The sequence below is a fragment of the Lycorma delicatula genome, chromosome 1 (genome assembly GCF_047948215.1).
Source record: "Lycorma delicatula isolate Av1 chromosome 1, ASM4794821v1, whole genome shotgun sequence".
In the NCBI taxonomy this organism is placed as follows: Eukaryota; Metazoa; Arthropoda; class Insecta; order Hemiptera; family Fulgoridae; genus Lycorma; species Lycorma delicatula.
In genome coordinates, this window is record NC_134455.1 from 147,163,532 (window position 1) to 147,307,710 (window position 144,179).

Below are 144,179 nucleotides of genomic sequence, written 5' to 3' on the forward strand. Positions count from 1 at the left end.
TTTCTTTTAGAAATATTAAGAAATAGTCCAATTCATCTTCCAAAGAACAAACATCAGTGTTATTTTTGTACATATCCTTCAACTCTTTTAATATTTTCTTTCTTCTGTTGACAATTTCCAATCAAAAGGTATATGAAAAGCCTCTAGAACAACTTCATACTTTGAGCTTTTTGAAATGGCTGTGCCTTAGTGTTATCACATATGACATAAAACGAATCGACTTTAAAATCTTCTGTAATTGTAAATTCATGTCCTACTTCTTTGTTTTCATTTAAAAAAACACGCTTTTTCGTCGTCTGCGAATTTGTCCATCTTCCACACGAAATCATAGCCCTGATAATAAATCAGTTTCTCTTTTTCAAATTTTTCATATTCTTCTCGGAATTATTTATAAAATTTTCTAATTCTTCAGTAGGATAGATCCTTTGAATAGTCTTCTTCTACTGATTGCAGTGATTTATTAGTAGCATTTATTCTTTACAAAATAGTATTCCAAATCACTACCATTAGGGCGGTTTCATATTTGTCCGTTTTCTTCAGAAGTGAAGTCATTTAAAGCCTCTTTTATATGGGCGAATCCAAGTTTTATAGCTAATACAGTGTCTGCTCTTGCTGACCATCTTGTATCAGAAATTTTCAGTGAGATGGATCGTTTACACACGAATAAAAACTGCACTTGGACTACACAATAGGTCTGAAAAATTCCCGAACTAAATTTCTGTAGTCGGTACAAGTATCGCCATCTTTCGGACAACCAAGGAACTATATAGTACGTTGTCTGACGAGGTGTACAAAATTTCATCACGTTTCCTCACTCAGTCTCGAGTTATATTCGGCCTTGTACGTTGTGTTCATATGGTATGTTGTGTGAGCTCGCCATGGAACAGAAAACCTCGATGAAATTCTGTATTCGACTTCAAAAATCTTTCGTTGAAACTTATTCTATGAGACCAAGCAGTCGGTGATGAAGCCGCATCTCGTACTACAACATACACGTAGTGGAAGCGATTTAGCGGTAGACAGTCGCTGAATGACGACGAACGTAGCGGGAGACCGTCAACAGCTGTTCAAGACGAAAAGTTATGAAAGTGCGTACGCTTCTGCTCAAGCAACCTCATCTTACCCTTTGGGCCATAGCAGAAGAGCTAAACATCGGTAAAGACGCGGTACGTACCACGTCTTACAGAAAAAATGAAAAAAAAGGAAATGAAAGGAATTAAAAAATGAAAGGTGTGCTCCCGTTTTGTTCCATACTTCTAGACCAAAGAACAAAACCCACCGGGTTGGTCTAGTGGTTAACGCGTCTTCCCAAATCAGCTGATTTGGAAGTCGAGAGTTACAGCGTTCAAGTCCTAGTAAAGCCAGTTATTTTTACACGGATTTGAATACTAGATCGTGGATACCGGTGTTCTTTGGTGGTTGGGTTTCAATTAACCACACATCTCAGGAATGGTCGAACTGAGAATGTACAAGGCTACACTTCATTTACACTCATACATATCATCCTCATTCATCCCCTGAAGAATTATCTAAACGGTAGTTACCGGAGGCTAAACAGGAAAAAGAAAGAAAAGAAAGACCAAAGGACAAAACAGGTGAGTCATGCCCCAAGACTTCGTTGAAACTGCTGTAGCGTGACAAGGTCCGCTACAATCTTAATATTTCGGGTCATATTTTGGAATAGCTGGAAAAAAACTTGTTTTCTTAATAAAATTTTTCTAGAAAAATTTTTGTTAAAAAAAAAAAATTATTAAAGCAATAAAACAATGTTAGTAAGAGAGGAAGGTTTTTCTCATTTATTTAACATTTTAAATTCATTTTTCGTTATTAATAATTTTCAATTATAATTATTATTTGATTAGCATTTCCGCTTACTTTTCGTAGTTTTCATCCTTTACTAGCAGAGAAAGTATCTCCTTATATTTTAACCCGTTAAGTTTTCATCAGCTTTTCGACTAATATCATGCTTCACGTGAGAAGGCAAAAAAAAAAAAAACGGAAATTACTTGCTTTTTCAGCTATTTTCCCCCTCCAGGTTGATCCGACCAGTTCGGCCGATTTGGCGTCATCCGGTTTCGACCAATTAGAAGTACTTGAACGAACTCATAGTCTTTTGTTTCGAACTTCTTCTTCTAAACTTATATTTAACTTAGAATTTGATTTGAAATAAGTTTCAACTCCACTTAATAATTTGATTCACATTAATTGAAATGTACTTGTATTTTGACCAAGTTTAAGAAAAATGAAATAATTTAATGTATCCACAGATGATAGTCCATCTCCCCATCCAAAGGAACTCAATGAATCTACTGTGGAGATCGTTTACTCTCTATTCATTCACCTTCTCATCAAGGGCCTAACCAAAGATTGGAAGTCATACTCATTTAGCTGTTGTGGAGGTAAGAGAATATCACCTCCTACTACTTCCCTGTGGAACGAGCTGAGAATGCTCCTTTCTCTAAAGAAGTTCTTGAGGTTCTGTAACTATTTCCCAAATAGTTCAAGGAGATCAGCAAACCTTTTCCCACCTTTCTTTCTGGGTAAGTGGGACCTCTCATTCGTACTCCTTGGATAGTATATGTGGAATTTTGTTAGCATCATGTGTGTGATGCAATTTAGCCACTTGAGATCCATTTTTGTTCATTTTCCAATATCAGAATTATATGTAACAACCAAAACTACAAATGTGTTTATATGTTTATTGCCACACCACATAGTATACAGAAGAATCCAACCACATCCTTTGCCAGTAATTCAATTTGGCTTTCCTAATAGGAGCCAAATTCTCTTAATTATTCTGTTGAGATGGAATTTACAACCTCTTATAAAGATCAGCCTGATTAGTATTAAATAAATGATTTTGTTCTTCCTTAAGATTGCTTATCTTGTAGTGACATATACTGCAAGACAGAAATACTAAAAGACATTGCTTTAGGAAATCCTGGATCTCAGCATCAGTTCAATTCTCTTGGCATAATTCCAATGAAGCCAGATGTGTGGCTACTCTGAAATAGTAAATAAAAGCAGGATACGGCTTGTTACAGTATAGATGACTTACTAAACTATGCTTGAAAAATGTATTGAAATATTTTATCGAATTTTAACAACTCTTCATTGGAATATAAAGTTAAAAAAGTAAGATGTGGCAAAGGATTAAATTTAAAATAAACCATAAAACCTGCTTTATTATTTTTAAATTTATTTATAAAATAAAACAAATGATAAAAGATAATTTTTTTCAATCTGCCAGTATAAATAATGCAAAATAAAAATACGCTTATTTATGTAACGTTTAGAAATTATTATTTATTTTAAGAATAATAAACAAAAAAGTAATTAAATTTGTCTTATTTCAGTTAAATTATAAGGAAAATATGTTTATACGACGATTAATTTTTTAATCATCTTTTAATGAATTAAGCATTAAATCAGATTCTTTATTAGTACTTCATGCATGTGAGTGACTCATTATGACTTCAAGGCCAGTAAATTGAAATTTCTAATGAACTGTTTAGTACTGCACAATTTAGTTAGTAAACTAGTATTATTTCCTGCTGACTATACATTTTATCTCTTAACTAGCTACCCGTCACAGCCTTGCCTGCGTTATATGGTTACTTGCGTTTCCCGTAGCGGTCAATCTTTTTATTTTATGTTAAGTAACCGGTGGCACGTGCAGCCAGTCACACATACAGTAACGGTGGCATTGGCTGTGTTGGTTGAACCAACCAAAGTGCCCTTGCACTTTGAATGTTGGGATGTAATTCTCGCGCACTATATTTGTTGCACCGAACGATGTCATTTGGAAACATGAATTGTACTTGCGTATGTTTGCCAAAAAATGTTTCGATTGGCTTGTGTCACCTGATACCAACGTTGATAATGGTTCGGGTGGTGAATGTAATTCTGGCAATTTCACTTTTCCACCCGCGCAGCACATTCCTGGTGTTTAGTTTTTACATTTGCAATACACCGCATAATTTATCCATTTTTCCAATAACCACACTTGGATGAAGACTATAATCATAACTAGCATCGTAATGGAATGCACCAAGATTTAAATCAGCGTGCAGTGTTCTGGATCGAGCAGTGAGTACTCGAGCGGTTTCCAGTCTTACTTCCTGTTGCTCGTCTGTTTCAGACGAACGGGCTTGAGCAGTGCGTACTCGAACGGTTTCCAGTCTTGCTTTCCGTTGATCATCTGTTTCTAAGCTCGTAATGCATTTTTCTTTTGTGCTTTAGTTATAGATCGACCAATCGCTTGCCGTTTAAAATCAGTTATGCCGATTGGCATAATTGATTTGACAGCGAAAGTAATGCTTTATGACGACTATTACCTCTTACAAATTTGTTTTATTTTATACACTTTTTATTTTTTACACTTTATTCATAATGCAATTTTTCATATTCCTTTTTCTGACCACTTAAAGAAAAGTGTCATAGCTTAGATACTTTTTCCTGCAAGATGTTCGGATTTTTTCTTTTTGCTTAGGTACTTTTTTGCTTGCAAGATCTTCCGGTATTTTTCTTTTTGCCACCGTAGCAGATAAGCACTAAACAATAATAAAAAACATTTCCTTCAAACTCACTTCAAATGTATCGTTTTTTAAATCTTATCTTAATTATGCAACCGTATGCAAGTTTGTAAACACTTTTTTATTTATTTTATTTTTTAACTTCACTAATGCACTTTTTCACAGTCCTTTTTCTGACCACTTAAGAAAAGGTTTCAGAGCTTAGATACTTTTGCCTGCGAGATCTTCAATTTTTTTCTTTTTTCTTGCAAGAACTTCCGGACGAATTTAAAAAAAGTAAAATTTTGTAATCTGTATCTTGTCCACATGGGTAATCTTCTATATATATATAAAAAGAAAAAAGTCTGTTTGTATATTTGTTTCGTAAATATCTCAACACCGACGCCACCTAGCGGGTATAGTTTTTGCAACTTTTTTTTTTCTTTTCACGTAACTAATTTATATTCTGAGTATGAGCCAAATCAGACCATAAATACAATTTTTCCAAATATCTCGACCCCCAGCGCCACCTAGCGGGTCCAAACTAATTCAGTGACCTTCGCAGGCGTGCGCACAACTCACCAAAATTTCATCGCAATGGGATGAATGGTATAGGAACGCATACGGGACAAACAAACAAACAAACATTCAGTTTTATATATATAGATAAATTGAAAAAAATAATTTAGCAAAAATAATAATACTTTCAGCTGTGTGTTATATTTGGAACTGTGAAAGCGGAGTGTTTATTCTGTCTCAAATTAATTCAGAATTATACAAATTTACATGTTTTATTCATAAAAATGAAGTTTTTTTTATGAAACTGAAAATAATTTTACTCAATAAAATAGCTTCTTACATTTTTCATAAATTTATTGAGTTGCATTATGACAGTGAATGTAAGCATTTTGTCACTACTGCATATCAATAATTTTTGTAAGTTTGATTTATTATCAGTGATTTCATGATGTCAGGACTATAAATCAAGATAGCAAACACTTTGCAGCACACTGTCAAGGATAGATTGTTTTGTTTTGATTATACTCTCCTATCCATTCTATTGCAGTTATTTTTTTCTTAATTTTTTTCAAAATAGTTTTATTGAAAAACTTTCCTTTATAATTGGATAATAAGATGAATTATTCTAAGATGAATAAAAACCTCAAGCTGAAAATGGAACCAAGGATCTTTATACTAATTGCTTTTCCCATTATTTCACCGTTTTATTTCTTGTTTGACTACTGATAAAAACCGTTATTGTTTAACTATTAACCAGATAATTAGTTTAATTACCGTAAAAATTTGAAAGAAATAATATAATTTAAAACTATAACTTTTTAATTTCCAAACAGAACAAATTTAACAAATATGAAAATGACCACAAGGGTGACAGAAAACAAATCTTTTATTAAATCTAACTTTAAAAATCATTAAAAAATTTTAATCATTAAATTTTTAACATAACAAAGTTACAATTTTAAAAACTTTCATCACCACCTGATGTAAGCAAAACATAGCATACAGTATTAAAAATTTTATTTAATCGAGAAATAAAAATCAGTGGGGGCTCACAGCTAAAATTAGTGGGGCTGCTGCTCCAGAAATTTTTTTTCAGATCCTTTTCAAGGTCATGATTAAAGTTTTTTGTAAAATAAAAGAACCGAAGAAAATGAATCAAATAGAACAGCTGGAAGCAGGATAGTAATCTAATTCTACACTTTATCAGATTCAAGAATGTAGTACATGGTTTTTAAGCACATTGTTCTTTCATTCTTCCAGCGTTTTTTTGGACAGATTTGGCAGTCAAAGAGCCCTTGCTTTCTGCCATCTTCTGATCACTGCTGAAAAAACAACTAAACCGCTTTCTAATTCCTTCCACTGAATAAACTGGAAAAGGGAACGAACAAGAACGTTCCATACACACGGAGTATAAATAAAACCTTCCACCAGCACACCAGAGGCGACAGTGCTCTCTCTCCTGCACAGCTACACGCGCAGCTTCCTATGTGTGCATGCGCACAACAGCCAAACACCGTGCCTAAGAACTGTGAAGCACACAGTTTGAATCTGATGAAGCTGTGAACTGTGAAGTGCACAGTTCCATAAAAAGATTTTTGTATCTTTTTCATAAACTGGGGGATAGCTACTGACATTAAGCTTAAGGATTATATATTTATTGTACAAGTATAAAGAAAGGATTAAAGAAAAAAGAAATCAAAATAATATCAAGTGGAAATAGGGGGTGTTGCAGTTCCATTGATAAAAATGGACAATCGGAGTATCTGAGAAGAAAAGATTAGAAGCTTTTGAAATGTGGTGCTATAGGAGAATGTTAAAAATCAGATGGGTGGATAAAGTGACGAATGAAGAGGTATTGCGGCAAATAGATGAAGAAAGAAGCATTTGGAAAAACATAGTTAAAAGAAGAGACAGACTTATAGGCCACATACTAAGGCATCCTGGAATAGTCGCTTTAATATTGGAAGGACAGGTGGAAGGAAAAAATTGTGTAGGCAGGCCACGTTTGGAATATGTAAAACAAATTGTTAGGGATGTAGGATGTAGAGGGTATACTGAAATGAAACGACTAGCACTAGATAGGGAATCTTGGAGAGCTGCATCAAACCAGTCAAATGACTGAAGACAAAAAAATTGATTCGTTTGACAAAATTGGTAAAAATTATTTCAAAATAGAATGTCATATTCCTTATTAAAATGTGTATACCGTGTCCAAGGTCATGAAAATCTTTTTAAGAAAAGACTAAATATAGCCAGGAAATCTGGACTTTTAATGTAATAAATTTACAACAGCAAGTATCAGTGGTAATTAGTTACGTTAATAAAACTGAGACTTTATTATTGATATTAAACAGCTTCAAAAACAGACACAAAAAAGAGACCTCTATTAATTCTTAGAAATCATCTCTTTATCATTATTGATAAACAATATATTTGTTTATTTATTTATATATTTTAATATTAATCTTAAAAAATTAACATAACATAACATCTCAGTCGTATTATTATAAGGAAAATATATTTCTTTGATTTATTGTTTAATGAACAAAACCTAAGATTACATTTTTATCTCTACTTCACACGTGTCATTGCCTTAAGATTCAATACAAGGTCAATGAAACGGTTATTAAAAGGCAAACTTCAAATGATCTCTGTATTATTGTACTGATCAGTCAATAAACCAGTGCTATTACTTACTGATCATATCTTTATTCCTAAATAAATTAAAACAAAATGTTTTTACGAAAAATAATACTTATGTTTTGTATTTCATTTGTAACTGTAAAAGCAGCTGTATTTTCTGGCACCCAGACTGGTGAGTTTTCCACATTTAACTGTAATAATATATGTTGTGTGTAATAACAAGACTTTCTTTAAACTAAAAATATAATTTTACATAACAAAATAACTTTTTTCGATAGTCTGGTAAAGTGCTTAATTTTAATAACATTTCCCATCAATTTCTCTTAAGATCATATTGTGTACATAGTTTCTCATTAATACATGACAAAATTAAAAAAAAATTGAATCAGTAATTATTAATGATTAAATGATATCAGAGCTATGAATCAAGTTAGCATTAATTTTGTGATTTTCTATCTGGAAGGAGAAAATTTATATTTAAAACTCTATTAACATTTTAAACAGTGGAAACAGTAAACAGAATCAAACTTAATAAATACATTACATGTGTACTTTAAAACTTTTTCAGTAGTTTTTGCAGCCATCTTCAGTGACTGGTGCTGCTGTTTTCAGCCTGGCTAAGCTGTTGTTACTGCTAGTGGCTTCTTTTTAATTAAGCAGAGTCATATTTAGGATATGCTCAATAGTCAAGAAGGGATAGGATTTAAATTTTGTTTGTTCGTTTAATACTAATATTTGTTATTGTGTGTTTATATTTCATTACTTATGAGTTTAGATATGATGTGGTTTGTGTTTAAGATTGATAAATTTTGTTTCCATGTTTCTGTTATAAGTGTTCATTGTTTCTTTGTTGAGTAGGATAAGTTGTATCCTGTTTGACAAATGTAGAATATTGTGCAGTCAGGATAGTTCAGTTTATATATTCAATAGTACTGCATTCCACAAGTAAAGATTTGGTTTGTTTATTTTTCTGAAAACCACACTGTAGACCTTTTGAATACGTAACTATTTTGTTGTTTTTGTTTGGATACGTTAATGTAACATATTCTTTTTATTTTGCTGTTTTTATTTTTATTACTATTTTATTTGAATGTATCAATCTGTGCCATAGTTACTATTTACGTGCAGTAAGTATTTTATAGTAACTTCTGTTTGATCTTCAGGGGAGTTGAGTGTGTCAAGAAGTACATAGATAATACTTCTAAAAGCAGAGAGTTCATGTTGGATCAGGGAGGATTTGAGATTCTGTAAATAAGTGTGTCGTCATTGCTGGTTTTCTGCTTACTTTGTGGGTTGTTTATTGATTGTTTTTGGAGATGTCAAAAATCAAGAAAATCTATTTATTTACTTTGTTTGTATTCAGTTATAATGTTTAATTTATAGTGTATTCTGTGTACATAAGTTAATAAGTTATTGCAGATTGTTAAGTTCTGATAGTGTTTGTATTCATTCTGGTGGTATTAAAAATGTGTTTTCCCCTTTACTTTTATAATTTTTTTTTATACTAGAATTTCTTCTTATGAGTAAATAAGTAGATAAATAAACAATCTAAATTAGAAATTGAACTTAGGACCATTTTGACACTAGTTTTTTCCACTTGTTCAACTTCATGATTTAGTTAATCATACCACAACAGTTAACCATATATAGTTTATCAAAATTTATGTAACCGTAACAATGAAAAAATAATAATAATTATATTTAATTATAAAATAATAACAATAAGAAATAATTACCAATTAAAAAATAAAATACATTTATATTGATCAATTTGACAAGTTGTGGTTAAACTATTTCAAAAATAAATTAAAAAAATTACTTACTTTCTATGTGTTACCAGAAAATTTTTAACGCCTGTTGTTCTCTATTTGGTGGACAGCTGTATATGATAAATAAAATACTAAATAAAAAAAACACTGAGCAGAATATATCAATTAGAGCTTTAATTTAGGACTTTTCAATTACAGGATCATCATCTGTTTTGATGTTTCATTTTTATTTACTTGACTATTATTAAACCTCACTTTCAATTTAATGGAAATGTTTCAGAACTAAGCATTATGTTATCATGTTTTGTCACGCTCTTCAATGAATAACAATTGGTAGAGCAATAATAAACCTATGTCAGTATTATTTACAAGCATTATACAAAATATTATCTCTTAAATAATAATTAATCTAGAACTTACATTATAATAAAAAATTTAGCAGTAAATTAATATTAAGACTTTTACTGGTAACAGACATGTATAAAAGTCATGCAGCTTATGTGTAAAAAATGAGAATGGCAATATATGATAAAAATGTCACAGATTACAGTGTCAACAAAACCTGGAGCCTCTAATAATTATACTGATATATACGAAACATAATAGAAATTAGCACTTTTATTCCTGATGGAATACTTCTGGTTCCTGATGAAACAGGTTACAGAGGTGTGTTTGCCGGCATTAGTGTTCATTATGTTATTAGATATATCTTTAGTCATTCAATCATGAAAATACCATAGCACATTCTATCTGGTGTAACAGTTGTGTAACTTAAGAATGATTGAAAATTTATGTATTCTTTTAAAAATGTATTTATTAAGGTAATTAGATATTCTTAGACAATAGTTATAAACAATTTAATTTACTATAGAACACATTACTCATTCAGGATAACAGTGCTTTTGTTTCCTGGAGAAATAGGTTAGAAGTAGGGTTTAGTATTTTAATTTTAATAGTGACTTTACTTGAGCTGGAAACTGCATACATTACCAGGGATCTACTCACCAAAAATTGATCTATTGCATACTTCTAGTTTAGACACATATCAATTCTAAAAGACCACTATATTTAGTTGCTTAGAAAAGTAGACATATCCACTATACATTATTTATTTGTGTATATACACAAACCTCACGTACGTCCAAATGTGTTTCTCCTTATTATCTCATAGTATAAGAATTTTGTTTTATCACTAAATTAATATTGTATTGATTCGCTAAATAATGAGATTAATTTTATCACCTCATAAGCAATTTTAACTTTATTTCCTTGATTATATATGCCACTATTTTTATTTTTGATTTGGTGGAAATATTTGCTATAAATATATTTTAGACCAAGAATATGAAATGATAAATTAACATTATTTAAATGAATCTTATTAATTTCTCAACTGGTAAAATATGAGGTGTTACAGATTTTAACAAATTCATTCATAAAAATTACAATACTAGTTACTTATAAAAAAAAATAAATATATGCTATAAAATATATTAATGAGCCGTAGATACTAATGTTATAAGGATAAATATTTTACATTTCTTAAAATAATATTGTTATTCATGAACAGTAATTAAAAATGTTAAATTTGATCAAACACAGAACAAAAAATCAGTAAAAACAAGTTGGTAATTAGTTAAACAATTAAATATAAATACTAGATTAATTTTTTTCAAATCATATACAAGCTTTATGAAAAAAAATTATTCATATTATAATACATAAATATTATCATTTATGAATACATTTAACCTTTACACATCTTTTAAAAAATAATGTAGGCTAACTGAGCAATTAAATTATTTAAATAATATAAAAAGAAATTCAGATTGATAATAAACAGATATTTCAAAACATTATGTTTTATTGAAATAATTAGAAACAAATATCAATTATATACAAATGAATTGTTATATAAAATATTATCATTTTAATTTATAATAATTCTTCTGCAAAAATCTACTCAGTCTACTCATTTAATGTCTTTCATTACAACTTTAATTTATCTTTTAAGAACTATGTTTTGACTTTTTCTTTTTTAAACAACTTCTTCAAAATTCTATATAATTTTAATCTTTTTCAACATATTATGCAAATACACTTAAACTTACTGCATGATTTTTAAAAACTTTAAGTTTTTGCATTTATACCTGTATAAACTCGTTATAAGCAATATAAAATCATTATTTTCTTTACCAGCTGATTGCAACCGCTACTACCAACTTACTAGGCCTGATGTAACTGTAGATGTAATGCAATGTATACTAAATGAAATGTTTAGTTGAAACTGTTGTTTAAATGGAGATGACTTGAAGTATAATTCTTTTTAAAATAATTGTAATTCACAATCAACCGTGAGAAAAGGAAATGAAATGTTTACATTTGAAATCGCTTATTGTTTTACATTTCCATGTGTAAAACAATCTCATCATTGGCACATATCAAGTCATTCTTTTTAATACATATGTATCTATAAATCAGTTGACAGATTTTGATATTTAATTATGACTGAATGATTTTATTGTTGATACAAAAATAATAACTTATGATAAGTTATTATTTTTAAGAATGTTTTAATTTCAAATAGTAGTTATAAACGCTGTTAAGCAAGTCACAGTGTACACTACTCTGTAGTCTTAACTAAATGTGTCATTGAGTATAAATGTAAATCTGCTGGTAAACATGTAGTCTGAACCAGACTACATGTTGACTCAGACTCAGGATAACCATTCCTGAGACGTGTGGTTAATTGAAATCCAACCACCACAAAACACTGCTATCCACAGTCTAGGATTCAGATACATATAAAAGTAACTTCTAGTACTCTTGACTTCAAAAATCAGCTGAATTTGCAGTGATTGGCTTAACCGCAAAACTAACCCAACAGGTTAAGTAAATAAATAAATATATATATGTGTTATCACTAATAAATGAAATTTATTTCTTCATTTACAGTTGATGTTGTCACATAGTAAACAGTAATTCACTTCTATCATCATTATTAAGCATTGAAATTTTAAAACAGAGCACTTATTTCCTATTAATTAATTTAATATTAAAATTATCACATCAAATATTTAATAAATATTGCAATGAATTGTTTACTCCTTCTTTGATTTCTATACTAATTTGTTTTTTTTTTAATTACAAAGTTACTAAAAGAAAAAAGTAGTAACTTCAGCTCACATTCTTTCAGAGAATAAATTCATATGTTTTATTACAGTAATTTTAATTTATTTATATTTAAACTAAACCTATACACATCATTTAGGTATTCTGAATTAATCTAATATCTTTTCAGTACATTTTTGCCCCTCATACACCTTCAAGTGATACCTGTGGAGATGGAAATGTATATATACTTGACGAACATAAACGTACTAGAAACATATGTCAGACTTATAAAGGATACATAATTTTTATGTTTTGGTTCAGAGAAAATAGTTTCTATCATACCCTATTTTGAAACTGGCTCAAAACATAGCTGAAATAGTAAGCAAAAAACCAGAAATATAAGTATAAATGTCTAACTTTTAATTTACGTCATCTAAAGATTTTTTTACAATTTTTTAACCAAATTGTTTAACTTGAGTACAAAACTTAAATCACAAAAAATTGTTTTCATATATTTCTATGTACAAATGACATTTTTTCTTGCTTAAATGTGTTCTTAACAAAGTTGTAACAAGTGAAACGCATGTATTTTTTCTGTAGTACAGTTATAGCATAATTAGATATAAGACAAAACAATTTAATATGTAAATAAATCATTATTATACACCAGTGTTCTGTGTTTACAAAAAAAGAATATTTAGATTAAATAAATAATGTTTAATGAAAAATTTTACATAAGTACTATGAAAATAAATTTATATACATGGGAGAAAAAAAGTCAAAGATATTTTGCTGCCTTTAATTGTTAATATTGTTGTACATATCATCCTAAGGATATATGGCTGGGTAGAGATAGATAAACAAAACACAATTGCCAATTCTGTATTGTCTCTCACTTTTTTTAATTACATGCAGATATACACAATCAATATTTCAGGAGAAAATATATCAAAATGTTTACATTTTCTACTTAAAATCTAATATTATTAATAAGTGAATCATTCTGAACTTTAGTAAATAATATCAAAAACACTGTTCTATAAGAGTTTTGTTACATAAATAATTTTGACTTACTCTTATGTAGTTTTTTTAATTCCCACTTTTTCTGGTACAGATTTGTAAGTTTTTATTGTGCTTCATACATACTATTAGTAATTTATATAAAAATGTCTCGTTGTATAAATCATCGAAACAATTTTTGCTGTATGTGTGGTGAATTAATTTCTAAATCTCTAAGATGAAATATTACTCTTTAGGTTAAAAATTCATGTGAATTATATTTTGGGTGAAAAAATGAGGGTCCTCTTATAGCTGCTGTAATTCTTGTGTATCATTACTAAGCAGTTGGCTTAGTGGGAAGCCATGACATCCCTTTTTTTGTTCCTATGGTCAAAAGGATCATTCGACAGACTGTTATTTTTTTACCATAAAAATCAATAGCATCACAAGTAAAATTCAAGAAATCTATATTTTATTCTTCCTTCAGCCAAAAAACCTAATCAACAAAGTAGAGTTACCTGTTTCAATTCCACCAAAAGGAGTTTAGAAGAAAATGTTAATGATGAAAACGGCTATGATTGAGAGTAATGAAGAAGAAGAAGATACAGTTTTCCAAGATGAGAGAATTGACCTCACAAATTATCCAAGAAATAAATGATCTGGTTCATGATTTTAGGTAGTCTAAAGTGCAATCAGAGTTATTGGCTTCAAAGTTAGAAGGCTGGAACCTTGGTAACCTGTTATCCTTACTAAATAATATAATGAACTGCAATCATGTAAATTTTTTATTGGATTTACTAGGACAGTATCAAAATCCTATGAAATGGATATTTTTTATAGATTCCTTTAAAATGAGTTTCAAAGCTGTCCCCCTACACAATGGAAATAAAAATCAATCTTCTTGCTTATGCAGTACAAATAAAGAAGATAAAATAGATTGTTATTGGATGTACAATATGAAAAGTATTCTTGGCACATACATGCCAAGAACGTAATTTGTTGGACGACAAAAACAAAAGCTAATCAGAACTATCAGGTAACCCAACCAGTACTTTATTATTTGTTGTACACGCTGTTTTTAATTTAAAACTTTTAAATACTTTATTAAATTTATTATAATTTATGAAATAACGAATTTATTAGAATTATGTATTAAATAAAACTTTTAAATTAAATAATAAATATTATTAACAAGAAAAAGGATTTAAGTATGGGATCTCCACTTTCCGCTATTTTAGTCGATATGTTTATGAATGAACTAGAAAACACTCTGATATCAATATAATTAATAAGCGCCAAATTATTTTATACAAAATATATGTGGATGACATTTTGATAATATATAAACAACAGTTTAACAATGAAGAAAATACAATAATTAAAGAAATTAATATTTTAAATGAAAATATTAAACTCACTTTAAACAGAGAAAATAATAACAGCATTGATTACTTAGACAAAATTTAACAAAAGTTTTAGACACTTACAGAAAGCCAGCCAAACAGAATACTATAATGTATTTCAAATCTTTTCATTCTTGGAGTCAAAAAATGGCAACCTTTTAATTCATTAATTTATAGAGCGTTAAAATACTTAAAATATAATAATTTAAAATTAAATGAAATAAATAATATTAAACATATAGCTGTAAATAAAATATATGATACTAAATTAATAAATAAATTATACAGCAGAATATAAAATAAAATAAACATAAGGGATAAAATAAGCTAACGAATAATAATATAATAAATGATACGCTAAAATTAAATGTAATATAAATTATAATAAACTTTTTAAAATATTTAAAACTTTTAAATTAAAAACAGCGTATACAACAAGTAATAAAATACATAAATAATAAAGATCCTTCTTTAACAATAAATCGTGATAATTATAATTTAGAAAAACAAGGAGTGTATAGTCTTAATTGCGAACTGTGAATTGAAATATATTGGAATGACAAATCGTTCATTGTTTTACTTCTGAATCAGGCTGCCAGCCTGATTCAGAAGCTGGCCAATTTGTCTTGGGGAGCTACCACCAAAACTCTAAGAGTCAGTGCACTAGCCCTCGTAAATTCAACCACAGAATATTGTGCTCCTGTTTGTATTAATAGCTGCCACATCAAGCGTGTAGACACACATCTGAACCAGGCTATATGAACCACAACTGGAACCACTGGAACAACTTTACTCCAGTGTCTGCCATTGCTGAGTAATATCACATCCCCCCTCCAAAATTAGACTACTGGCAGCCTTCAAATCACAGATGGAAAAGTATAATGTTAACCCCTCTCTTCCTATCTCTAACAGCAACCAAGACTGAAGTCCAGACATCCACCTATAGCAGTCGCCAATCAGGTCAACGACTTCAACACAAACGATCACTGGACATCACTATGGCAAGGTCAAAATATCACTAACTCCAACCTTGTGACAGATCCAACCCTGAGGGTACCAGGATTTACTCTTCCCAGTAGACAGTGGTGCAACATCAACAGGAGGCACACAAATCATGATATCTGCACAAGAACCTGACCAAATGGGGAGCTGAGGAAAGCTCATGATGCGACTGATGTGGAACTGAAGAGCAAACAATCACCCACCTGCCCCTGGTTTGTCCAAGAACATCTTTTAGAGGCTTGCTACAAGACATCCACGATCTTACTCCCGAAGTATTGGAATGGCTGACCCACTGTGACCTGTGCTTATGATAAAAAGGTGCAAAATATATAATATTATTAATAATATTGTTGAATTATTGTAAAAATTGCAATGTTTGTAAGTTCATTAGAATACACGTATATGTAATTCTACAAAAATGTAATTTGAAATAATTATCTTACCACCTTAAAATAAAGTACAAACTATTAACTTTTTTCAGCTCAAAATGGTTCATGCACGCATAACGGGAATTATATTCCAGTAGGAGAAGAATGGTTTAGTCCTGATTGTGCAAAATTCATATGTAGCCCAGCTGGTGCTGATAATTTAGTTTATTTAGAAGGTTATACGTAAGTAATGCTGTTATTAAAATGATGACTCTGGCTTTGATAAAATAAAAGATTAAATACAAATTTTTTTAAGGATTAGTCATAACACATAATTTAAATATTAGGGCTTTACTATTCTAATCAACTGTTAATCAGAATTTATTTCTTGAATATTATTATAGATGAATATAGTATTATCCTCCTAATTACTGAGAATGAAGGAAATTTATTTATGTATCTTTCAAGACAGTCAAGAATATATAGTTTCAATAGATTTAAAATGTTTCAACAATGTATTCTTAAACTGATTTGCTTAACTTCATTGGAAAGGTGAGAATTTTCACTTTTAACCCATTATAAGACTAGAATGAAATCAATTCAAAACCAAACTTACCCTGACTATTGTTAAGAAACAGTTCTAATGACATTCATAATGAACTATTTTTCATCAAAAGAGATCCAGGGATATTTCAACTTCCAATTACGCATACATGTTTTCATAAAACATTTTTTTTTATCACTTTACTTTCTAGTGAAGGGGTTGGCATATTAAGATAACTGGATAATCTTTAGTGAAATACAAAATGAAATGGCAATCCAGTTGGTGTAGTGTGGGGCAAGGCAAGTCAGCTAGCTGTAGAAACAAGGCAAGGCAAGATTTGGTATATTTTCACTTAAGCATGCAGGTCTGTTTTTTTTTACCCTCTTCAATATAAACATAATATACATGGCTAATACATTTACCATATGTAAATCATATGAGATCTTATAATGAGAAAAAATTGCATAGCTTTTGAAATATTAATGTAAAATGACTTACTATCCAATTTCTGAAATAAATTTCCAGAAAATCTTTTATTCACCTCCTGCATGGGTGGGATTGTTCTAACAATATCCATTTTTAGGTGATTAGGATACATTGTTAAATAGGTTCTCAACCACCTCAAACAGGTGCCAATTTTAATAACAAGGAAATATGCTACTCCACATCAACAAAAGGAATTGCTCTGTCATTTACTTTAAAGGATTACAGAAAACCATGGGAACACTTTGATTAGAGCATTACAAAATACAAAACTAATAAATGAAAGAAAAGTATGCAGTTACTAAATCAAAATAATATTTATGAAAAAGTAGTAAAAATACTAATTAAACATACTGAAATTACTTGTATATTCACTATTATTTCAATTTTAAATATATACCCGAATATTTTTCAAATAAAACTTAAAGTTCATATTATATTCTACATTATTTTATTAGCCATATAATAATATGTAGCTAATAAAATAGCTAAAATTAATGTAAAATGTAATATAAATTTTGAGTTTTATTTTAAAAATATTTGGTATAATCTCAAAATTTAAATAACAATGAATAAAATTCCATAACGTTTAATTAGTATTATTTAAAGTCATTGACAAAGAGTAATATAATTTTTGCAACAGGATATTCTTTATCTAACTTTACAGTCTCTCTTATCTTTCAGATGTTTATAAAATATTAAAAAGTAAAACACTAACAAGGGCCTATTTTCTGAGTAGTATTACTCAGTGTAAAATGAAAATACTTTTTTTCTTGACTTGGTAGAAGTGGTAATATTTTTTCAAGAATAAATAAATAGATGTGTTAAACTAAGATAGAACATTTTAAAAATAAACTGATGCATTTGTGTTCCTAAATATAAATTCAGACTTCTAAAAGATGATCCAGAAGTGCACATCAAAAAATTTTGCGAATCATTATATTTACATTTGCCTTTTTAATAACATGGCTTGAACCTTTAACACAATATTTCTTAGTCATTTTTAATTGTGATTGATGGGAAGATGTGATTAGTAAATACCAGTGTAATTTCATCAAAGCCTTTTCACTGATGAAAACAAGAATTTCATGAATGAAATTGATGACTGTGGTGGTGTAAAATTATTAAAAATAATTTTATAATAAATATATTTTGTAGACATTGATAATGATTGCTAGTTAATTTGAAGATAGTGAATATAGTCTATCGCAGACCATCAGAATAATTTCTTTGGGGTTGGATGAAATTGTGTATTTACTTTGTATGTACTGGCATATAAGAACTAAAAATCATATCTGGATAACTAATAAAAATAGTCCTGATACTATAAGATATGCTTGAGAAGCATGACTTCATCATGTACCAAAAAAACAACAGCCACATCAAACAACTGCTATAAATGTATGTTAAAACTTTTAATCACAAATAAATAATTTTGAAGTAAAAATAAATACAATTTTTCAAATTTAATCTTTTGTTTTATCTATTTAGTCAAAACATATAAAACCATAAAATCTGCCCTTTAATTTGGGTCCTACCGTACTGATATTTTATAATTAAAAGTCAATATGGCTTCATTTACCTTGGTAACAGAAATCAAGCTCCAACTCTAACATTTCCAGGGATTTGTTGAGACAAATTTTCTGTTTGTATTAATGTCCAAAACAGCTGTTATTGGTACAGTTTGAATCATTTGTACATATACTTATACAAAGTGAAGACTTAAGAAAACAAAATTATGATTATTAAACCTTTTTTTCTTTCTTTTTAACCTCTGGGACCACGATTAGGTAAGTATTGCTTCAGAGGATGCGATGAATGACAATTTTTTGTAGAGTGTGAAGATGCCAGGCCTGACTGGGATTTGAACCCGGGACCTCCGGATGAAAGGCCGAGATGCTACCACTCGTGCCACAGAGGCCGGCATATTTATTAAACCTGGAAAAATACAAGAATAATCCTTACAGAAGTACCTCTGGTAACCAAACAAAAGAATAAATATATTAATATTCAAGCATTTAATCAATATATTCATAATTTATTTCTTTTCACTTCTAATTATTATTTTCTTATTAATCTACTACAAAGTAAACTTGTAAATCTAAATTATCTAATTTAAAATTTTTATAGATCACTATGATTTTATTGATATGTGTTATAAAAGTAGGCATTTTAGTTATGTTTTTATTTCTTGATAACAATTTTCATTGAATTATTAGGTGATTCGTACAGCTAGTATACAACTGGTAAACCCACCGGGTTTGGTCTAGTGGTGAACGCGTCTTCCCAAATCAGCTGATTTGGAAGCCGAGAGTTCCAGCGTTCAAGTCCTAGTAAAACCAGTTATTTTTACATGGATTTGAATGCTAGATCGTGGATACCGGTGTTCTTTGGTGGTTTGGTTTCAATTAACCACACATCTCAGGATTGGTCGAACTGAGAATGTACAAGACTGCACATCATTTACACTCATACATATCATCCTCATTCATCCTCTGAAGTATTATCTAAACGGTAGTTACCGGAAGCTAAACAGGAAAAAGAAAGAAAAGTATACAACTGGTAATAAAAATATTTTTAATGTACTTGCTAAAAGGGGAGGAATAGTCCTAAATAAATGTTACATTGAAAAAAAAATTAAAAAGTAAATATCAAAAATTGTTTGAACTTATACCTACAAATATTAAATCATTTATTTTTATTTAACACTTTTTTACCTCCAAAAGCATTAAATTATTGGATTTCTGTATACAAGAATTCAAATTTGGGGGAAACCTATATAGTTGTTATTTATACATGAAAAATTAATTAAATAATTATATATATATATATATATATATATATATATATATATATATATATGTAGATTCTATAGATTTTTTATATGCATATAGCAATAATGATGTGAATAATGATGATATAATAATGTTTTTAATGAAACAGAGCGTGGTAAGAGGTCATCATATTGCTTTCTTATTAATGTTTCTTTTTTTGTTACAGCTGTGGGGTAGAAATAACTGAACATCCTCCAGAATGCCAGCTAGTGTATGATAATACAAAAAAATATCCAGACTGCTGTACACCTGAAGTAAAATGCCCCGATGGAAAAAAACTATAGTCATGGTAAACAATGATTTTTTAAAGAAAATAGAAATGTGTTGAATAGAAACACTACAAAATTAGAACATTCATTCTTGAGACTCTGAAAAAGTGTGTGTAAGCGGGTTTTTAATATTTTTTTGTAGAATACCTTACTTTCTAATGGCAAATCAAAGACAATAAACAAATTAATTAATAAAAGGAAGATGACAATATATATCATGATTAATATTATTCCTGAGCTGAAAAACTAATCTTGTAATTTGTTAATATGAGAATATTATATGTTATTGGATTTAAGCTGATCTATATTAAAAATTGTTACAGTTTATATTTATTTGCTGGCCTATACTTTAGTTTACATTTTTATGAAGAATTTTTTTAAATTGATTTTTTTTTTTGTATAAAATAAAATAATAAATTTTTATAATATAAAATTTTTAGATGAAAAACATGTTTAACATTTCATTTGAAAAAAAGACTACTATGATTCGTAATCTTAAACTGGTCTCATCAGGCTGATACAAAAAAGACATTTTTTCTTATGCTATAAAAATTTTAAACCAAATTCACACTTAGGTTTTGACATATAAATGATGATTCAAAAAACACCTACCTGTAAAATATTATATTCAGAATTTGAGCTATCAGTATAAAAAAATAATACATATTTTCATTTTTTTTTTTATGAAAAATGTTTAGTTCTTTGGTACACACAAATTGAAAAATAGTACAAATGATTACCTTACTTCTTTTACAACTAAATGTTTGAGAAATAAAAAGGGGTTTTTCTGTTGATGGGTACAAATTAACACCTAAATTGCTTTTCAGTTCCTTGATAATGAAATTCTTTTTTGTTACGCATGGTTTCCATCCATTATGAATAGTGTAATAATACTAATGTTAACAATATTTTAGTAAATTGATAGTGAATTTATCTTATTATACTGAATATGAGCCTATATGCTTTCTACATGATATACCTTTAGTCAATGTATCCAGCTCTTTATAAGAAAATGCTTCACATTTTGCAATTTTTTTAAAAATTATATATAATTATAATAATACATATATATTTGATTTTTTTTTTATCTAATTCATATATAATTTTTTTACTTCTTAACTTACTGAAATCACAGTGTGAGGTACATGATTGCTACTTTTGATTAAACCCTTCAATTTTTTATTCATGTTCAGCCTCAGTAATTAGAAAAACATTCTAAATGAGAGATAGAAGAAAAGCCAACAAAAACGTTGTAACTACTGTCACTGGTAAATGAGCACCAATTATAAAAATAATTGTTTTATTATATTACTAGATACCACCCGGCAATGCTTTACTATTGCTAGATTTATGTATATATACGAGATGCGACAATGAAACTGATTTTTCTTTGCAAGATGTGGCAACCCTGCAGCTTGCATAGGCACACCATCTTTGACCTTGGTCTATAAGCTACTTCTAATCCAAGCGGCACATTGATGCAACTGCTCAGTCGTGAGTTGTGCTCTAATAAGTGAACACCTGTTTGTGTCTCTCGTCACAGAAATGAAACCGCAAAATATTGCGCAACGGTATGCCATTTCTTTTTGCGTTAAATTGGGTGAAAACGCGACGACAACTTATGGTAAGCTTCAGAAGGCTTTTGTAAAGGAGGTTATGTCAAGAGCTCAAGTTTTTTGGTGGCATAAAATTTTTAATGAAGGCAGAACCAATGTTGAAGATGAAGACCGCAGTGGACGACCATCAACCTCACGGACAGATGTCAACTTGACGAGGGTGCGTGAAATCGTACGATCTGATCGAAGATTATTCGTGAAAATGATTGCAGAATAACTCAACATCAATCGAGAAACGGTTCGTCTAATATTAACTGAAGATCTTGATACGAGAAAGATTTGTGCAAAAATGGTCCCCAAAAATCTCCCACAACAACAGCGAGAAACACGGAAAAATGCGGCAGGCGATCTGTTAGAGCAAACGGAAATCAATTCAGATTTGTTGAGCCGTGTTATCACTGGTGATGAAGGTTGGTTTTTTCAATACGATCCAGTGACAAAACGCCAAAGTTCGCAATGGTGCTCAAAGGGATCACCCAAACCAAAAAAAGCTCGCATGTCAAAGTCAAAAGTGAAATGCGTGCTTGTGTGCTTTTTCGATTCCAAGGGAATTGTTCATAAAGGGTGGATGCCTCCTGGACAAACAGTTAACCAATATTTCTACAAAGAAATTTTAGAAAGACTTCGTAAACGAGTTCTTCGTCTCCGTGCCAACATTGTTGATAATTGGATTCTACATCACTATAATGCGCCATCCCATACTGCTCTGTCAGTACAGCAATTTTTAACCTCAAAACAAATTTCAGTACTACCACAGCCACATTATTCACCAGATATCGCTCCGTGCAACTTTTTCTATTTCCAAGAGTCAAAATGGGGGTCAAGGGACACCATTTTCAAACAACACAAGATGTCCAAAAAGCTGTGACGAGGGTCTTGGAGGATATTACAGAAGATGAGTTCCAGAAATGTTACCATCAGTGGCAGAAGCGCTGGGAATAAGTGTGTGCAATCAGAGGGGAACTACTTTGAAGGAGACAACACTAAACATGACTAAAACGGTAAGAAACTTTTTTTCACATCAGTCTCATTACTTTATTGTCGCACCTCGTATATATATATATATATATGTATATTCATTAAATGAACACAATTGAAAGTTTGATAAAACATTAACAAAATGAACATTACAGAACTTCACAAAATTTAACTTTTCCCTCTTTCCCTTTCTCCCTTTTCTCCACATGTAAATCAGTCCAATAGTTTTTTAGTCTATAGCAAACACACATATTAGAAACAATGAAATGAAATCGTAAAATATTTAGTATAGCATGTGTTGCTTTTACATCTACAGATAGCATTGTTGTTAAAAAATGGCATGTTTTACCTGTCACAGGTGTGACATCTTAGGTATATAATTAATAGGTATATAAAAACATAGACGTATTCGAATGCAACGTTGTGTAAAAATTTCAAAGTAATCAGTGAAGAACTTTCGGAGATTTAAGATTTTGAAGAAATGAACATTTACATTTTTATTTATATAGACAGTATGTGCCAAGTGTTTCAATTATTTAAATTACGTTTTTTACTTTAATAATACATAAAACATTGATTACTTATGCATAAAACTGATAAAATAATTTTATACACCATTTTTAACATTACGATTAAATTTCCAAGTTTGTTTGGAAAAAACAAATTTGAACATTTTTTTAAAAAGACAAAAACAAATTTGAAAAAAGTTAATTTAATAAATTCAGTTTGTGGTCACTTTTTCTATGCTTTCATTAAGTGTATTGGATACATTTACATATATATTAATTATTTCATATTTACTTTTTTTATAAATACTACACGAAACCATAGAATATTGGCTTACAATCAACAGAACGAATTTGTTTGAATTGATATCTTTCTGAAGAATTTCAGAATTTTTTTTGAAATATTTTAACTAAAATAGTCTAATTTTCAAAGAAGAGAATTTTTAAACAGATATAGAAACACACCACTTATTATACAAGAATGTCTACACTATTACAGGTCAATTAGAACTACTATATTTTAGGAAAAGGAGGAATTTTATAAAGGGGGTGTAAAATCAAGACAATAATTAAGCAGTTTAAATTTCAACTTAATAATGAACTAGCAATAAAAAATTCTGAATATCTGTATATATTATTCATTCATCAAAGTTTAAACAAAAAGCATTAAACAGAAAGCATAAACATATATATGTTTATGCTTTCCAAAAGCTGCACAGTAATTCTCCCTGGAGTATCTGATGTAGTGTTGGAATAGTTAATGGAGGGAATAGTGTACCATGACTGTAGACAGCAAGAAGCCAGTCATCAGTACAGCAATTTATCCTATAATGTGCATCAACTAAGCTTTCTATACTTTGATGAATAATAAATTCCTTTATAACAAGAATTGATAAGAGAATTAATAAACATGAATATTATCAAAAAGTTGCATAACAATGTTTTGGTTGTAATTTTTGTACATACATGCTTCAGATGAAATTTAGCAAAAAGATCAATGTACTTTCTGTCAAAAAGTTCTTCAAAACTGTTAACAGATGATGTGAGAATAAGGTTACAGACAAGGGTATAGAAATTTTTATCCTTTAATTTAAGAAATATTTAGGGAGGCACAAGTATCCTTGATATACTGTGATGTTTTAAGGCATTTCTTGCTGCTAGTGAGACAAGATGAAATGAATTTATCTGTTAAAATCTTATTAACACATCTTCAAAATTATGTGGTGAAACAAGATTCATCATGTTATCTACAGGTTGCAGAATGAATTTAAGGCGGAACATATGTATTTTTTTTTTTTTTTTTAAATTAAATTCCAATACTGAAAAATTGGTAAATACATGAGCAATGTTATTACAAAAGCACTGTTATAACATAGCACATATCCACATAAGATTACTTTATTAACTTCTTTAACAAAAACAGCCAATATAATCTTATTTCATAGATGTCTAATAATATTTTTTTTTTTTTAGTTTTAATTAAAAGTATTCTTAGGAACAATTTTAAAATGGTACTAATTTTACCTTTTTTTTTTTTTTTTTCTTTTTTTTTATTCCCTTCTCCCCCCAACCGGTTATCCAATTAAGTATAACTCAGTTGGAGAGAGTGTCCATTTACTCTAAGGAGGCGTCCCCCGCCCATCGATAGTACGCCCGGCACGACAGGTTATCCTCCCCGGTTTCGGATTTTTACTTCTTTGTTTGCCTGCCTCAAATTCCCCGCTTCAGAGATGAAGTCTGGCTACGCCGCCTCCCCCCCCCTCAGCATGGAACCGGGTCTCGGTCTTTATGCCACGCCTCAAACCGGCGGCACCGACCCCACCGAGTGCCAGGGCACCCGCAGGGCCGACACCGCCGGCTGGGACTCGGTCTTTCTTTTACCCAACTTCTCCCTAGGAGTTCCCTCCCATCTCAGGAACCCGCATACCTCGGCAAACGGGCCCTCCACGGAGGGACTGTCTTCCCATCCCTACTACATTCCCCGTCTTCTAGCTTCTTCTTCCTTAGATCGGAGAACTTCACCCGCGAACCTTCTAAACCAATTCCAGTTTACATCACTGAACACCAGCCAGTTGATTAAAATATCCGGTGTTAGCCTGTTTGCAGAGATCTCACTTCTGTTGCGTGCCCATCTGGGACAAACAAAAATAGTATGTTCAGCGTTGTCTATCTCTTGGCAGTAATCACACTGCGGTGTAGCCCTTTTTCCAATTTTATATAAGTACTGACCAAAGGAGCCATGACCCGTCAATAATTGTGTAACATAGAAGTCTACGTTGCCCCTTCTTTTACCTTTCCAATCTCTTATGTTAGGGATTAGTCTTCTGGTCCAATCCCCCACGTTTGAGCAAGCCCATGCATTCTGCCATTCCTGATCTATTAAAACTGCAACCTCATCTCTTGACAGTCCCGTAAATCTTAATGTACGCCCTTTGACTTGTAGGTCAATAGGGGGGACCTCAGTCAGTATACACAGTGCATCATATGAGACAGTCCTGTACCCTGCAGCAACCCGTAGCAAAGCAAGCCGATGAACGCTTCTTAGTTTCATTTTGTTCCTCTGGATGTTCATAGTGTCTCCCCATACCGGGGCCGCATGTAGTATCGCAGACGTAGTGGCTGCAGTTATCAACCTCCTAATCTCCATCCTTGGTGCGCCGTGGTTATGAAAGAGACCCCTCAGAGTCTTGATAGTGGGGGTTACCCTCTTACTTATCATATCGACATGGTTCCCGAATTTTAGGCTTTTGTCCAGTATAACTCCAAGATATTTTGCATTATTGACCTCTATAATTCGTTCTCCTCTAATGTCTAAGTTGATATTCCTTATCCGTCTTCTTCCAGAGAAAATTATACAGCTAGATTTCGTAGGGGATATCTGCAGCAAGTTCCTTTCTAGCCACTCATCTATTAGACTTAAAGCCCGATTGGCTTTTTCCTCTATGTTCGCGACCTCCTTATCTTCAACTAAAACCGCTAAATCATCAGCATACCCTATCACGAATACCCCCTCCGGGTAGTTCAGTCTGAAAACCCCATCGTAAAAGACGTTCCAGAGGATGGGTCCAAGTACGGACCCCTGAGGGACACCTCCAAAAATTTGGAATGTAGGCTTACCCTCTAGCGTTTTCTCTTCAATATATCTTTGATGAAGGTATTGATTGATTTGATTAATCAGGTAATCGCTAATGTTCATTCCTTGTAATGTTTCAATTATTGATGGCCATGGAACGGATCCGAATGCGTTTTTAATGTCTAACATTACCATTAAGGGGAGTTTCCTGGTCCTCCTCGATCCTCTTCTGCTTGTTAATGCCCAGTTCATGACTCTATTTATCGCATTTATCGTTGAATGTCCTTTCCTGAAGCCATATTGCTCTGGGTGTAGGCAGTCCTTCTCTTCGAGTTCTTCTCTCAGCCTGGCTGCTATTAATCTTTCAGCGACTTTGCCCATGTTATTTATGAGACTGATTGGTCTGTAACCTCCTTGTCCGTTGTTTGTTCCTGCTTTGGGGAGGAATACTGTCCTGGATGCTTTCCAGCGATCAGGAAAAGTGCAGTTTTGCAGACCATAACTGGCTATGTCTACCATTCCCCAGGGAATAATCTTTGCCAGTCCTTTAATAACGGCAGCCGGTATTCCGTCCGGTCCTGGGCTTTTTTTATGATTCAGTTTATTAATTGCCTCCAGGACTTCCTGTTGTGTGAATCTGCCACCTTCACATCTGATCACTTCTCTAGCAGACTCCTCTCTAGGGAACAAGGCTCTTACTTGTTGTGCCGACATTTCGTTACTTAATGTCGGCACATGTCTACCCAAACGTTTGGTTATGATCCTGAATGCCTTCCCCCAGGGGTCGGCATCCAGATCATCACACAGCTCCTGCCATTTTCTTTTCTTGGATTGTTTTAAAAGGTAGTTAAATTTCTTCCTGGCATTCCTGTATTCTTCTACGGCTAGGCGACCTTCTTCTTCCATGCCCGTTCGGGCTCGTAGTCGCTGGGCTATTCTCTTTTTCCTCTGCATTATTCTCCTTTGATCCTCGATATCACTAGACCACCAATAAACTGGATGATGTCTGTTGGTATTCTTTGGTATATTGGCTATTTCATCTTTAATTTTATTTTGAAATATCTCCGGATCTATCCGCGCACAACTCATGATCTTATTTGCCGCTTCCCTAGTCACACGGTGAATCTGATTATATTCTTGTGCTTTGAATTTATCCCGACTAAAATAACTCTCTCACTGTGCTGCTACAATAAAATAATCTTTATTCTTATACTCCAATTCATTATTATTCCTAATCTTGTATGCTTTCATTTTTTGATTGTATAATTACACAATTGATGCCCAAAAATGTGTTCATTTTTACTCCTTACCTCAACAATCTAACCATTTCTTAGTTTAATTTACTCTTATTTGAGCTTCTTGCTCTCTACTCCCAGTCAAAGAATTACTTGGATTTCATACATACTGATGATCTCAACTTGAGAAGTCCCAAACCAGAGTTTGATTAGTAGTTACATTTTCCCTCCAGAATATAAAAAACGTTTTTTTGAGGAAAATCATTTCCTCAGAAAATGCTACTGTAATTTCCAATTTTTCTGTTTGGACAATATTTAATACATATGTTAATAAGAAAGAATATCAGTTTTCACATTTTTTGTTCAGGTTGTACTTAAAATCTATTATTTGGCACCTTAAATAACAACTGATAAGGCTCCTGACTCATTTCTGGACTTATTTCATAATCTGATCTATCCACAGGCACCAATCAGTAATTATAGCATCTATTGTATAATCTGCTTCTCAAAAGCATCCAGTTTCTGTGCAAGGGATATGTCAGCATATTTACAAGCATCAATATTTGCATGTGACACAACACCTCAAATTGTCTTGAGGCATTTTCTAGGTGTCTGTCTCCTTTAGATGGCTAACAACTTACCAGTGGTCTTTCTCCTATCAGCAACTCAGATTTGTGCTCTATTCCTATGGCTCCCAATCCATAAGGCAGTCCTTGTTTTAAATTATCCTGTTTAATTAGAAAATTTTGATGACCCATCCCCTCTTTTGGGGAATTAATTACTAATTTGAAAAATATATGTGATCCACGACTAACTTAAAAACAAAAAATGTAATTGAAAAATGCAACAGAAAAGATATATAAGAAAAGAAATGCTTAGAAAGACATATTATATTGCAGATCAAAGACAAGGACATATTTTCTTTTTTGGGCAATAAAATTATCAAGACAGATGATGTAAAAAAGCAATTGATACAGTTTAATACAAGCAAAAAGAGCTTTTAAAAAGAAATCTGTGGGACAAAGCACATATATAGCAATAACAAAGAAATTTGTTAAAAATACTTTTACAGAGTAATACCGTAAGGAAATGTCATGCAGACATTAAGAATATCAGAAAGGCAAAAATATAATTTTTTTTAATGAACTTAAACAGCTTACTGAAATTATGATTTATTGACAAAGAATAAAAACCAAATGTTTCAGCATAAATTGATGCAAAAAGCATTAAGCATTTAGAAAATCTCAGAACTGCAAGGAGTCACATATTTAGGTACAAATAGTTAACTTAGCAATAAAGAAAAGAATAGCTATTAAAACCAAACAGTTAAAAAAGTAGAATCTATAAAAAAAAATATCTTAAAATGTAGAATACACCAAATACATTGATTTAAAATGTGTTCAAGAAATACATTCATTAAATAACAACTGGTGAAAAGTAAAGAAGAAAAACAAATGCAGTGAACAAATAATAGATGTCGTAAGTCTGTATACAGAAAAGATGAATGGTTGCAGAGCAGACAGAGCTAAGGAATGTACATATAGAAAACTATATGCCATTTTGGTAATATATATTGTTGTTCATTTGTAAACGTAATTTTAATATATATATACTTTTCAATTTGATTTGAGTGTTATTTTCTGCCCTTCTTAGCCCTGTCACTCTAACATTTGTAGTTGACATTTTTTTGTAGTACCTCTTCAGAAAACTACTTTTAGCATTACTTTAGCAGTCTGTGCTAAAAGTAGTTTTGAGAATGGAGGTACTCTGAAATGTATCAACTAGGATGTTAGAGCAACAATGCTAGCTAGGAAAGACAGAACATAATACTCAAATCAATTATGATAATCATAGTGGATATATGAAATATTGTGAAAATGTTATACTTTTCAATTATTTGCAACTATAGATTACGACAACCAATCCAGAAATGAATGGAGTATAACTTATACGGTTTGACATCTCATGTTTTTCCTGAATAAACACTTGTTGAAGTTATTATAAAACATACCAAAATCCCAAAGGGGCTTTTTATACCAGAAAAATTAATTAATTTCAATTAAAATACCATGATTTATTTTATTTGCTGGAGTAAAATTGTACATTAATAATGAAAAATGAATGTTTGAAGATATTTATAAATGGCTAACAGAGGAATAACTTTTGAGTAACCAATGTCACTAATATGCACTATCACCTCACAGAATACTCTCTCTACCTACTTTGTAAAATCACACACAAACAATAGAAAAGAAAATATATTTCCACAATATATTTCCATTATTAATAAATTTTATTCAATAATAAAATTATTTATTTAAATTACATTTAAAAAATACATATCTTCTTACAAGTAATTTAGGTTAATGATGAAACAAAAACTAAAATGTAATAATTAACTGTTTAGCACTAAATTACACCTTTCTTTTTTTCAGTGAATAAGTAAATTAAACAACTTTTTCTTTTGTTAAAACCATTAAAAAAATATTTATCAACAACTTCCATCAGGCTTTATATTGATTTACATAAAGCAATATTTCTATATCACTAGGGCAATGTACTGAAAGGTAATAAGTGTCTGACAAAAAGAGGAAACATTAAAGATAAAAAGAAAAGCTACATAGTAAAATAAACAAGTAATACTGTACAGCGTTATTAAATAATGCTGTTTATTATTTCAATCAATATAAAATATATATATATATATATATATGTATAATAATATATTTATTAACTGGTAACAGCACTCTTCGCTATTACTGTAAGATCAAAAATATAAATATCAACACTAGAGTAGAACAGTATCATTTAATAACAATACTTAGTAAAACAATTATATTTTCAAGCAAAATAATTCCACTTAGGCAAGTAATAAAAAGTACAGAAAATGGTTTTATTATGGTTACAAGCTTTACATGACTATCAATAGGGTCCAATGGACTTCAATTTCATTAACTAAAACATTTAAATATAAAGCCTAATATTATTTATTCATTAAAATACATAACTATAGTATATGCCTATTTACACATACACATAAGGACACGTTCAAAGTATAAGTACTTTGTACATACACTCATATTTTGTTTGTAAATTACATATAAAATCTTATCTGTCATATAATTAATAAAATACTTTTTCTCTTTTATACATTTTATAATCTCTCCAATTGAAATAGAATATTTTTCTTGGTATTGAAATAAAAATTTAATACGGTAATTAAATTATTACTTTTTTAAAATACACATTCTGTATCTACATAAATACTATCACCTCAGGTTGTAAGTTATATACACATTACATAAATAAGAAGAGCATAAAATAATTTTTAATTAAAAAAAGAGAGTTCTATAAGCAAAAGATGAATCTCTTTTTTAATTTAAAACCAATAATACTAAGTTATCATTATTTTCGTACTACTTTGGTTGTTATATAACTTCTTAACAATCTGTTCAATCTGATTTTTGTTAATGCTAAGGAAAATGAATTCTAATCCTACAAAATATTACTTTTGAAAATATGTAATTAAACAATAAAAATGATTTTGTAATAGAAAAAATTCATGCTGCCAAAAAATAAGATGAAAAAAGGTATCATAAAAAATAAACTGATAATAAATTTTACAATCTCCTTTTAACAATACCAAAATATTGCTATTCTGAATTAATTTTTTTTTTTTAAGACAAAAGTATAGTTTACATCTTCAAATTTTTTCGCAAGTAACGTACTTATAATCATTTTGAACTAATTTTTTTTAACAATATAAACAGATTTTTAAGCAAAGTAAAATTTCAAAAATTTTTGTCAGATTCTTTGTAACCCTCCCAACCACCATCTTTACTTATTATTTACATTTCTAACACGTTATCCATATTACTAAATTAATTTTTTTTTAAATTGATGTTAAATCAATAATTTTTAATTTTATGAATTCTTTTTCTCAAAGAAAAAAAATGAAATTTTTTTATTATTTATATACAAATGTATTAGTGTACATTATATATAAATTAATTAACATCCACATATATGTGAATAAGACTATAAATACTGTCTTAGTGAGTCAGTATCGGTTGTTAATACTTTCTAAAAATAAATTTCTAGAAAGTATTTCCAAAGTTTACTTTTGCAACCAGAATAAAATGAAAAACCCACAATTTTCAATATAAAAAGGCAACCAACAATTTATTTTTTCTATAAATTATGTAAATAAGTGTGTAGTTTCCAATATATTAAATCAACCAAGTGTTGACCTAATAAGTGTATACACAAGATTGCAAGCCTTTCAATACTGAACATTCATTTTATACTCAGTCTCAGCACAGTGGAAATTAATCAGTTTTTAATCTGGAATTTCCTAGAATTCAGACATGACCAGGATTCCCTGCACAACATAAAAAAAAATTTTGACATTGAGAACGGGGTGGAAGAATGAGGGAGCCACTATTGTTACATTTTCTAGAACAGAACACTTCAATACTGAACTGTTTTCATGTTTCATAAAGGATGTAGTAGTAGTAAGTAATAATGAAATAACCAGCCTGTTTTAATAATTCATTCAATGCATATGTTATATGTATTATGATCTTCAGCCAATTCCTGATCTGTTTTTATTTTTTTTGTTACTTCTCGTATCTCTTGGTTATCTCTTTTGCATAATTCTTTGTGTTTGATAATGCCTGATATTAGAGAATAAGGCATTACATAAATTTTTAGAGAGTTCAGTGACTAGAAAAGTCATGCAGTGAATAATGAAAACTTGTAATCTCAGGAAGAATGATTTGATGATGCTGGAACGCAGTCAAGAGTCATGTTGTGGTTAGTGGTTATAATGATTAAATGAACAAGAACATTTAGTTCATTCTGAATGTGATAGCAATTCAAAACAGCTTCAATTTTGACAATGAGAAAGCCCATAACAATAACTTAAAAACTCCAAACTTCATAATAACAGAATAATTATAAAACAAAACTGCAAAATTTACACATTATTTGAACAATTTTATAAACAATGAGAAAATCCCACTCAATATACAGCTGAAAATGTAAAGCCATTACATTTCAGACACAAATATTTTAGCGTTAAATACTGTTCATAATACAGAAGGACCAGACTAAGAATAAAAGATTTCCATCTCTAAATCAGACTCTGAAGATTACCTGAAGAAACAGTGTGGTTTTTCATTATAATGAATGAATATTTTTAAACAGATATGAGATATGGATATATTCAGCATACCTTAATGAACTGCACAAATACAGAATTAGGGAATGGTACTAGAAAACAAATTGTTCAAGCTAACTCATGGTACAAGGTTTTTCTCCCTTACAGCAACAGTCTAAACATAAAAAAAGTTTTTCTCATAAAGTATTTATAAGTGTCAATTTTAGCTAGTGAATAAAATATATAATTTTAATTAAATTAGTTAAGTCTTGTTTCTATTTATTAAAATAATTATGCATCATAATTTTTATTTATTCACTTGTTTTACTTAAGCCCAACAGACTAATTCCATCTTTTGAAACATTTAAAATAAAAACTAGACCTCTCAAAAAAATAGAAATAAAAATATAATTTCTTATTAAATATAATAAAAGGATATTGATTCTGAAAAATAAAAAAACATTTTCAAAATATAATATAATAATGAATTAAAGAAAACTAAATTTTATTCACAAAATGTATTGTAATGTAAATCAATCTCTTGAATTCTAATTACTACACAAATTTAAAACAAGATTTCTACGAACTTCATATTATTAATGGATTTATATATTAATGTATGAATTAATATAATACAAAAAATACATTTTGAAATCAGTTATGTTAAAAAACAGAATATAAATTCTAACTGAAATATGGAAACCCAAAAACATATATGTGTATGTATATAGTACTGAATTTTTCCTAAATGTAAGATATGTTTTTAATTTTTTAATGTTTACCAACAAAAAGCACAAATTAAATTAAAACAAATATCAGTCTCTTCTAGCAAAAACATATCAATAAATTACACAGCTGTATTTATCAAAAATAAAAACTGTTAGGCAAAAAATGATAAAACATCACAAATAACTTTAGGCCATAATTAATATTAAAGAAATTATTAACATTATTTATTTTCTATAAAAATGCTAGCCATTAGAAAATTTTAGCAAATTAGTATTATTATTAAATATAAATGCTTATGTGAAAAACTTATACTTAATAGTAAATCACAATATTGTCAGTTTGAAAAATATTTTATAGTACAATTAAAATAATAATAATAATATTATTGTAACAACGCCTTAATTTCATCCTTGTCTGCTGAATCAAGATAGCTTGTACCATCTGGTGCAGTACCTTCTTTATTTGCTCCCTATGAGAAAAAAAAATAATAAAGTTAATAGAAAAGAAGATATACATACAAGTAAATAAAAATATCAGTTTGTCTAAAAAGTACTGAGCCTTTGGAGACCAAAATTAGAACCAAATATGCACCAATTTTTTTGATGACTTTCTGCCAGTTTTCCGGCAACACCATAATTCCAATGCTACAGGAACTTCTGTTTTTCTGGTCAGGAAAATGTGACTGTGATTTTCACAGGCCTCTTCTGGAACTATCTTAACACCATTCAAGAAGTTCTGCAGAGACCGAAACAAATGATAGTCTGTTGGTGCCAGGTCCAGGCTATAGGGGTGGATGCATTAAAACCTCCCAGTCAAGTTCTCTCAATTTCTGATGGGTCATTAAATATATATGCAGTCTGGTGTTATCAGCGTGGTACGTGACATCCTTTCTGTTGACCAATTCAGGCCATTTTTTTTATTTTAAAAGCTGGGTGCAACCATGCTAATTGTCGACAGTACAGGTCTGAGTTTATCATTCTGCCTGACAGCAGCAGCTCGTCATGCACGATGCCCTTCCAATCCCTCCAGACGCATAGCGTAACCTTCCTGGGCATCAGTGTGGACTTTGCCACAGACTGTGGAGCTTCTCCTTGCTTCGACCACAGTCATTTTTACACATTGTTGTAGGTTATCCACTTTTCATAACTCATGATCAACCAAATCAGAAATGGCTGGGTTCAATAGATTTACAGATAGAAATTTGACCGAGTAAATTTTTCCAAGTTATATCATGTGGCAACCAAAAGTCAAGCTCCTATTTGTATCCAGCTTTCTCCATATGGTCTAATAGTCTAACACTTTGGTGCCATCACCAACACATCCATGATGTTTAGGTCATTGGCGATGTCATGACTGCTTACATGCCAGTCTACCTCGTCTTTTTACCAGGATATGCTAATGCTCTTATATGCACAAAATACTCAATACTTTTTAGACTGCCTATTATTATAAAACAAGGATATTCATATTTACCTTATCTATTAATGTTTTAACACATCGTGTATGTCCTTCCCAAATTGCAGCAAGTAATGCACTAATACCATGTTTATCTTTTGCCTGAAACAAACAAATGCAATTAAAAATATATATTTAAAAGTATAGATAATATAGAATCAACTGAAAAATAAATTTACATTACATTATCAAAAAAAAAAAAAATTAATTTACATTAATTATTTATTTTTCTTCAGAAATAACAATCCAATGTCTAACCCGGTTCCTAATGATAAATAAATTTCGTTGAGTATAAAAAACATCAAGCTTGACTGGAATTCAAATCCAGGCATAGCGGAGGCACTACCAGTCCCACCATGTAGACTATATATTCGCAAAAAAAGTATGAGTTTTTAAATAAGTTACACTACTCAAACAAAATAATGCATTTATCTATTTCTAAAAGAAGTAAAAAACATCACTTTCCAAATATATCAAACTGTGCTACAAGTATATATTTTTGAAACTGTTACGTAGCCTGGGATGTAAGATATGAGGATTTCATCTTAAAAAGCCTCTCTCAAGTAAATATTAACCATACCTTCATGAAGTGTAACTTATGGCTTGCTACATGATGCATCCTGTTTTTACAGATGTGGCTCTGGCGACTGAGTGGCCATCAGTGTAAATGACCCCACTTCTGCCAATGCCAATAGTCTCTAATGAGGATGGATAAACGGGTAGAAGGAAGGGCACTCTATTGCCCTGGGAGTGAGAAAGTGTCCCTGAAGGTGGATGAATCACCAGATCAATAGCATTGGAATGCAGAAGGCAATGGGAAACAACTGCATCAAAGATCCTTAAGGATATACTTAGTCAATCATGACATGGGATGGACCACTTCGAAGGCAAAACTTCCTGTAATTTGGATCTCTGGGAGGGGAATACAACAAGGTTTCATGTTTATGAAGAAGTAAATATAAAAGTAGGGACACAGAAAGGGTAATTGTACAGGGAGGGCTGGAAAAATGAAAAAGAAAACAGGAAATGTGATAAGAATACAAACATGTAATGTACTGACACTACTGCAAAAGGGTAAGCTTGAAAATACAAAACAAGAAATGATTAGAAATAAATTAGATGTACTTGGGATGGGTAAAGTGAGATGGGGAGGAAATGGAGAAATGTTGAGTAGAGACTTCCACTTGTACCACTCAGGTGTCATAAGAAGAGGTAAGAATGGAGTTAGTGTTTTAATAAAAAAGAAACTTGTAGGAAAAGTAATTAAGGTGAAATATGTTGATGATCACCTGATGATGACAAAGATAGAAGGTAGAGATAAAGATCTTGTAATAATTCAAGTATATATGTCAACATCACAATATACTGAAGAACTTCAAGTGTATTATGGAAAGCTGGAAAATATACTAGAGAAGGAAAGATTAAAGGCATGTGTATTGATGGGAGACTGGAATGCTGTGGTTGGTGAAGGATAAGAAGGCAAGGTAATAGGAAAATATAGATTAGGCAATAGAAACAAAAAAGGAGAGAGATTATTTGAGTTATGCATGAAAAGTGATATGGTAGTGGAAAACACAATCTTTGAAAATCATAAAAAAGAGGTATACATGGGCATCGAGATTGGATGGAGAGAAGTATCAAATTGATTACATGCTCATACAACAAAGATATAAGAACTGTATCAAAGATGCAAAAGCTTACCCAGGTGCAGATATACTCTGATCATAACTTAGTAATATCAGAAATCAACTTCAAGCTCAAGAAAATAAAGGTTGGTCAGAAACGAAGTACCTATGATTTAGAAAAACTAAGAAACAAAGAGGTAGTCAAAGAGATACAAAATGGCATACTGGAAAAAACAACAATGGGAGGGGAGCCACATACTGTGAATGATCATTGGTTAAATATTAAAAAAACAGTATAAAAGAAGTAGCTAAGGAAACTGTAGGAATAGAGGAGTGGTCAGTGAAGAAATGATAGAAAAAATTAATCAAAGGGGAAAATGGAAAAATGTTCGGACAAAGGAAGGTAAAAGGAGCGATAAAAAGCTTAATAATGAATTAAAAGGAAAACTGAGATAGCAAAAGAGAAAAGATTACAGGAAAAGTGTGCTGCAGTAGAAAAACAAGAAAAAGAAGGGCCATGAAAAAATGTCTAATGGAAAAGCTGGAGGATGTGATGAATTGCCGATTGAGTTGTTTAAAGCTCATGGAGAGAATGGAGAAATTCTATTGGATCTATGCAATAATGATGAGGGTAGATGGCTTACAGATATTCTGGATACAATAATGGTGCCACTACCAAAGAAATTTAATGCTAGAAAGTGTAAAGAATATCGGACTATTAGTCTAATTTCACATGCAGCAAAAGTTTTACTAAGAATTCTCAACACAATTGTACAATAAACTGGATAAAAATATTGCAGAAGAACAATATGGCTTTAGAAGAGGAGTTGAAACTACAGATGCCATAAGACTGCTTCGAATTACTGGAGAAAGATATATAGAAAAAGAAGAAGAGTATATGTTGTATTTGTAGATCTTGAGAAAGCTTTTGATAGAATAAGATGGAATAAATTGATGATGATTTCGAAGAAGAAAGGAAGTGACTGGAAAGACAGGACACTTATGAAAGAGTTGTTTATGAACCAGAAAATAAAAGTAACAATAGGAAGTGAGATAATGCAAAAGATAGAAATAGGAAGGAGAGTGCAACACGGATACTGCATGTCACCTACACTATTCAGTATTTATCAAGAAGAAATCATCAACACCGGTTTGAAGGGTAATAGAGGGGTGGCAATAAGTGGTAGAGAATAGAATGTTTACGATTTGCTGATTACATGGTGGTGCTGGCAGAAAGTGTAGCAAAGTTAAATAAAATGCTTAGTGATCTAAATGAGGCTTGTGAAAATCTAGGGATGAAAATTAATAAAAAGAAAACAAAGTGTATGGTATTAGATGGCAAGGATGAAAATATTAATTCACGAATTGGGACTGAAGTACTAGAGCAGGAGGTGAAATTTAAGTACTTGGGTAGCCTCATAACAGAAGATACCAGAGGATTTATATTCTATATTATCGATGAAAATCAAACCCATTTTTTCTTCGTCTCAAATGCAATCTTACAGTCACTTCTTCTTCGTCGAAATTTATCAGTTCTGAGTTTTGGTTACAGACGCATACAGTTATATTCTGTATAGACTTGGTGTTGACTGGCAGATAAATGACACTAGTCGGCACTTCAATTATCTTATATCCTCGTCCGACTTTTGGAAAGAATTCGTGAATTATATGACCTTCTTCTCCGCCTACGTACGAACCCCCAACGATGTTGCAGGTTATGCGTATTGCGTTTAAAGATGAAATACTTACTGGTTTTTGAGATAAATTCCACGTATTTGCCGCTAGGACAGCCTCATCAAATCCTAAAAAAGTAGAGATAGAATAGGGTTTTGTAAAATCTACTGATTCAGAGCAAAGAGCCGCGAATGCATGGTTGTAGGTTCGACTTCAATTTTTAATATACATTTTGGTGGAATATTTTTACTTCGATTTCGCAGCTTTTGTTTATCATCATCTGTCGCGTTCAAATCGATTTCTTCGCAATCATCCATCGCATGTTTCAGTTTCATTTTTAGATCTTCGATCTCATACATTCCCGGAGTTAACTTTATAATTTTACCATCACCATAATAAAACATGTTATTTTTCTCTTTTTTCACATTTGCAATGTTGTTGTAAGACATAAAATCGACGAGACCGATTTCCCAAGCGGCGTCGCCGAGTTCTATCGGTGGAAAAAAATCTGCAGCAGTACGAATGATTTTCCATTTAGACAGAACATATTAAAAACCTCAAACACAGATGTCCGCAAACAACTGAATTAAAATCTTGTTTACGGTCTAAATTATACTTAATATCGACTTTCTCTCCGCCAGATTTGAAATATGTGACTAACTCTTTAGGTGGACGTAAATTTCCATAACTGTCGAAATAAACCACGTTCGCACCTCGTTTTTTGTAAGAAACCCAATGCGTGCCCGGATTGAGGACGCTGTCTAGATTTACTATTTCTGATTCGAATTTTTTATTCTAGTCGGTAGGGTATCGCGCATGAAAACCCCTCTGAATTGTGATATTTTCACTTTGCGGGTAAATCGTATCAACTCCATAGCCTTTAAAGGACGAATGGGAAGCTTCCGTAACATTTCTATTGTTTTCTTTTTCTGCGTTGTCGCCGTCTGCGCCTGCGACCTGCGGGTCGTCGTTTTCTTAAGCCGCATCCTATCTTGGAACTGTAAGGTTCAAGGTAAACACCTTTCCCTTTTTTCTTATGGTTTTTCTCCGCGTACTTCTGCATGAAGGTCTCCTCAATCTACCACCGAATTTGCTTTTTAGTTTCATAGCGTTTGTCACAGCCCATGCGGCAGCTTTCTCAGCGATGCTAGAATCTGGCGACGACACCCTTTGCCAGGCTCTTTCTGCTAATTCTTTATCTGCTTGCGCTCTCCGGTGAGAATCGCTGTATGTACTATATGCAATATCGTGTGCTTTGCAAGCTTTATCGAGCGTGTTAATCCCCGGATCTCCTCTTTTCAATCGTTCTTCTAGTTTGGTTCCAGGACCGCAATACTGGTAACCTGGTATGTGAACTTCAAAAGGAAGCAGGTCTACTGCACGATTCAGTACAGTTCCGGCAATACCACTTGCGATGTCGAGTGTTTTACCTGGTAGACTTGTAATAGAATTTAACAAGTCGCTTCCTGCTTTCTTACTAACTATTTGCTTATTTGCGTTTCTCATTTTATATACAACTAAAATTCTTCGGTTGTATCATCTGTTTTTATATCATCAGTTGGGTTTCTGCATCTTTCCCAATCTCACTTTTCAATCGCGACTCCGTTTCACGTAACCGTTGTTCAACAGCAGGATCGTTCGTATTTGTACTTGTTAAAGAATTAACCACATCTTTTTTGATCATATTTTCGAATCGAGTGATGACTTCGTCGAATTTCTGCTGAATAAGGAACCTTGCATATCTCATGGTTATAAGGTCATTTTCATCGTCTGGATGGGCTGCGTTTTTAGCACGAGCGCCTTTAAAATCGATAACATTAAAATTGTTTTGTTTTTTACACGATAATACACCTTGATCTTGGAAGTATTGCTCAATGAAGTACAAACAATCATCCATGTTAACAGCATCATCTAGACTTACAGCACAAGCTAAATTACAAATTCGTTTTTCGCGGACATCGATATCGCCTTCGTCGGTAATCCTACACGGAATCCTAGCGCTTATTCTGACTGACCTAACATGTTGATTGGCATTTTTTCGGATGAAACGGCTACAACGCGACCTCTCCTTTTATTAGTCCACGTTCTTTCATTTCCTCAATTATCGATACTATTTCATTATCGTGAGCCGTATTTCCAGCCTTTGTAGATGCTATCAGCAGTTTCAACCTCTCACATATTTCGTTGGGGTCATCGAAATAAACGTAATCGATTTTTAGGTCTTCGTATAAAGTCATTTTGTTAGATATTAACAGTCCTTCTCCTCGTTTTTTAATTGCTCCTGGTGGAAAAAGTTTGCTTATTATCTCAACATATTTGAATCCAGGATTGGTCTTTACTCGTTCCAAAGCGGAGTTGTTTCTTCTGTGTGCATTTGTCGTGACTAAAATAATCTTGTATTCTTCCAAGTCCTCTTCTGTGTATAACTGAGGTTTTCTCTTAAAAAGCAACTCAAACAACCCTCGTATCGCAAGATATGTATCCTCTCTAATAAGAATATTACTATCCCTGTCGAAGTCTACTTTTGCATCACCAATTTTCAGATCGTTTCCATCAAAGTGCACACCGTACACGTTATCCATGTTATTTTCTACGTCTCTTATAGCATCCAACATATACTCCTGCGCTAACCCTTCCCGAATGCTGGTCCTTACAGTCGTACTCGCCTTCATCTTCCCATCAGGCGTATGCAACAGCTGTTCAATGGTGGAATATGTTTCAAAAGACTCCTCCAGTTCATTTTTTAATTGCGGTTCAGCATGTTTTTCAGCCTCTTTTTCAGCTCGTTGTTGAACCATATAAGGATTAATTCTTTTTGCAGTGTGTCGTTTTCTTGCTCCTTTCATCTCATCATCAACCATATCAGACGGCTGAGCCATCTCGAAAGGTAACATGCTAGACGTATCCATTTTTCGGTGTAACTCGCTAACTCTCCGTTTACTTCCTCCAGGTAGACCTTCATCTATTATGGAACGTTTAGCAAGCTTCATTCTGTCTTCTTCAGTCAATATATCATGCATCGAGCCCATATTGAGTCTCTTTTCAAAATTGCGATATTCCTCTTCTTCTTTTTCCCTCAGCTCTTCAGCTGATATCAATGGCGGCGGTCTCGTCTTTGGATTTATTTATTTTTTATCCCCTTTACTTCACCTTCTTCCGAACTAATTTTATCAGCAAGCTTAATCAAGGGTTCGGTAAGGGGCTTAAATTCTCTCTGTAGCCTCAGGTCGGACTCGTATCTTCCTTTTACCAATTCATTATGTTTCCTTTTAATACTCTTCCGGATCTCTGCTATCTCTACAGAGATCCGCTCGCGATCCTCCAAGGTAGCCATTCGTCTTTTGTATGAACCATTCATTGATTCGTTGAGGCTTAAATGTGGTTTATAAAGCTTACGCGATAGCCTGCACGCTAGCCTGCATGCTTTTTCAGGCTTTTTTGGGGCTTTTTTCTGGCTTTCCAATGAAGGTATCAAAATTAAATCTATACCGCCCTTTATCGATATCTCTTTCTTTATCAATTACTAAAAACCCATTTTTTGACCGGTTCCAAGCCTCGTTACATATTTCTTTAAACTTTTCAAATGACATAAAAGGTGTCACATGATCGTGATATATATGTCTTAGGTTTCTTTCATCCTGTCGAAAAACCATAAGAAAATTTGCATTGTTACGAACAAGTTGTTTAGGGATTTTACTATACGTCTGACTCATATAAAACACATCGATGTATTGTGCCGACCCATAGTAAAGTATTTTGTTATGTTATTTTGTTTTTCACATATTACATCGTCAAATATTATTGAATTAGGTTCTGTTTCTTCAGGTGCTACAATAACATCATTATCACTGTAAGGATGGTAACCTATTCCTTCGACATCGGCTAATAAACTACTTAAAAATAAATATTTAGGCTGATACAAGGATTTTGAAAACACATATATATTTCTGAACCTCAATCCGCTAGGGTCAAACAAAAGGTTAAAAACTGCATTGGTCTTACCAGAATTTGAGGGAGCTACAACCAAACATCTAATATTATTTGGGAGAAGAGGACTATGTCTCCGTTTTGAATTAAAATCGACTACATCACCAATTAAATGATCAAAATTAATTACCGTTAACTTCCGATCTTGTTCTTCAGCATTCATCTCCGCTACTGAATGTAATTTAACAACGAAATTTATTTTATAAGATCTTCCTTTGTTATCCACGAATCCTCTTTCTTATCAAAACCCAACCAACGAACTAACAGTTTATTACCTCTTTTCTTTAACACTTTTTCTACCAAGTACACATTGCCATACTTGATTTTACTAAGTTCTTCCGTATAAAAACTACCCTTTACTATTTCCCCCTTCCCGTCTTTAAGAACGAACGTTATAGGTTGCGTCATTTTTACTTTACAGATTGTAAACACTTCATTCGTCCAATTCGGAAGATATCCTTTCGCAAATGTCTTTTTATACTTACTTATCCTTACCTTATCACCAACATTAAATTTACTTGCAACCGTACATCGACGGCGCTTTTTTGCAGTTTTTGATAAATTTATCAGCAATTTGCGTTCGTTTTTATAAGAAACATCTTGAGGTTTTAAACCTGTAGACCTGTGCACCCTATTATTATAATTATTAATCAATTCATCTAATATTCGTGTCCAACGGTAATTACCCTGCTCGGTAAATTTACGCCACATGTTAGATTTAAGGGTTCTATTGAACTGCTCAACTATTGACGCCTTTTTATCAGAATATGTTGAATAATGATTAATATTAAATTTTTGTAGTAATGATTTCAATTTAGAATTAAACCATTCCCTACCGTCATCCGGTGAAAATGTTTCATTTTATGTTTTTGAAATATCGGCTCAAGCACCTTTACAACATCATCAGCTTTTTTACTCTTCAAAGGAAAAGCAAAAGCATATTTCGAAAAACAATTTATAAGTGTAAGAATATATTTATATCCGCTATTAACTTTAGAGTATTCATTCATTTCAACTAAATCAGCTTGGTACAAATCGTCTATACCCTTAAGTTAGACAGACCTTGTCAAAAAATTTCTGCGGGCTTGCTTGTGAAGCTCTTTCGCAATACCTGCTTTCATGCTCATGGTTCAGCGTCAAATTATTTTTTTAAATGCTGACCATCGTTTATATATGCTAAATGAAATAAATAAGGATAAATAAAACAAACAATTATATCATAGTTATTTATTTACATTTTTTTATGTTCGAACAAAAAATATGAAGTTACAAGTAATATACAAGATAAAAATTCCACTCTGACAATCTGTTACGTAAATCTTCATATTCGATAACAACTGGTAGATTCAATTTTAGAACGTCTGTTTTATTACCGAAGTAATTTTTTTTTTATAATCTCAATTATCGATAACGGAAATTTTTTTTTAAAAATAGATAACAAATGTTGCATTGATTTTATCTGGTCTCCTGGAACAAAACCAATTATCCAAGAATCGCTAGTGATATCGAACTTGGATTCAAGAGCAGTTTCTTCATCAGTAGACTCAACTATTTTCGCTGCGGTTTGATACTCTGAATCAGACTCAAACTCAGACTCAGACGAAGATGGAGATGAAGCCGTGGAAGCTCATTGTTTCTTTATACGACTACGATCAGTAACTCTTTCCTAGAACAAATAACGTAAAACATTAGAAAATTATATACTTCGACTACAACTATGAGCGCGCATGAATATGATGAAAAACTACTCACCTTATACTTGTCGTTGGTCAACACGCAGTTCGGCGACGCTTTTTTATGCTCCTTAAACGGTACATCTTCATCCATCCACTCGAATATTTCAACTTTGCACTCTGCACATGCTACAGCATCTAACACACCTGTAAAATAAAATCCCGTTTCTAACATATCATCAATACTAGGACATTTTCTCGTCCATTCCTCGAATGTATTACGTAATAATATATCAAATACATCACTATTTTTAAAATACTATAACATTCATAAATCTCTTTGGCTGTTTCGCATTCAGGTCTACATTCGTAATGAATTAAACAACCGTAAAGAAAAATAAATTTTAAATCGAAAACAAACCCGCATTCAACACATAAACATTTTTCAACGAATTGACGAATATGTAATTTCTTCAAATCAGATTTCGAAAGAAAGCAGAATCTACGACTTAGTACCGCAAACGGGACAAACAGTTTCCAATTCGATTCTCTTGATACGATTATTAATTGTATAGATTTCCAATTCGAATTCCAGCTCCTTTAATTTTTTTTAAATGTTGACAATCTCTCATCATATTCCTCGAGTATATCCTTCTTGGTTTGCGGAATTGGTTATAACTAAAAACAAAAATCTCATTAAAAAATGTTCAAAATGAGTTTCAAAAATTGGCGTATTTCAATAAATATATTCCATACTTAATCTTTCAATATTGTATTAGTATATGAATATAATATGTATACATCATCAAAGAAAACATCAGTTAACTGAAACGGAAAATAAAATAAAACTATAATTTATTAGTTTTAAAACAAATAACATTTATTAAACAAAAAATTAACCTTTTATAAACTTTATCCGCGTATTTTTAATGTAAACAAAACCACTCCTGTACAAAACGAAACGTTCTTATCTACTTTATTACGAAAGATTTTTTCTTTGCAGGATTCGCAATACATATGGCCACAAGGGGAAACTACATAGCTAATTACTTCAATCAAACAAATCTTGCAAAGCAATTTTTCTTTAATCTCTTCATCGCTTAATTTATCGATTGAAATAGCCTCTTCACTTCCTTCTTCTACATTTAAATTTTTATCATTTACTAAGAATAAAAAAGCCTTTGATATCGTATTAGTACATGGATATAATTTGTATTCACCGTCAGGAAAACCATCAGTTAACTGAAACGGAAAATGAAATAAAATTATAATTTATTAGTTTTAAAACAAATAACATTTATTAAACAAAAAAATTAACTTTTTACATACTGAACAAAGAGAAGGTAATTTAATTGAAATTTTTCTTTTGCAGCTATAACAAATAGAATGACCGCAAGGAACGGTAATATATTGTACAACATTTTTCATACAATATCGACATAATATAATTTCGCGACCTATTAAATTAACTCCTTCAACTAATCCATAAGTATGTTTTGAATTAACTATATTATGAATTAACGAGTCCTTTTCAACTTTTAACATAAATGTGCCACAATTCGATTTTATCACTTCCCTTTCGCTAGAAGTATGTATTACTTTACATGATTTTATCTCTATAGAAGGATTAGATCTCCATTGTATTGTCACTCCACGAATAGATGCTACATCGATATTCAAATTCTTACTAATAATCGAATAAACATCACTTTTGTTCTCAACCTGAAAAACAAAAAAAATTTTTATTTATTGTAAAGATTTATTTTAACTAATTTAATCTAGATTAATTAAAATAATAATAATAATTGCCTCTGTATAAAGTCTATCGATGGTAACTTGCGTCGTAACTCGTGTCGGATAAACTGGTTCCGGCGACGATGACGATGAAGATGAAGGAACGATATAATTTGGTTCAACAAGCGGTGACACCAGACGATACTGCTGGTTACCGCTATCTGACAATGACGAATTTGTAATAAGAGGGATGTTTTCATCATCACTACTAGCCCAATCTAACCGTCTGAATGAACGTTCAAAACTTAACTTCCTCGCTCGCGGACGAGCAGGAGAAGATAATTGATTTTCAGGCATTTCCTGCAAATGTAGGTTGTTGTTGAGACCTTCAGGAAATATTTCTTGCGACATCTGAAAATAATTTACAATACACGTAAAATCATCATCTTATTTTCCTAAGTAATATATTAAAAGAAAGTAATATATTAAAGAGATAAAAATGTACTTACTTTATGAAATTTTTGACGGATATAAAGATATATTCCAAAATACCATGCCGTTTTGATTATTTGTAAACCTGAAAAAGCAACATCATTTTATTTCTTATAACATATTACTTACAATTTTACATATGAATATACATAACTAAAGAAAAAAATTATCTTTCTAATATTAATCAAAACATAATATTTAAAATAAATAATTCTTATATATATATTTATTAACAATTAATATATTTTTGGAAAATTAACAATTACATATGCAGTTATTATTTAATGCTGGAATTAATCAAACGATGATATTATTTTTAAATGAATAATTATTTTACTAATATATAATATTAACACAAAGATAAAATATTATTTTATATTAAGTTATTTAAATTTCGTTTCATTTACCTTAAATAATAATAATGTTGATGATGAAAAGAAATTCTATAAATAATAAGTAATAACAAGTATTCACTAACAATCAGAACGTAATAATAACTGGCAAAAATTCGGCGGGTTTTTATACAAAACTGTTAATCTTGTCATTGAGATAACTGTCAAACAAACAAATAAGTATGACGCAAATGAATTATCAAGAGATAGCTTTCAATTTTGTAAACAAGGTTAAAGCAAAGTCAGCAAGCACGTGGCAAATTTTTTTGATGACGTCAGCAATTTTTTTTGGATCACGTGATAGTCACGTGATTTTTTTTTACCTTTGACCTTGTCCTAGAATCGGGTGAACTTTTGGCCGCTGTCCCAGAATTGGCATATGTATACTACTAATGTGTACAACGATGAAACCGATACGATTTAGAGTTGTTTTTTCTGCACCATCGCTGGTTAACATTTCGTTAATATGGTGTTGTTCATCAACGGTGGAATCGTTGCCCATTTTTAACAACACTACCGTATCATCATCATCAAAAAATAAGTCTGCTGACACTGTTAGCAACATCACAGCATCGTTACCTTCAGAAAAAGCAATGGTTAACATTGCTAATACGAGTTTGTCATTACCTAACGTTACGTTAAACGATAATATTGAAGAAAACCGGCGTGCATGTTACATCATTACTATGTTAACATAACGTTACATATACATGATGATGATGACTGATGTTATTACGTTAACATAATGATGATGGATTTTTAGAAGTAAAAGTGGAGGCGGTTACCCCCACCACGTCTACGGTGATATAATATGGATGGGACTAAGAAAGTTATCTTTGACCTCGCATTCGTAGTTGAGCAACGGTCATGGAAGGAGTTATCGAATATCACGGCTTCCTCGGCAACCGAGGTGAGTTTATAGTTAAAGAACTCGCTGTTATCAGTGACAGCGGATGTTACATGATCATACATTTTCGTTCACTGTACCCGCGCACAGAATTAAAATCGAAATACAGGCTGAAGGCCGCTTGGTTAGAAAGAAACTATCACAAAATAGATTGGGAGTACGGTGACGTTGTATACAGCGATGATGTTATGAAGAAACTTTGTTCACAGTTCTCTACAATATACACAAAGGGGTTGAAGAAATCTGAATTTTTGCGTCGATATCAAAACGACGTTCAAATGATACACCAAAGCCGAATTACAACGTAACTTGTCCGTACCATAAACTACATCCAAGCGAAAAATGTGCTTTACAAACTGGATGTTTCTACATAGAGTGGTTGAAATTGTGTAAAAAGCCGTTAGATTTGGTCAGAGAAGCGATCGTTTGAAAATACAAACGTAAACAGCAAAGAAGAATTGGCCAAGAACAGTTTTTACTATTCCTTCAACGATTTATGCATAAGATGTTTTTGGTGCAACGAACCGATTAACACGCACAATTTACCACAATGTAGGAAGTGCATCAAGGAAAACATCCCGCTGTCAATAGAGTCTATCGTACCTCGAAGAGGGCTGTCGCTGTAGAGCTCAGCTGCTGACGAAACCACAGCTTTAGTTGGAGGTCTCAATTATAGTTGAAGCCTATCTTGGCTTATTGCCGGGAATATTATTTATGATTGCTTTGTGATCACATAAAATCATTCGTAAGAAAAAAAGGTAAAAAAGTATAAAATAGGAAAAACTGTATAAAAACCAGTTCGAGTGTTTTATAGTAAGCCTATAAGGGAGCGATTTCTCTCATGTAAAAAAAATTCTCTACGCGCCGCGGTTGCTACCTCCAGGTTGGTGTGGAAATGCAACTGGTAGAAAGGTACATTTTAAAGATGGATGTTGATATAGTCGCATTGGTTTTGGTTATTTCTTCTATCGTCGTGTAAGGACGTTGCGACATCTGATTAAAATTGTAAACGCGGCGTTCGATAACCTTTGTTGGATTTAGCATACAGTAACATCTCGACAAGTTTCGTAGAATTACAGGATGTGCCGTTTCCGGTTACATACGATATTAAAAGTGCTGAGAAAATACGTAATCGTTTCTTAGAATTACACGATAGTAGTCGTTTCTTAGAATTACACTTAGTGTAACATGAAATGCCGTTTCCGGTTTCTTAGAATTATACGATAGTAGTCGTTTCTTAGAATTAAATTTTGTGTAAAATGATATGCCGTTTCAGGTTACTTACGCAATTAAACTGCTGAAAAATACGTAGTCGTTCTCCTTAGAATTACACGATTAACTCTGTTCAAGGTTATTCGTAAAATGACACCAGGCACGTGGCTTCAACGTCGGATTAGGTGTGGCACTTCAGACAGTTGTGTTCCTATTAGTTGTGACGTGTGTGTGACGTCAAGTTCAAACTAGTCGTGTTTATGTATCGAAGTTTTCCTGTTCAAACATGTTCGAGATCGACCGGAAGCGTAGGCATTGTAGGAGGGGATACGAAGGTCTTGTATCTGTGTTGCGCATGCGCAACCGCTTTGAATCCGACGTTGCGATTAGTCGATAGGGTGTCAGTCTGTACGCATACACACACGCACACACACACACATACAGCTGGTACTGCGTTACTACTAATTCTACTGATGGTCGCTAGAAGCGTTAGTGTCGCAACCGCCAGCTCAACCTTAGGTCATGTTCGTCAGCTGTTCTTCAGTCGCGCGTCACACTTCGCACTGTTAACAACTTTGGGTCGCTACGTCAACGCACGCATGCGAACACACACGCAGCCGCAGCCGCAGCCGCCTCCTGGTGAACGAGCCACGTCCGGGTGCTGGAGTAGCGGGTGACACCTCTTGGTGCAACGGCCACGACGACCATGATCATACTCAAGGTACGTCCATACTTACTTAATGATGGTGGCAGCAGTAACGGTCTACGTGATGCGCATGTGTGGTCGCTTTTAATCCGGCCTGGTATGTATTTATATACCTCTAATTATTTTTCCGATCTATAAAATTTAAAGAAATAATATTTTTTAGTGCTACATTTATTTATTGCAAATAAATTTGTAAGATAATTCTGTTATATATATATATATATATATATATATATAAATTTACATTTCATACAATCATTTATAGAATTATTTAAATAAACTTATTAATACTGCATAAACTCAAGGTGGTTATTTCTTATTCGATTAAATAAAATTAAAAAAAGAGTATAAACTATAACTTTTTCTTCTGTTACAATGATACATATTATATATCACGTTTATATTAGATGTGGGGGGGGGGGCGTTAAGAGGCTTCTTTTTTTTATTAACAGATATAAATTAATTGTTGTAAACTTTGTGTTCATCATTTATATTTCATTCCTGGGTGTAAATTTACTACTTTATTTGTAATAATACAAATTTAGAGTATTGTGTGTGTGTTGCGTGACGCTACTGTCGATCGTCGGAATCTTTTAACACAGATACGCACACACACACACCTAGATATTTTATTTTTTATATACAGGCATCATATAAACAATGTCTTAATGCTGAATGAATGTTTACGCGATATATTACTGGAAGTTTACGAACACACACACACACACACACACAGAGGGAGAGAGTTTTGCTTTACGATAATTAAGCACATTCCTATGTTTGTGATTAGTGTTAAGTTTTATGTAGGCTCGTGTCTGCAGCGGTGCTGGTAGAAGCAATAACGGTCTACGTGTTGCGCATGCGTAACCACTTTGAATCCGGCGTTGTGATCGGTCGGTAGAGTGTGGCGCCTTCGCGCCTACCACTGTAACGGACGTTCAAAATAGGACCCTCAACCTCAGGCCATGTTCGTCAGCTGTTCTTCTGTTGCGCGCCACACCTCGCACTGTCAACAACTCGGCGCCGCTACGTCAACGCACGCACGTGAACACACACGCAGCCGCAGTCGCCGCCGCTGCCTCCTTGTGAACGAGCCCGGTTGTTCACTTGTTGACGTCTCCCAGTGCAATGGCCATGACGACCAGGGTCATCCTCGAGGTACGTCTACATTTTTATTCACATACACACACACACACACAGATAATATATTTCATTTTTCACAACACTTTTCATTGAATACAGAAAAAACGGAAAAGAGAAATTCCAACGGGGAAAAGGAAAATTCCCACAGGGGAAAAAGGAAAAGGGAATTTTTCATGGAGAAAAGGGACATTTACACGGGAAGGAGAAAGGGAAAGAAATTCCCACAGTGCAAGGCGTACTTTACACGGGGAAAGGGAAATTCCCACGAGGGAAAGGGGAAACTGTAATTCCCACGCAGGAAAAGGGAAATTCTAAGATGAGTGCATGTTTGTGTGTGTAGAGATTGATGTGACGTTAAAATTCATAATTTATTATTTCACAGCTTATGTAGAACATTTTTCACTCATTACATTAGGGAACCGCTGTATCCTATTGGTCAAAGTGGATATTTCCGTTGAAATCTGAAAACCAAAATTTTTCGTGACCACAATACTTCCTTTACTTCGAACAAGGAAGTAAAAATAGATACAATTTATTAAGCATATTTTTTGGCCGAACGGAAGTTGGAACCGTTATTAGAAAAGACTCGAATAGGTATACTTTACGTAAAATAAATCTTCTAAATGCTGCAATGAACGACTGTGAAGTCAGATCAGAAACTAATTCTAAATGAATAACTTTAGTAGAAAGACATATGAATAGTGCTATATAAAATTTACGTAAAGTCTTACACGTCTGCCCGCCATTTCGAATCGTAAATGGACCGCGCCATAGTCTACTGCGCAAGTAGAGCTTGGTCGGTTGGTTTTCTGATACAGAAATATTACGATTTTCTTGATTACCATTTAATTTTTGTTTTGTATCTAATTTTCTATTTCTGTTTTCATTTGTTACATCTGACTTCAAAGTTTTCATCGGTTCATCTATTTTAATGCTACCGAACTGTCCCATCATTCCTGATCCTTTCCGTCCTTGGACATGAGATTGACCTCTCATATCTTTTACGATACATTTATTTGATCTATAACATTCTTTTATGAGTTGCTGAATCATCGATTGATTTAATAGTTTCGATTATTTTTATTTTCTTTGGTATCAATTCATCATCTGCTTCTCCATCTGTGCCCTTTCCATAAATAATTCGATTTATTTTGAGTGATTCATCGATATTACAGATACAAACAGAGGTAGTTATTACATGTTTATCTGAATAGGTGATTCTTTTTCGGTTAATTTTTTTCTTTTTCTTATTCTTCTCTGTTTTATAAATTAGGTGTTCGGCTATACCACTTGTATTAATATTATTAAGAAACGGTAGCTGTGTATAACAGTTGCACATATTCCTGGCTAATCCCAATTCATTAACTTCAATTCCGACTTTCATTTTCTTACCATCTGCTTCAGATATTTCTGCAGCTTTATCATTTTGGTCTTTAACTGGCATTCTAACACGTCTTGGCACACTGCCACAGGGTTGACGTAATTTCTCTTTTTCAATTGGAATGATTTTTTTATCACATATTAACAGATTATCATTAACTTTCTTTTTATCATCGATTTCTATTTTAAATTTTTGTTCGATATCATTATCACTAATTTTAAATGATGATTACTGTTTTTATACATTTTTAATATTGCTATAACTAAATTTGTTACTTTATTTTCTAAATTACTCATTGTACAATCTTCCTTATCATTAAAACATTTATCATTAGTACGTTTTCTATTATGACTTACCATCTTAATATCACAGCTATTAGATTCCTTACTATTTTCATTTGACTTTCTATAAAGTATTTTTTAATATTTGAATATCTGTCATCTACTTTTGTACTTACAACAATATTCTCATTCTTTTTTTATCATTCAATAATAAATTGTGATTTGCATCTTTAGTATTTTGATTGTTATGTACTTCGTTGTTCATTTTTAATGGATCTCTTTTTATATCATCTTCCGTCAATTCGTCAACAATAACTTTATAATAATGACATAATTTGACTTTCTAAATGATTTTTGTTGTAAAGGTTATTCAATCGATTCTTAACAGTTATATCATCGACAATAAGTTTTAATGGTAGTGTACTAGTACTTCGTTTTTTTTTTAATTGTTGGATTTTAACAGATTTTTGTAAACCATCTTGTTTAACAACGTATTTTTTTTTCGTCTTTGTATTTACACTGTTATTAGAATCATTTGATTTATTGTTAGATGTAATATCTGTTCCATTTGGAGCTGCTGTACTCATTTCATTGATAACATCATCGATTGGTGATGTTTTTGATGATTTTTTGAATATCTTCAACACTTGTACTCGACGATAAATCAGCACTATTTCACGACTTGAAGTCATCGAATGTAACTGTTTAATTTCTTCAATATTCCAGAAATTCTCGAGTATAGTTGAGAGATTTTCATGAGCGTTACGAACAAGAAAATATGGCAACAGTATTGTTGCCCTTAATGTTATTAGGAAGGCGACTACTAAGTATATATCCTAACTTAGTTTCCTGACTAATCGAATCCTGGAATTTCGAGTGAATTTCCCTGGGAAGATAAGACTCAAATAGAATTGAGCTCCAATCAGTATGTCAGTGTTATTTGCAATGTTCAACTTGGGATCTGCTAGAAATATATTACGAGGAAGATTAACATTAGAAATGTCAAATATGGTTGATGGAAGGCTGTCTGATAAATCAGCACATTGCACCTTGAATGAAAAGTTCTTATATTGAGTGTAATTTAAGTGTAACACTGTCTTTAGACTGAGATAATGAGTTATTTATGCGTGAAATGGGGAGACCATTTTTAATGAGTTTAAGTCCTAATTTTGAGCAAATTTATCTCTGCAAAAATTTGCCTGGCTATCAAAATCTAACAAGATTCTACACGAATGATGATTACCATATATCATTGGTGTTACATATGGCTGTTGATAAAAGTATTTTTTCGTTTGACTGATGATTAAATGAACAGTAGATATTATTTTCAGGATTATTGCTATCTAAATTAGAATCATTAATTTTGTCCATGTGGACGAGTGAATTATGTATTTTAGTACAAATCTTACATAAATCTTTTTAGTAACATTCATTAATAGAATGGCATTTATTTAAACAAATAAAACAATAATTATTATGCTTCAAAAATTCTCTGCGTTCATTGATGGACAGATTTTAAAATTCTTTACAATTTTGTAAATGACGGTTTGACTTACACAACAAACATTGATTAGAATTAAATTTTGAATAATAATTAACATTATTTCCCTTAAATAGTTTATTAGAATTCAAGGGAAAGCGTTTGTTAAAAGATTTGGTTGGATTGTTATAACGCTGTTCTTCGGTTTCGTTTTTTGTTTTCGCTTGCATGTTTGAAGAGAATCCATTAATATCTTCCAGAAATTGACGTCTCGAATTAAGAAATTCTATAAAATCTTTAAAGGTGGGAAACCTTTCATTAGAGAATTTTTTCTTCCATAATCTTGAGGTATTGTAATCCAATTTTGATGTTAGAAGTTGGATGATAATAAATTCATACTTGTTTACAGAAAGTTGCATTGCTTCAAGCGAATTCACATTTGAGGAAATTTTATTAATAAATTTGGATAAAGTATCTACGGAATTTCTTTTTATAGAATTTGACTTTAAAATACGTTCACCATTATGAAATTCAATTTTATATTTGTAATCAAATCGTACCTTGATAATTCTAGAGTAATAAAATAATTTTCGTTATTTACTGGCAGATCTTAATGATAGCTAAGGCTTCATCCTTCAAAGAAAAATGTAGATAGTAAAATTTTTGAATATTAGTTAAGTCATCTCTATTATGCATTAAATCAGTAAATATATAAAATAGTGCTGCTACTCTAACACATTACCTCTAAATACAGTTATATAAATGGGTTGTTGTTGTGTTTGTTTAAATATTGTATTTGAATTAATTTCTTTATTAGATGATTTTTGTTCATTATTAGTATTATTTATTAACTGTTGTAATTTGCATTCTGTAGTACATAAGTTTTCCTCGACTTGTTTCTGACCCAATGATAAAACATCTTCTTCAAAATCCACTTCAAATTTTGATTGAATGATGTCATTCTTGCCTTGTAAATCAAGAAGATTCCTTAACTTAATTTGCAAGATCTGACTATGACCTTGGAAGGAAATTTTTCAGTAATTGTGGCAATTCTAGTTATAGAGGCCTTTACTGACCCTCTTTGTTTAATTAATTGTTTCTTTTCCATAATAATAATAATAGTACTAATAACTTAAATTAACAATGTGAATTATTAATAAAGTAAATTAAATGTGAAATGAATCGAATGATGTTACACAAATGATGAAACAATGTAAGTTAAATGTAATAAATTAAAAAGATATTACGCAAATGATGTTGTAGATCTAATTGTTGCGAATCCTTTTATTGTAGCAATTTGTTGAATATTAAAATTCTGGAAATAGTTTAGGTTTTATCCACAGTTCTGGATGCCAAATAATTCTTCAAAATTGCAGATGATATCCGCGGCCGGAGGACAAAAAATTGTCGAATAATTTGCCGTCTTGGTTTAATAACTCGGTTGGGTTTTAATTATTCTAAATATTTGTTGTTAGCTAGTTCATACAAATAAATAAAAGTCTTGACTTCGAATATAATATAAATTGATATATAATTAAATAATATAAATTATTTGTATTATTATCTTGAACTTGTAATTCATATATGTAACATTATTGTATTTATTAATTATAGGTTTGTAACAAACACAAGTTGAGTCTTTGGATGATGGAACTAGACTACACTATTCTAATGCGGAGCCAGATTTTATAGCGTGGATGGAGCCGAGTGAGCTGTCAGGAGCTGTGTGAGTCGTGCGGAGCCGAGTGCAGCTGCCCGAAGGACTTCTGAAAATTAAAAAGTGAAAATTTGGCAGGAATGCCAACCTTTATTTAAAAATTAAATAACCTCATTTAAATAACCCTGCGTCTTAACACCACTACCCACTTACTCATTTTGAAAAATAGCAAAACCCGTTCCATCGCATACATTACAGCCTAAAATCTAGCAGGTATCCTTTTCATACTAAACTGCAAAAGTTGTGCGACACCAACTATTTTCTCCCTTTTTGTTTTGGCTGCAGAGAGAAGGAATCAACCAATTACACAGTAAATTAAATTTGAGATAATATACTCTTGATTCTAGACTCTCAGCACTCATTTCAAGTTTACAGAGATTTACTTAATAGTGCTTCATCCTCAAACTGTTTGTCTTTATTTTTTTGGTCGTTGGTGTAGTGCTCCATTTTCAACTTTCCCCTTGACTGTCTCTGATTGACTTTAATCATATGAATACCTTTTTTTTTACTTTTTGAGGTGAAGGAACCCCATTTACGGGCGCCGAAGCAATGTCGAACTCGCTAATAGGTTCCGCAAGCTGTTACAGAAAATCCGTTTGTATCCTGCGCAATACCGACTAAGCCTCCACCCCTGACGACCTCACCTCCTGGGAAACCGCTAATAAAGCATTACTTCAGGAGGGGGTAAGCGCCCACACAAACACATTCGGTCTCCACAAGAAAATGTTCCATACCTCCTACACGCACACACTGCACACCACAAATACCTAAAGGAGGAAAAATAGCACCAATCCAGAAAAAATAGCACACCTAACAGGTACTAAGACGTATCACACACATTTATACATTCATAAAATCAAGTCAACACAAGACAAGCGCACAACAATCATAAAGACATGGCCCACAAGACATAACTTATCCACCAAAGCACACTCAATAGTCATCATTTGAATACTCTGGACCAACAGAAATAACTGTTTTATGATGGTTTTTAAACCAAGCAGTGGTCAAATATCCGCTAAACTACTAATCGTCTTCCATTCATTGTTCAAACCTTATGTCAATATTCCTAAATAGTATATATATATTGTGTCTGACTTCAATGTTAGAGTTTTCATTCCCTTTTTGTATTTCAAAAAAAATATGAATGATTTTATTGCTCCATTGCAGCAACTGATTCCATATTGGTAAAAAGTATACAGCAATTATTCATAAGGATGGTATAATGACGTAAATCAAACCTATCGACCAATTCCAGTCCACCTAGAAATTCCAGTTCAACCTCGAAGTTTATAAGACAGGGAGTTTTTATATCCATATAATGGAAAAAATAAAAAATTGGCCTAAAGTTTGCTAGAAGACCTGGAGAACTAAATTATGTATGTGGTTACTTTTACTATGATACTATACTATTGCACAGTATTGTAATTGTAAACTAGGGTCTATTATGCAGAATGTTTTTAAAATGGTGGGCTGGTTATACTTTTTCGGATTCTACTTATAAAACTAAACAAAAAATATCCTTAGGAAAAATGGCAATTTCTCCTTGTTCTCCTGCTGTCCGCCAATATGTTATTTGTATATAATAATTTACATATATATCTCATGTTCGGATAGACAATCATATTAATATTTGGTAAGCGTCTTGGTAATAAAGTTTTAAAATTAGCAAAATATCAGGACTTAAATACCTTCGCAAATTACAAAATGGCGGTCATGCTTATTTTTCAATCCGTTAAATTTCCATAAATATTAGTTTTATCAAAATTGATACTATTTGCTAAAATGTTAAGCCTTTAATTTTAACATTACTTTTATTTCTGAAAATCTGTTAACAAATAGCTGAGTTATGACAGAAAATTGATTCATGAACAACTTCCTTTAGATTGTTTAAAAATATCATTCATTGTCTCTAGTCCAACACCGTGTTCAGAAGTTATTTGTGTTTGTGTCATAATAATATGCTCAAAAAGAGAAACAGTTTTTAAACGCTTTCTTGCAGTTATGTACATTATTATATATTTAAGACATACTGAACAAAAATATGATTTTCGTATAAAAAAATAAATTTACAAAAAATTAAATAAACTTTCACAAACACTATTTACAACATGCGAATTGCTAAATAACGAAAAAAACAATACCTTACATTACACAGGCAACTTAAAGATGGGTTTGGTCAAGCATTATAGCCACAACATAAAAATAAAATAAAAAATTCCCTCTGTTCTAATTAATTTGTACGCGACTGTAATTTATTATTGTGCTTCAATTGTTTTATAATTTTTCAAGTGTGTTAAAATGCAACCTTTATTCCTGTACTTAGAATTTCTTGGTGGTAGTTGTTGGTTATGATATTATGTTCAGTTGTTCCTATGAAGTGGTTGGTGAGTACTAACTGTAAGAATCCTAGTGTAGAATGCACTTTGTTGTATTGTACACCAAAATAAAAATGAGGACAATCCTTTTAAGAATCACAGTGTCTCAAAAATACACACAAGATTCTCAAACACATTACCCTAGTAATATGGTTGGGTAAAATGCAGTGGTTACTGATCAGTTAATTTTGTAGTCCCAGACAACATCTATGAACCTAATACAAAAATGGATTTATCTGTCTGGTCAGTTATCTCTGTCGGTCTGTTTTTTTGACAATCCAAATTCATCCAAAATATATATATATGGTAAATCTCATTCTTATGAAAATGGCTGTAAAAGGTTATTATGTCTCTTTCAGCTATCATTTTTATGAAGATGACATGATTTCAGCAAAGCTAGGTGAATAGCTGGTATGTAATAGTTATATTTAAAGTAAGCTGAGTGTTATACTGTATTGTTTATAAAAATAAATTGTAATATAAATGAGCTATTTATTTTAATATAATTATATTTAAATACTGTTTATCTAACAGTACTTAGCATGGCAGCTTCTAAAGCAGCAGATCACCTTAGTTCCTGGCAAAAGTCTCTTTTCACAATTTCACCTAAGATTTCATCTGAATGTCATATTCCTTATTTAAATCTGTATACCGTATCCAAGGTCATGAATATCTTTTTAAGAAAAGACTAAATATAGCCAGGAAATCTGGACTTTGAATGTAATAAATTTACAACAGCAAGTATGAGTGGTGATTAGTTACGTTAATAAAACTGAGACTTTATTATTGATATTAAACAGCTTCAAAAACAGACACAAAAAAGAAACCTCTATTAATTCTTAGAAATCATCTCTTTATCATTATTGATAAACAATATATTTGTTTATTTATTTATATATTTTAATATTAATCTTAAAAAATTAACATCTCATAACATCTCAGTCGTATTATTATAAGGAAAATATATTTCTCTGATTTATTGTTTAATAAACAAAACATAAGATTACATTTTTATCTGTACTTCACACGTGTCATTGCCTTAAGATTCAATACAAGGTCAATGAAACGGTTATTAAAAAGCAAACTTCAAATGATCTCTGTATTATTGTACTGATCAGTCAATAAACCAGTGCTATTACTTACTGATCATATCTTTATTCCTAAATAAATTAAAACAAAATGTTTTTACGAAAAATAATACTTATGTTTTGTATTACATTTGTAACTGTAAAAGCAGCTGTATTTTCTGGCACCCAGACTGGTGAGTTTTCCACATTTAACTGTAATAATATATGTTGTGTGTAATAACAAGACTTTCTTTAAACTAAAAATGTAATTTTACATAACAAAATAACTTTTTTCGTTAGTCTGATAAAGTGCTTAATTTTAATAACATTTCCCATCAATTTCTCTTAAGATCATATTGTGTACATAGTTTCTCATTAATACATGACAAATTAAAAAAAAATTGAATCAGTAATTATTAATGATTAAATGATATGAATCAAATTAGCATTAATTTTGTGATTTTCTATTTGGAAGAAGAAAATTTATATTTAAAACTATTAACTTTTTAAACAGTGGAAACAGTAAACAGAACCGAACTTAATAAATACATTACATGTGTACTTTAAAACTTTTTCAGTAGCTTTTGCAGCCATCTTCAGTGACTGGTGCTGCTGTTTTCAGCCTGGCTAAGCTGTTATTACTGCTAGTGGCTTTTTTTTAAATTAAGCAGAGTCATACTTAGGATATGCTCAATAGTCAAGAAGGGATAGGATTTAAATTTTGTTTGTTCGTTTAATACTAATATTTGTTATTGTGTGTTTATATTTCATTACTTATGAGTTTAGATGATGTGGTTTGTGTTTAAGATTGATAAATTTTGTTTCCATGTTTCTGTTTAAGTGTTCATTGTTTCTTTGTTGAGTAGAATAAGTTGTATCCTGTTTGACAAATGTAGAATATTGTGCAGTCAAGATAGTTCAGTTTATATATTCAAGAGCACTGCATTCCACAAGTAAAGATTTGGTTTGTTTATTTTTCTGAAAACCACACTGTAGACCTTTTGAATATGTAACTATTTTGTTGTTTTTGTTTGGATACGTTAATGTAACATATTCTTTTGTATTTTGCTGTTTTTATTTTTATTACTATTTTATTTGAATGTATCAATCTGTGCCATAGTTACTATCTACGTGCAGTAAGTATTTTATAGTAACTTCTGTTTGATCTTCAGGGGAGTTGAATGTGTCACGAAGTACACAGATAATACTTCTAAAAGCAGAGAGTTCATGTTGGGTCAGGGAGGATTTGAGATTCTGTAAATAAGTGTGTCGTCATTGCTGGTTTTCTGCTTACTTTGTGGGTTGTTTATTGATTTTTTTGGAGATGTCAAAAATCAAGAAAATCTATTTATTTACTTTGTTTGTATTCAGTTATAATGTTTAATTTATAGTGTATTCTGTGTACATAAGTTAATAAGTTATTGCAGATTGTTAAGTTCTGATAGTGCTTGTATTCATTCTGGTGGTATTAAAAATGTGTTTTCCCCTTTACTTTTATAATTTTTTTTTTTATACAAAAATTTCTTCTTATGAGTAAATAAGTAGATAAATAAACAATCTAAATTAGAAATTGAACTTAGGACCATTTTGACACTAGTTTTCTCCACATGTTCAACTTCATGATATAGTTAATCATACCACAACAGTTAACCATATATAGTTTACCAAAATTTATGTAACCGTAACAATGAAAACATAATAATAATTATATTTAATTATAAAATAATAACAATAAGAAATAATTACCAAAAAAAAATAAAATACACTTTTTTATTGATCAATTTGACAAATTGTGGTTAAACTATTTACAAAAATACATTTTAAAAATTACTTACTTTCTGTGTTACCAGAAAATGTTTAACGACTGTTGTTCTCTATTTGGTGGACAGCTGTATATGATAAATAAAATACTAAATAAAAAAACACTGAGCAGAATATATCAATTAGAGCTTTAATTTAGGACTTTTCAATTACAGGATCATCATCTGTTTTGATGTTTCATTTTTATTTACTTCACTATTATTAAAACTCACTTTCAATTTAATGGAAAAGTTTCAGAGCTAAGCATTTTGTTATCATGTTTTGTCACGCTCTTCAATGAATAACAATTGGTAGAGCAATAATAAACCTATGTCAGTATTATTTACAAGCATTATACAAAATATTATCTCTTAAATAATACTTAATCTAGAACTTACATTATAATCAAAAATTTAGCAGTAAATTAATATTAAGACTTTTACTGGTAACAGACATGTATAAAAGTCATGCAGCCTACGTGTAAAAAATGAGAATGCCAATATATGATAAAAATGTCACAGATTACAGTGTCAACAAAACCTGGAGCCTCTAATAATTATACTGATATATATGAAACATAATAGAAATTAGCACTTTTATTCCTGATGGAATACTTCTGGTTCCTGATGAAACAGGTTACAGAGGTGTGTTTGCCGGCATTAGTGTTCATTATGTTATTAGCTATATCTTTAGTCATTCAATCATGAAAATACCATAGAACATTCTATCTGGTGTAACAGTTGTGTAACTTAAACATTATTGAAAATTTATGTGTGCTTTTAAAAATGTATTTATTAAGGTAATTAGATTCTTAGACAATAGTTATAAACAATTTAATTTACTGTAGAAAACATTACTCATTCAGGATAACAGTGCTTCTGTTTCCTGGAGAAATAGGTTAGAAGTAGGGTGCATTTTAATTTCAATAGTGACTTTACTTGAGCTGGAAACTGCATACATTACCAGGGATCTACTCACCAAAAATTGATCTATTGCATACTTCTTCTAGTTTAGACACATATCAATTCTAAAAGACCACTATATTTAGTTGCTTACAAAAGTAGACATATCCACTATACATTATTTATTTGTGTATATACACAAACCTCACTTACGTCCAAATGTGTTTCTCCTTATTATCTCATAGTATAAGAATATTGTTTTATCACTAAATTAATATTGTATTGATTCACTAAATAATGAGATTAATTTTATCACCTCATAAGCAATTTTAACTTTATTTCCTTGATTATATATGCCACTATTTTTATTTTTGATTTGGTGGAAATATTTGCTATAAATATATTTTACACCAAGAATATGAAATGATAATTAACATTATTTAAATGAATCTTATTAATTTCTCAACTGGTAAAATATGAGGTGTTACAGATTTTAACAAATTCATTCATAAAAATTACAATATTTGTTACTTATAAAAAAAATAAATATATGCTTTAAAATATATTAATGAGCCGTAGATACTAATGTTATAAGGTTAAATATTTTACATTTCTTAAAATAATATTGTTATTCATGAACAGTAATTAAAAATATTAAATTTAATCAAACACAGAACAAAAAATCAGTAAAAACAAGTTGATAATTAGTTAAAAAATTAAATATAAATACTAGATAAACAATTTTTTTTCAAATCATATACAAGCTTTATGAAAAAAAATTATTAATATTATCATTTATGAATGCATTTAACCTTTACACATCTTTTAAAAAATAATGTAGGTTAACTGAGCAATTAAATTATTTAAATAATGTAAAAAGAAATTCAGATTGATAATAAACAGATATTTCAAAACATTATGTTTTATTGAAATAATTAGAAACAAATATCAATTATATACAAATGAATTGTTATATAAAATATTATCATTTTAATTTATAATAATTCTTCTGTAAAAATCTACTCAGTCTATTCATTTAATGTCTTTCATTACAACTTTAATTTATCATTCAAGAACTACGTTTTGTCTTTTTCTTTTTTAAACAACTTCTTCAAAATTCTATATAAATTTGATCTTTTTCAACATATTATGCAAACACACTTAAACTTACTGCATGATTTTTAAAAACGTTCTAAGTTTTTGCATTCATACCTGCATAAACTCGTTATAAGCAATATAAAATCATTATTTTCTTTATCAGCTGATTGCAACCGCTACTACCAACTTACTAGGCCTGATGTAACTGTAGATGTAATGCCATGTATATTAAATGAAATGTTTAGTTGAAACTGTTGTTTAAATGGAGATGACTTGAAGTATAATTCTTTTTAAAATAATTGTAATTCACAATCAACCGTGAGAAAAGGAAATGAAATGTTTACATTTGAAATCGCTTATTGTTTTACATTTCCATGTGTAAAACAATATCATCATTGGCACATATCAAGTCATTCTTTTTAATACATATGTATCTATAAATCAGTTGACAGATTTTGATATTTAATTATGACTGAATGATTTTATTGTTCATACAAAAATAATAACTTATTATAATAAGTTAGGTGTGGTGGAATGAACTGCCAATAGCTGAATAGAATGTTTTAATTGCAAATAGTAGTTATAAACTCCCTTAAGCAAGTCGCAGTGTACACTACTCTGTAGTCTCAACTAAATGTGTCATTGAGTATAAATGTAAACATGTAGTCTGAACCAGACTACATGTTGACTCAGACTCAGGTTGACCATTCCTGAGACATGTGGTTAATTGAAATCCAACCACCACAAAACACTGCTATCCACATTCTAGGATTCAGATACATATAAAAGTAACTGCTAGTACTCTTGACTTCAAAAATCAGCTGAATTTGCAGTGATTAGCTTAACCGCAAAACTAACCCAACAGGTTAAGTAAATAAATAAATATATATATGTGTTATCACTGATAAATGAAATTTATTTCTTCATTTACAGTTGATGTTGTCACATAGTAAACAGTAATTCACTTTTATCATCATTATTAAGGATTGAAATTTTAAAACAGAGCACTTATTTCCTATTAATTAATTTAATATTAAAATTATCACATCAAATATTTAATATAATTGCAATGAATTGTTTACTCCTTCTTTGATTTCTATACTAATTTGTTTTTTTTTTAATTACAAAGTTACTAAAAGAAAAAAGTAGTAACTTCAGCTCACATTCTTTCAGAGAATAAATTCATATGTTTTATTACAGTAATTTTAATTTATTTATATTTAAACTAAACCTATACACATCATTTAGATATTCTGAATTAACCTAATATTTTTTCAGTACATTTTTGCCACTCATACACCTTCAAGTGATACCTGTGGAGATGGAAATGTATATATACTTGACGAATATAAACGTACTAGAAACATATGTCAGACTTATAAAGGATACATAATTTTTATGTTTTGGTTCAGAGAAAATGGTTTCTATCATACCCTCTTTTGAAACTGGCTCAAAACATAGCTGAAATAGTAAGCAAAAAACCAGAAATATAAGTATAAATGTCTAGCTTTTAATTTACGTCATCTAAAGATTTTTTTACAATTTTTTAACCAAATTGTGCAACTTGAGTACAAAACTTAATGACAAAAAATTGTTTTCATATATTTCTATGTACAAATGACATTTTTTCTTGCTTAAATGTGTTCTTAACAAAGTTGTAACAAGTGAAACGCATATATTTTTTCTGTAGTACAGTTATAGCATAATTAGATATAAGACAAAACAATTAAATATGTAAATAAATCAGTATTATACACCAGTGTTATGTGTTTACAAAAAAAGAATATTTAGATTAAATAAATAATGTTTAATGAAAAATTTTACATAAGTACTATGAAAATAAATTTATATACATGGGAGAAAAAAAGTCAAAGATATTTTGCTGTCTTTAATTGTTAATATCGTTGTACATATCATCCTAAGGATATATGGCTGGGTAGGGATAGATAAACAAAACACAATTGCCAATTCTGTATTGTCTCTCACTTTTTTTAATTACATGCAGATATACACAATCAATATTTCAGGAGAAAAATATATCAAAATGTTTACATTTTCTACTGAAAAAAATTTAATAATAAAAGAATCACTCTGAACTTTAGTGCATAATATCAAAAACACTGGTCTATAAGAGTTTTGTTACATAGATAATTTTGGCTTACTCTTATGTAGTTTTTTTTTATTCCCACTTTTTCTGGTACAGATTTGTAATTTTTTATTGTGCTTCATACATACTATTAGTAATTTATATAAAAATGTCTCGTATAAATCATCCTAACAATTTTTGCTGTATATGTGGTGAATTAATTTCTAAATCTCTAAGAAGAAATATTACTCTTTAGGTTAAAAATTCATGTGAATTATATTTTGGGTGAAAAAAATGAGGATCCTCTTATAGCTGCTGTAATTCTTGTGTATCATTACTAAGCAGTTGGCTGAGTGGGAAGCCATGACGTATCCCTTTTTTGTTCCTATGGTCAAAAGGATCATTCGACAGACTGTTATTTTTACCATAAAAATCAAAAGCATCACAAGTAAAATTCAAGAAATCTATATTTTATTCTTCCTTCAGCCAAAAAACCTAATCCACAAAGTAGAGTTACCCGTTTCAATTCCACCAAAAGGACTTCAGAAGAAAATGTTAATGATGAAAAAGGCTATGATTGACAGTAATACCAGTTAGTAGTAGTAAGTTTTCCATGATGAGAGAATTGACATCACAAATTATTCAAGAAATAAATGATCTGGTTCATGATTTTAGGTAGTCTAAAGTGCAATCAGAGTTATTGGCTTCAAAGTTAGAAGGCTGGAACCTTGGTAACCTGTTATCCTTACTAAATAATATAATGAACTGCAATCATGTAAATTTTTTATTGGATTTACTAGGACAGTATCAAAATCCTATGAAATGGATATTTTTTATAGATTTCTCTAAAATGAGTTTCAAAGCTGTCCTTCTACACAATGGAAATAAAAATCAATCGTCTTGCTTATGCAGTACAAATAAAGAAGATAAAATAGATTGTGATTGTATGTACAATATGAAAAGTATTCTTGGCACATACATGCCAAGAATGTAATTTGTTGGACGACAAAAACAAAAGCTAATCAGAACTATCAGGTAACCCAACCAGTACTTTATTATTTGTTGTATACGGAGTTTTTAATTTAAAACTTTTAAATATTTTATTAAATTTATTATAATTTATGAAATAACGAATTTATTAGAATTATGTATTAAATAAAACTTTTAAGTTTAATAATAAATATGATTAACAAGAAAAGGATCTAAGTATGGGATCTCCACTTTCCGCTATTTTAGACAATATCATTATGAATGAACTAGAAAACACTCTGATATCAATATAATTAATAAGCATCAAATTATTTTATAAAAAATATATGTGGATGACATTTTGATAATACATAACTAACAGTTTAACAATGAAGAAAATACAACAATTAAACAAATGAATACTTTAAATGAAAATATTAAACTCACTTTAAACAGAGAAAATAATAACAGCATTGATTACTTAGACAAAATTTAACAAAAGTTTTAGACACTTACAGAAAGCCAGCCAAACAGAATACTATAATGTATTTCAAATCTTTTCATTCTTGGAGTCAAAAAATGGCAACCTTTTAATTCATTAATTTATAGAGCGTTAAAATACTTAAAATATAATAATATAAAATTAAATAATGAAATAAATAATATTAAACATATAGCTGTAAATAATGAATATGATACTAAATTAATAGATAAATTATACAGCAGAATATGATATAAAATAAACATAAGGGATACAATAAGCTAACGAATATTAATATAATAAATGATACGCTAAAATTGAATGTAATATAAATTTTAGTAAACTTAATAAAATATTTAAAACTTTTAAATTAAAAACAGCGTATACAACAAGTAATAAAATACATAAATAATAAATATCCTTCTATAACAATAAATCATGATAATTATAATTTAGAAAAACAAGGAGTGTATAGTCTTAATTGCGAACTGTGAATTGAAATATATTGGAATGACAAATCGTTCATTCGCCATAATAATTAAATCGCATATTAATAGTATAATTAAAAATAATAAAAAAAATTTAATTTCGCAAAAACACATTTTAGAAACTGGACATAATTATAATCTTAATGAATATATTAAAATATTAGAATGCACTAATAATTATTATAAAACCAGATTAGAAAAAATTCACATATATTTGAATGATAGTAAATTAATGAACAAACAAGTCAAATTCGAAAAATGATATCCTGTATAAGCAAATTATACAGTAATTAATTATTAATAGGTTGATACTATTTCATTTATATTTCATAATAGTCGTAAAAATCTTACGGACATGACGTTACATTCTTATTGACGTATAAATTATTATTATTTATTTTTTTTGACGATCGATCATTATGTATGTAACAATTTTAATATAAAATATAATTATACATAGTGAAGTTATATACATATGAATTTTGAATTAACATCATCTATGAAATCCCTGATGATGGAGGAATGACTCCGAAAGTATTAGGACATATATATTGAAAATTGTTGATAAGTGGAAACTTTAATTTATACAAATTCTTAGTGTAAGCTTTATGAAACCACTAAGTGTCTTTTTACGATCAGAAACTATTCATTTGGCTAAGGTCGAATCGAGGTCGGCTTGTTTCCCTGTTCCTGATCGCAAAGTTGTATGGAAATGTATTTATAAAAGCTGCAAACATGTCGACTGCAATCAATGAATTTGCAAGACTGGAATTTGACCTGTCAATCAAGGAGTTTTTAGCGATCATGATTATGCACCTTCTGAGACTACATACAGACCATCAGCTGCCATTGCCACCCACCTTTGATACCCCAGCCTGCTGCTATCAGAAGCCCTCACAGCCTAATGCTGCTATCAATGAAACACCAATTTCTGCAGAAAAATGTAATTTATGCCAAATGTTCTAATTTAGAAGGTTTGCACTAATTCCCAGTCACTCGTATCCATTTAAACAAGAAGAGTCGAAAGCATGGAAAGACTGTAGTTTTAACGGAGTCTCCGTACAAAAATGACCTGCAAACAGAAAATTAAATTATAAAAAACAGCGAGAAATGAAGAACAAGGAAAAGGATAAGAAAAACCTGGCAAAGAGTCTATCAGACGAAAATGAGAGAAAAGGACAAAACAAAGATAAAAAAATAAACAAAACAAAACTGTCACATTCCTCTTCGTCATCAGAGGCTTCTGATGCTGAATGCCTTTATGGTAGGTATTTATATTCAGTCATGTTTTTTTTTTCAGGGCATAAAACGCTTTCGCGTTATCCGAACACAAATTATTTGTTGTAGATAAATGAAGATGATGAGTTAGTTCACCTTTGTGCATTATGCCAAGATTAAGCCCATCATGCTCTCACAGCGACCCCTTCTTGCCACCCCCTCCCCTTCCAAACCAGTGAGAGAAGATGAAGTTTTGTGCTATTACCATAAAAAATACTTTTTTAGTTGATTTAACGTAGAAAATAGGTTTATTTGTATTTCAAAATGTACAATTGTATTTCAGTGTACAATGTATAATTAAATTTAATTTTTTTCAAAATTTTCAAGCAGATATAGATAAAATAATATCATACTACGCTATATAATTTCTTTAAAAAATCAGTTTTTTTTTAAATCCGTGTTACTGGAAAAAGTCTTCTCTCCATTCAATTTTGGTTTGTAGATCTGCAATCAGTTCAAAAAATACTATACCTTATTGAATGCATGTAAAAGAAAAAACGATTTTCGCTATTTTCACTTCTTTCCACTTTTTTTTTTGCTTGATCATCTCCCCACATAAGGTTGAAGCTTGTGCGTTAGAAATGGAAATAACAATTTTTTGTTATGTATGAAAAAATACCAAGCCTAACCGGGATTCGAACCCGGTAAAAAGGGACATTATAGGTATACATTTCACCACGAATGATCTGAAGGACGTAGTGAGATCGTTGATCAAGGAAAGATCGCCAGTATTCTTCATTGACGGAATAAGTAAATTGATTCACGTTGGAAGAAATGTGAAGCCGTAAAAATTAACTACGTGAAAAACAAATGTAAGGTTTTATAACATGTAAAATGAACTTATATTCAATTTTGTTTCATTTGGCTATCTCTTTTAATTTGTGACTTATGAGTGACTGAGCATAACACTTCAGTCTCCTTCCTGATAATCCCATTTTAATATGCGCTTGCATCTTATATTCGTTCATAATTGAGCGGAACACGTAATCAGTTTGGAAAATTAAATAAATTAATAAAATATATTTCAACTTTACAAAAAATATACTTTACGTATAACAATAAAACCGCATTTGCGTTACTTAATAATGAAAGTCCGTACGTTAGTCTCTTTAGAATCTTAAAATAATGATTCTACAAAAGCCAACCTACAACTTTCATAAATAGTACAATGAATCTACATCCATTATAACACACTATATTGTTAGCCGCAATTTTTACTAACAATGTAATGGAATATAAAGGGGGTATCAGTGAGTGATAGAATTTAAAAGATTACAATTTTGATTATAATTACTTGTTTGAATATTTTATACCCAGTATTTCTGTCTCAAACCAATTAAAGTAATGTATAATTTGATTATATGAGCAGTTCCCATTTCAGATGAAATATAGGCATTTTAAAGGGCCCTCAATTTTTAATTCTTTTTACATTTCACTTTTTGATTAATCAAATAAGTAATATTCATTTAATATCCACAGGATTTTGTGAATGATTTATTAGAATTTTACGCTTTCAAAAAATTGTTACTCAATTATACTCATTTCATTTTTTCTAAAAATGGTACAGCACACTAGATGGATGTAACCTGAGGAGATATGACATCACACTGGTTTTTATTATTATCTTTTATAATCACATAGGATCACTTTATCAGTCTGTTATCCAAGGCTCTTCGATGGGACTGTTTGAGCATTGCGGTTCTCCCAGTACTTATTCGTACGCTTCAATCTTTGTGCCCTTTCAACTGTTGAAAATCTTCATATTGTGAGTGTGAAGCAAGTGTTTTTTTTCTTGATTTTCTTGTTTAATTTTTCTTATTTGTGGTGTCTACTAGTGTAAGGCCAATTTCTTTCAGATCGTCTCTTATTTCTCTGATACATCTGCATCCTGTCTTTGTGTTTATCAAGTCGAGATTATACTGTACTAGCTGTTTCAGAAGTCTTGAAGCTTCCATCCTCATATTATATCCAAAGAATCCCAGTCTGTTATACGTGGTATCAGTGACGGGTTCTAAACTCTTTGTACACAACTATGTTAGGCACAATCCACCACTTCCTGTCTTTCTGATACTTTTTATCGATGCAAGTTCTTTTAATTCTTTTTTTTATTTTCTGGAGTCTGTCTGTTTGATTATTTGTTCAGGCAGAAGAGTGTTTCTGCTGTATAAGTGGCTTCTGGTTTTATAACTGTGTTGTAAAATTATTTTTGCATTTATTGGTAGGTATAATTTATTGTAAGTGTACCAGGTTAATTTTTGAGCTTTAGCTAGTTGTTCTTTCTTATTTGGATTGAGGTTTTTTGTTTAGGTTGTTTATTACTATTTCTCTGAGGTATTTAAATTGGGTTACTATTTTGATTTTATTATTGTTTATGATTACTTATTTTAATCGTGTTGATTTTTGGGGCACGAATTCTATCTTTTTGAATGAAATTTTGAAGCCAGTATTATTTGCAATATTTTGAAGTTCTATTGTCTGTGATTTATGTTCTTCGATGTTGTTTGCTAGTAGTAGTTGTCGGCAAAACCAAGAGTTTGTTTTGATTTTTTGGCCTAATTTTACTTTTGAGGGATTTTTTGAGCAATTTCCTCAATACCATTTCTTGACCACAGTGGAATAATAGTGGTGAGAGCCCATCACCTTGGCGCAATCCTGTTTTGATTTCAAAAGGTTCAGACAGCTCGTCTCTGAATTTTACCTTAGACTTAGTGTTCTTGAAATCCACAGATGTTATCACCATGTCTGTTTCTTTTCCAGTTGTAATCCATTATTAGCTTGAGACTCATGATCTGGTCTGGACAGCTTTCTCTAGAATCTGAAACCTTCCTGGTATTCTCTTAGTTCAAGTTGTGTACCAATCCTGTTGAGGATGATTCTTTTTTATGTTGTCTCTAGAAGTGAAATTCCCCTGTAATTGTTAGGGTCCAGTAGTGGATGGATAAGAGCTGTCATCCAGTGTTCTGATAGTTCTTTGAACCAGACATTGACAAGCTGTTTACAAGCTTTCTAATTCTTCATCTCACCCAGTGCTTGTTAGACTTACTATGGGAGGGTTGTTTTCTGGTGATGGTGTTATTGGGGTGTTGGTGTTGAAGTTTAGGAATGCTGTTGGTTCTTTGCAATTTAGGAGTTTGTTGAAATATTTAGCTAGGATTTCCACATTGTCTTTATTGTTACGGGCCAGTTTACAGTTTTTATTTTTTATTTGTAGGGTTGGGGGTTTTCCAACATGTACCATAATGCAGCTTATAGTATTCAAACCATATGCCACTGGTTCAATAATACTTTCAAATAAATACCCTTTACTGTGATTAATTATATTTTTAATGTAGTAGAATTAGATACATTTTAATTATTTTATATTTTACAGTATTAATAACTTTCATATTGTTATATATTCACAGTTTAAATTACATTTTATAATATGATTGAAGTACTTTTATATACATTTAATTTATATTTTATAAGAATGTGAATTATTTTAGTATATTTAAGAACTTAGTATAACTTACATAATATACCTTACTATATATTGCCGCGTGTTTCGCGGCTCGATCAGGATATTGAGAGGTTGACAATTTAGAATGTTTATATAATTACAATTTATTGATTTAAAATGCCCATAATTACAATCAGACAAATTAATAATGATAAATGACAATTAATGAACACAAATATTAATATAGTAATTACAACCCCAATAATAATCAGGATAATAGTAATAAACGATAATAATATTACATGTCAATGAAAACAAATCAAATAATTAATACATAATATAGTGCATGACATAAAACATAACAAACAAAACAGTAAGCATGACATAAAAATAGAGCATAATCAACAAAGATTTAACAATCAACAATGTACGCCGGGTTGCACGTTTAATGTACGCCGGGATAGTGTATCTAATACGCTAAACGTATACCGGGTAACTTGTTAAATGTGCATGTATGTTTGTGTTTTATGATGTATGTATGCCTTTAATGTGTGTTTGTTCATGTATGTAGTTAATAGACGTCTGTAAATCGTATAAAGTAAAGAGCAATATGAACATAATTCAATAGCTACATTGATTTGTATCTAGCCTGTAAGAAATTAATTAACAGATTAAATCATAATATCATAATCATAATATGGGTAATGGATTCTTAAAACAATATATCAACAAAAGAAAAAAAAACAAAAATTAATTTACTTATCATCTATAGTTACATTACTGAATTAACAATTTTAAATTATTATCACTCTGTTATACATAATACAGTTATAAATAGTAATGAATAATAATAATTACAGAGCTTAAATAAATTGCTTATCAGTAATAACTCATTTATAACAAATAAGTGTATGCAATATTTTAATATTGTTTTCTAGAAAATCGGGTAACCTGCTAATGTATCTATACCTGCTTAATGTATACCAGGTTAGTGTATTTTAACACGCTAAATGTACCTTCTTTTTCCTGTTTTAGCCTCCGGTAACTACCGTTCAGAGAGTAATACTTTAGAGGATGAATGAGGATGATATGTATGAGTGTAAATGAAGTGTAGTCTTGTACAGTCTCAGTTCGACTATTCCTGAGATGTGTGGTTAATTGAAACCCAACCACCAAAGAACACCGGTATCCACGATCTAGTATTCAAATCCGTGTAAAAATAACTGACTTTACTAGGACTTGAACGCTGGAACTGTCTACTTCGAAATCAGCTGATTTGGGAAGATGCGTTCACCACTAGACCAACCCGGTGGGTTACGCTAAATGTACCTATACCCGCTTAATGTGCACCGGGCTATATGCTTAATGTACGCCGGGTTACACGTTTAATGTACGCCGGGATAGTGTATCTCACACGCTAAACGTATAGACCGGGTAACTTGTTAAATGTGCATGTATGTTTGTGTTTTATGATCTACGTATGCCTGTAATGTGTGTTTGTTCATGTATGTAGTTAATAGACGTCTGTAAATCGTATAAAGTAAAGAGCAATATGAACATAATTTAATAGCTACATTGATTTGTATCTAGCTTGTAAGAAATTACTTAACAGATTAAATCATAATATGAGATTAACAAATTATAACAATATCTTCAAATATCATTTAAATTGTCTATTATTTATTTACGTAATAACATTTACGTTAATCCTTAAAAGTTGGTAAAAAACATAATTTACGTATAGGTCTCTTTAGTGTGACCCATTAGCTACTTGTAATTCTACAGCTACAAAAATTGTCAGAACCCGGATAAACCTGAGTTATAACTATATGCTTCTAATGCCTGGGTGAAGTGTTTTCGTTGATGATCAGTACTAGATCTCCAACCGAAAGGAAAGGTTACGAGTGGGAAAACGCCATTTGTTGTGTTGTTAAAGATAACGTAGACAGTCCTTTGACCATAGTATCCAAATAGATTGTATCAATTTGTGGAGCAGTTGTCAACAACCTAATCGGTAATTTCAACCTTTTGATAATTGGGTTCAGGTTAACTATAAGCAGGTTCAAGACATGAGAGGACATCCGATGAAAAAATGTCCCAGAGAAAATTGTACTGGATCTCTATGGTCTGTGGAGTTAATAATTAATTTCGTAATGTACGCACTCTAACATAAGAGTGCGTACATTACGAAATTAATTATCAACTCTGAGCATTTAAGACTCTTACACTCTGGTGTACAATTAACATCATTCGTTGCGACAGAAATACTGGATAATACGCGATAGGATGTTTAACGTGTTATTGCAGAACGTTGAAGTCTGCCTCCTACAGGGATTAGACCTAAATCATCCAAAAATGGATCTAGCGAACTACGCTTATGTTGTTTATCAATAACCTGATTGTTTTTAAGATTCTTTATCTCATTGAAATACATGGACTGTGATTGACGTACAAAAAAGTAAAGCGTGATCTAATTCCTTAGTAGTTAAAGTACTAAAATTACGTTCAGACAGTTTTGATTTAATATTGTGAATGAACTGAAACAACTAAATGTTCGTAATAAAGCGTGTAAAGATGAAAATCTTTGTGTGTAAGCACACCCAAAATTAGATATACATGACGTTAACATAGTTTAACGCATTTCTAATAAGCATTCAGGATTTAAGTAATCATTATTGAAAGTAATATTACGATCCGTTGGCCAATAGGAAGAAGATTGTAATAGCCAAGGAGGACCGTACCACCACAGTAAAATATTAAGTAACTTGCTTGATAAGCAACCTCTAGACAATACGTCTGCTGGATTAGCAGGGGATTTGATGTAATGCCAACTGGTATTACATCAATACCGGTTAATAGCAGTTGCCATTACATCAAAAAAGTATCAACAAGGTTTGTTGAACCTTGTTCAACAAAACAAAGTGTTTTGTTGAACTATTACATATACCTTCCAATTCGAAGAATGTCCATGAATCCAACAAAGTGCTATCTATGGTGGAATCTTTAATGCAGTAGATACCTTCACGAATAAACGTGAAAGTAGTAAACAACCACAGAGTTCAAGTCTGGGTAATGAAATTTGTTTTAAAGGGGGAAATTTTGATTTAGAACATAGTAAATTAGATGTAATTACATGGTTGGAGTATAAAGTGCGTATATAAAGGCAACAATCGTAGCCCTTAATAGAGGCATCAGAAAATCAATGTAATTGAATAAAATTAATTTTACCATTATTGGATCTACTTATGTTAAATAACTCAAATGTAAATGATTATACAGTAAAAGCCAATGTATGTTATTAATTGTTTGGGTAATATTTCGTTCAATTTTGAGTTGCCATAATGAGTGCATAAATTGTTTGTATGAAAATATAATAGGGCCAATGATTTCTAGAGGATCATAAACAGCTGCTATGATGGAAAGAATATTTCTTTTAGTATAAATTTTAGAATTATTAGAATGAGTGATTTGAAAATGTTGTGTATCTGATTTCCATAGAACTCCTAGAGTACGTACGTTATGTTCTTAATTAGATGGTATGGATGAATTATGATTAGACGTAGAAATACTGCAATTGTTAGAATACTGTGTGTGAAATGAAAAACCATACTGTTGTAATAATTTGGAGATACCGTCCTTTAATTGAATGATTTCGGTTAGGTTATCTGAACCAGTAATGAGACCATCTACGTAGAAATCATTTTAGTAGCCTGAGAAGCTTGTGGAAAATTATTTTTCATTTTCAATTGATATTTGAATAAGACATCTTATGGGTAAATATGGTGCACAAGAGGTTCCATAAGTTACGGTTCGTAGTGCGTAATGTTTTATCTCTTGTTTTGGAGAATTACGCCAGAGAATCCGTTGTAAATTAGAATCACTGAATTTAACTAGTACCTGTCGATACATTTTTCTTTATGTTTCAGGTAACGACATAATTATGAATTCGGCATCTTAACAGTATAGAAAATAAATCTTGTTGAACAGGTCCGACTAGTAGAGTATAGTTAATAAAAACCGTTAGTTGTTTTAGATGAACCGTCGAAGACCACTCAAAGTTTGGTTGTTAAACTGGTTGATTTAAATACCGGATGATGGGGGAAATAACATACATTTGATTTGTCTATTAACAAATCACCTGAGTTAAATAATGACATATGACCCAAGTCCAAATATTCTTCTATGAAAGTGGAATAGTCTCGTTTAAGATTGGGATCATTGTTTAGCCTTCTTTCCAACGATAAAAATTTTTGCGTTTATAAAAGAATCGCCTAGCCTTATATTGTTGGGCTTACGCGGTAATGCCACTACAAATCTACCTTGATTGTTTCGAGTAGAATTGAGTTGAAAATCATTTTCACAAATAAAACTCATTAAATGGAATATTAGTATTAATCTCCTCAATTTTCCATAAGTTTTCTAGTCAGTCGAAACATTTGTAGAATCCTTTCGATAAATAAAACATGTAATGGTATTACTGCTCTTAGGGTTAACAGGAAAACAACAAATGAAAATATATCCCACTTTGTTTTTTTGGAAAACAGAATATTTCAAGTTTCGAATAAATTTTGTAGGTAAAATAAAATTCAAATAAAATTGTGCTTCAATAAAGATATCGATTTTATTTGTTATAATAAATTCAGGATCTGCAAAAAACAAATTATGAGATAAATTAAAATGAGAAATAACAAAGATATATGTCAGGAGGCTATCTTATTTCTGTTAAAATATCTCATAGCAGTTGGAATGAAAAATTCATATATAAAGAATGCAGTGTCAATTCAACACTATATTCAGAATGAGAGAGTATTATTTATTCCTAAGGTAGGAATATCATTTTTCATAAATGGAAGTTCTATTCTGAGATGTCCGAGTTTAACATGTATGAGTATTACAATGTACACCATTGATAATAATATGCGGTAGATAAAATTATGTTTTATTTGAATGCAATTTAAATGATATGTGATTATTATTCATAGACTTGTTGTCTTTTAATTTAGAATTAATATTATTTATATGAATAAAAGTTATGTTTTTGAGAACAAATCTCACATGCACGTTCAACAGTATACATTCGTCAATTGAATAACTAATTAAACAATTGAAACAAATATGTTGTTTCAGAAATTCGTTCAGTTCATCAACAGAAAAACTTAAATTTCTTACAACAGTTACAAATTAGACATTGCTTATAATTAAATTTTGAATAACTGCTAAAACTATGGATATTTTTTGTTATTACCCCCCTCCGCCAAAGAAAAAACACAAGTTTTTAACAAATCGACCAAAAATCGATGTATTTTTAATATACAATAACAATTAGGTGAGAATATGTATGTTTCAAAATAGCAGGAAATATTGATATTAACAATAACCCGGTTGGAGAAGTAACAGAAACATGCTCTTTTATATCAGTCATTTTAAACAATCTTCTTATTAACATATTAAAAATATAAGCGATATTGCTTATAATTAAAGATATAACTTATAAATATAATCAACCAAACTTAACCTACGCTCGCTTCGATCGCTAAATTTGACTAATTAACAGTAATGTTTTGATTATTTAAACAATTGGAATAATTGCTGAATTTATTAAAAATTTATTAATCTAATCAAACTTAACCTACGCTCGCTAACCTCGACTAATTAACAGTTATGTTTCAGTTATTTATTTAATAATTGCCGGCCTCCGTAGCGCGAGTGATAGTGTCTCGGCCTTTCAATCGGCCTTTCTCGGGTTCGAATCCCGGTCAGGCATGGCATTTTCAAAAAATAAATAAGTAAAAATAGTTGCAGCAATAATTATTACTGAATTTATTATTTAAATATTCAAAACATTACTGTTAATCAGTAAATGTTTGTAAATACAGTAGATTAAGTTGGTTAGATTATATTTATAAAATAAATAAGAATGGTGTTATTGGGTTATTTCTCCAACCGGGTTATTGTTAATATCAATATTTCTTGCTATTTTTAGTTACCTCCAGGTGAAAAACTTGCAAACTTGGAGGAGGGGGGGGGGAGAAACGAAAAACTACTAGTTTTTATTTTTTATTTTGAGACATGCATATTTCCACCTAATTCTTACTGGATATTAAAAATACATCGATTTTTGGCCGATTGGTTTTTTTGGGAGGGAATTCCGAAAAATATCCAAAATTATTTGTCTTATACTGCTTGTTAGCTAGCATTTATATATAAAATGTTCAGTATAGAATTTAGTTCCATTGTTGTGTCATTGTCCCTTCGAAATATTTTCAAGCATCTGTCTTCAAAATTCAAGAAATTCTACGAAATGTTTGAAAGTGGGAAATCTGAGTTGAAAGTTTCTCTTTCCACAATCTGGAGGTATTGTAATTTAACTTTGATGGTCTTCAACCTGCACATGATCTCCACAAATATACTCATCATTATCCATTTCAAGTTGCATTTGATTGGCATCATATTTGCCGTGCAACTCTTGAAGGTTTCCTAATTTAATTCATAAAATATGAATATCATCAAGTTGAGAAACATTATATTTTTCTATAAATGTACCAATTCTTGCTACAGAGGATTTAATTTGATCCTCTCTGTCTAATTAATTGTTCTCTATTCATTACAGTTGTAATTAATAATGAGAAATAATTAAATTAATTACTTGTTGATAATGAACAAATAAGTTGTAGGCTGTAGGTAATTGGCAACCATAAAACTCTTTTATTGAACAATAAATTAATATGTTGAAAGATTTGTAAGATACAAACCTGGTCAGTCTTTAACTGAAAAATGCCAAAATAAATAAACCTTCACATATCCGTGGCATAGAAACCAAAAAAAAATGTTCGAACACTTGCACACCTTTCAGTATTCGAAGCATATGCCACTGATTCAATAATCCTTTCAAATAAATACCCTTTACTGTGAAAATATTTTTATTGTAGTAGAATTACATACATTTTATTAATTTTATATTTTATAGTATTAATAACTTTCATATCATTATTATTTTTTTCTTTTTTGAGCTTTTTAGGGGCATCGATTTTGGTCATTAGTCCCGTCCCACTTCAAAAAAAAAATTTCTACATTTCACATTTCCATACAATTTTGGAATCCTAATGTTTACCGCCTAGGCTTTCCTTTCGGCCATCCTTTCTTGCACCGTTTTTCCATTCTTCTTACGGTCAACTTCTGATCATAGTGTGTCTGAGGCCTCGGACATGGCATCTTCTTCTTCTCTTGCTGATGCCAATGACGTTCGCCGGCTGACATCAGGTGATGAAAGCTTCATTGGTGCAATTAGCATCGTTGCTAAATTTAAACTCGCAAGCGATGCACTTTCGGCAGCTGATGAACTAGATTCAATCTGTAAGGGTGTGCTGGGGCTGGCTAAAATAGACGCTCTCACCGTAGCTGTTCTCTGAGCTTTTGGATGCTCTATGGGTACAGTTCTAATATCGTCTGTATCTGGTGCTTTCTCAATAATTACTTGCATCTCCATTTCGCTAGACTCAGACCTTTCCTATACTCTTGTCACAAACTCCTTTGCCTTGTGACTCGACGACGGAGTGATCTTTTTTCCTTTTTCAAATAAATCATGATTTTTATTTATTACATCGGTTGGTAGCATTATGATCGCAGGTTTTGCTGGTTTTTTATGCTGCGTCGGTACGTTTCTTATATCAACGACGTCAGTCTGAGAATGAGCCTTCGCATGTTTAATTGGCTCTGACCGATGAGTCGACTCAATCTTTGGATCAATGATTCTTTCTATCATTGTCGCAAGACTTGGTGCAATTGTATTAAGCAACTGCTCCACGTTAATGTTTGATGAGGAAGGGGCAGCAGCTGCTTCTGCATAAGTGGTTGATGGTCGAGGTGTTCGTTGACTAACAATTTTCTTCGCTTCAGGGTAACTTACTTTTTGAAGCGTTTTAACATCCTGAATGGCCGTTTCCAATTTATATACTGACCAGTTTCTTGATCGGCAATTGTGGTGCCCTTTACAATTAATGCAGATTGGGGGGTCTTTACATGGATCACCCTCACGTGTTTTCACACACACGCAAATTTTGTGCGCTTCGCATCTGGCTGCAGTATGACCGAATCGTTGACACTTAAAACATCTCATAAGCTGCGTAATGAATGCACGTAATCAAGCCGATGGATACCAGCTCGTACCTTTTCAGGAAGATTAGGCCTATTAGGATGTCAAAACATTCAATTTGGCCTATTGAATGCGAGGCCGAAGGAAGAACTACACCATTTCTTCTCATATTGAGTCTGCGACACTGAGCCACTCCCTGACTAGACATTTCCTGTACTATTTCTTCTTCTGTACAGTTTAGAAGATCGCTGCAAACAACTCCTCTGTATGTGTTAAGGGTGCTATGCGGTTGCACAGATACCGCGAATTCACCGATCTTCTTCAATGACTGGACTTTCTGGCTTTGACTGTCATTGATAGTTTCGACGTGCAATCCATTAAAAGTCTTCTGGATTTCCTTGACAGGACCACCAGCACAATTAGCTACCTCTCTAGCAATTAAAAATGGGCTAACCTTTTGGAAGTTTCCATTCTCCTTCGTAATAATTAAAAATCTTGGTTTAGGAACATTATTTCCAAGCAAAGTTTTTCTCAAATTTCTACTGATTCTATCAGCATCTTTTCTAATCTTATCTCTCTACTTACTCTTATTCCTCTTCGCTTGTGGCGAATCGGCGGTTGCTAAACGAGGGTGTTTACGTGCACCCTCTGCCACGTTTGTTTGTTCTAGAATATTCATGTACGTTGATCTCTTCTGCAGCAAGGCTAGCCGTTGGGGTAAACCCCCACTTCAGGGCTACTAACCTTGGAAGTCCGATCCGGTAATCAGTGGAACCGGCATATGTCTTGGCAGAGAGCGGATGCGCAATCTCTGCACTGACTCCAGGCTCCTACTAACCGAAGCTTTCAGAGCTCCCATGCACCGACATACATGGACACCATTGCTACATGCTTGCCATCGCAGGGGACATGTGGACAACGGAAGGGTCTCCGTTACACCTGCAATAACATTGATCCTGGCCGCCACATCGCCAGCTCTAAATATGGTATGAGTCCACCTTCCAAATCGGTTTTTTTGCATGATCTGCAGGTGGCCGATAAATCCAGTCCGTCTGGTGACCTGAAGATGGAAACAGGTCAAAAAGAAAAACATATCCGAGGAATTTACTCGGAGCCCCGTTAGCCAGCTATATGTATTGTACGTAAGTACAGCTGTTGCCGCCCTAGACGTGGAACATAGATTTTTTGTTCCGGACGTAGGGATTAACTACCTCAGGGCATTATTATTACTATTATTATTCTCTTGGGCAAGCCCAGTAAAAAGCATCTGCCCGGCCCAAAGGCAAGGCGCAGGACCTATAACTATTGTTCTGACATGCGTTGTATATGGGAACATGAACTACTGCATACTATGGGTAAGATATATGAATGAAAGACAAAATACCAGACATGAAAATTTATGAACTGCCAGATGTTAACGGCCATCGTCTCCCGCCTGCAGCTCCACTTGATCGTCCCCCTCAATAACAGGCGTTATTTTATCGCTCGAGCTTGTGACGTACCGACGGACCAATCGGCATGTATCCAGCAACACAGCCTTCTGCATTGCTCGGAACAGATTTGCTGGTACTCCAACGGATTTTAATGAAACATGCAGAGAACGTGGAATCTCTCCCATCGTGCCCAAAACCACCGGGACTACCGTTACGCTCTCCTGGTCCCAAATCTCCTTGACTTGATCTGCAAGATCCCTATACTTCACTATTTTTTCGGTGTACTTCCTCACTATGTAGGTGGACAATGGAATTGTGACATCAATCAGGAAGATGATCTTCTCCTGCTTCTTGGTCAGAACGATTTCTGGCCTATTATGCTCCACTGTCCTGTGCGTCAGTACAGCACGATCGTAGTACAGTCTATACCGATCGTCTTCTAACACAGACTGAGTATTATACCTAAAATACGGGACTGAAACGGCAAGGATACCTAGATCCAAAGTGAGCCTCTGGTGAAGCATCTTCGCCACGTTGTTATGTCGGACTGTATATTCCCTTGGAGCTAAGAACTGACAGAGATTCAACAGCTGTTTTGCATGAACCTCCCGCAAATCCACAACGCCTCTTCCTCCTCTATTCCTGCACAGGTGAAACGGAATAGCGCGACGGAGCTGCGCGGATGATGGGAGCGGTGTCGCGTGAACGATACACGCATCAATCTATTAAGCCCTTCAAGGTCTGTCGGCGTCCAATTTATCATGCCAAAGCTATAGGAAATCGACGGAACGGCAAATATGTTGATGGCCTTTACCTTATTAGAACCACTCAACTGGGAACTCATGACGGCTCTTATAATCTACTCTTGAAGCCAGATATAAGGGCCTCTTTCGCTCGACTATGGCTAATTCCAATATCCTGCAGGAAACCACGCTGCATTGCATTCATGAGTGCAGGAGCATCCATCTGCGGCACATCACACGCCTCAATCTGCGACCATTTTCCTCTCTTCATGGCATTGACCCTACACTTTTCAAGACCAAAACTCATGCATATGTCGACACTGAACTTCTCGACTAATTTGACAAGTTGCCGGACCCCTTTTTCAATGTCAGAAATAAGCTTAATATCATCCATATACATGATGTGGCTAAAACTGCACTGCCCAAGAGCAAAACCCTTCTTGGACTTCTGTAAGATGGAAGCCACTAAACAAATGCACTTAGCGATGGTTCAACGCTAAGCAAAACCATAGAGCGCTCAAGGAATCGCCCTGAAAAATGCCTCGGTTGATCTGTGTTACTCCGACCTTAATGGGGTTCTTATCTGGAACAGTCAACAAAAGATTTTTTCACCACTTACCCATAACGACACTTAGCCACTCAACGACAACGGGATCGACTTTGTACAGACGTAAGACCTCTATCATTCAGGAGTGCGGAACCGAGTCAAAGACCTTCCTGTAGTCTATATAACCAGTATATAGGCTGTCCCGACTCTTCTTTGCCGTTACAGAGATAACGCTATCAATCACTAGCTGCTCTTTGCAGCCCCCACCACCCTGACGACACCCTTTCTGCTGCTCAGCTAAGATCTAATGTCTCTCAAGATGCTTATTGATTTTGGGAGTGAGGACAGAAGTAAAAAGCTTATATATTGAACGGAGACAGGTAATAGGTCGTACTTGGACGAGTCTGCCGTCGCAGGAGAAGATTTCGGGATCAGATAGGTCATCCCCCATATTTCGGGATAGATAGGGTAAAAAAGGTCGGCATTAGACCTACATCTCGCAAGACGGCAGAGTAAAATTCTGCAAGACCGCTTGTGAACAGAAGAAAAGCGCTTGTACCAAAAGTTATGCACTCCATCTATCCCAGGCGCCTTCCAATTATGGGTTTTCTTAACCGCCTCCTGTACATCTTCTAGAGTTATTAAATGATCTACCATTGTCTGGACTCTATCAACTCGTTCTCGTTCCTCACGGATCCACGTTGCCCCACTGTTATGCTGTGAGGAACACGACCAAAGCGGGCCCCAATAACCCAAGACCTCCTCACTTGTAGGGGACGCGTTCGCCTGAGGTTGTTGCTGGGGTGAAACCTGCAACTGCTTATACAGCTCCTTTTGATTGGTACGGAGCAAGTTTGATGTTCCCGGCGCATGTTACTCCGCCGATACCGCCGTAGCCGACATGACAGTACCATCAATGCTTGAACAAATCCAGGACTTCATGGCCGGTGGTGTTTTCCGGGTTCTCATACGTTCGAATTATCGACTCCGCTGCCGATTGGATCCTTCTACAGGGGTTAGCAGATGTTAAGAAGCTGGACAAACGACCAATCTCTTTCCTCAGCTTATCGACTTTCCTACACAATTTCTCCTCCCAAGGTGGACGCTGGGGCATTGCAGGAGCGACGATTCGCTTTGACTGCCGTGATCGCACCGATGTACACTAACTCATGGAGCTCAATTATGGAGGGTACTAATCTTAACTTTTCTTCAAGAATCTCATTAATAAGGCCCACTATGTTCCTCGTGCCGCCTTGGTATATGCTGTCTGGCCGACGGATCCATACCACCATCTCGTTCTCTGCAAATTGATCGGAAAGGGGATTGTTGACTCTTATCGCTTCTTCTATTGCACTTTCATCTGAAGATGGGCTAGACAACAACCCTAACTCCCTCGAAACATCAGCTCGGATTAACACCACTACATCTGCAGGAACCCTATTATACTTAAAAAGGGATCAGGATGTTTTGGACAGACATACATTGTTGCTCAGGGAACTTCCCAATCATCGCTTGGTGCAGGGGAACACTGTACGGTTTCATGTTTGATTCCATTTTTGTTATAGTTAGGTAGATACGGTAAAGTAAGGCATTATGTTCATCTGTCCATTTAAACCGCTTCCTACTCCGGGATTCTACAGCACTGGGTGACTGTTATATAATTGTTTATCATAAATGATGAGATAATGAGACTGAACAGGGAGTTCATATTTTTGAAACTGATTTTTGAAGGTTTTGTATTAGTCTCTCAACTGTGTTTTAATGAATTCTTCTTCTATTGACTTCAGTGTGTCTTTATGGTCTTGTCTTTTTATTCTCCTTAGGGTTCGGGTGGTTTCTTTTCTTTGTTTTGCTAGGTTTGGAAGGATGTTTATGATTTTTGGGATTGGTGAAATAGCCGTGTTGATGTCTTTTTCTACTCTTTCATCACATTCCTTGTTCCACAATTAATGTTTTTTACAAGATTTTATTGGGGCTAATTCTTCTGCGATTTATTTAAAGTTGTTGGCTAGATCTTCAGATTTATCTGTGATTGTTACTTTTTCAGTTACTTTTTGCTAATTTTCATGATTAGTTGGGTAGAGTCCATTTTTCTTTTAGTTTTAGGGACTTGGTTTTGTTGCTTTCTTTGGGGAATTAATTTCATTTTAACTTTGACTACATAGTGATCTGAGCCTGTGTTTACATTGTAGATCTCCTTGTGGTGGTGTTTGTCTATGAAGACATGGTCTAGTTGCCATTTCCCTTTAGTGTAGTCAAGGTGTTTCCAGGTTTTTTAAGTTTTTGAGATTTCCTCTTGAAATATGTGGATTTCATTCAAGATTAGGTTGTGATTTCTGCAAAAATCTATGAGTCTCTGTCCATTTTTGTTTGTTTTCTTTTGGGCTGGTCATTTTCTGATGATGTCATGGTATTATCTTTCTCTGCCTAGTTGAGCATTGAAGTCTCCAATTAATTGTTTAACATGGTTTTTGGGGAAGTTATTTATAGTCACGATTGAGTACATCCCAGAAATTTTCTATTTCTTTACAACCTTTTGGAAAGTTATTTTAATTATTAGTGAGTGTATAGGCACTTATTATAGTGTAGATTTTATTAGATGCTTTTAGGGTGAATGTTGAGATTCTTGGGGATTGTGACTTCAATTCTCATATGGAGTTTATTATAATAAATTCCATACAATACACTGTGTTTTTAATATAATTTATAATGTTATAAACACTGTTTCTGAAGTAGAGCTCTGTTTTCCAAGGTAATTTTTTTTGTTTTTGTTCATATAAAACTATATACAATTTTTCCAACTTGTTCTGGCATCCATCTGAAATATCAGTCAAATCATTTAACAAATAAAATACCTGAGTCAATCAAAGACATGAACCTCATGGGAACACTTGAGGAAAATGAATATTTAATTTAAAATAAACAAATCTTATAACTGTTATAAATGCCACTGTCGTAAGTGATTTATTAGTAATCATTTTTTTTTTATCATTAAATCAAAGTAGAACAATACATCCCAAACAGCTCAATAAATAAGCATTATTGCATACTCAGATTAGTAATCTCTTTTGTAAGTACTGCCATACATTTTTATTAATACTACAAGCTACTACTACATAATACAAAACTATTGGAGGGTAAAGCTGTTCACGTCTGAAACAGAATTTTACACATGTCCCTGGTTAACACTAAATGAACAGTGACAAAGAACAACCAGACTGTCTTTTTGTTTTTTTGATCTCCTGGTAAAAACATTGCAATGAAAACAAAAGGCAAACCAAACTCTATAACAGTCCTCCTCAGGAGGTTTTGACAATTGGCTCCAAAATAAGAGTATGCCAAATTAACATAGAAGGCTGCAGTAGAAGTGAATATATTAGTTAAGTTAGCAATTAAATTTAAATTTGAAATTTTCACAATCCAGGAAACACAGACAGCTGACAATTGTCAAATTCAATCACAAGGCTATAACCAGGTTATAATTTTGATTCAACAATAAATCATCCAAAATATGGAATTGCTACATATGTTAGAATAGGTATTGATAATGTTTCGATAACCCACTCATCTGCTTCACAAGATCTTTTTGTACTACTAAAGGTCGAAGAAATTACATATTTATAAACCTCCAATTGCACAATGGCCTAATAGCATAATCCCCATCTTTAATCATCCTTCTATATATACACAGGAGATTTTATTTCACACCACCAAATTTTGGAATATAATGACAACAATACAAAAGGCATAAACCTAGTAGACTAGGCAGAGAGAAGCAACATTAAACTACTCTTTGATGCTAAGCAGAAACCCACATTTTATTCTGCAAGATGAAGGAAGGCCTGACCTAACTTTTATAATCACGGACGCACTACTACGCCACACCGTTAGAGAAGTACTTGACAACTTTCCATATTCTCAACACAGACTGATAGTCCTACCTATCTCAAACAGCACCGAAGACTGAAGTCCAGATATCCACCTATAGCAGTTGCCAATCAGGTCAACAACTTCAACACAAAGGATCACCGGACATCACTATGGCAAGGTCAAAATATCACTAACTCCAACCTTGTGACAGATCCAACTCTGAGGGTACCAGGATTTACTCTTCCCAGTAGACAGTGGTGCAACATCAACAGGAGGCACACAAATCATGATATCGGCACAAGAACCTGACCAAATGGGGAGCTGAGGAAAGCTCATGATGCGACTGATGTGGAACTGAAGAGCAAACAATCACCCACCTGCCCCTGGTTTGTCCAAGAACATCTTTTAGAGGCTTGCTACAAGACATCCACGATCTTACTCCCGAAGTATTGGAATGGCTGACCCACTGTGACCTGTGCTTATGATAAAAAGGTGCAAAATATATAATATTATTAATAATATTGTTAAATTATTGTAAAAATTGCAATGTTTGTAAGTTCATTAGAATACGCGTATATGTAATTCTACAAAAATGTAATTTGAAATAATTATCTTACCACCTTAAAGTAAAGTACAAACTTTTAACTTTTTTCAGCTCAAAATGGTTCATGCACGCATAACGGGAATTATATTCCAGTAGGAGAAGAATGGTTTAGTCCTGATTGTGCAAAATTCACATGTAGCCCAGCTGGTGCTGATAATTTAGTTTATTTAGAAGGTTATACGTAAGTAATGCTGTTATTAAAATGTTGACTCTGGCTTTGATAAAATAAAAGATTAAATACAGATTTTTTTAAGGATTAGTCATAACACATAATTTAAATATTGGGGCTTTACTATTCTAATCAACTGTTCAGAATTTATTTCTTGAATATTTTATAGATGAATATAGTATTATCCTCCTAATTACTGGGAATGAAGGAAATTTATTTATGTATCTTTCAAGACAGTCAAGAATATATAGTTTCAATAGATTTAAAATGTTTCAACAATGTATTCTTAAACTGATTTGCTTAACTTCATTGGAAAGGTGAGAATTTTCACTTTTAACCCATTATAAGGCTAGAATGAAATCAATTCAAAACCAAACTTACCCTGACTATTGTTAAGAAACAGTTCCAATGACATTCATTATGAACTATTTTTCATCAAAAGAGATCCAGGGTCAACAATACATTCATTCTTCAGAGGTTGCTGTAAATTCGACTAAATTTAATTTTGTTCTCAAAAACTTTTTAAAAACTGCATTCTATTACATTTTTTTAAGTCATTTATTAATTGTTTGTACCTATTCTGCAAATAATTTCTAGCCTTTTTCTTTTTTTCAAAAAGAATCAGATTTTTCCAATTTCCTTATTGTACCACTTTGTTCCCAGTTTTACCTTGATTCTCTTCAACCTCAAACCAAAAATTATTTTATTATAATTAAATTTTGCTGCACGTTTCCTTCTCCATCAGTTTTACAGCCCAATAATTTGGTTCTAATATTTCTGCCCTACAGTTTTACCATATGTACACCAGAGAAATTAGCTTCTTGAAATCAACTGGCCTCACCAAAGTTTATTTTGTTCATTAAAAAAGGTGATAACAAACACTAGTTTATATTTTGTACAAAATACTAAAAGCTGTGGTATTTTTTACTCTAGTATATTCTCTCCAACTAACTTCTCTTCAGTTTCTTTCAGTGTTGTGATATTTCAACTTCCAATTACGCATACATGTTTTCATAAAACATATTTTTTTATCACTTCACACTACTGGTGTAGTGTGGGGCAAGGCAAGTCAGCTAGCTGTAGAAACAAGGCAAGGCAAGATTTGGCATATTTTCACTTAAGCATGCAGGTCTGTTTTTTTTTACCTTCTTCAACATATACATAATATACATGGCTAATACATTTACCATATGTAAATCATATGAGATCTTATAATGAGAAAAAATTGCATAGCTTTTGAAATATTAATGTAAAATGACTTACTATCAAATTTGTGGAATAAATTTCCAGAAAATCTTTTATTCACCTCCTGCATGGGTGGGATTGTTCTAACAATATCCATTTTTAGGTGATTAGGATACATTGTTAAATAGGTTCTCAACCACCTCAAACACGTGCCAATTTTAATAACAAGGAAATAGCTACTCCACATCAACAAAAGGAATTGCTCTGTCATTTACTTCAAAGGATCACAGAAAATCATGGCAACACTTTGATTAGAGCATTGTAAAATACAAAATTAATAAATGAAAGATAATTATGCAGTTACTAAATGAAAATAATATTTATGAAAACGTAGTAAAAATACTAATTAAACATACTGAAATTACTTATATATTCACTGTTATTTAAATTTTAAATATATACCCAAATACTTTTCAAATAGAACTTAAAGTTCATATTATATTCTATATTCTTTTATTAGCCATGTAATAATATGTAGCTAATAAAATAGCTAAAATTAATGTAAAATGTAATTTGAATTTTGAGTTTTATTTTTAAAATATTTGGTATAATTTCAAAATTGAAATAACAAAGAATAAAATTCCATAACGTTTAATTAGTATTATTTAAAGTCATTGATAGAGAGTAATATAATTTTTGCAACAGGATATTCTTTATCTAACTTTACAGTCTCCCTTATCTTTCACATGTTTATAAAATATTAAAAAGTAAAACTCTAACAAGGGCCTATTTTCTGAGTAGGCCCTTGTATATTCTCTCCAACTAACTTCTCTTCAGTTTCTTTTAAAAATAAACTGATGCATTTGTGTTCCTAAATATAAAGTCAAAGACTTCTAAAAGATGATCCACAAGTGCACATCAAAATATTTTGCGATTCATTATATTTACATTCGCCTTTTTAATAACATGGCTTGAATATTGCCTTCAACACAATACTTCTTTGTTATTTTTAATTGTGATAGATGTCAAGATGTGATTAGTAAACACCAGTGTAATTTCATCAAAGCCTTTTCACTGATGAAAACAAGAATTTCATGAATGAAACTGATGACTGTGGTGGTGTAAAATTATTGAAAATAATTTTATAATAAATATATTTTGTAGACATTGATAATGATTGCTAGTTAATTTGAAGATAGTGAATATAGTCTATCGCAGACCTTCAGACTATTTTCTTTGGGGTTGGATGAAATTGTGTATTTACTTTGTATGTACTGGCATATAAGAACTAAAAATCATATCTGGATAACTAATAAAAATAGTCCAAATACTATAAGATATGCTTGAAAAGCATAACTTCATCATGTACCACAAAAAAACAACAGCCACATCAAACAACTGCTATAAATGTATGTTAAAACTTTTAATCACAAATAAATAATTTTGAAGTAAAAATAAATACAATTTTACAAATTTAATCTTTTGTTTTATCTATTTAGTCAAAACATATAAAACCATAAAATCTGCCCTTTAATTTGGGTCCTACCATACTGATATTTTATAATTAAAAGTCAATATGGCTTCATTTACCTTGGTAACAGAAATCAAGCTCCAACTCTAAAAGAAAGTATTTCCAGAGATTTGTTGAGACAAATTTTCTGTTTGTATTAATGTCCCAAACCAGCTCTTATTGGTACAATTTTAATCTTTGTACATATACTTATACAAAGTGAAGACTTAAGAAAACAAAATTATGATTATTAAACCTTTCTTACATTCTTTTTAACCTCTGGGACCACCATTAGGTAGGTATTGCTTCAGAGGATGAGATGAATGACAATTTTTTGTAGAGTGTGAAGATGCCAGGCCTGACTGGGATTTGAACCTGGGACCTCCGGATGAAAGGCCGAGATGCTACCACTCGTGCCACGGAGGCCGGCATGATTATTAAACCTGGAAAAATACAAGAATAATCCTTCTGGTAACCAAACAAAAGAATAAATATATTAATATTCAAGCATTTAATCAATGTATTCATAATTTATTTCTTTTCACTTCTAATTATTATTTTCTTATTAATCTATGACAAAGTAAACTTGTAAATTTAAATTATCTAATTACAAATTTTTATAGATCACTATGTTTTATTGATATGTGTTATAAAAGTAGGCATTTTAGTTATGTTTTTATTTCTTGATAACAATTTTCATTGAATTATTAGGTGATTCGTACAGCTAGTACACAACTGGTAATAATAATGTTTTTAATGTGCTTGCTAAAAGGTTAGGAATAGTCCTAAATAAATGTTAAATTGAAAAAAAATTAAGAAGTAAACAACAAAAATTGTTTGAATTTAAATATCATTTGTTCAAATATTAAATCATTTATTTTTATTTAACACTTTTTTACCACCAAAAGCATTAAATTATTGGATTTCTGTATTCAAGAATTCAAATTTGGGGGAAACCTATCTAGTTGTTATTTATACATGAAAAATTAATTAAATATATATATATATATATATATATATATGTAAATTCTATAGAGTTTTCATATGCATATAGCATATAATGATGTGAAACAGAGCGTGGTAAGAGGTCATCATATTGCTTTCTTATTAATGTTTCTTTTTTGTTACAGCTGTGGGTTAGTAAGAATTGAACATCCTCCAGAATGCCAGCTAGTGTATGATAATACAAAAAAATATCCAGACTGCTGTACACCTGAAGTTAAATGCCCCGATGGAAACAAACTATAGTCATGGTAAACAATGATTTTTTAAAGAAAATAGAAATGTGTTGAATAGAAACACTACAAAATTAGAACATTCATTCTTTAGACTCTGAAAAAAGTGTGTGTAAGCAGGTTTTTTAATATTTTTTTGTAGAATGCCTTACTTTCTAATGGCAAATCAAAAACAATAAACAAATTAATTAATAAAAGGAAGATGATAATATTATATCATGATTAATATTATTCCCGAGCTGAAAAACTAATCATGCAATTTGTTAATATGTTGTATATTATTTGTTATTGAATTTAAGCTGATCTATATTAAAATATATATGTTCCAGATTATCTTTATTTGCTGGCCTATACTTTACATTTTGATGAAGAATTTTTTTATAAATTGATTTTTATTTTTTAGAAAATAAAATAATAAATTTTTATAATATTAAATTTTTAGATGAACACATCTACTACTATGATTCGTGATCTAAAAGTGATCTCATCAGGCTGATACAGAAAAAGACATTTTCTCTTATGCTATAAAAATGTTAAACCAAATTTACACTTAGGTTTTGAAATATATATGATGATTCAAAAAACACCTACCTGTAAAATATTATATTCAGAATTTGAACGATCAATATAAAAAAAAATACATATTTTCATTTTTTTTTATGAAAAATGTTTAGTTCTTTGGTACACACAAATTGAAAAATGGTACAAATGATTACCTTACTTCTTTTACAACTAAATGTTTGAGAAAGAAAAAAGGTATTTTCTGTTGATGGGTACAAATTAACACCTAAATTGCTTTTCAGTTCCTTGATAATGAAATTCTTTTTTGTTACGCATGGTTTCCATCCATTATGAATAGTGTAATAATACTAATGTTAACAATATTTTAGTAAATTGATAGTGAATTTATCTTAATATACTGAATATGAGCCTTTATGCATTCTACATAATATAACTTTAGTCAATGTATCCAGCTCTATAAGAAGATGCTTTACATTTTGCAATTTTAAAAAAAATTATATTTGATTATAATAATACATATATATTTCATTATTTTTTTTATATAATTCATATATAATATTTTTACTTCTTAACTTACTGAAATCACACTGTGAGGTACATGATTGCTACTTTTGATTAAACCCTTCAATTTTTTATTCATGTTCAGCCTCAGTAATTAGAAAAGCATTCTAAATGAGAGATAGAAGAAAAACCAACAAAAAAGTTGTAAATACTGTCACTGGTAAATGAGTACCAATTATAACAATAATTGTTTTATTATATTACTAGCATACCACCCGGCAATGCTTCACTATTGCTAGATTTATGTATATATATATATATATATATAGATTAAATGAACACAATTGAAAGTTTGATAAAACATTAACAAAATGAACATTACAGAACTTCACAAAATTTAACTTTTCCCTCTTTCCCTTTCTCCCTTTTCTCAACATGTAAATCAATCCAATAGTTTTTTTAGTCTATAGCAAACACACATATTAACAATGAAATGAAATCATAAAATATTTAGTATAGCATGTGTTGCTTTTACATCTACAGATAGCATTGTTGTTAAAAAATGGCATGTTTTACCTGTCACAGGTATGACATCTTAGGTATATAATTAATTGGTATATAAAAACATATACGTATTTGAATGCAATGTTGTGTAAAAATTTCAAAGCAATCAGTGAAGAACTTTCGGAGATTTAAGATTTTGAAGAAATGAACATTTACATTTTTATTTATATAGAAAGTATGTGCCAAGTGTTTCAATTATTTAAATTACGTCTTTTACTTTAATAATACATAAAACATTGATTACTTATGCATAAAACTGATAAAATAATTTTATACACCATTTTTAACATTACTATTAAATTTCCAAGTTTGTTTGGAAAAAAACAAATTTGAAAAAAGTTAATTTAATAAATTCAGTTTGTACTCACTTTTTCTATGCTTTCATTAAGTGTATTGGATACATTTACATATATTTTAATTATTTCATATTTATTTTTTTACAAATACTACATGAAACCATAGAATATTGGCTTAGAATCAACAGAACGAATTTGTTTGAATTGATATCTTTCTGAAGAATTTCAGAATTTTTTTTTGAAATATTTTAACTAAAATAGTCTAATTTTCAAAGAGAGAATTTTTAAACAGATATAGAAACACAGAACTTATTATACAAGAATGTCTACACTGCTACAGGTCAATTAGAACTACTATATTTGTTTAGGAAAAGAAGGAATTTTATAAAGGGGGTGTAAAATCAAGACAATAATTAAGCAGCTTAAACTTAAACTTAATAATGAACTAGCAATAAAAAATTCTGAATATCTTTATATATTATTCATTCATCAAAGTTTAGAAAGCATAAACATATATATGTTTATGCTTTCCAAAAGCTGCACAGTAATTCTCCCTGGAGTATCTGATGTAGTGTTGGAACAGTTACTGATACAATGGAGGGAATAGTGTACCATGACAGCCTGTACCATGACTGTAGATAGCAAGAAGCCAGTCATCAGTTCAGCAATTTATCCTATCATGTGCATCAACTAAGCTTTCTATACTTTGATGAATAATAAATTCCTTTAAACAAGAATTTATAAGATAATTAATAAACATGAATTTTTATTATCAAAAAGTTGCATAACAATGTTTTGGTTGTAATTTTTGTACATACATGCTTCAGATGAAATTTAGCAAAAATATCATTGTACTTTCTGTGAAAAAGTTCTTCAAAACTGTTAACAGATGATGTGAGAATAAGGTTACATACAAGGATATAGAAATTTTTATCCTTTAATTAAAGAAATATTTAGGGAGGCACAAGTATCCTTGATATACTGTGATGTTTTAAGGCATTTCTTGCTGCTAGTGAGACAAGATGAAATGAATTTATCTGTTAAAATCTTATTAACACATCTTCAAAATTATGTGGTGAAACAAGATTCATCATGTTATCTAAAGGTTGCAGAATGAATTTAAGGCGGAACATATATGTATTTTTTTTTTACTTAAATTTCAATACTGAAAAATTGGTAAATACATGAGCAATGTTATTACAAAAGCACTGTTATAACATAGCACATATCCACATAAGATTACTTTATTAACTTCTTTAACAAAAACAGCCAATATAATCTTATTTCATAAATCTCTAATAATATTTTTTTTTAGTTTTAATTAAAAGTATTCTTAGGAACAATTTTAGAATGGTACTAATTTTACCTGGCACGAGACACTTTTTAGTTCCAATACAGGCTAAATTATTTGTTTCATTCCTCACTTGATTTATTGTGTTTTTAAACAATGCAATAATTTGCTGCTCTTTTAGTCATTTTTAGTAACAGCAGCAATGATTTTGTAAACTCCTTCATCACACTGTTTAATCAAACACTTAATAATTAATAACTTCTATTTTGGTCTATTTATACCTCATCTCTGTAATTTGTTTCTTTAGTTTTTTTAAACATTAACCTACAATTCATTATAACAAAATTGTGGTCAGAATCAATGTCTACCCCTGGATATATTTTAGTCTACAATTTTGGTTTCTGCAAAAACATTACACATTCCTGCAACTTTTGGTCTTAACCTTGTGTATTTTCTTCTTTTATGGGTTTTAAAAAAGGCTAACTTACTAGCTTTCTCAACAAAAAAATCTGAATGTCTCTTATATGTATAAAAGGATTAATATATAAATGTAAATGAAATGTAGTCTTGTATAGTATCAGGTTGACCGTTCCTGAGATGTGTGGTTAATTGAAAACCCAACCACCAAAGAACACTGGCATCCACAATATAGTATTCAAATCCATATAAAACTGCCTTCTAGGATTTGAACTCTCAACTTTGAAATCAGCTGATGTGTAATGATGAGTTAACCAATAGACCAGCCCAGTGGGCTCACTCTTTTTCTGATCTAGTCTAAACTAACTTCTTTTCCTTTTTCTTCCTCTTACTGCCAAAATTCAGTCTACCATTAAAATCAAACTGTCATCTAATTTTACATTAAATCACCGATATTATTACACATATGTACATTCTTTTTATCTCATTTTCTTCTGGAGATGGGCAGATAAGCCTTGTTATATTCTTGTGCTTTATATTTATCCTGACTAAAATAACTCTCTCACTGTGCTACTACAATAAAATAATCTTTATTCTTATACTCCAATTCATTATTATTCCTAATCTTGTATGCTTTCATTTTTTGATTGTATAATTACACAATTGATGTCCAAAAATTTGTTCATTTTTACTCCGTACCTCAACAATCTACCCATTTCTTAGTTTAATTTACTCTTATTTGAGCTTCTTGCTTTCTACTCCCACTCAAAGAATTACTTGGATTTCATACATACTGATGATCTCAACTTGAGAAGTCCCAAACCAGAGTTTGATTAGTAGTTACATTTCCCCTCCAGAATATAAAAAACGTTTTTTTGAGGAAAATCATTTCCTCAGAAAATGCTACTGTAATTTCCAATTTTTCTGTTTGGACAATATTTAATACATATGTTAATAAGAAAGAATATCAGTTTTCACATTTTTTGTTCAGGTTGTACTTAAAATCTATTATTTTGCACCTTAAATAACAACTGATAAGGCTCCTGACTAATTTCTGGAATTATTTCATAATCTGATCTATCCACAGGCACCAATCAGTAATTATAGCATCTATTGTATAATCTGCTTCTCAAAAGCATCCAGTTTCTGTGCAAGGGATATGTCAGCATATTTACAAGCATCAATATTTGCATGTGACACAGCACCTCAAATTGGCTTGAGGCATTTTCTAGGTGTCTGTCCCCTTTAGATGGCTAACAACTTACCAGTGGTCTTTCTCCTATCAGCAACTCAGATTTGTGCCCTATTCCTATGGCTCCCAATCCATAAGGCAGTCCTTGTTTTAAATTATCCTGTTTAATTAGAGAATTTTGATGACCCATCCCCTCTTTTGGGTAATTAATTACTAATTTGAAAAATATATGTGATCCACGACTAACTTAAAAACAAAAAATGTAATTGAAAAATGCAACAGAAAAGATATATAAGAAAAGAAATGCTTAAAAAGACATATTATATTGCAGATCAAAGACAAGGACATATTTTCTTTTTTGGGCAATAAAATTATCAAGACAGATGATGTAAAAAAGCAATTGATACAGCTTAATACAAGCAAAAAGAGCTTTTAAAAAGAAATCTGTGGGACAAAACACATATATAGGAATAACAAAGAAATTTGTTAAAAATACTTTTACAGAGTAATACCGTAAGGAAATGTCATGCAGACATTAAGAATATCAGAAAGGCAAAAATAGAATTTTTTTTAATGAACTTAAACAGCTTACTGAAATTATGATTTATTGATAAAGAATAAATACCAAATGTTTCAGCATAAATTGATGCAAAAAGGATTAAGCATTTAGAAAATCTCAGAACTGCAAGGAGTCACATATTTAGGTACAAATAGTTAACTTAGCAATAAAGAAAAGAATAGCTATTAAAACCAAACAGTTAAAAAAGTAGAATCTATAAAAAAAAAATATCTGAAAATGTAGAATACACCAAATACATTGATTTAAAATGTGTTCAAGAAATACATTCATTAAATAACAACTGGTGAAAAGTAAAGAAGAAAAACAAATGCAGTGAACAAATAATAGATGTCGTAAGTCTGTATACAGAAAAGATGAATGGTTGCAGAGCAGACAGAGCTAAGGAATGTACATATAGAAAACTATATGCCGTTTTGGTAATATATATTGTTGTTCATTTGTAAACGTAATTAATATATATATACTTTTCAATTTGATTTGAGTGTTATTTTCTGCCCTTCTTAGCCCTGTCACTCTAACATTTGTAGTTGACATTTTTTTGTAGTACCTCTTCAGAAAACTACTTTTAGCATTACTTTAGCAGTCTGTGCTAAAAGTAGTTTTGAGAATGGAGGTACTCTGAAATGTATCAACTACGACGTTAGAGCAACAATGCTAGCTAGGAAAGACAACATAATACTCAAATCAATTATGATAATCATAGTGGATATATGAAATATTGTGAAAATGTTATACTTTTCAATTATTTGCAACTATAGATTATGACAACCAATCCAGAAATGAATGGAGTATAACTTATACGGTTTGACATCTCATGTTTTTCCTGAATAAACACTTGTTGAAGTTATTATAAAACATACCAAAATCCCAAAGGGGCTTTTTATACCAGAAAAATTAATTAATTTCAATTAAAATACCATGATTTATTTTATTTGCTGGAGTAAAATTGTACATTAATAATGAAAAATGAATGTTTGAAGATATTTATAAATGGCTAACAGAGGAATAACTTTTGAGTAACCAGTGTCACTAATACGCACTATCACCTCACAGAATATCATCGATACTGTATTCTATGACTCATTCCTTCTAAGAAAAACAGATCTATCATAGTAATGTGATTTAATTAATAGTCTTTATTAATTACATTATAACTGACAATCATTTCAATCATTATTTTTAATGTAGTAATTCAGACCAGAAAATCATACATACTGTTAATATTTTATATAAAAATGCTTTGTAGGTGTATGAATCATTTTAACAATTTTGCTATGCGTTTGGTAAATTAACTTTTAAATCACAAAAAAATATTAATCCTTCCATTAAAAAATTACATGTTGGTTGTAAAAGGCGATCAGGAAAAGTCTTCAGCCCCTCATATCTATTGTAATTCTTGTGCATCATTACTAAGCAGCTGGCTTAAGTAGAAAAACACCACCTATGCCTTTTTGCTGTTCATATAATGTAGAGAGAACCAAAGGTCCAATAGACTATTTTTTACTACAAAAATTACATCGCAAGTAAAATTTAAGAAATTGTTGCAATCTTCCTTCAGCCATAAGATCTGTTCCACACAGTTAACAGTAGCAGTAGTAGTTGCATTCATATTTGGACTTTTTTCTACTTGACCCATTGATGTAAGTGATGAATACAGTGATTACTTTCACCAGGCTATACCAATGATGGAAGCAAGCTACAAAGGAAAATTAAGCCCAAATATGCTTGCCAATTGAAAATTGACATTTCAGATGCTGAATATAAGAAAGATGAAACTAAAAGAAGATGAGATATTAGCTGACATAATGTCATACTATATGCTATATAATATCTTTAAAAATTTGGTTTTCTTTAAATCCGAGTTACTAAAAAAACACTCCCCTCCCTTCAATTTTACTTTGCAGGCAAATCAACTCAAAAAATACTTAAGACAAACTTTATTGAATGAATGAAACTGAAAAAAATTTTTTTTTGTAAACCAACATAATTCATAACTTGATGTCATTTTGTTACACAATTTATTTTCACATAAAACTTTAAGAATATAGATGATAAAATTTGCATAAATATGCTCTAAATGTAAAAACTAGATTTGACTTTATATCTAATACGGCTGGACATGTATGAGGTTTGATAAAAAAATACACTGAATTTTGGCTTTTCTCAAAAATCTTTATTTATTCATCAATACTGATTTTGTCACCTTCAAAGTACTCCTTTTCAGATATAATACATTTGTGCCAGTGCTTTTTCAATCTTCAAAGCACCTGTGGAACACAATTTCCAGAATGATATTTAGCTCCTTCAGTGTTATCTCTTCAATGTTGGCAAAACATTATCTTTCATGGTTATTTAAGCTTGGGAAATAGAAACAAATCACAGGAGGCCATGTCCGGTGAATAGGAGGCTGAGGCACCATAATGGTGTTGTTTTTAGCCATGTGCAAGCATGGCTAAAATCCATGAACAAACTGTGAAGTGTGAGCAGATGCAATATCATAGTGCAATTGACATAGATTATTTTGTCAAAAATGTGAGAATTTTCTTCGGATTGCTTCATGCAAACTGTATAGAACTTCCAGGTAGTAATCGTTATTGACTTTCTGATAGTAATTCAGTGATAGTCTGTAATCACTGTCTTCACTTTTTTGACGTTGTCATTGGTCGTTGATGTGCTGAGACACCCAGGGTGCTCATTATCTTCAACATCTTCATGGCCCTCTTGGAAAAATTTGTATCACTTGTAAAGGCTTGTTTTATTCATAGAAGAATCGCCAAAAGCAACATTCAACATTTCCAATATGGTGTTGCACTTTATTTATTCTTAAAGCAAACTTTAATGTAAATTCATTGTTCAATTTTTCCACAAGTTAAAAATCGCTGATCATGCCAAAACATGTGTAACCTTTTCAATGGCCAACAATAAACTAAGCATAAAATATGGCTACCAATGTAAACATACATGAGACAAATGTACCACCACCACAACAAAAAAATTGTGATGGATTACACAGCCTGGGAAATTTAAAAATTCTGTTTATTTTTTTTTATCATTATTTAATTCTGAATTGTCAGAGTCCTTTAGCTAGTAATAATAATCTCCTAATATAGATTCCTTTCTATCTACTTTTTTGCTCACAGGTTTGTTGTTTCCATTTTTTTTTTCTGCAATAGCTTTTTCTCTAATATACGACTATGTTTTTATAGGCCTACTAAAATTTTAAGTAAAAATTAAGATAATTTAAAATAAAATTAACTTCAAATCTTAACAACATAAATTAGAAATGAAAAGTTATTACTTTTTTCATTTCCAATAACAGTGCATTTGCAATTTAACTCTACGGTTGGTGATGTAATTATTCAATACTGGGTTTCATGGAATAATAGAGTTTATGTATTCTTACAAAGTTTAACTGATGAGTACAAGAATCAAGATAAATAAGAAGTTTATCTTTTTAAATTACAATTAAAAAGTAAATTATAATCAAACACTTCTTTTATACTCTACCTACTTTGTAAAATCACACACAAACAATAGAAAAGAGATAAGAAAATACATTTGCACAATATATTTTCATTATTAATAAATTTTATTCAATAATAAAATTATTTATTTAAATTACATTTAAAAAATACATATCTTCTTACAAGTAATTTAGCTTAATGATGAAACAAAAACTAAAATGTAATAATTAACTGTTTAGCACTAAATTACACCTTTCTTTTTTTCAGTGAATGAGTAAATTAAATAACTTTTTCTTTTGTTAAAACCATTAAAAAAAATATTTATCAGCAACTTCCATCAGGCTTTATATTGATTTACATAAAGCAATATTTCTATATCACTAGGGCAATGTACTGAAAGGTAATAAGTGTCTGACAAAAAGAGGAAACATTAAAGATAAAAAGAAAAGCTACATAGTAAAATAAACAAGTAATACTGTACAGCGTTATTAAATAATGCTGTTTATTATTTCAATCAATATAAAATATATATATATATATATATATATATATATGTATAATAATATATTTATTAACCGGTAACAGCACTCTTCACTATTACTGTAAGATCAAAAAATATAAATATCAACACTAGAGTAGAACAGTATCATTTAATAACAATACTTGGTAAAACAATTATATTTTCAAGCAAAATAATTCCACTTAGGCAAGTAATAAAAAGTACAGAAAATGGTTTTATTATGGTTACAAAAAGCTTTACATGACTATCAATAGGGTCCAATAGACTTCAATTTCATTAACTAAAACATTTAAATATAAAGCCTAATATTATTTATTCATTAAAATACATAACTATAGTATATGCCTATTTACACATACACATAAGCACACGTTCAAAGTATAAGTACTTTGTACATACACTCATATTTTGTTTGTAAATTACAAACAAAATCTTATCTGTCATATAATTAATAAAATACTTTTTCTCTTTTATACATTTTATAATCCCTCCAACTGAAATAGAATATTTTTCTTGGTATTGAAATAAAAATTTAATACGGTAATTAAATTATTACTTTTTTAAAATACACATTCAGTATCTACATAAATACTATCACCTCAGGTTGTAGGTTATATACACATTACATAAATAAGAAGAGCATAAAATAATTTGTAATTAAAAAAAGAGAGTTCTATAAGCAAAAGATGAATCTCTTTTTTAATTTAAAACCAATAATACTAAGTTATCAATATTTTCATACTACTTTGGTTGTTATATAACTTCTTAACAATCTGTTCAATCTGATTTTTGTTAATGCTAAGGAAAATGAATTCTAATCCTACAAAATATTACTTTAGAAATGTAATTAAACAATAAAAATGATTTTGTAATAGAAAAAAGTCATGCTGCCATAAAATAAGATAAAAAAGGTATCATAAAAAATAACCTGATAATAAATTTTACAATCTCCTTTTAACAATACCAAAATATTGCTATTCTGAATTAATTTTTTTTTTTAGACAAAAGTATACATTACATCTTCAAATTTTCTCGCAAGTAACGTATTTATAATCATTTTGAACTAATTTTTTTTAACAATATAAACAGATTTTTAAGCAAAGTAAAATATCAAAAATTTTTGTCAGATTCTTTGTAACCCTCCCAACCTCCATCTTTACTTATTATTTACATTTCTAGCACGTTATCCATATTACTAAATTAATTTTTTTTTAAATTGATGTTAAATCAATAATCAATACAGCTAATTATAAATGCAATCAACTTATTAAAACAACCAAAGTATACAAATAACTTTTGACAATTAAACCATTAGAACATCTTTTACGATTAAAAAAATATTAACTAGCAATTACTTAGAATAAGGCAAAATTTTTAATGGTTCACATAGCGGAAATTTGGGAATTTAATTTTTAATTTTATGAATTCTTTTTCTCAAAGAAAAAAAATGAAAATTTTTTATTATTTATATACAAATGTATTAGTGTACATTATATATAAATTAATTAATATCCACATATATGTGAATAAGACTATAAATGCTGTCTTAGTGAGTCAGTCTCGGTTGTTAATACTTTCTAAAAATAAATTTCTAGAAAGTATTTACAAAGTTTACTTTTGCAACCAGAATAAAATGAAAAACCCACAATTTTCAATATAAAAAGTCAACCAACAATATATTTTTTCTATAAATTATGTAAATAAGTGTGTAGTTTCCAATATATTAAATCAACCAAGGGTTGACCTAATAAGTGTATACACAAGATTGCAAGCCTTTCAATACTGAACATTCGTTTTATACTCAGTCTCAGCACAGTGGAAATTGATCAGTTTTTAATCTGGAATTTACTAGAATTCAGACATGACCAGGATTCCCTGCACAACATAAAAAAAAATTTGACATTGAGAACGTGGTGGAAGAATGAGGGAGCCACTATTGCTATATTTTCTAGAACAAACACTTCAATACTGAACTGTTTTCATGTTTCATAAAGGATGTAGTAGTAGTAAGTAATAATGAAATAGCCAGACTGTTTTGATAATTCACTCAATGCATATGTTATATGTATTATGATCTTCAGCCAATTCCTGATCTGTTTTTATTTTTTTTGTTAATTCTCGTATCTCTTTCTTATTTCTTTTACATAATTCTTTGTGTTTGATAATGCCTGATATTAGAGAATAAGGAATTACGCAAACTTTTAGAGAGTTCAGTGACTAGAAAAGTCATGCAGTAAATAATGAAAACTTGTGATCTCAGGAAGAATGATTTGATGATGCTGGAACGCAGTCAAGAGTCATGTTGTGGTTAGTGATTATGTGAATGAACATTTAGTTCATTCTGAATGTGATAGCAATTTTCAAAACAGCTTCAATTTTGACAATGAGAAAGCCCATAACAATAACTTAAAAACTCCAAACTTCATAATAACAGAATAATTATATTAACAAAACTGCAAAATTTACACATTATTTGAACAATTTTATAAATAATGAGAAAATCCCACTCAATATACAGCTGAAAATGTAAAGCCATTACATGTCAGACACAAATATTTTAGCGTTAAATACTGTTCATAATACAGAAGGACCAGACTAAGAATAAAAGATTTCCATCTCTAAATCAGACTCTGAAGATTACCTGAAGAAACAGTGTGGTTTTTCATTATAATGAATGAATATTTTTAAACAGATGTGAGATACGGATATATTCAGCATACCTTAATGAACTGCACAAATACAGAATTGGGGAATGGTACAAGAAAACAAATTGTTCAAGCTAACTCATGGTACAAGGTTTTTCTCCCTTACAGCAACAGTCTAAACATAAAAAAAGTTTTTCTCATAAAGTATTTATAAGTGTCAATTTTAACTAGTGAATAAAATATATAATTTTAATTAAATTAGTTAAGTCTTGTTTCTATTTATTAAAATAATTATGCATCATAATTTTTATTTATTCACTTGTTTTACTTAAGCCCACCAGACTAATTCCATCTTTTGAAACATTTAAAATAAAAACTAGATCTCTTAAAAAAATAGAAATAAAAATATAATTTCTTATTAAATATAATAAAAGTATATTGATTCTGAAAAATAAAAAAACATTTTCAAAATATAATATAATAATGAATTAAAGAAAACTAAATTTTATTCACAAAATGTATTGTAACGTAAATCAATCTCTTGAATTCTAATTACTACACAAATTTAAAACAAGATTTCTTCGACTTCATGTTATTAATGGTTTTATATATTAATGTATAAATTAATATAATACAAAAAATAGATTTTGAAATCAGTTATGTTAAAAAACAGAATATAAATTCTAACTGAAATATGGAAACCCAAAAACATATATGTGTATGTATATAGTACTGCATTTTTCCTAAATGTAAGATATGTTTTTAATTTTTTAATGTTTACCAACAAAAAGCACAAATTAAATTAAAACAAATATCAGTCTCTTCTAGCAAAAACATATCAAGAAATTACACAGCTGTATTTATCAAAAATAAAAACTGTTAGGCAAAAAATGATAAAACATCACAAATAACTTTAGGCCATAATTAATATTAAAGAAATTATTAACATTATTTATTTTCTATAAAAATGCTAGCTATTAGAAAATTTTAGCAAATTAGTATTATTATTAAATATAAACGCTTATGTGAAAAACTTATACTTAATAGTAAATCACAATATTGTCAGTTTGAAAAATATTTTATAGTACAATTAAAATAATAATAATATTATTGTAACAACGCCTTAATTTCATCCTTGTCTGCTGAATCAAGATAGCTTGTACCATCTGGTGCAGTACCTTCTTTATTTGCTCCCTATGAACAAAAAAAGTAATAAAGTTAATAGAAAAGAAGATATACATACAAGTAAATAAAAATATCAGGTTGTCTAAAAAGTACTGAGCCTTTGGAGACCAAAATTAGAACCAAATATGCACCAATTTTTTTTATGACCGTCTGCCATTTTTCCGGCAACACCATAATTCCAATGCTACAGGAACTTCTGTTTTTCTGGTCAAAAAAATGTGACTGTGATTTTCACAGGCCTCTTCTGGAACTAACTTAACACCATTCAAGAAGTTCTGCAGACCGAAACAAATGATATCTGATGGTGCCAGGTCCAGGCTATAGGGGTGGATGCATTAAAACCTCCCAGTCAAGTTCTCTCAATTTCTGATGGGTCATTAAATATATATGCGGTCTGGTGTTATCAGCGTGGTACGTGACACCCTTTCTGTTGACCAATTCAGGCCATTTTTTTAATTTTAATTGCTGGGTGCAACCATGCTAATTGTCGACAGTACAGGTCTGAATTTATCATTCTGCCTGACAGCAGCAGCTCGTCATGCATGATGCCCTTCCAATCCCTCCAGACGCATAGCGTAACCTTCTGGGGCATCAGTGTGGACTTTGCCACATACTGTGGAGCTTCTCCTTGCTTCGACCACAAACTCTTTTACACATTGTTGTTGTAGGTTATCCACTTTTCATAACTCATGATCAACCAAATCAGAAATGGCTGGGTTCAATAGATTTACAGATAGAAATTTGACCGAGTAAATTTTTCTAAGTTATATCATGTGGCACTCAAAAGTCAAGCTTCTTTTTGTATCCAGCTTTCTCCAGATGGTCTAATAGTCTAACACTTTGGTGTCATCACCAACACATCCATGATGTTTAGGTCACTGGCGATGTCATGACTGCTTACATGCCAGTCTGCCTCGACTTTTTACCACGATATGCTAATCCTCACATGCACAAAATACTCAATACTTTTTAAACTGCCTATTATTATAAAACAAGGATATTCATATTTACCTTATCTATTAATGTTTTAACACATCGTGTATGTCCTTCCCAAATTGCAGCAAGTAATGCACTAATACCATGTTTATCTTTTGCCTGAAACAAACAAATGCAATTAAAAATATATATTTAAAAGTGTAGATAATATAGAATCAACTGAAAAATTAATTTACATTACATTATTAAAAAAAAAAAATTAATTTACATTAATTATTTATTTTTCACCAGAAATAACAATCCAATGTCTAACCCGGTTCCTAATGATAAATAAATTTTGTACAGTATAAAAAACATCAAGATTGACTGGAATTCAAATCCAGGCATAGCAGAGGCACTACCAGTCTACCATGTAGACCATGTATGCACAAAAAAAGTATGAGTTTTTAAATAAGTTACACTACTCAAAAAAAATAATGCATTTATCTATTTCTAAAAGAAGTAAAAAAAATCACTTTCCAAATATATCAAACTGTGCTACAAGTATATATTTTTGAAACTGTTACGTAGCCTGGGATGTAAGATATGAGGATTTCATCTCAAAAAGCCTCTCTCAAGTAAATGTCAACCACACCTTCATGAAGTGTAGCTTATGGCTTGCTACATGATGCATCCTGTTTTTACAGATGTGGCTCTGGCGACTGAGTGGCCAAGAGTAAAAAATGACCCCACTTCTGCCAATGCCAATAGTCTCTAATGAGGATGGATAAACGGGTAGAAGGAAGGGTACTCTATTGCCCTGGGAGTGAGAAAGTGTCCCTGAAGGTGGATGAATCACCAGATCAATAGCATTGGAATGCAGAAGGCAATGGGAAACAACTGCATCAAAGATCCTTAAGGATATCCTTAGTCAATCATGACATGGGATGGACCACTCCGAAGGTAAAACGACCCCTAATTTGGATCTCTGAGAGGGGAAGACAACAAGGTTTCATGCTTATGATAAAGTAAATATAAAAGTAGGGACACAGAAAGGGTAATTGTACAGGGAGGGCTGGAAAAATGAAAAAGAAAACAGGAAATGTGATAAGAATACAAACATGTAATGTACTGACACTACTGCAAAAGGGTAAGCTTGAAAATACAAAACAAAAAATGAATAGAAATAAATTAGATGTACTTGGGATGGGTAAAGTGAGATGGGGAGGAAATGGAGAAATGTTGAGTAGAGACTTCCACTTGTACCACTCAGGTGTCAAAAGAAGAGGTAAGAATGGAGTTGGTGTTTTAATAAAAATGAAACTAGTAGGAAAAGTAATTAAGGTGAAATATGTTAATGATCATCTGATGATGACAAAGATAGAAGGTAGAGATAAAGATCTTGTAACAATTCAAGTATATATGCCAACATAACAATATACTGAAGAACTTCAAGTGTATTATGGAAAGCTGGAACATATACTAGAGAAGGAAAGATTAAAGGTATGTGTATTGATGATGGGAGACTGGAATGCTGTCGTTGGTGAAGGATAAGAAGGCAAGGTAATAGGAAAATATAGTTTAGGTAATAGAAACAAAAAAGGATAGAGATTATTTGAGTTATGCATGAAAAGTGATATGGTAGTGGAAAACACAATCTTTGAAAATCATAAAAAGAGGTATACATGGGCATCGAGATTGGATGGAGAGAAGTATCAAATTGATTACATGCTCATACAACAAAGAGATAAGAACTGTATCAAAGATGCAAAAGCTTACCCAGTTGCAAATATAAACTCTGATCATAACTTAGTAATAGCAGAAATCAACTTCAAGCTCAAGAAAATAAAGGTTGGTCAGAAACAAAGTACCTATGATTTAGAAAAACTAAGAAACAAAGAGGTAGTCAAAGAGATACAAAGTAGCATACTGGAAAAAACAACAATGGGAGGAGAGCCACATACTGTGAATGATCATTGGTTAAATATTAAAAAAAACAGTATAAGAGAAGTAGCTGAGGAAACTGTAGGAATAGAGAAAGAATAGAGGAGTGGGTTAGTGAAGAAATGATAGAAAAAATTACTCAAAGGGGAAAATGGAAAAATGTTCGGACAAAGGAAGGTAAAAGGAGCGATAAAAAGCTTAATAATGAATTAAAAGGAAAACTGAGATAGCAAGAGAGAAAAGATTACAGGAAAAGTGTGCTGCAGTAGAAAAACAAGAAAAAGAAGGGCCATGAAAAAAATGTCTAATGGAAAAGCTGGAGGATGTGATGAATTGCCGATTGAGTTGTTTAAAGCTCTTAGAGATAATGGAGAAATTCTATTGGATCTATGCAATAATGATGAGGGTAGATGGCTTACAGATATTCTGGATACAATAATGGTGCCACTGCCAAAGAAATTTAATGCTAGAAAGTGTAAAGAATATCGGACTATTAGTCTAATTTCACATGCAGCAAAAGTTTTACTAAGAATTCTCAACAGGAAATTGTACAATAAACTGGATGAAAATATTGCAGAAGAACAATATGGCTTTAGAAGAGGAGTTGAAACTACAGATGCCATAAGACTGCTTCGAATTACTGGAGAAAGATATATAGAAAAAGAAGAAGAGTATATGTTGTAATTGTAGATCTTGAGTAAGCTTTTGATAGAATAAGATGGAATAAATTGATGATAATTTCGAAGAAGAAAGGAAGTGACTGGAAAGACAGGAGACTTATGAAAGATTTGTATATGAACCAGAAAATAAAAGTAACAATAGGAAGTGAGACAATGCAAAAGATAGAAATAGGAAGGAGAGTGCGACAAGGATACTGCATGTCACCTACACTATTCAGTATTTATCAAGAAGAAGTCATCAACACTGGTTTGAAGGGTAATAGAGGGGTGGCAATAAGTGGTAGAGAATAGAATGTTTACGATTTGCTGATGACATGGTGGTGCTGGCAGAAAGTGTAGCAAAGTTAAATAAAATGCTTAGTGATCTAAATGAGGCTTGTGGAAATCTAGGGATGAAAATTAATAAAAAGAAAACAAAGTGTATGGTATTAGGTGGCAAGGATGAAAATATTAATGCACAAATTGGGACTGAAGTACTAGAGCAGGCGGTGAAATTTAAGTACTTTGGTAACCTCATAACAGAAGATCTTAGCAGTACCACAGAAATAAAAATGAAAAGAACAGTGAGTAAGGAGGTATTTAGTATGAAAAAGAGTTTGCTGTGTTGAAAATTGAATTTAGATTTGAGGAAGAGATTGGCAAGATGTTTTATTTGGGGTGATTTGCTATATGGTACAAAAACATGGAGTTTAGGAAAACAAATGATGAATTGTTGCATTTGAGATGTGGGTATGGCATAAAATGGTAAATATCTGTTGGCATGATAGAGTAACAAATGAGAATGTGTTGAGAAGAGTAGATGAAGAGAGCAATATGTTAAGTACCATTTTAGGCAAGAAAAGGAACTGACTAGGACACACTGTATGAGAAGAAAGTACTTACTAATAAACGCCGTTGAAGGATTGGTAAATGGAAAGAGGGGAAGTGGAAGAAGAAGATTTCAGTTGATTGATGTGGTTGTGGAAAGAGGAAAATATCCAGAAACAAAAACACTTGCACAGGCAGGAACAAGTGTGGAGAGCAGCCATGGCAAAGCCTGCCCCATTGGCAGAATACAATGAATGAATTATGCAGCCCTGTCACCGGTGTGATGCATGTATCAGTATTGTTAAAAGGCATTTTGTAAAATTTAAGAGACCCTTATATATTTGGTAAAATAATATACATTTGATCTGTTGTGGTTTGTTGATTTAACACAATTTTTCACAAAATGTATTTTGCAAATATAATACTGTACAAGCATGAGTGATAGTAGCTCTTATTTGTCAAGCATAAAATTAGCATGCTTGGTTTAAAACTTGGTAAATGTGGCTGTTCTGAAACTTAATGTTCTCAAATAACAATGATAATTCACTAATTTTAAGATATATACCCAATTATCTGCTTCTCTGTTTTTTCATTATTCCTTTTGTTGTACACCTGTTATAAATTTAAAAATTTTGTCTGAGCAGTAACTTTATTTAAACACTTTTTTTATCTAAATTTCCTTAACTCTTAAAATTCCTCTCTCAGAAATTAGATTTAGAGTTTAAAAATTACATTTTGACTCCCCAGTTTTGGAAGGTAAACTCAGTAGGGTTTACTAATTAATTCTTCTAGCTGAAAATTTTCATGATGTTTTGTGATGGTTGTGCAACATAATTTGAAATATCTGTACTTTAGATCCATACTCTTTAATTATAAAAATAGTTTAGCATAAAATATTTTTTAGTTTTAAAATGATTAAAATTATAATACACTATCTAGAAAAAAAAACAACATGATATTTATAAAAATCTGTCATCAAAAATTAAAATCACGTACCAAACCCAATACGATGAATTGGGCACATTTAGCAATCTTTGCATAAAACATAAATTTCTATTATAAAATAAATACCTTTCATTAAAGAGCTTTAATTAATATAAAACAAAAATATTGATAACTACAAACAAAATATAAATGATGATGAAAATACTTGAAACATATGTATTGATGATTAATATGTGCAAAATGTAAGTGAAGGAAAAATTAAAGAAGGAATATTTATTGGTCTTCAAATAAGAGAGTTGGCCAAAGATGATGTATTTAACTCAATGTTAAATAATATAGAAAGTGCAGCTTGGGCTTCATTTAAAGACATTTGCAAATATTTTCTCGGCAAACAAAAATCCTACAATTACCACAATATAGTTAATCAACGTCTTACTTCATATAGAGCTATGGGATGTAATATATCTGAAAATAAATTTCCCCCACTGACATCTGGATTTTTTCCTGGACAACCTCGGAGATGTAAGTGACGAACACTATGAACGTTTCCACCAAGACATTTCGGTGATGGAAAGCAGCTATAAAGGTAAATGGAATACTAACGTGCTAGTCGATTACTGTTGGACATTAATTCGAGATGTGCCTGAAGCTATTTATAAAAGAAAAGCATCAGTGAAATCATTCTAACACAGGTATGGGTCATGCAAAATTATAAATTTTACTGATTGAACTATATTTTCCCTTAGTTTTTTTTTAAGCATAATTTATTTAAAACTAAGGCAAAAAAGCAATTCAAGAAATGGTATCACACTTAGAAACATTAAAAAGTTTTTTTGTCTATCAGTGTTATTAATGTTGGAAAATTCCAATCAAGGAAGAAAACAAATTATTAAGATCTATATTTCATCTTTGTGTTTATATAAGAGAAAAAAAAATAGGTACTCAAAAATAAAAATATGCACATAGCAGTAATCTTGCAACAAATCCATCCAATACCAATATTTTATATGACGGTTCTTCAACGGCAGTTGTTTTTAGAGTTTTTTTAGGTTGAAAATAAAACCAAAATAAAAATCTAGCACGAAACAATAAAACTACCAAATGTCAAACATGAAAGTTTTAGTCATATGTTTGAATACAGATCCACGGGCTTAAGAAATTGTAACGCATTAGACAACATCGATACATTGTTCCTTAAGATATTTTGTATATTAGGCCCTAGTTTAAACTTCTGTCGCAATGCCGCATAACACATAGTCCACAAGAATGTGGTGAACAGTTAGTTGTCATTTGCAGAGAACATAAATGAGTGCATCAGTCCAAGTCATTTGTTATCCATGAGTGAGCCTTGTGTGCTCGTTCACAAATGGTAAATAATAACCTCCTCACAACGGTTATTCCTACATGACGAACCACAGCACAGTGTTCTTAACTGGATGAAGTTTACTGTTGATGGTAGCATTCCATTCACTTTACCATTCATCACGAACCACCCTCTTCAAAAAAACAAACAAGATCGTTTTAAACACTGCAATTAGTCAATGGGAGCTGCAAACAAGCTTCTTTTGCCACACCCTCATTGCCTGAAATTCCAATATGACTAAAGATCCAGCAGAAACTCACAGTTCTGTTGCACTGAGCCATTTCAAAGATAACAAACTATATATTACAAACAATAGGGTGTCTGGAATACATGCCACTAATTGACTGCAAGGCACTCATGGATTCTGGACATACAAGTACATGTTAGAAATGTTGGGTTAAGTATTTATTATTAAGACCTTATAATAGCATACAGTTCCTTTAAATGCATTACTCATGTTAGTCGCTAGTTAAACTACAAGTGTGAAAAGCAAATCTACTTTGGTTTCTCCAAAGAAAATGTGAATCCAGTTGTTTTACAGCATGATTCTAAACAGGTTATTGTATATTGGAGCAGCCTCTCATCAGTAGCTAAAGTTCTACAGTCTATGTACATAGAAAAATTACCTCAAATAAAGAACACAAAACAGGTTTTTGCACACAGTTTGTTATATTATTAATGGCTACAGCAAACAAAGTATCACTTAGGACACATCCCTGTGGTATTCCATTTTCTAGAATAAAATGTTCGGATATAGTTGTTCTGACTCCAAATTGAAACCCACTGGGTTGGTCTAGTGGTGAACTTGTCATCGCAAATCAGTTGATTTTGAAGTCAAGCATTCTAAGGTTCAAATGTTAGTAAAGGCAGTTACTTTTATACGGATTTGAATAGTAGATCATGGGTATCAGTGTTCTTTAGTGGCTGGGTTTCAATTAACCATGTCTCAGGAATGGTTGACCTCAGACTGTACAAGACTACACTTTATTTAATTTACATTCGTACATATCATCCTCTGAAGTAATACCTTATGGTGGTTCTGAAGGCTAAGCAGAAAAAGAAACTCAAGCTTGAAAGGACTGACTACTGAGGAAACCCCTGATAAATCCAAGATTTCCTTGTATACTCCCATTCATCCAGTTTACTTAAGATTCCTCTCCTCCAAGCTGTGTCATATGTCTTTTGCATATAAAAAAATACAGCAATGAGGGGTTGGTGAAGTAGAAAGGTGTTTTTAATGACAGATTCAAGAAGGGCAATTACACGATCAAGAGACTATCTACCTTGGCAGAAACTGCATTGTTCAGGGACAGTTAGGGAGTTCCTCTTGAGGTACCACAATAGTCAATAGTTTACCATTCGTTCCATCAACATGCACATGGTACTGGTTAAAAAGATGACAACTCGAGGAGCATGATTTATCTTTACCAGGTTTCAGTATAGGAATCACCAGTTACTTCTGACCAAAAATCCAGAAAAACCTGATCAGAAAATATTTTATTGTAGATACACAAAAGATGCTGTAATGCAGTAACCAGAAGAGGTGCTAACACACTAAACCTGACACTATCATTTCCAGGAGAAGTGTCACATGAATTATTCAAGGCAAAGCTCAGCTCATTATAAGAAAAGGGTATGTTTAATTAATTTTTGTGATTCTCCAATCACAAATGGTGTATTTTCTGCCTGCAACTTATACCGCACAAACAAGGACAATATGATGATGTAAGTGAAACTGACCTAAACGACCTTCCAATTGTGTTTGCCACATCAATTGGTGCGCAGAAATGAGGATTCCATTGCTTTCCAGACCAATCAGCTGTAATGACTGAATTGATTCACACATGGCCCAAACACCTTTCTCCAAACAACCAATGATGGAGTTGTCCAAGAAATGGTATCAACATAAATCATCCATGATTTCCATTTACACACTGAAACACTAGACAGCAAACAGCCCTCATGCTGCGAAAGGTGCAGAGCAATTCAGTCACAGGTCTTCGATTGAAATTATATTAGCCTTGCACAGATTCCTTAGTGCATTCCTGCAGTCCTCATCCCACCAAGGAACAGTAGGCAGCCTTGGCTTTCCAGATGTTAAAGGAATAAACCCATTCGCGCTATCAAGTAAATTTGGCAAGTTGGTGTATTGCGCCACCACTCTTGTACTGGGCAAAGGAATCCTCATATCAGATCCAGTATGCTTTCCGAACCACCAATCTGTGTGGCTGACAGAGATATCAACTGGTATGTGATCGCTTCCAAAGATGTTTTTTGGAAATATACCACGTAAAATGTGGGAGCAGGAAATATACCACGTAAACATAAGGGCAGATCGATGCTCAAAAATGTACCTTATGAAGATGACAAACGTGTACAACCCATTGTTCAGTAAGCAAAGATCTAAGTTCTGCCTCAATTTATCAACTACAGTGCCTCAGGAAGAACATGGTGATGAGCCCCATGAATAGTGATGGGCGTTGAATCAAATATTACTAAGCAGGGTAAAGCAATATGTGGAAACAGACTGGACAGATCATCCTCACTGATCAGAATTTAGAGGAAGATATAAATTGTAGATATTCATTTTAAATGGTATATCTTTACTGGTAATATCTTTACTGAAACTGCAGGGATGTTCATAACTGGCAGAATATGCACGGCTAATACGATTTCCTACAGGAAAACAGCCACACCTTCACGTCCTCTGCCCTTAATTTGATGGTTGTATCTTTCGCAGACGTAACCGTGAAAGAATTCATCATCCTGTGGACGGAGGTGAGTCTCCTGTAGACACAGTATTGAAGGATTTTCTTCCTTTATTAGGATTTCAATATCCTTATGGCAAGAATGGAGACCACAAATATTACACTGAATAATATTCTTAACCACAGGAAATACTTTTTTTCTTGTTATAAAAGCTCTGCATGCAGATTAATTATCAAATAGTAATGTCCAGTTTTTCTTTTTGGATTTTATAACCTGTAAGAAATGCTTCACTTCTTCGGACAATTCATCCACCACCATATCCTCATAAAAACCTTGAGATAGTGGAGGGGAACTGGAAGCCTGGGAGGATGGAGATGCTGTACCAGGCGATGATGTTTTAATAGATCCCTTACAGGGATCTTAGTTGTTTGCTGCAGCAGAAACTTCGTGTGTTGATGTAATGACTGAAGTGAATTTAGATAAATCACCATCAGTTTTTCTAGCAAAGACACCTTCTTGCTAGTACTCAATGCTGTAATAGCAGCCAAGAACTTTACTTGTTCTAACAAGACTTCTATGAATATGGTTAGTTCTTTATGTGATGTGCATTCCTTCTCATTTTATACGTTGTTTGAGACAGCCCGCACGTAACTAATACCAGTTTGTACATGGTTCCTCATGCTGAGTGTTTTCCTGTATTCTTGATATGACAAGGGAAACCCACCGGGTTGGTCTAGTGGTAAACGCGTCTTCCCAAATCAGCTGATTTGGAAGTCGAAAGTTCCAGCGTTCAAGTCCTAGTAAAGCCAGTTATTTTTACATCGATCTGAATACTAGATCGTGGATACCGGTGTTCTTTGGTGGTTGGGTTTCAATTAACCACACACCTCAGGAATGGTCGAACTGAGAATGTACAAGACTACACTTCATTTACACTCATACATATCATCCTCTGAAGTATTATCTGAACGGTAGTTACCGGAGGCTAAACAGGAAAAAGAAAAGAAAGATATGACAAAGGAAAGTACACTTTCCGCTCAGTACCTCAAGACCTTGTCAAGTGTGGTCTTTTACAATTTATACATTTTTCTGTCTCAACACATGTAATATCATAGCGTCCAGAACAGCCACAATGTGCACAAACTTGTTCCTTTGTGCAACCAATTTTGGTGTGAACAAAACCCTGACACTGGCAGCATATCTGGAGTTTGGTATATAAGGTCACACAGAGACAGAAAAGGTTACAAGTAGAAGGTATGTTGTTACATCAATGCTATTCTCTTTCCTCATGATCCTCTGCAAAGAAGTGACAGACTGCAGTGACAGCTCTTCTGAGATCTCTGATAGTTCAATATCAGCTATGTCATGGCAAAAAATCACTCCCTTGCTGGAATTTAGCGTGTTATGTGGTTTCATTATTACTTCGTCCTTCCCTATGGTCCAAAGGGCTAAGAGCTTCCAACTCTATTCACCTGTTCAGAGGGCTACAAGCTGCTCAGAGGGTTAAAGATTTTGAAGCAACCAATAAAGAATATTTCTAAAATGATCCAGAAAAATTAACTCCATCAACTATTCAGATAGAAAGCATAAGTTTGGTTACTTGCAATTTTATTAAAATAATACAATGCATTCAGAAAGTTGCTGTGCACTGTTATTATAGAAATGTGATGAAACTTTTTTTATTATTGCTCTCAGAAAGTTGCTGTGCGCTTTTATTATGGAAATGTAACAACGAAGCTTTCTTAATTATTTCTTTGTATTTTTATTTCATTATCTTATAAACTGATATTATAAGAACTGGAATAATTTATAAAAGATGTTGAAAATGACCTCCAACATCAATACAACACTGCACACGTTTCAATCTGTTTTCAAACACTTTAACTAGCTGATGTACTGAAATGACTCCATTCCATACATACCATTATTGTGCTTTTATTTCGTCAATTGTGGATCGTCTGTTGTGATACACTGCTTGTTACACTGCCATTCATTCAAAGTAATCTGGGAAGTCAGATAGGGCAACTGTGCAGGCGACAAACCCCTTGAAATGATTTTTTTACCAAAGACATTTTGTAAAAAGTCATTGACCTGTTAGCTGTGTGCACTGTAGAGCTGTTGGAACTAACAGTGATTGATTTCCACTTCTGTTAACTGAGAAATGAAGTTTATTAAAACAGCACAGTAATGATCACTGTTAACTGCATTTTCAAAAAAGAGAGGACCCACATTGTTCTACTCACACCAACCCAAACTCCAATTTTCACTTTGTGTAATTCTTGAAAGTTAGTTGTCGACCACAGCCATGTATTTTGTTACTTAATATGCACTCCCAGATGAAACCATGCTGGAGTTTGGTATATAAGGTCACACACAGACAGAAAGATAACCAACTTTTACTTGGTCAGTTGGACTAGAAAAGGTAAATCAGTAAAAAAACATGTCGAGGACACCTACAGAAGTTTAGTCAATAAAACATTTAAACAGTGACAATAATTTAATTTTTTGGCATGTGATATATAGGTTTCAATTCTTGAACACACATTACTTTGTAGGGAAAAGAGTCAGTTATTTTCTTATAGCTTTATGAACAGTAGCAATTCCAATATCTTGCTACTGTGCTAACTTACACATTGACTTTGATGGACTTAGGTATAGCATTTGAAATGTCAAGCAGCTTCTGTTTATTTAGTTTACATGAACCCCTCGATTAGTGTCTTCAACAAAGCCTGTTGCCTCAAATTTTGAAGAGTTCGAACTGCAATGCGGTGGGAAACAGTATTATTAGAAACTTTTCAGAAAACTAGGTACTTCACTAAATCAATATAATTATCACCTTCACTAAAGATGTATTCAACGAGAAAAATGTGTTCCTCTACTGAAAAAACCATTATGTTTTTTACTATTATTGATTCCAATAAACAAAACAACACAAAATGAAAATAAGCACATTCAATCACAACTTAACAACTGACGTCTTGGCTTATTACTGAGAAACGCCCAATGAACTCACAGGGCAACCAACCTAACGTTAAAAGAACAGAATCCACCATATAATTCTAAAGCATACTGCACAGCGACTTTCCAAACGCACTGTACTTTACATTATGTAAACTCACACCTGTCTTCTTCAATACGTACTTCCTCACACATTTTAAAAATGTGAGTTACACTAAAAATAATAAATTGTTTGAATAATTTATTCGGCTATTTTAACAGTTTTCTTTGAAACTGATAGCAGATTTACAGCTGATCAGCTATTTAAATTTTTGTTCAAATTATGGCTAAGAATAATATCTGATTTCTCAATTTCTATAAAACCCTTCTTATCTTTCATATTGTCTTTTAATATTTTTAGATGTATTATTTATAAGTTAGGATCAGGGAAAGTGTTTGTCTTTTTTTTTATTTCTACTAAAAAGCATGTTTTCAATTAGAAAATGGGTGGATACATGGGTGAATATGATACACAATTTTTTCCCTGATAAATGCGATTGTTACTTCAGTAGCAAATGATATTTGAAATAATAAAGTACCACTTAGAAGCTCTTCAGGCAAGAGTAAAGCAAGTTGATATGAAGGCAGTGTTTAGCTCATAATCCTTTTGGTGCTGAAAGACTGTCAAGTGATCTAACTACATTGGCTGAATTGTTGATCAGGTGACATTTATACACTTCTACTAAGTGTTTGTCTTGTCTCATAACCGTAGATAATATAAAACTGTTAAAAAAATTCTTGTACAAATTTAAATGTACAATTATTCTACACAGAACAAATTTCATAATGATATATTACTTTAGTGATGCAACCAATTCTGAATTTAAATGAACATTTAAATTACATTTACTGGTCATTCAGTTTTCAGTCATTGTATGAGTATAGAAAAAAATTGATTACATAATTTTGTAAAATACAGAGTAATAATATAGATAAAGTATATGTAATACAAAATTTGCAAATAAATGTAATAGCAAGTGTGAACAGCCTTGGTGAATAAACACTAAGATATAACTGAACTTAATGAAGTTATGCTGAATATGTATTTTGGGGTGCATGCACACATGCCTGCACACACACACACACACACACACACACACACACACACACACACACACACACACACACACACACATACATACATACACTCACACACATACCCACACACTCACACTACACCATAATGCTACCTAAGTGCAGTTAAATATGAATAATATCGAAACTAATGTAAATGTTGAATGATCTGTAAATAAATAGTGAACAGCGAAATGCCAAAAGAGGCTACTGTGTAGGGCTATGGGTAGACAGCAGCATGGAGGACTTCAAATTGCACTTGCAAGATATAGCTGCCACAAGCAGCAAGTCTTTAGATTAATATCTAAAGATTTTGAGCAACTGAAATAAGAAAGGTAAATTATAAAATGCAAAACACAATATCTAATTGTTTCAATATAGTATAAAATCATCTAACTTCATTTTTATAGCAGCATTCAGTACAATACTAGAACAGATTATTTATTCTACCCTGATTAACGTATAAATTTTTGCACACACAGAAAACTGTATTGTATAATTTTACATGTTTCTGTCAAATCTGATTAGAAAATTCATGATTTCATTTTTAATTTTATTGGATATTTACAGTAATAAACTTTATGGTTGTTCTTTTTATTACTTTTTTTGTAATGGCTATTTAAAAAGAATATCAATTTTCCAAACATCCTTCAGTAACTTTGACATAATGTTTTATTGTAAACTAGAAAAAAATATGTGTATTGTTAACTTAATTTCCAATTTTAACTTACATTAACATCAGCTCCTTTCTGAATTAGATACTGTATTACATGCTCTTGACCATAATCTGCTGCATAATGCAGAGGTGGACGGCCATCAATTTCTTTATTTAAGTCAATTTCCTGTAAAAAGAATTTCTGATTAAAGAATACAAAGCAACAATATTAAAAATTTTGATACAAAAATTGAACAGTTAAATCCACCACGGATTAATTACAAACTTGTTGCATATAAAAACACAAGACTTTTTCATTTCTTAGAATTACGATGTAATTCTGGTAAGACGTAGATTACAATTAAATGCATGGTGCCTACATTATTCTAAATAAGTATTTCATAAGTTTTACAAATAAACATTAGGTGACTGCTTAAATGGAGTCTCAGTATCTTTGAGGATTTAATTTCATGCTAATGACTAAAAAAATTGAGAAGTAGGCTAAAATTATATAAATAAAAATAAATTCAATCAATATTTACAAAATAATAAAATTATTTTATACGATTTACTTTCTTTGAAAACTGAGTTAATTATCTTAGCTAATAGTAATAAATCTAACACTGAGTAGGATAGTTTGCATAACTAGAGAAATAAATAAAAGGCTTTTCTATCTAGAATTAAATTAGCATGGTGCAACTACATTGCTAAGGTATATTCAACTATTGATTTCAGGGATTTTTCAATGCCATCACACTCAGAAACTGCTCTGTAATTAAAAAAAAAAAAATTGGACACAATAAAACATTATTAATAATATTTGACTCAACATTTATAATTTGATTATGTCTTTATCCCTTATATTTCATCAGCTGTGAAACTTTCTTCTCATGAAGTAAGAAAAATTTTATTTTATATATTAATAACATTAATCTTTTATAGTAAATCTGTGCCAATATGGAACACAAACATAATTAGTACAATTCTATATAAATTAAGTGTACTCATTTTTTTTGTAATTCCTCACTAAGATAGAGAAAAACCCTTCCTTACAAAGCCTTTGAAGAAATATGTTTTAAATGCTAATACCAGGTTTTCACATTAATTATTTTTCAGTGGACCCAAAATTTTGATAGCCTAACAATACTGTTACCACCTGATTCAACACTTCATATTGATTTAAAAAGATTTATTTACATTTTTATATGCATCATATCAGAAAGAGCTCAAAGATTTTAAAAAATACATTTACAAAGCTAGACTATGTTTCTCCTTTAAATTCCTTTATGTTAAACAAATATTATGAACATAAACTTTTTTTATACCTTTCATACAAGGAATATGATTGGGCATTTTTTTTTTTTGTAATTTTCATACCATTTAATCAGCAGGTTAACCTCATTCCTTAAAATATCAGGCAAATATATTTTTTATGCCTGTAAGAATATCTCTTGTAACATATTTTAGAACACAGCCAAAATTTCAGTACATCGATAGTATAGATATCAATCATGGCATTTTAAACCAAGCAAATGGAAATAGTTGTTTTCTTTACATCCTCATTAACAGCATAATAATTCTAACCCTATGACATTGATTTCATGAATCATATATCCTATGACATGAATCATTTAATAGTGCCTTTCTGAGAAGGTGGTTCTACTATATAGCATATCTGTCTCAATCTGACTTCTTAAAGTGCGAAGCAGAGGTCACAACCAAAAAGTCAAGATTTAAATATAAAACAAAGCAGAGGTTATCCCCAGATTTGAAACTGTAACTTTCCAGACTGCTCTGATAGATAAGGGCCAGTAATAATTCCACAAATCCAAACATTAATTAGATAACATTGAACATTTTTATGTTATCTCCATTTCACATGACACTACAGATCCGTGGTCATATTATGTTAACGTTAGGCAAACAACAGCTTTCCCAATTAGCTATTTGTTGTACGTGGACCAGCACGTGCATCCTTGTAGGCTTTCCCGTGCAATTTATAGTGAGCAGACAGATGCACAACAAATATATAACTAGTCTTATATAAATCTATCATATCATACACCAATCACTTCCCCCTTACTGCAACCAAATTTTGAGTTTCGTCACAGTAATTAGTAAAAGTACCATAACCTGATAAATCTAGCATCAGCTTCCACCATATTAACAGTAATAGTGCTGCTATTAACCAGATGTCAATACGGTTGCACAATAAGATTTAATGCTGTTTACTCACCAGGATTCCCATTTGTCAATCAAAATCATCACACACTTGCTGTATCACACTAGGAAACAACAATGAATTAACACTCCACAATTAAAGAGTAATTTTTGATGGGGCCAACCTGGTTTCGGACTCAACAGTGGCAAAGAGCAGATTATTCAGTGGTAAACAGCTAACTACAGCAGATTCACTAAGTCAATGAGCAACTCTGCTGATGAGTGAACAACCATAAGACCTAGCCAACCAGGGACCACTCATTACAAGGCATTGTGCAGAAGAGTAGAGCCTGCTCTAGGTTAAGATGTACAACCTTTCCACCTGTTCTAAATAATATGGGCCACCATTACATCCATTCAAACAACAATCAGCTGAACATTTTGACATTTTCTCCATACCACTGGGGGTTTTACCCACCTATGTACCAGGAGGTCTAGTTAGTTTTCACACGTAATTAAATTATACACAAAAGTCGCATGCTGCCCAAATTTAATTCCTTGCAAGGACTTCTTAACTCCCCCAAGTTGTAAGTGGGGTAGTCAGAAAAACAGAAAAAAATATACATACATTAGTTTTATATGAAATATCATTTGCATAACATAATTCTGTAGGGTGTTCTTACAGAAAAAATACTGCAAGTAGCCTGTATACAACACAATTAAAAATATGGTGAGTCTGCTTTGTACAGAGTATATGACTAATGGGTTTATCATTTTTTGTCAATTACAGATTGTTAATAATTAATACTACACGATTAAGTATTTGATTTGTTTTGTTATCATAGATAAAAGCAGTACATATCATGAAAGGAGTGTAACTTTACTATTTTAACCTGCTATTTTACAGAACTCTGTTCATCATATTGGTTATATATAACAAGTTACTAATTAGCAAACAAGTGACAACGTATCCAAAGTCTGTTCATATTTAAATGCTGATCTGGCTGAAATAATGGACAAAATCAAAACTACCACAATTATTTCAAGCATAAAAAAAAGAAATATATATATATTCATAACCTTTTTTTTCCAACCTTTCTAAAACCAATCCCTCTAGTAAATAAAACTTTATGATTGTAGGTACAACTATGCCTAAGGAAAACACAAAAGAGGAAAAAAAATTAGATATCCAAAAAGAAATTTGAAACCATGGAATTTATTTTTTTTTACTCCAGAAGCTCAGAATGTTGGGATATAAATTGCAAAAAGTAAATGTTTATTACAACTTTCCCACTGTTACACAATGCAACAGCCATAACACTGGCTCTGTTTATTTATCAAAATCTTAGATAACTGGTTAAGATTCTCACGTACTCTGTAAATCTCATTTTATTAACATCAAAATGCAAAACATAGCTTCACTAACAACTTGTCCAAAGCATCTAATTTCTAATTTCGAATCTAATTTTGAATGAAACAAAACCTTTTCAATAGGTACAAATGCATATATACGGTGCACAAGTTAAATAGTTTTTTTACTAAGAAATCACTACTTTTGGATCAGAGAATTAAAAAAATGTCACGAATAAAAGTGCAAACAAATTTTTCACACATAATCACATTGATTAGTTCAACTACTTTTTGTCAACCCAAAATGTGGCTTTATTACATAAAAATTAACACAATGGCATACCCTACTTTAAAACTATACAAACTAAACTAGCAAACTTTAAAGCAATATTTACTATTATATTTTTCAGATTTGGAACTCTAATGACTACAGCGATTAGCATTTTAGTGATTCTGGTAATTAATTCTTTTAATATTCTAGCCTTTTCAAAGTTCAGAATAATTAGTCTGATTAGAAGTTTGCCATCCAAGTACTAACCATATCCAACATTGCTTAACTTCAGTGATCAGATGAGAACCGGTGTATTCAACATGATATGGCCTCTGGCCACACTTCATACTTTCTTTTATATGTATTTGAATACTAGATCATGGATACTGGTGTTCTTTGGTGGTTGGGTTTCAATTAACCACACTTCTCAGGAGTGCTTGACCTGAGACTGTAAAAGACAACTCATTCACATTCATCCTCTTAAGTAATACCTTACAGGGGTTCTAAAGGCTAAACAGAAAATTTGAGTAGACTAAATCAATCAAAGTTAATTTTTTTTTTAATAATAATATGGATATGCTACTCGATGAACCACCAATAAATAAAATAGGCTCAATTTATTCGATTGATAAACTTCCCTTGTTCATTTCACGTAAAATTCCCAACTATTTTCCTCATAATACAACAGAAAAGACAATACTAATTTACAAGCATATTTCTGGTACATGCATTATAAATCATAGAATTTCAAAATTATTACATTTTTACTACTGGCCAGATCAATATAATTTTACAACATGAACTACAAAGCTGAAAACTGATTTATTTAAAACCATTTATATTTAACAGAAACATTTTTAAATAAAATTCGATAAGAGTGACTGGTCAAACACTAATATGAAAATATACAAAGTAAAATGTATAAAAACTGAATTGAAAAAAATTATATCTGTTAAACAATGACTAACAGAATCAGTTTAATGCTGCAGGATTAATAGAAGTTCATTCCCCCTCTGTTGCTCCACAATCAAAAAAATAAAAATAAGCAATATTTTAATAATATTTTAATACTCTTCATGTCACCGATAAGTCGAAAATAATTGAGTCTATATTCCAAAAATTGTGTGACTTTTAATGGGGGATAAATTTCTCATAACGTAACAGCTGATTATTACAGTCGTCTAGGTTATGTTATACTAGTTTGCTAGAAATTGAAACTGATAAACATGATATCTTTATACATTACAACTTATTAACTGCAATTCCTAGTGCCTAAAAATGTTAAATAAACTGTACTAGAGGTAACGAAATGTAATATAATTGCAAATTAACAAGGCTTATGACCTAACCTTAGATTCAACAAAATCTTTAACGATTTCCAAATCACCATTTTTTATTCCCCACACTAATTCACTCATTTGTTTTAATAAATTAAATGACGATTGTATAAAACAAAAATAATTTGAATACTTCTAATATTCGTAAACACGAATTTAAACTTTGGGCTTATTAACTTGCACTTGTTTTTAAAACTTCACTTAACACAAGCGACGAAATTTAGTTATACTATATACCAATAATGCCAATCTATGCACTGCCTAATATTTGGATAGCAATTAACTTATATTATTAGAAGGTAATAATTATTCCTTTATCTATCTATTTTTTTATTTTTTGTAAATTAGATGATGAAACATAAAACTTCATGAATTACGAAATAAACACTTTTACTGTAACTGTTCCTTGAAGTAATATTCAAAATTGATATTTTCTACAAGTTTTTAAATGATTAGGAATGAGAATGAGTATTAGACGTACTCCTAAACGAACTCAAATTATTTAATTATTAATGATCAAATGTACCATTAAAATTAACGGACTTAATTATTTATTATGATGCACATGTATCATAATAAATGCTGATAATATGACTGAAAAGGAGCATCGCTGTTGCGCGGGCCGTTACCCTTCAAATACGAGAGGCGTAATGTTTGTTTATAAACATTAAATAAATTAATGTCTAATTTTTCTTTTTTTCGTTGTTGAAATCACACAGAAGTTTTACAGCTTGAATGTGGAATATGTTTTTCGTTTCAAATTATATTTACAAACGATTTTATTAATTCAAAAACTATAAGTAAATTGCATCAATAATCGCGTGAAAAGGGGCTTTGATCGAAACCCGTTAATGGAATACATTCAAAAGCGAAGTATATTAATGTAAGAAAGTAGTTAAATTAATAAAGTCTAGTAAATAATAAGGTACCCATCGGGTTGGTCTAGTGGTTAACGCGTCTTCCCAAATCAGCTGATTTGGAAGTCGAGAGTTACAGCGTTCAAGTCCTAGGTAAAGCCAGTTATTTTTACACGGATTTGAATACTAGATCGTGGATACCGGTGTTCTTTGGTGGTTGGGTTTCAATTAACCACACATCAAGCTACCACAAGTATCTTCCTGTGTCAGAAAGGATTGTAAGATGTTACTTTACTTCAGACTCCAAGGACTATGAAGACCAGGTCCTGTGTCAAGTATTGTACCACTTTCACCTAAGGAATACGACTATTGCTTGTGTGTATGACAATCAGTGGTGGATAGAAGGGGTAGATATATTAGCATTGAAAATGACAATGTGCATGTTCATTTTTTCCACCCAGCTGGACCACGTACATCATTCCATAAGTTTCAACAAGACAAAATATGGGTACCAATCTACAAAGTCCTGAGAAAGTTGGTTTCACTTGTACTAACTACAGTGATGGGTTATTCTCACACAATTTCAAGAAAATTATCAGAAAATATATTACTGCTGTTGGTTAACCACACTAACTAATAAGCCTTCATTGTTACAAAAACAGGCTATTCATTGAAGAATAATTAAAATTTTGCTTCAATTAATTTTTTCTTCGATAGTGTTTACAAAAGTAAACCAATATCAAAATAAAAATGAATTCTTGAAAAAAGATGTAGGCTACTCATTGAAATCTCAGCTTGGGTAAGTTTTATAAAAATTTTTGAATTAAAACTGTATTAGGTTACTGGTATTGGTTAAGTTACCATTAAATTAAGACCTAACATTTATAATTTTTAAAAAACTATTTTAAAAATATTGAAATCGTTAACTTCAACAACATAGGGGCTAAATATAAAAAAATGTAAAGTACAAAGAAGACAAAAAATCCTCTTGGAGCACTTATTTAGTTTGTCAAAATGGTATCGGTTTTAACAGGTTTTTCATGATTTTTGAGAGGTTATAACTTTTATCAGTACAATACACAAGAAACCTTTTTATTTGCCATAAACATCTACAATAACACTTCAAGTTGTGCAAATTTGAGATTTTTATCACCAGCCCTAATAGAGTTTTTTGAAGCCAAAATTTGAATTTTTTACAAAAATTTAGGTGTAAGTATATCACCATTAATATTATTAATGGTAAAACTACTTACATATAAAAATAATAATTCAAACTTTATAAGTCATCCCTGCCTCTTGAAAAAATTACCAGAAATTTCACCGTTTTCCATGTTCAAATTTATTGGTAATTTTCTCATAGAAAGAAGAGAGAGGTAAATAAATTACTGAACCAATCTTTTATCTTGAGAAAATTTGAATATATTGCTTTTTGTTTCATTCTTCATGACCAATAGTTTTTTTAGTTATGATTTTCTTTGTAAACCCTTACAATCACAAAAATACGTGTGCACACCATAACAAAAATGGCCGCCACAGGTAAACTGCTAAAATAAAAAATTTAAATAAATAATTTTAATTAAGGTCCTGAAACATGTAGGAATCAAATGGGTAAGTTTCATTTGTTTTTTTTATTGGTTAAGCAACCATCCCTGGGTCACTTCAGATGGATTGACCCTGGGTTACATTTTCTATATCAGCAGACCATTTCAATGGAACAGATAACCAACTCATCCTCGATAAGACTCCCAGTCGGTCCTGCCATTGTGGAGGATAAGAGATTTCTTCTTCCCAGTCATTACTATGCTCATAGTAAGTAAGAATTGGCAAATGGTCAAACATTGAGCCATAACTATTCCTAAATGTAGTGTATAAAAAATGTAATGTAGTGTGTTCCTAAATATAGTGTATAGAGATATATACCTGAGATGACATAAAAGTCTAACAAGTACAGGACCTTAGTCAGATCCAACCGCCAGTATGTCAACCAATATACTATGTTACAACCGACAGTTGTAACTATGTCAACCACCAGTATGTTACAACCGACATACTGGCGGTTGTAACCGGATATCAAATTGAGGTGCATATTCACAATTCAACCTTTTAAAGCTCTACCTTGAATTGTTTAAGAGTTCTACCTTGAGCCCCAGTGGAGATGTTTTGCATTTCCCCATCTTCCACCATGATGAAATGGAGGCCAAGTGTTGCAAAGAACTCAGAGAATAAGTTACCATGTAGAACATGGAAATGGAATTTTGTAGTGTATGAAAAATGCTATGCATGATCGGGATTTGAATCTGAGATCTCTGGATGAAAGGCCAATATCACTCTGTCATGCAGATGGATCATATTACAATATATTAAATATCTACCTACCATTGCACATACCATATCATTTATGTATGCTAAGTCCAAGTTTAAAAATAAAAATTTTTTAATAAAATAAAATCAAATTTTGCAACAGCTTTGCAACTATGTGATTTCACTACTTTGGCTGGAGTAAAACATATGGTCATAAAATAACAGTTCTCCTAAAACAATATAATTTTAAAGAATTAAACTAAATGTATGGTAAATTGTTTTTTTTATAAATTTAAATAATAAAACCTCACCTACGTATTATCTTTTCATTATTCCTCATAACTTGTTATTTTACTGTTTACAGTGTTATAAATTTGGTCAAATATTAATCTTTCTATATTTTAAAAATATATTGTCATATAACCAGTGCTACCTTGTTCAATCAACAGATGGAGGATGGCCTACCGTAATAAAAAGGTTCCCTAAAAGAGTTAAGTTAATTAAAACATAGTACAGTATATAGGGCCAATAATTTATATTTTAGTAAATCCCTAGGATGATGTAATAGGCCAAATCAACACTTTATTGAAACCCTATTTTAATCAAAAAACGACTTGATCTAAAGTGAACTAAATAAATCAACCCATTACAAAAGACCTATTTGTTTAAATGCAGTTTTATTTTGGGAAAAATTTATTTCTGAATCATATTAAAACATATTTCAGTAGAAGTTTTGACTCCGTACAATGGAGATGTACCTGTCTACCTGAAGACCAGTTTACATTGAGCTTGGACACATTTTTTTGCTTTGATTAGGATTGTCTAGATCTACAAGTTGAAATTTATAAGAGTAAATTTAATATTATTTCAAACCTTCATTTTTTACATTATTATTCTTTGTATTTAAATATTCCCATTTTTCACTTTGTAGTTTGTTTTAAATACTTTTAAGAGGTTTTATTCTGTTAAAATTATTTGATTGTTTTTCTGCATCTAATCATAATATATTATATAAAGTTTAATTTTTAAGTACATTTTAAAATAAAGTACTCGAACTTAAGGTTTCTGACCTGAGGGAGAAATTTTCTGATTTTAGTCATCCATGTCAGGGAAAAATGTTTTTGAACGAGATTACAAGCCTCCGACAACCTTAATGAGGTTGGACTGAGGGAGTACATCTATTCTCTCAAAGAAAACAGTGGAGGTGTTAATCAACATAGTGGAGGTCATCAAAAGAAATCACCATAGTCCACTTCCCCATTCATAAGGCATGCAATGAATCTAACTTGGAGCTCCATCCTCTCTATCCATCCACCTTCTCATCAACCATGGGGGACTTATTCTTAGAGATAAAAATCATCCTCATTTAGCTGTAGTGGTGTTAAGTGAATATCACCTTCTAATACCTCCATCTGGAGTTTGGTAAGGATGCTCCTTTCTCTAAACAAGCTCCTGAGGTACTGTGGTTGTTTTCCATATAGCTCAAGGAAATTAATTGTTGAACTCCTGGACAGTGTACGCAGAACCTTGTAAATAGCACGCAGATGATATAATTCAGCCCTTCAGTCTTATCCACTTTACGACACTGAAACTATATACAACAAACAGAAATTCAAATTCCCTTCACTTTATTAGGACATCCAACTGGGAACTCATGACAGCCTTAAATCTACTTTTGAAGACAGATGTTAAAGCATCTCCTGCCTGACAATGGTTCAATCCCACATCGTCGAAGAAACCGAGGTACCTGTAGCTTTTCCTGTGTTCTATAGCTGCCATGAAACCAGTGGCAGCCATTATAGATACTTCACATTCCCTCCATCTGCAGCCACTGACCCTTATTCCAGCTGTTGATCTAGAATTTGTCTAGATCAAAACCTATGTGTATGTTCACACTGAACAGTTCAACTACCTTAACAACTTGCCTTACAGACTTAAACTGTGAGCCAAAGGGTTGAATACTAGGCAAAATTAAAGGGAATTCAAGGTATCCTGAAAAATTCACCATCGACCTTGAAAAATCCCTTGGAGATGTTATATCACCAATACTGGTTGGAGCCATATTTGGGATACTGAGCTGAAGACATGTTTCCCACTTTCCCATAATCCTCCTCAAAGACTTAACAATGATAGATTGACCTTGTATAGCCTAATATCTCCAAAAGCCAACAGTGTGATATATAATCAAAAGCCTTCCTTTTCACCATGTACCTTTTGACTATGTAAAACGAAGGCTTTTGACCATGTGCTGTGTGTGCTGTACTTATTGATAATGTCCGAACTGGTATGGCAATGAAGAAGAAAGTCAGCTGACTCTCCTCTTCAGTTAAAATTACTGACATTAGACTGGTAAAAGTATCTGAGAGAAAAACTCAGCAAGTCTGAAAGGGATAGATTAAAAACTGTTATACCAAATGTTCTGCACCCCGTCAATACCCAGTGTCTTCCAATTATGGCTTTTACTGACAGCATGACTTACATCAGTAGAAGTGATCTCACATGATCAAAAATAACCGGGATTCAGTTAGTTCTCTTCTCCCCATAAATACAATCAACCCCAGCACTGTGTAAAGCAGAATCCAATAGTATCATTTTCCAATAATTAAGAATGATCTCCCTGTTTGGAATGAAATTTGTCTAATGTTGCTGTGGAGATGGAATTAGGCAATCCATTATTAAATTCAGTCTGATTAGTGGTAAACAGATAATTCTCTTCTCACCTAAGATCAATTATCTTTACCAACGTATTCTACAAGACAATACTAAGATATTCCTTTAGGAAATTCAAAATCTCAGCAACAGTTCTGTTCTCTGTGCTTCTCTATGATCCTCCCACTAGGGTTATTGGTCTTCAGGAAGGCTGTTAACTGATCAGTCTGTCTGTCTTCTTAGCTTATGACCTTTACCATCCAAACACCTCTTCCATGGTGAAAGGGAAAGCACCTTCCTTACCATAGATCCATCAGTTCTCTAGCCATTAACCACTGTCACAGTAAGGCCATTGATGTAAACTAAGTTATGCAGTTCCTTTACAGGTGTTTTATCCTTCATCTTATTAGATATTAAGTTTAGTATCTTACTAGGTATTAAAATATTAATATTTTATGCTGTAAAATATTATATTTTAAATTTATACATATTTAGTTATTAACCCCTTCAATATACACCCCTCCTCTATCCCTACAACGCTCCATGTGAATTTTCCATTGTTCAAAACAGTGCTGAAAGTCTTCTTCTCTGAGCTCTTTCATGATGCGTGCCGCTTTTTCTTTCACAGCATTAATGATCTGAAATCTTCTTTATTTTAATGCAAATTTGACCTTGGGGAATAGATAAAAGTCACATGGTACCAGGTCAGGCAAATAAGGCAGATGTTTTAACACTGGAATGTTATACTTGACTAGAAACGACAGACACTGCAGTATGAGCCAGTGCATTGTCCTAATGAAGAACCCATGATTTGTTCTTCAACAATTCAGGTCGTTTTTTTCTTATTTTTTTATGGAATTGAGCAAGAGCCTCAATTAGCTGGGTCATATTGTAGACTGATGGAAATGTCAAGGCACAGATTGCACTGCTGACAAATATAAGACCAATACACTTACACTCTTCACTTTAGTATAACTATTATAGCAGTTAGTTTAACATTTCACTTCACTTAGTGAAGTCTGATATTAAAAAGCTACCATTTATTCTGCTAGTTCTTAAATATCACTTCCTGATACTTATACTTACAATGTCACCTAATTGGATCACGACATTGACAATATAGTGATTGGTGCTTACTTCTTTGCAGCTGAATTCCTTCAATCCCAATATGACCAAGTGACGATGTAATCTATTCTCTTATCATGGAAGAACTGGCCGTGAGAAATGATACTTTGAGGAAGGGAATATTCAGATTCTTCTCTTTGAATATCAATTAAGGTGCTGAAGGAATATGATGAAGTTGTTTAAACTAAAATGAACACAGTAGTGAAGTGCCTGCCAAATAATGTATAGCTCTGCAAAGAATATGCTACACGAGCGGAAAGAGTTCATGCATAACACTTCCCACAGACAAAATATGTGCTTCTGATACTGTGGTCTGTTTTCAAACCTCCTTCTCTGTAAATGCTTATTTGAAATTGTCTAACTTATGAATCAGGTTAGAGTAAGTCTTCTATTTCTTATAGAAATATACACAAAACTCTTAACTCTAGTAAAGTGAAAACCCACATTTGGTTTAGTTCAAATATGCTAATGAGAAGTTATATTGATGTCCTTTTTCTTTCTTAAAATTATTTTCTAACTCTCTCTCTCTCTCTCTCTCTCTCCCCCCCCCTGTTTTCCTACATTTAAAGCATATATAGATTTTTCTGGAATTGATTTTACATTGCACCATTGCACCAAACCATTGTAACTTAAATTAAGAATTATTTTTATAATTTTCATTATTTACATTTACATTTTACTTGTTTAAATTGTTGAACATACAGTAATACAAAAAGAAAATACTTACTTGTACAGTTAAACATTTTAACTTATAAATAATTTAAATATTTTCCTTTTTTTTCTAAATAATGTAAAAATAACAAAAAAGTTATATTAAAATAAATATAAAGCATAATGCTCAACACACTAAAAACCTCAGACATCTGATAGTAATTGTAAGCCTAAAATAAGCTCAAAGGCTAACAAAATTAGGATTTATCATCAGAGAGAATAATTTAATTAAAAATTAGAAATATGTATAAACAAAACAAATGGTTGGGATACACAAACAAAAATGTGATATCAGAAATATTTATGTCAAACCCATACAGTTATATTAAACAACTGGTCATTATTTGTCACAAAAAGTAGTCATTTTTTAACTTTCCATAAGAATATATAATTGTTGCAGTTTCATACATCTATTATGAATTTTACTATAAAAATTATCAAAGATTTAAATACTTTTACTACAACATTATTTTTGTGTTAGGTATGTGCCATAATTTAATTGACTAATTGTTAATGTATATAGATCATGTAAACTGTTATCTTTTAATTTTAACAATAAAAAAAAGAAACATAAATATAAAAACCAAAAATTATGCTGGAGCAGAATATCTGAACAACAAAACCAATGAAATATATGATTGAAAGAACAAAACCTTCATTATGTGTTTCTGAATATTTGAGATAGGCATAATAATTTAATTAACTGACCCTCTCTCTTTTTCTGTTTAGCCTCTGAAACCACTGTAAAGTATAACTTCAGAGGTTGATATATATGAATGTAAATAAAGTGTAGTCTTGTACAGTTTCAGGTCAACTGTTCCTGAAATGTGTGATTAATTCAAACCCAACCACCAAAGAACACCGGTATCCATGATCTAGTATTCAAATCTGTATAAAAGAAACTGTCTTCACTAGGTTTTGAACCTTCTAACTCTCGACTTTGAAATCAGCTGATTTGTGATGACAACTTAATCATTAGAACAACCCACTCTAAAATATAATATCATAGGAAAGATGAGATTGAATTAGTGTGTAATACAGGATTTTTAAAGAGTGTTGACAACATAGATCATGATCAATATAAAAGGTTTTTAAAAAGCTATAAAGTTTTAAAAAGATTCTTATAGGGTCTTTTTTAATATGAAAGAAAAATTGCTGGTTTAACTTTTGCCTCTAATAGATATATAAATCTCATGTTACACTCAAGTATTAGTGTATTCTTATAAGTAAGCAAGCATGTTTATTTCTTTACAACAAAAATTTTATACACATGATTTTTAGAAAAGAAATGCATCCCATACAGTACACGAAAGGTAGTATAATGTGCATATGACCAGGCATTAAGGGAATAAAAATTTTTATGTTTTACATTTGATACATTTTTCAAACAAATTAAGTATTAAGATAATACAAAAGAGGTTTTAAAAAATACTAATAAAATATTTGGAATTTTCAGTACATAAGTGAATTACGTGACGAAGAATGCAAAAATGTAACATAATTAAAAATTCTCAATTTTCATTAAAAAACAATTTTTCTTGAAACTATTTAAAATAACATTTATTAGTAAATACCAATTTATAATAACTAGCCAGTTTCTTATTTCTTTACAATAGCCAATATTGGTAAAAAGTATGTTGTGCGTTCCATTCTATCACTGAATCATCTGATGATTCTTGCTGAGATGTATTATATCTGATAAATGTACAGTATTGTTGAATACTTTATTAGCTGTGCAAAATGAGGTGGTCTGAAACTGTGGGTATAAGGGAAAATATAGCTACAAATTTAGGAGATGTTACATTGTTCAGCTTCTTTGTTACATTTTATTTTATATTATTGATACTTTCTCCTGAATGCAGAGGAAGTCCTAAAGCTTCAGCAGTGCACTACGAACAAAATACATCACAAAATAGCAGTGATTAATACTATATTTTAGTAATAACAAAAACAAATTCAACTTCTCCACCAACTCTTAGCAGTTCTTCCTGGTTACAATTTTTATATTTATTTTAGATTTGCAGGTGTTGAATAATACCTATTTCAAAAATTATCAGTGTTAAACAAAACATTCAAACTAGTTTTTTTCTTGTCATTCCTTTTTCAAACAAAATTACCCAATACTCTAGGCTTCTTAAATTAGCTACTAAGTAAACAATTAATGTAAGCATAGCTGGCTGGAATTAATACAAAAAGAGATTAGATTAAAATTACTTATTTGGAGCAAAGTATGGTACAATTATAACTGTTCAGTTATGCATAATAATATAAAACAAATACTAATTTATACTATGCTTATACATCAAATTTATATTAAAAATAAATAAGCTTTACCAGCCGAGTATTAATAATACACAATATTTGTGGTGTGAAGGAATTGGAAGAGTATCTGGCAATGAGTTTGTTGCTACCATCTTTGATTACACTTTCTTTTTCCTGTTTAGCCTCCGGTAACTACCGTTTAGATAATTCTTCAGAGGATGAATGAGGATGATATGTATGAGTGTAAATGAAGTGTAGTCTTGTACATTCTCAGTTCGACCATTCCTGAGATGTGTGGTTAATTGAAACCCAGCCACCAAAGAACACCATTATCCATGATCTAATATTCAAATCCGTGTAAGAATAACTGGCTTTACTAGGACTTGAACGCTGTAACTCTCGACTTCCAAATCAGCTGATTTGGGAAGACGCGTTAACCACTAGACCAACCGGTGGGTTATCTTTGATTACACCAGTCAACACAAAGATCACATAACACTAGTTCGTGTAAGAGTCGTTTTATGTTTAACACTATTAAGCTTTTTTTTTAAATTAATTTTATTTATTATGTTAACTATTTGCAATTATTATTTATTTATTCATTATGATAATCAAATTATAATTTGTTTATTTAATTGTTTATTTGTTTCTGATGTAATTATTTGAAGTGAAACGTTGAGGGATATTCAGCGTACATTTAAAAAATTCCCTTTCACAACATGTGTCTGAAACTTTAATTCCCAAAGAAGGAATGCTCATTAAGGAGCTTGTGACCATTTTGAAGAGCATTTTGACCTCATTTCAGAGTTAGTTGCACTAAGCATAACTAATTTTACATACCTCATCAATTTACCTGTACTTCAGAACAGTATTTTTAGGTCCTCTGACCAAAGGAATTAAAAAAGAAATAGTTTCTGGAAGTTGTGACCAAGTTATGATTTCAATTTTTCAATCCTAATCAGCATTACATGGCAAGTTTCATTGATTTAATAACCATTAATGTTACAGCACTTAATGTTATTTATAAATTGATTATTTAAAAGCAAAATAAAAAATTTTTATACAAACTGATTGTTGAGAAATAGTCATGAAATGATTACTTTGGATAAATCATGAAAACCAGTATTTTCTTTATTTATGAGTACATTGTGGAAGCATGTGGAATGGATTTTCTGAAGAATTAGAAAATAAATATTCTAAATATTTTAGCTTGTAGTTGATGTGATAGATACTTTGTGCCAAAGCGAAAACCTTGTGCAGAAGAGGAAAGTGATGGTTAAAGTGATTCAGTTTGTTAAAAGTCTGTCAGTAAACAAAAACATTTACTTATATTACTTTTATGTCAGGGTTGAATGTTATTGAAACTAATAAAGTGTTGGTTTTTTATCAGCAATACTACTTTAATGTTAAAAAATTCACTATAATATTTTTTTTTTTTTGTCATCAGTCAGTTAATAATTTGATGCTGTTCTACATTCCTTTCTGTTGTCTGCTAATCTTTTATCCTGTAGTAAAGATATTTACTACATTTCTACATCCTCAATTATCTGAGTCATACATTCTAGTCTTCCTTAAAGTTTTACCTTATACATGTCTTTTTACTACTAGATTAACTAACTATAATTGTCTTATTACATGGTCTACCAACCTAGATCATTTCTTTAAAAATTACTTCTTCATTTTGAATCTTGAAGTACATAATTTTTCAAGTTTTCAGAATACTCCTCTAACATGATATTTCAAATTATTTTACCTTCTGGTTCACATATTTTCCATTATTTGGTATCATAAAGCTCTCCCCTCCACACAAATCTTTTTAAGAGTATTTTTAGTTATTTGGCTTTTTTTTCATTTGGCATTCCTTGCTTGTGTCAGTCTGCAATATACTGACCATCCTTTATAATATTACATTCTAAAGTAATACATTTTTTGTATAAGTAACACTTATACAGGAAAGTATCATTATATTCTCCCTCCACTGTCAAATTGAGTTTCTGTAGCTTAGTATCTAACTCTTCTTTTTCCTTCACATTATTCTGTCACATTTATTTACCTGTGTTTTAATCATATTTATTTTCAAAAAAAATTTTCTCCTTGAAATATGTCTACACCATTCAGTATTTATGTGTATTATTAAATTATATTATTTTATAATTTACTTATATAGCCAATTAATTTTGATTTCTGCTGAAGGTACAATGTCATCAGAGAATCTTAATATCTTTATTTTTTCTTTTTGGATAATTATTCCTCTCTAAAACTTTGCCTGCAATAGTACAGTAAAATTATACTTTTGACAAGGAACTAGTTAGAAGTGGGTACAGTGAAACTTTGGGAATTATTTTGACATATAGTTTAAAAGACTAGAGTGCTAAGTGCTTGATAGGGTAGTTATTTTTGTTATTAAGGATTGAAGACTGAAGAGTAAAAAAAAGTGAATTTTCTATGAATAATTCAAAACCTATAAATCCTAGGTAAAGCACCAATTTTTTTCTTAAAACTAGATCAAATTTGCAACAAAACATTTTAAGGAGAAATTATGATAGTTTTTAAAGAATTAAGTTTTTTTTTGTTCATCAAAAAGGAAATATTTAAAGGGCTGTAGCTTGGTATAATATGCTTATAGAAAGTTACTGCAAATAAAGGATATCTCCAAATACTTTTCCTTCTTGACCTTTTCCTATTGTGACACTCCAGTCTCCCATTAGTATTAAATTATTAATTCTTCTCAGAAGTTTGATTAGATCAACAATTTCTTCATATGTCTTCTTTTGCAGAGGCTTTAAAACTGATAGGTTTGGAATTCTAATAGGTTTGAGATTTAAACTTAATCTGATTAATAATTTGTTTGCTGTGTTACTTGTAATAATATTCTCTTTCCCCTATTTTCTTATTTATTATTACTCCTACTCTTTGCAGTTCCATATTTTTTATTCTGTATTAATTATTGTTGTAAATGTATATTAATTACACTAATTTAATAGTAACTTGTCAATCCATCTCCATATAAAAACAAAATTTCATTGACTGATACCTTTTATTTTCTATCCACTTTACTTTTTATGACATAATGGGAATTATCATTGGAAGAAAACAGCAAGGTATTAGTTCATCTAAGTAGGGATTCAACATGAAATGTACCTTATGTTCAGTACTAAATTTAACGTAATGAAAAACTAACTTATTTTTATAGTAGTCATTATATATATACAGGACGTTTCATAATGTTCTTAGGAGTTACAAAAATTCAGTACAAAAAAAGTATTTCATTTACCTAAATGAAAGTTATACGAGGTGATTCAGGGACTCAAACAGTTTTTGTTAAAATCTATAAATGTTCAATATGTGCTCCTCTGGTGACACGACACACATCAACACGAAAGTCTAGCTCTTGCGAAACTCGTTCTAACACGTCATTTTCCACAGAGTTGATTGCATTGATTATGCGATCCTTTAGTTCAGCGATATCGTGCTGCATTGGTGGGATAAACACCTTATCTTTCACGTAACCCCAGAGAAAGAAATCACATGGCGTGAGGTCTGGTGATCTTGATGACCACAGCATAATGTGTTGGTCTTCTTCAGACGCACGTCCTATCCAGCGCCGAGGTAATGTTGTGTTAACGTACTGTCGAACCTCGTTATGAAAATGGAGGACAACCATCTTGCTGGAAAATGAAGTCGTTGAGTAGCTGAGGCATAAGCCATAACTGTAATATATCCAGGTATATCATGCCGGTTACTGTCGTTTCCGTAAAAAAAGAACGGTCTATACACTGCCTCACGAGAGATCGCACAAAAAACGTTTACTTTCGGAGAATCTCGAATGTGTTCCACATAAGCGTGTGGGTTTTCAGTTCCCCAAACTCGCACGTTATAACGGTTTACTTTGCCGCTAATATGGAAAGTAGCTTCATCGCTGAAAATAATCTTGCTTACAAAACCGTCATCTAACAACATCTTTTCCTGTAACTGTAAACAAAATCGAAAGACGCTCCATGCTGTTTTATCTCCATCAGAAAGACGCTGGACTAATTGGAGATGGTACGGTTTGCATAATAAACGTTTACGGAGAACTCTCCACACTGTTATTTTCGGAATTCCTAATTCTCTGCCTGCAGCCGCAGTCGATTTTGACGGGCTGCGAATGAAACTTGCACGCACACGTTCGACATTGACTAATGAGGTTGATGGACGACCAGTTGATTTTCGCTTGCACAAGCAACCAGTTTCACTGAATTGTTTATACCATGCACGAATTGAATTGTCACTTGGTGGCTCCTTATGAAATTTCAACCGAAACGCACGTTCCACAGAAATTACTGACTTTGACAAGTGAAATTCTAACACACAAAACGACTTCTCGCTTCCCGTGGCAGCCATTTTCTCTACTGTCGACGCCTAGCGAGCATATGTTTTACTAACTGCCTAGTATATGTGCCTAGTATTTGAAGTACTCTTTCGTACAATACTTGTTTTCTTCTTATGAGTGAAATAGTTTTTTGTTAATGCATTTTCGAAACTCCGAAGAACGTTATGAAACGCTCTGTATATTTATTTATTGATTTTTTCCACGCTGTGATGTATTACATAAATCGGAAAAAATAACTGGATTACAAAACCAAATACATCATTCACTTACAATTAATTACCATTTATGTTATTTTCACGATTATAACTATTAATAATTGATTTCTCTGGTAGCAGATTGTGCTCTTCTTCCCTTCACAACAGTACATTTACTTCAAGAAATGGTATAGCTCACAAGGAGGCAAGAGCAATTTTTTTTTACGAGAAGAAGTGTTACATTACAAAACTTACTAAAAACTTACATTTGATAAAATTAGTTACCTACTTTGATGAATCTGAGTTGATCCTGCTGTCTGAAAAGTCAATTAAATTAATTCACTAATTAAAACTAATTTTATTTATAGTGTATGGAAGGGATACTTTTTACCTATATCAGATTTATCTTTTATTCGACAACAAATAAGAAATTTAATTAACAAGGTTAATAATAACAGATAAGGTAAGTGACTAAATCATTTGCATTTTTGTCTTAAATATTCAAACCCTTGACTAAACAGCAAAAAGATGTTCCTGGACATAGGACTCGCAGGATTAAGCTGCGAATTTTCTTTTTGTTTTAAATAAGATTTTCGATCCGGATTTATTCAACAACATTTAAAATAATTTGGTTTTCCATTATTAATTGTAAATATTTTGAATATTAATAAATTCCTGAATTCGCCTGTGTGTGGTCTAGGAATTATCTCAGAAACTATTGAAATATGCCCTTACATTAGCTCAAAGCGATATTTTAACGCTCAGAATTCTTTAAAAACGTGACTAAACGACTCCCATTACTTCCGCTATCGGTTTGTGAAGGAAGAAGGGTAAGAAGGGAGGGAATAACCGGCTTTCTAAAGATCTCGTAAAATCTTATTTCTTCCGCCACAACCCCTATCGTAACAAATCAGGACATAACATGTCCCAAAATACGTGACTTTAAAGAATAAACGGCTTAAAGGTAACGTAATTTTGTACATTAAAGATGCACACACCGCATCCTATTTATAGTTTGAATATAATAAAAAAGAATCAAGTCTACCCGTTTTAGATAATTTTGTGAATTTTTTTTTAAAATGAACATTCCAACGCGTAATAAAAGTAATTTTATATGTATTATTTTCGGATACTACGATGATCGTACGAAACTTCAATATCCAAAAATATTTTTAATTGATTATATCGAGTTACCATAGAACAGAATTTTTTGAATGGTTTAACTTAACTAAATATTAGAAGGTTGGGTTAAATTTACGATGTAGGCAAAGGATAACAAACGGCTGGAGATTAATGATCACTAACCGATACCTATGATGATGAATTCTCAAACTGTTATTACGGATTTTTTTCGTTCAAATAATTCCTACAATACTTTTCTCACTAAATCTATGAAAACTTATTTAACTACTTAAATGTAATTGCTGGTTCAAGATCTTCATCCTTCACGCTAATGTGAAAGCACGATAAAGAAGTGTGGCATTGGAATGCTCTTTTTTTATCTGCGAAGAATTTGTCTAGTATCAGATCTTAAAAATAAGAAATAATATTCTTGATAGTTTGCTTAGATGTTAGATTTTTGTCGTCATAGTAAAATCTAAAAAATTAGTAGTAAGTTATATATTTATAAGTTTAGTTTCATGAATAAATCGCTGAATACAATAAATTTCTAAAGTTACATTAAAAACATGCAGACGATTTTCGCAAAAAATTTTGATATAATCTTTTTTTTATTGAAAAGTGACTTTTTCAATTACAATTTCTTTTCATTATCGGCTGACATTTTACACACATTGAATTAATTATTACCATAATAATTAGTATTTAAATAATACTAGTATTATTAGTATTAATAATAATTTAATTATTATTTAAATAATAATAATTACCATAGTTTATTAAAAAAAAAAAAAAAAAAAAAAAAAAACAATTAAAAAAAGCTCTCTTTGCATCTTTATTATAAAATAATTATTTTTTATTGGATAACAATAACCAAAATTTTGAATTCTTTTTTTCAGATTTTTATGTAAAAATATTTCAGTTATTTCTTCAGACACATTAAAAAAATAATGTATATCGTAATAAATTTTAATATTACTGATTTAATTTTTTTTTTTAATATGTAATTTACTTGTCTGATTATATTTAAATCATTTAATTTTTGAAACCAAAATGCTTAACAAAATAAAGCAAATATCAACATTTTTAATATATTAGCATTGCAACTTCGAAAAATATGTTTTCAACTTTATGAAAATTTGTGGGCTCATGCATCAGGCTGCTTTTGTTAAAGTAAAATATTCATTAAAATTGTTTTAAGTAAATTAAAAGAAAAAAATTTCGATCTTTTAAAGTTTGGGAGCTCCCCATCACGGGAGGGTATTAAGTTACTTTAGTAATTTTGTTGTTTAACAAAATACGTTTGGAGCATTAAAAATTTGAAATTGCGAAAAGTTTTCATTTTTTGGAATCCCTTACTCAAGGGAAGCATTCGGGTAAAATTAATTTTAAGAAAATAATCCCCTACTGTTGATAATAAATTTTTAAAAAAACTTTTTAAAATTGTTTAAAAAATACAAATATAAAGTCGTAATTCTAAATAAACAAAATTGTAGTTTTCTAGGAAAGAATTGAAAATTTTTGGCTAATTTTTTTTCAAGATATAGTTAAAAAGAGAAAGAAAGGGGTATCAAAAAATTAAGATTTTTAAATTTTAAATGAATGGATAATCCGTGAGATGGATTTAAATTTAAAATATATTTAAACAAAATTTTTAAATTAAAAAAATAATTTTTGTTACCGCAGACCATTGGAGTCGGATGAGTAAAATGTTTTTGTAGTTTATTGGTATAGAAAATATAGATGCAAAAAATTCCCATTAACTTCCTTGCTTTTGTTAATGTAAAGTATTCATTAAAATTATTTTAAGTAAATTATCATTTACTTATAAGAATAAATGCAGGCCAACATACATATGCACAAATGCGCGTCTGACAAAAGTTGATTTTTTGGACTTGGAAGCATTGGAACAAGATTTTTTCGCAGATTATTTACAATTGATTTAATTTTTTTTCTCTTAAATGCCTTCTTAAGGCACAAAACTTAAAAAAAAAACAATTTTTCAGAATTTTTTTACCGATTTGTATATACTTTACCCGATACAGAATTTAATTATCCGATCTTTATATACTTTTTACTCGTTCCAGCTGCTGTAGCCGGGTGAGTAAAAAACAAACAACAAAAAAAAATCTGTGAAAATTCGTTATGCACAAGGGCACGCGTGTACTAATTTTTCATAATGTCCAAGAGATATTCCTATCTCTTGAAACCAATTTGCTTCTCTTTTTAAATGAACATTTTAAGAAAATTTAATGTTCTATGATCTCAAGATACAGCTGATCGAGTATGAATCTTACCTGTAGACAACGAATACTCTAAAGTCAAACTAAACTGCTATTACTCTTAAAATGTAATCGAGACCGTTAGCATATTACTTAGGTCTCAAAAAGCCATTAATTTAAGCGAATATTCTCCGCATACTTAATTGTTAAATCGCATTCAACAACTTATTCAAACAAGACTAAATAAATAATTAAAACAAACTTAAAAATGTATATTTTTTTATGAACGTAATTAAAAAAGAGAGTTTTTAATGCAATAATAAAACATATATGTGTAAGAAGCATTTAATAAGTATTATGAGGAGGATAAATAATAAAAAGACATCATAGGAGCAGTTTTCTTGTTAGTTTAGTACTTTTTTTCCTACAAGCATATATTAATAGCCCTCATTTCACTAACAGCTAAGTATTCCCGATTGAGGAAACCATTGATAGTTGTTATGTCTAAATTTAGTGTTAATATTCTAGCGGTAGAATATGTCAGAATGAAGTAGGTTTACAAAATATGAACAACATGTTTAACCGAAAATGTTTTGGTTATGGTCTACCGTGTCATATTTTACGAACGATAAGTAAATGTATTTTATGTATATACATAAGATTTGTGGGTGACGGAATGGGATAGTGCAGTGTACATAACTGTTCCATAACAACTTCTTACCCTCTTGACTTTGGCGGCAAAAACAAAACAATATTCACCTCTCTTCTGATGAACGACTTCCGACTTCATAGAAAGAGGTTGCGGCTGCCTTTTCATAACATAATAGTGAATCTATTTTTACAGTTTATAAAATCTACTGCAGCAACAAAACGAAAGTAAAATAAAATAATACGGATCTGATAGTCTTTTTTAACAGAATATTTTTCTTGCTTAGTAAAAAAGAAATGATAAATTCAGTCTGGTTCTCATAACATGTAACTGCACTCATTTTAGTGAAGATGTATGTTTATCCTAATTGTTACGTGAAAAAGCTATTTTCATTCACTTTAGAACAGACGTATTGTTATCGAATATTTTCCTCTAGGAAGGGTCAGAATTGTATTTCGTGAAAGGATAAAATAATTTTTTTTTACGTGTATTAATTATTAACCGTAATTTAATAATTCTATTAAATTTCCAAATTTTCTCGGTTTATTGCCGTTTCCAAAAATCTGTGAGAGCTGGATGCTATTAAATTTAAATGATTTAGCAGAAAGTTTGTTTCACTGACCTAAAAGATTAAAGGATAAAAAAAAATCGAATGAAAAATTCATTGCGAGCATGTATTATTTCAGACACAATATCGAATGGAAAACATACCTTTCATTTATAAAAAAAAAAAACAACATATTTTTATGGTTTTCAATTTATATATTTTTATAGTCTCTTTATAGTTCAGTGATAAGCATTACGGATTTTTGCTAAGTCCAGCATGTAATAGTCAAGAAGTTTAATCTCTAAAGTAAATTTCGGTGAAAATCTCAAAAACATCAAACCGATTGTAAATTGGGCGCAGCTTCTATTTATTTTTTACATACACTAATATAATTAGAGTTTGCATAATCTTAGATATGAAAAATATTCCACCGATCTACACCCGAAAATAAAAACGCAAAACATAGAGACGCTTTATGGAACGAAGAAAAAGATATTCCTAAGTTTTATTTCTCAATAATCAAAATTGCTCGATAAAAAATGGGACAAAACAAAACGGAAACACTAAGTTTTATAAAAATTCAACCCTTGCTGTTTAAATACTTGGGCATTCAGTAAGACTTCTATTATGACGCACTTGACGTACGGGAATTCACCTTAATCTCAAATACTTCTCAGTATAATTAAAAATATATACTTATATATTTTTGAATAGAGTATTAACTTAAAGTTTTTTCTATCATTACACAAAAAGTAAATTTTATCACGATCGAAAAGTTAGTTTTCCTTAAAAAAAAAGCTGATTTCCCGTCACGCGGCTTTTTTCTGATGCACGGCTTACACACACAACTTAATTTAAAATACTTATCGTTTTACTTAAATATAATATTTTTTTGTTTATTTAATTCAATGATTCTAACTAAAGCGCGCGCACATACCGTATATCATTCGCGCGGGTAAGACGGTACTAGCGGCCACTTTAAATAGTTTTTTACACTTTAAATATTATTCATTTATTTAATTCTATTGCTCAACTGTGACGTTACAACATACAGTCGACTACAGCAGCATTTCAACTCATTTACATATTCTTTAATTCTATACCGTAATTATTAATTTTTTTTATAGTGCCTTTGAAATTAGAAATTTATAAATTAAAAATATAGTGATAATTAAAAAAATAAGTTTAATTATTTTCTGTATTAATACGTTGTATAATGATTTAGTGAGATGACTGCGGCGAAGAATTTTTCATTTGACATTTCTCGTAGACATATTAATGAAAAACCAAAAGAGATCCGCAGTCAAGGAGACTTTTTCATGGAATAAACATAACTGAAAGTAAATGATGTATGGCATTAAAAGCTGTCGGCGGCAAAATTTCAAAAGTTTTGGAATTTTCTGAGGTTAAAACCTAGGGGACTGGAGTATGACGGAGATGTAAATTAGCTTCAGAAAGATCTTCTGGGAGGATAATATTAAGAATGCGAATAATTTTGTCTTTACTCCTATATAATTTTTATTTATTAGTCGATACCTGTAAGTTATTACTAGAGGAGTAAATTATTAAAAAAATGTCTGTTTCGGATTAATTTTTCGAGTACTGCCATCGAGCAGCTTGTTAACGAATTTTTTTATCTCCAAAACAAAGTCCTCGTATTCTGAAAAAACATCATTCGAATAGGTGTGTTTTAAGAAAAGGTAGATTAATAATGTCTTGAATAAATAAGTTACTGTTCACAATCAGCATAGAACCATTCTACTTTAAATCTTTCTTCTTAAAATTTATATCGTTT

The 144,179-nt window shown here is 31.3% G+C and overlaps 7 protein-coding genes across 7 annotated transcripts; 2 read left to right on the forward strand and 5 right to left on the reverse strand.

Annotated features, from left to right (window-relative positions):
* The first annotated feature begins 7,685 nt into the window (after positions 1-7,685).
* On the forward strand, positions 7,686-20,794 carry LOC142323851 (U-scoloptoxin(16)-Ssd1a-like). Its single transcript, XM_075364142.1, has 3 exons — positions 7,686-7,848; positions 16,445-16,574; positions 20,359-20,794. Exons 1-3 carry the CDS (start codon positions 7,767-7,769, stop codon positions 20,474-20,476), a joined length of 330 nt encoding a protein of 109 aa, XP_075220257.1. The 5' UTR covers positions 7,686-7,766; the 3' UTR covers positions 20,477-20,794.
* Positions 20,795-34,141: 13,347 nt separating this feature from the next.
* LOC142317680 (myotrophin homolog) lies at positions 34,142-35,833 on the reverse strand. The gene is made up of 3 exons (XM_075354232.1): positions 35,795-35,833; positions 35,233-35,316; positions 34,142-34,228 (listed from the first exon to the last, which is right to left on the reverse strand). Exons 1-3 carry the CDS (start codon positions 35,831-35,833, stop codon positions 34,142-34,144), a joined length of 210 nt encoding a protein of 69 aa, XP_075210347.1.
* A 6,862-nt stretch (positions 35,834-42,695) lies between these two features.
* On the reverse strand, positions 42,696-43,211 carry LOC142317681 (uncharacterized). Its single transcript, XM_075354233.1, has one exon. The coding sequence runs from the start codon at positions 43,209-43,211 to the stop codon at positions 42,696-42,698; it is 516 nt and encodes a 171-aa protein (XP_075210348.1).
* Positions 43,212-44,042: 831 nt separating this feature from the next.
* LOC142318201 (E3 ubiquitin-protein ligase XIAP-like) lies at positions 44,043-44,408 on the reverse strand. Its single transcript, XM_075354761.1, has 2 exons — positions 44,253-44,408; positions 44,043-44,166 (listed from the first exon to the last, which is right to left on the reverse strand). Exons 1-2 carry the CDS (start codon positions 44,406-44,408, stop codon positions 44,128-44,130), a joined length of 195 nt encoding a protein of 64 aa, XP_075210876.1. The 3' UTR covers positions 44,043-44,127.
* A 1,538-nt stretch (positions 44,409-45,946) lies between these two features.
* LOC142317682 (uncharacterized) lies at positions 45,947-52,686 on the reverse strand. Its single transcript, XM_075354234.1, has 4 exons — positions 52,598-52,686; positions 52,047-52,351; positions 46,417-46,484; positions 45,947-46,318 (listed from the first exon to the last, which is right to left on the reverse strand). Exons 1-4 carry the CDS (start codon positions 52,684-52,686, stop codon positions 45,947-45,949), a joined length of 834 nt encoding a protein of 277 aa, XP_075210349.1.
* A 6,399-nt stretch (positions 52,687-59,085) lies between these two features.
* Positions 59,086-91,320, forward strand: LOC142323855 (U-scoloptoxin(16)-Ssd1a-like). Its single transcript, XM_075364156.1, has 3 exons — positions 59,086-59,257; positions 86,945-87,074; positions 90,888-91,320. Exons 1-3 carry the CDS (start codon positions 59,176-59,178, stop codon positions 91,003-91,005), a joined length of 330 nt encoding a protein of 109 aa, XP_075220271.1. The 5' UTR covers positions 59,086-59,175; the 3' UTR covers positions 91,006-91,320.
* An 8,605-nt stretch (positions 91,321-99,925) lies between these two features.
* Positions 99,926-123,613, reverse strand: LOC142323864 (myotrophin-like). The gene is made up of 4 exons (XM_075364166.1): positions 123,389-123,613; positions 118,335-118,445; positions 105,181-105,264; positions 99,926-104,178 (listed from the first exon to the last, which is right to left on the reverse strand). The coding sequence occupies exons 1-4, from the start codon at positions 123,455-123,457 to the stop codon at positions 104,092-104,094; spliced, it is 351 nt and encodes a 116-aa protein (XP_075220281.1). The 5' UTR covers positions 123,458-123,613; the 3' UTR covers positions 99,926-104,091.
* Between the last annotated feature and the right edge of the window lie 20,566 nt (positions 123,614-144,179).

Excerpts from the sequence above, each read along its gene's own strand:
- LOC142323864 (XM_075364166.1), bottom strand. The coding sequence starts at position 123,457 with ATGAGTGAATTAGTGTGGGGAATAAAAAATGGTGATTTGGAAATCGTT. Across the intron at positions 118,446-123,388 it reads AAGATTTTGTTGAATCTAAG|GAAATTGACTTAAATAAAGA; the intron begins GTTAGGTCATAA and ends TTCTTTTTACAG. Across the intron at positions 104,179-105,180 it reads TTAAAACATTAATAGATAAG|GGAGCAAATAAAGAAGGTAC; the intron begins GTAAATATGAAT and ends TTTTGTTCATAG.
- LOC142317682 (XM_075354234.1), bottom strand. The coding sequence starts at position 52,686 with ATGAACAACGAAGTACATAACAATCAAAATACTAAAGATGCAAATCAC. Across the intron at positions 46,485-52,046 it reads TAATAATATTAATACAAGTG|GTTTACAAATAATCAAAACG; the intron begins GTATAGCCGAAC and ends TTGCTTTTTCAG. Across the intron at positions 46,319-46,416 it reads TCCGTCAAAAATTTCATAAA|ATGTCGCAAGAAATATTTCC; the intron begins GTAAGTACATTT and ends AATTATTTTCAG.
- LOC142317681 (XM_075354233.1), bottom strand. The coding sequence starts at position 43,211 with ATGTGGCGTAAATTTACCGAGCAGGGTAATTACCGTTGGACACGAATA.
- LOC142317680 (XM_075354232.1), bottom strand. The coding sequence starts at position 35,833 with ATGCATCATGTAGCAAGCCATAAGTTACACTTCATGAAG. Across the intron at positions 35,317-35,794 it reads ATAAGTTACACTTCATGAAG|GCAAAAGATAAACATGGTAT; the intron begins GTATGGTTAATA and ends TGTTTGTTTCAG. Across the intron at positions 34,229-35,232 it reads TTAAAACATTAATAGATAAG|GGAGCAAATAAAGAAGGTAC; the intron begins GTAAATATGAAT and ends TTTTTCTCATAG.
- LOC142323855 (XM_075364156.1), top strand. The coding sequence starts at position 59,176 with ATGTTTTTACGAAAAATAATACTTATGTTTTGTATTACATTTGTAACT. Across the intron at positions 59,258-86,944 it reads ATTTTCTGGCACCCAGACTG|CTCAAAATGGTTCATGCACG; the intron begins GTGAGTTTTCCA and ends AACTTTTTTCAG. Across the intron at positions 87,075-90,887 it reads GTTTATTTAGAAGGTTATAC|CTGTGGGTTAGTAAGAATTG; the intron begins GTAAGTAATGCT and ends TTTTTGTTACAG.
- LOC142323851 (XM_075364142.1), top strand. The coding sequence starts at position 7,767 with ATGTTTTTACGAAAAATAATACTTATGTTTTGTATTTCATTTGTAACT. Across the intron at positions 7,849-16,444 it reads ATTTTCTGGCACCCAGACTG|CTCAAAATGGTTCATGCACG; the intron begins GTGAGTTTTCCA and ends AACTTTTTTCAG. Across the intron at positions 16,575-20,358 it reads GTTTATTTAGAAGGTTATAC|CTGTGGGGTAGAAATAACTG; the intron begins GTAAGTAATGCT and ends TTTTTGTTACAG.
- LOC142318201 (XM_075354761.1), bottom strand. The coding sequence starts at position 44,408 with ATGTTAGAAACGGGATTTTATTTTACAGGTGTGTTAGATGCTGTAGCA. Across the intron at positions 44,167-44,252 it reads TGACCAACGACAAGTATAAG|GAAAGAGTTACTGATCGTAG; the intron begins GTGAGTAGTTTT and ends TATTTGTTCTAG.